Here is a 144,179-nt window from a genome sequence, read left to right as displayed (position 1 = left end):
ATTGTTGTTATTCCCAAATGTGCACTCAGGGAAACCAGTTTGCTGGTGAGTACATGTGGTGCTTATTTTTCCATTCTTGGGATACTTCACTTAATAGAATGGGTTCCAGCTCTCTCCAGGAGAACCAAAGAGATGCCATATCGCCATTATTTCTAATAGCTGAGTAATATTCCATGGTATACATATACCACATTTTGCTAATCCATTCGTGAATTGATGGGCATTTGGGTTGTTTCCACATCTTTGCGATTGTGAATTGTGCTGCTATAAACATTCGGGTGCAGGTGTCTTTTTTATAGAATGACTTTTAGAACATACTTTTTGTGATGTTACAAAGCAAAGGGTTCTAACTGCTGTAGAGATGTCATGTATGATGAGGACAAAAAAGAATATACTGAATTTGGCCCTAAGGAGGTCAACGACCTTTCCTGTGGCATCTTCAGCAGAGTAGGGAGGGTAGATGCCAAACTGAACTGGTAGAAGACTGAATAAGAAATGAAGTGGGGAGAGTGTGGTGTAGATCAGTGCTTTCAAATGTCCATGATGCAGCACAGTATCTTTAATTTCCAGTGTGTCATGGACTGACAATAGGGTCCTACTGCGCGTGACTAGTATGCAGCATGCGCCAGGTGCAACACACCCCTGGAGTTGGACAACAATCAGAGAAGTCCACTGGTTCCAGGCTTGGCTGTCATGGCCATGTCAAATGGCTGTAAAAGTTTCTAAATGCTTATTGTCAATTCTGTGCGGTAGCAGAGGTATTCTTTTAAGTTTATTTGTTAGAGAGCAGCCAGTTCTTCTCCAGGGCCTTGGAGGGTTGAGAGATGGTTTCTAACTATTATTTCTTACAACTTTCTCCTCTTAGTGTCTCCTAATGCTCATGTTTCGCATTCTTTTCAGCCCCTAGTTTGGATCTCCAGCACCTAAAATAGTTCCTGGTACACAGAAGACATTCAAATTAAAAGGTTATTGAACAAATGAATGAACTTCCATGTGAACCGTTGAGGATCTAAGAGGTCCTGTGTTTCTAGATTTTATAGTAGAATACCCTGCTTCAGTTTCTGGGTATGTATTTTGCCCCTAGTCAGGGAATTACCAGAAAGGCCCATCATCTATTCACAGTCTTGACATTCCTCTCTGTTTTCAAAGGTGACATCATTGACCTTTATTCAGTGGCACCTGTGCTTTGAGGTTTTTTTCTTTCAAGGTTGGTAACAGATTTGTGTCTTGTTTTGCCTCTTATTCAAGGGCATACATTAACAAAGGACTGGACAGGTTTGGGACCATGCCATTGCCACAGAAGAAGGAGAACTGAACCCACATATACAGAGCTCAAACCTTAAGATAATATTTTAGCATAAAAGAACTCTGTTTATTCATAAACGTCATCACCTTCTTATTTCTCTAATTGAACTGATTTTCTTTTTCTTTTTTTTCTTTTTTTTTTTTTTTTTTTTTTGAGACAGAGTCTCTCACTCTGTTGCCCGGGCTAGAATGCTGTGGCGTCAGCCCAGCTCACAGCAACTTCAAACTCCTGGACTCAAGCAATCCTCCTGCCTCAGCATCTCTAGTACCTGGGACTACAGGCATGTGCCACCATGCCTGGCGAATTTTTTTTTTCTATGTATTTTTAGTTGTCCAGCTAATTTCTTTCTATTTTTTCTGTAGAGACAGGGTCTCGCTCTTGCTCAGGCTGGCCTCAAACTCCTAAGCTCAAACGATCCTCCCACCTCGGCCTCCCAGAGTGCTAGGATTACAGGCATGAGCGACCGCGCCCAGCCTAATTGGACTGATTTTCAAACACCCCCTGCTTTTCTCATCCAAAGCATTGCCCCTAGCCCACACTGGAACTCAGATGTCCCTGGAAAAATGAGAATTATAATATAAAATGTGGGCAACAAGATCAGGAGCCAAAGAAAAGTGGACAATTGTAGTCATTTATTCAGCAGACATTTACTGAATGCTTTGCATATACCAGACACAGCACTGAGTCTCAGACCTGTAGTTTCCCTCTAGGGATGCATAAAACTCAAGTCCAGTGGGGTGTGCCAGGCTAGATTTCTATGTTTAAGTATTTAGTGGGACTTTTTTCCTATGGCAGCTGGAAGATTTTTTGCAGTGCATATCACTTACACAGCTAAAGCACATCCTATGCTAAATTGTTAACCTCAATCAGACATTGTTTAACAGGTTTAAAGAAGAAGCAGGGCCGGGCGCGGTGGCTCACGCCTGTAATCCTAGTACTCTGGGAGGCCGAGGTGGGCAGATCGTTTGAGCTCAGGAGTTCGAGACCAGCCTGAGCAAGAGTGAGACCCCCGTCTCTACTAAAAAAAATAGAAAGAAATTAGCTGGACAACTAAAAAATATATAGAAAAAATTAGCCGGGCATGGTGGCGCATGCCTGTAGTCCCAGCTACTTGGGAGGCTGAGGCAGAAGGATCGTTTGAGCCCAGGAGTCTGAGGTTGCTGTCAGCTAGGCTGACACCATGGCACTCTAGCCCAGGCAACAGAGTGAAACTCTGTCTTGAAAAAAAAAAAAAAAGAAGAAGAAGAAGCAGGAAAATCCCAGATGTGTATGCATATATGGTTTTGGGGAAGGGGTAGTGAGAGAGGTGATTAAGTGGAAAAGTTTGTGTTTTTTGGAAATAAATCATGGTTAAATTTATTGCTTAAAAAAGGGATTATGACTTTTTTGCCCAATTCTGGGGTAAGGAGGACTTTAATTCTTCACTTGTATATCTTATTTTCCATCTGGTCCTCAGCATGAAGTACATAAGCTGTAGGCAAGTCTATTGCCACATTAGAGGTGGTGACTGTTGAAGTGCATGGCTTACATGAATTTTTCCATTCATTAAAAAACAATTTAGTCAGCCTGGGCAACATAGCAAGACCCCATCTCTACAAAAAATCTTAAAAATTAGCTTGATGTGGTGATATGTGCCTGTAGTAGCCGCTACATGGGAGTCTGAGGTGGAAGGATCACTTGCGTCCAGGAGTTTGAGGCTGCAGTGAGCTTTGATTGCAAACTGAACTCCAGCCTGGGTGACAGAGTGAGAACACATCTCTGAAAAAATAAAATCATAATCTTACATATTTATGGGGTACAATGTAATGTTTTGATACATGTATACATTGTATAATGATCAAATCAGAGTAATTAACATATCCATCACCTAAAATATTTATCATTTCTTTGTGATGGGAACATACAAAATCCTCTCTTCTAGCTATTTTGAGATATACAATGCCTTTTGTTGACTACAGTCACCCTGCTGTGCAGTAGGACACCAGCACTTATTCTTTCTTTTTAATTGTACTTGTTGAGCATCCTCTTCTATCCGCCCCCCCAACCAGTCTGTGGTAACCACTATTCTATTCGCTACTTCTGTAAGATAGATCAACTTTTTAGATTTCACAGATGAGTGAGAACATGCAATATTTGTCTTTCTGTGCCTGGCTTATTTCACTTAACATAATGTCCTCTGGGTTCATCCATGTTGTTGCAAATGACGGGATTTCATTCTTTTTTATGGCTAAATAGTATTTCATTGTATATTTATACCACATTTTCTTCATGCATCCATTGCCAGACACTTAGGTTGATTCTATATCTTGACTGATAATAGCTGACTTCTATGGAGCACTTGCCATGGGCACTTCATGTAGATTATCTCCTTTTATCCCCCCAAACTAAGCGTACTACTTACTAGTGCTGCTACTACTCTACAGAATAGAAACTGTCGCTTAGAGTTTCCCACCTTTTTCTCTCTCTCTCCTTCTCTGATTTCGTTTTTTAGAACCAGCACTTTTAACTCCTGTGTTATATTTGTCCCCAATTAAATGAGTGAACATAGGTAAAATAGCATAATGCCTATCTAATAATAGCTACTCAATAATTAAATTCTCTCTTTTTCTCAATACTTAGAAATGTTATGGAGTATCAGGGGCTGCAAGCTCTACATTGAGATAGTAGAAGTGAAAACTAAAGAAAGATTCGTGAACCTCACTTTCTGCAGTGTTCCTGGACCAAGGTCGATGGCATTAGGTAGGTGACCATCCAAACTATGACGATCCAGGGGTCCACTCTCTGCTTGATTTTATTGGGTGATAATTAGGAAAAGCAAAATGGATTCTACAAATAATTAAACTAGCAGAAAAAGAAATCCAGACCATCACAACTGTTTGGATTTTGTTAAGGTAACAGGAACATCAGCTCCTATAATGTGCAAACAAACCTGAAGTAAAATAAGAAATCTCATTTATGAATACAGGCTTTCTCATATTCCTGAACTTAGTGCCTGGACGTGAGCAGGGAACTGTAAAAGAGAACTGACCAGTGCTGAAGTTTTACCAAAACGCCAACAGAAAGGGTCAGTTTCTTCCCAGACAGTGATATTGAACCAGTGAAAAGCAAGGCAGCACATGACCCTACTTTTCACTGATTAAAAGAATCAACCCTAACATTAGGTCCTTGTGAGTGTCAGAACAACTTTCACTCCAGTGAAATCCACGTGCTTACAAGAAGATGTTGAATTCACTGGAATTTTTATGAATCCCAGGTCTCCCAATCATAATTTTCAGATATCAAACCTTTAGCAGCCACTTCTTATCCAGAGATATTCCTGTAGCAGAGGTTTTCTCCCCACTGCTGAGATAAATCCAGGGAGATTATGACTTGGTCTGACAGACACCTGGCTCTGCTGCCTAAATCCCACTGGGCCCGGACCAGAGGTTTTGAACCTTGGCTGTGCATCAGAGAGAGAGAGAGATCATTATCACATCTAACAAAATTAACAATTTCTTTTTTTTTTTCTTTTGAGACAGAGTCTCACTCTGTTTCCCAGGCTAGGGTGCAGTGGCATCATCATAGTTCACCACAACCTCCAATGCCTGGGTTCAAGTAATCCCCAGCTATAATTTCTTATTATAATCTAACACCTAAGTTATATTCAAATTTCCCATTTGTCTCCAAAATATCTTTTTACAGCTGATATGTTCAAACCAGGGTCCAACAAAGTCCACACACTGAGTGTTATTCTTCTCTTTTTTTGAGACATGATCTCACTCTGTCAACCAAGCTGGAGTGCAGTGGCATCATCATAGCTCACTGCAGCCTCCAACTCCTGGGCTGAAGCAATCCTCCTGCCTCCTGGCAAAGGACCTCTGCACTTGCTGTTCCCACTGCCTCCAATGCTCTTGTGCAGCCTTTTTGCCCAGCTAGCTCCTATATTTCACTCAGATCTCAAGCCCAATATCATTTTCTTGGAGAAATCACCCATAATCCCAGACAGAGAGACATAATCTCTCTGGTGATGTGTGCAGTCAGCATCATGGGCTTTCCCTTTTTGTCACAATATGTATTGACAATTTTTTGGTGATCGGTCAATTAATGCTTATCTCCCCCACTAGACTGCTAACTCCCTGAAGGATGGGACTGTTCCTCTTTCGCTCACCATTGTCTCTTTTGTGCCAACCATCATGCCTGGCATGTAGCAGGAGCTCTATATAGTTTGATCATTCATAAGAACAGAATAAAAATGTATGTAGGTGTTCACCATAGTTTTATTCATGATAGAAAAAAAGAAACTGGCTGGGCACAGTGGTTCACACCTGTAATCCTAGCACTTTGGGAGGCCAAGGTGGGGGAATCACTTGAGGCCAGGAATTTGAGACCGGCGTGGGCAATAGTGAGACCCTGTCTCTATGAAAAATAAAAAAGTTAGCTGAGCGTGGTGGCTCGTGACTGTAGTCTCAGCTATTCAGGAGGCTGAGGCAGGAGGATCACTTGAGCCCAGGAGTTTGAAGTTGCAGTGACTATGATGATGCCACTACACTCTAGTCTGGGCAACAGAGTGGGACCCTGTCTCAAAAAAAAAGAAATGAAACCAACATAAAGGTTAAATTATACAAAATTCACACAATTAAATATGTAGTCATTGATAATCATGTTTCTGTAATATATTAGAAAATATTTATTACATAATATTAGGTTTTTTAAAATGGCAGATGTGGAGTAAGATTCCTATTATCATATCCACATATTTTTATTTTTATTTCATTTAAGAAAATTTTTTAGAGATGACATCTCCCTGTGTTGCCCAGGCTGGTCTCAAACTTCTAGCTTCAAGCAATCCTCCAGCCTCAGTCTCCCAAATACCTGGGGTCACAGGTGTGAGCCACAGCACCCGAGTCCACATATTTTTTAAAAGTAGGATTATTCAGTGTGGTTTTGTTTTCTGTTTTCATTGAACATTATATGCAAAAGATATATATGCAGAGAAAACAGTTGAGAGACAATATTACTGCTGATTTCTTTTGGTAGATAGGATTTCAGAGGAAGTTTATTTCTTCTTCAGACTTTCCATACTTTCTAAATATTTTGACAATAAACTTGTATGTTTTTAGAATCAGGAAGCAGCTGTAAATAAGAACTTGGACTTTGGTATTAGCTAGATCTAAGTTCATCTTAACTCTACCTCTGCTGCCTATTAGCTGCGTGACCTGGGCAAGTTACTTAACCTCCCCTAAGGCTCAGAAGAATACCTACTCACAGGGTTGTTGCAAGAAGCAAATGATATAATACATAGAATTCACTTAGCACAATTTCTGGCATATTAGTAGTAGCTCTTATTATAGATTTTGATCTGATAAAAATGTTACTTTTAAATTTTAAAATAACCTTTCCTTGGGAAAGAAAAAAGTGCAAATAAGGCCCATATCTAGTTTCCATTATATTTTCAAAAAGAAAAAAATGAGTTTAAAGTCATACCCAGAATATTGAAAAAGTGAAGGACTACTGGACTTGAAGAATCAACTGTAGGAAATAAGATAACTGAAATTCAGGAAATTAATTCCTAATTTACTTTCTGAAAAATCAAAAACAAAACACCTCCCAAAAAACCTAATATTGCCACCTTAAAGAGAGGTCAGAAAGCAAGCATCGAAGGGATTCCTGCACTGAAGCGCAGCTGCTATTGCAGTGCCCTCACAGCTCTTTAATGCAGTGATAGTGAGCAGGAAATAATTTAGCCAAACTGTCTGACTTGACTTGTGTCAACAACACAGTGGGCAGCACTGGGATGTGGACAGCCCTCTAGTTGATGGACACAGACATAGAGGACCTCAGCTTCTCCATAGCAAATTGGCAGGTTTGTTGAGAAAACTAGTCAAAAATTTTGTAAACTATCTGGGATTTGCATATCATGTATCAGCAGGGAAGTGTGGAGTCAGGTAGACCAAATTTGTACCAGTATTTGTTAGGTGTTCTTTAGTGGAAAGACCCTATTCAAATCCCAGCTCCACCACGTACCAGATTTGTGACTTTGGGTGAAAATTCAACCACTCATGAGCTTCGTTTTTTCATTTGTAGATGTGGATGGTATTAATAATTCCTCCTTCACCAGGAGGCTATGCAGATGGAATGAGACGATGTATGTGAAAGTCTAGACCTGAGCCTGACAATTGGTGGGACCAACATGTTACTTCCTGCCTCCTGTGATGATCCAACCTGGGGGACAGAACCAGGCAAACTATGCCAGTATCTGGGCACGGTTACTGCAGTGAGATGTAGCCCACAGAACAGGGCTCTGTGCAAGTGATGGAGGCTTCAGAGCGGGACTGACGCAGCCCGTGCCTTCAGGAAGCAGCATCACTAATCAGCCCTTCCACCCATTAGACTGTCAGTGGAAGTTTTAACTAGACAGTGATCTCCTCTGCTTTCTTGAATGATTATACCGCTAAAGTTCCTAAATATAAACGTAAACCATGATACCCCTACACATATACACACAGACCTGCACACATGTATGAATACACAAAGTCCATGAATCAGAAGAGTGATTTTCTTCACCTGTCACAGCTTTTTCCCAACTTTTTATTTTGAAAAATTTCAAACATATAGAAAAGTTGCAAGTAGTACAACAAATACATATGTTCATTCACTTAGATTTATCAATTAAATTTCACTGCATTTACCTTCTATTTTTTAAGAAGTTTTTGCTGAACCATTTGAGTTAAATATAGACACTGTGATACTTCATGCCAAAATACTTCAGCATGTATCTCCTCAGAACAAGGACATTCCTCCTACATAACCATAAAATATCTCAGGAAATTTAACATTAATATATTGATACAATATTATCTAATATACAGTCCATATTCAGATTTTCCCAATTATCCCAATAATATTCTTTGTAGTTTTTTTAATCCAAAAAAGAAAAAAGGAAAAATAATTACACATTTCATTTAATTGTCATGTCTGAAATTCAGCCCTTTGACCCTTTGAAGCTGGAGCTGTTGTTTTCCTATTTATTTTATTTGCTTCAATGGGTCTCATAACTAAATGTAGGCCCCAGCAATTTTCATGTTCATTTTTTTATATGTTTTTTTTTGTTGTTGTTGTTGAGACAGAGTCTCACTTTGTTGCCCAGGCTAGAGTGAGTGCCGTGGCATCAGCTTAGCTCACAGCAACCTCAGACTCCTCGGCTTAAGCGATCCTACTGCCTCAGTCTCCCGAGTAGCTGGGACTACAGGCATGTGCCACTATGCCTGGCTAATTTTTTCTATATAGATTTTTAGTTGTCCATATAATGTCTTTCTATTTTTAGTAGAGACGGGGTCTCGCTCTTGCTCAGGCTGGTCTCGAACTCCGGACCTCGAGCGATCCACCCGCCTCGGCCTCCCAGAGTGCTAGGATTACAGGCGTGAGCCACCGCACCCGGCCCTATATGTTTTTTTAACAGTTCTAAACTAGAGACAGAATCATCTTCATTTTTGATCCATATACTTAAAAAAAAAAAAGGTGGCTTGTACTGAATCTAATCCCACTATTTTTCAGGTCTTAGCTCTAAGCAATATTTAAATAGAAAAATAATGTTAACAGCTTACACACAGTGACAGCTCTGGGCAGGGAAGGAGGGTGCATTCAGCTTAGGGCACATTCAATTCAAAGTAACGGCAGAATATCCAGGTGACAGGATGTGGTTTGAGATGGGACCTGAGTCTCTCTCTAGGTAAGGTAAAGAAAGTCACCTACTTCACTTGAACCACCTGAAAAAAAAAAGAAAGTCACATACAAAGAGGTAAGAGGGGAAGCCATAGAATGAGTGACTTTTTCCAGAGGAGGGAATATTCTGCGAGAAGGGCCAGATTCCAGGCCGGGGAAGAGCAGCAGAGCGTGCTGGAGAACCAGGAAAACCAGGGTAGTAGGATGTCCGAGGAGGCAAGAAAGCATGGAGTGCACAGGTAATGAGGAAAAGACAGTGATTCCCACCCCTGAGCTGCTTATGGCTTTTAATTCAAGACTTGAATGAATTCTCAAGAACTGAGCCAGGAGAGGGGCCCTGGGGCCCGAGGTGTGCCAGCTAGAGTCAGATCAGGTAACCCTCCGGAGGGCAGGCTGGAGGCCAGGCTAGAGGTGCAGAGCCCCAGACCTCAGATCTCCTGAGGCAAGACTCCCTTAGGTAGGGAAACAGGAGCATGCGGAGGGGCGGGGGATCCAAGAATAATCATCAGGAAGGGAAGTTGCTGAGGAGACCATGAAGGGACAAGCTGGAGGACAAAAGCCAATTCAGTGGGGATGACCAGGGAACAAATGGAAAGAATCTGTGTCCTTGACAACATTGAGCCACTGAATGAACCAACTCCAAAACCACCCCACTGCTATACTTCTTGTTATGTAAAATAATAAATTTCTGTACCATTAGAAAAAAAACAGGAGGCAAACTAATTCAATAAATTAAAAAACTCCCTAAAAAACATAGTTACCAAAAAGTTTTAAGAACCAAGAAAATGAAATAAAAATATCAAATAGGTGAACTGAATAAGAGGTGCTACAGTGGTTTCAGCAAATGCACTCAACTTGTTAAGTAGATCTTACACATATCATTAGATTTTTAAGTTTATAAAGAACAAGCCTAGGCCAGGCACGGTGACTCATGCCAGTAATTCTAGCACTCTGGGAAGCCAAGGCAGGAGGATGGCTTGAGCTCAGGAGTTCAAGACCAGCCTGAGCAAGAGTGAGACCCCGTCTCTACTAAAAAATAGAAAGAAACTTGGCCAGGCAACTAAAAATATAAAAAATTAGCCAGGGGTAGTGGCATACGCTGTAGTCCTAGCTACTTAGAAGGCTGAGGCAGGAGGATTGCTTGAGCCCAGGAGTTTGAGGTTGCTGTGAGCTAGGCTACACCACGGTACTCTACCAGGCAACAGAGCAAGACTCTGTCTCAAAAAAAAAAAAAAAAAAAAAAGAACAAGCCTATTAGCCAGTAACTTGATAATTTTAAAATGACCAGAGAGAAAACCAAAAAGCCAGGCAAAAGGAAAATCTGCTCTACAGGCCCTCAGTTTTTTAAGACATAGGAGTATATATACATACGCACACACACGTACACACAGAGTCACGTGTCGTCACTTAACGAAGGAGATATGTTCTGAGAAATGCATCATTAGATGATTTCATCATTGTGAGAACATCACAGCATGTGCTTACACAAACCTAGTTGGTAGAGCCTACTACACACCTCCACTATACGGTCTAGCCTACTGCTCCCAGGCTACAAACCTGCGCAGCTTGTTACTGTACTGAACGCTGTAGGCAACTGTAATGCAATGGTGAGTGTGTATCTAAACATGGAGAAGGTATAGTAAAAATAGGGTACTGTATTATAATCTTAGGGGACCACCCTTGTGTATGTGGTTTGTGGTTGACCGAAATGTAGTTATGCAGCACGTAACACTATATATACACATTCACATACACAGGTATATTGAAGAACAGGAATAGATAGTAGAAAAATGTGTGCTCTCTTTGATTCTAACTGATGCTATTCGCTTCTGTGACTATGCTTGCTTTTAGTTGTTTGATAAATATAATTAATCAAAATAAAAAACAGGAATAAGAGCAAAGGTAACTCCATGATAGGCTAGGCTTCCTAGATGTGAGAAGCCTAGTCCTGCTTCTATATATATGGCTTGCTGACTTGGTGCTTAGCGTAAGTAGAGCCATGGCAGGCTTCACTAAAGTAAAGGAAAACAAAGCCCTGGAGAGGTAACCACAAGTTACTTCCTGATAAAGGGCTAGATAGTCCAGGGGCCCTCCAACCAACTATGTAGATAAAAAGACCAAGACATGATCAGCGCATGAACGGCTTGTGCAGGGCGTGTGTTCCCAGTATCGCTTGTAACCAAAAACTAGAAGGTATGTAACAACAGCCCCCCTCCCCCGTCGGAGACCCTCCTCTTCCCCTGGATGATGTTAACTACAACTGGCGCTAGCGCGAAAAGCCCAAAACTTAGAGTCAACAAACCAGGAGCCAATGCGATCAGCCACTTCTAAAAAAAGGACAAATAAACTAAAGGAGAGATAAAGTACAGACTAGTGTGTCATATACAGACTAGTGTGTCGTATACAGACTAATATGTCGTGTACAGACTAACGTGTTGTGTACAGACTAACGTTTCGTGTGCAGACTAACCTGTCGTGTAAAAACTAACATATAAAAAAAATATAAAAACTTAACCTTTACCCCAGGGTGGGGTCCTAGTTCCTGGAGAGGCCACTGCGTTGGTGCTCTAAAATTTAGACCCTGGCTCGGGCTAGTCAATAAACTCCTTTGCCTTTTTGCAGCCTCAGTGACTCTGCCTCTCTGTTCCTGGGGCCAAGGGGAACCGGATCTAACAATATGTGCATGTGTGTATGTGCATGTATATATGTGTGTGTGTGTGTGTGTATTTATATGTATGCAAAATTTGCCCCATGAAGGAGGCCCTGGTGGATACAGAGGCATTCCTGGTTATTCAGGTGGTGTGAGCAAGGAAAAGTAGGGTACCAACTGCTGAAGGTTGAAAAGAGGTTTGAGGTGCTCTTGCCACCTAACGAGGGAATTTTTGCCAGAATAACTAGAATAAGCAGAACTTTCATAGTACACTGGTATTAACATGGCTTCAAAGCAGTGTGAATACTGTACTAGAAGAGGGGGAGTTGTGCACAGCCTCTGTTGTCACACTTCTCTGTCATAAGTGCTTCTCAGCAGATACTGAATCATCAGGGTGAGATTGTTAAACACTTATTCATCTCTAAGAAATTAACCCCTCAGCATTTCAGTTTACTGGTACAAACCTTACTTTAGGGTTGTTTACAAGACTGTGAATGAATTCATCAGGTTCTAATTTGCAAATTGAACTCTAAAAGTTTCAATCTTTTTGCTTTCAATTTAGTATGAAGACAGTCTGTGTCGGAGTTATGGAAAAGGAAGGGGGAAGCATATTTTCACTCTCAAATTAATGGGATAACTGTTTAAATGAAACATCCATATTTCATTTAGAGACCGTAGTATTGACCCCTCGCCGAATTCCTCAGATCCCCTAATTCTTGTGTGGGGGCAGTGGGGCTTCTAACAGCTGCACATTTCTAACACAGCACTCCCTAAATGGTGTCGAATGACTGGGAATGAAGTTTTGGTAACTCTGGATGATTTATTCAGCCACTTAGTCATCGTTGTTCCACCAGGGGAAACAATGACAGGCTTTTGTTTGTGTTTTTGTGTGTAGGGTGTGAGGGACAAAGAGAAGCAAATATCCGTATAATGAAATCTTGGTCCTCTTTTTTCCTCTCAAAAGAGGTCTTTATCTTCAAATTACTATAAATATATCACAAAAATAGAACATATACTGCAATGTAGCCCTTTGTTTTTGCATATTTGTCTGGAAAGCTGCTTTGTTCCTTCTCTATTAAAAAAAGTAATACATGAGTATGTTCTAATCATAAAGTATTCGAACATTACAGAAGTATACAGAATAAAAAAAGTCTCCCTTCACTGCCATCATCCAACCCCCCCAAATCCAGCCCATACAAAAAATTCTTTAAAAAAAACTTCCATTACCCTGATTTTGGGCAGTTTCATAAGAACATAAGGCATATTGCAAACAATGGGAAAATTCTAAAATATAGAAAATCAGGAATCACTGAAAATGAACCCCACTGTGGAGCACAGCCCCAGAAGGTGCCAAGGAAAATTGTGGCAGAGCATCTAAATACAGATCAGGATAGCACCTCTGAAGAAAAGCACATGGAGCCAGAAGTATCTGGGTTTGCTTCTTTCTACTCCTGGGACTAGCTAGTGGCATGTCCTTGGGCAACTTTAGTTTCCCCAGACATAAGGTAGGCATGATCACAGAAGCATGAAATGAGATCGTGTGTGGGAAATACCTACCAAGTGCCTCAATGCCAGGTCCTCAGCAAATATTAGCTTTCCTCCCACCTCCAGAAGAACTTTGCTGCATCTAAAGCACATAATATTTTATTCCTGGTAAAGTTCTAGTTATTTCTGGATGTTTGTGGGGAAAATGACATTTTCCTATTTTGATCCTATGATCGTGTTTTGTACATGGTTTATAAAATGTGAAAAAGAGCATGCTTTGCTTTCTTGCCAGGCTGCTCAGAGCATGTCAGTGTTTTACAGGGTTAATTAAAGGATGATGTAGAAATAGGTCTACATTGCATTTGGGTTCAAGCAATGAACGTGGATACAGGCAAAAGTGTTCAGGATTAAGAAATCCTGATAATCATGGATATGTTATCTCCTGGAAACCTGTTTTATTAGGGAATGATTCAAAGAACAAGCTGAATAATTGGGGAACACTGATACAAGAACAGTGGATTTTTAAAAATAGAATTTATTTTTTTAGAGCAGTTTTAGGTTCACAGTGATATTGAGCTGAAGGTACAGAGAATTCCCTGCGCCTGCAAATGCATAGTCTCCCCCACTATCACCATCCTGCGTCAGAGTAGTACATTGGTTACAAGTGATGAACCTACATTGACACATCATTATCACCCAAAGTCCATAGTTTATATTAGGGTTCACTCTTAGTTTTGTACATTCTATAGTTTTTGACAAATGTATAATGACATGTCTCCGTCATTATAGTATCATACAGTGTAGTTTCACTGCCCTAAAAATCCTGTGTTATGACTATTCATCCCTCTCTCCCCTCTAACCCCTGGGAACCCATGATCCTTTTACTATTGCCATAGTTTTGCCTTTTCTAGAATGTCATATATTTGGAATGATATAGTATGCGGCCTTTTCAGAGTGGCTTCTTTCACTTAGTGATATGTATTTAAGGTGCCTCCATGTCTTTTCATGGATTGATGGCTCATTTCTTTTTCACACTGAATAGTATTCCGTTATCTATATGCACCACAGTTTATTTATCCTTTCAAAATGTCCATAAAGGACATTTTGGTTGCTTCCATGTTTTGATAATTATGGACAAAGCTACTATAAATATTCAAGTGCAGGTTTTTGTGGGGACATAAGTTTTCAACTCATTTGTTTTGGCAATTGTGGATAAAGCTGCTATAAACATTCAGATAAAGGGCCGGGCGCGGTGGCTCACGCCTGTAATCCTAGCACTCTGGGAGGCCGAGGTGGGCGGATCGTTTGAGCTCAGGAGTTCGAGACCAGCCTGAGCAAGAGCGAGACCCCATCTCTACTAAAAATAGAAAGAAATTATATGGACAGCTAAAAATACATATAGAAAAAATTAGCCAGGCATGGTGGTGCATGCCTGTAGTCCTAGCTACTCGGGAGGCTGAGACAGGAGGATCCCTTGAGCTCAGGAGTTTGAGGTTGCTGTGAGCTAGGCTGACGCCACGGCACTCACTCTGGCCTGGGCAACAAAGTGAGACTCTGTCTCAAAAAAAAAAAAAAACACATTCAGGTAAAGCTTTTTGTGTGAATGTAAATTTTAAACTTGTTTAGTAAATACGTAGGAACACAATTGCTGGATCATATGATAAGACGATATTTAATTTTGTAAGAAACCGCTAAACTGTTTTCCAAAGTGACTATCATTTTTCATTCCCATCAGCAATGAATGAGAGTTCCTGTTGCTCCAATTCTCCCCAGCATTTGCTGTTGTCAGTGTTCTGGATTTTGGCCATTCTAATAGGTGTGTAGTCATATCTCATTGTTGTTTAATTTGCATTTCCCTAGTAACACATGATGTGGAGAATCTTATATGCCTATTTGCCATCTGTGTATCTTCTTTGACGAGGTATTTGTTCAGATCTTTTGCCCACTTTTTAATTAATTTGTGCATTTTCTTATTGTTGAGTTTTGAGAGTTCTTTGTATCTTTTGGATAGCAGTCCTTTATTGCATATGTCTTTTGCAAATATTTCTCCCAGTTTGTGGCTTGTCTTCTTAGTCTCTTGAAATTATTTTTAGGTTATTTGTGTAATATTAATTAACATGGCTATTTGGGAGTTCAGAAGCTTCAGTTTTCATTACCAAGAAAACTGTTCTACAGTCATTCAATAGGCAAGCTCATAATAAGCTGAAAGTATCTTGCTGGGGATAAAAGATTTAAGGCACAGACTCGGGACTTCAGGAGGGATTCACTGGCATTTTCTGCAGTCTACAAAGCCTAGAGTGCCCTCTACTGGTTATCTTCTAGAAAGCCAGGCAGCTGCTGGTTCAGAGGACTCAAATTTTTTAAATAACAGCATAAATAATAACCCTTTATCTCCTGTAATTTCCCTATCAAGTGACTTTCTGAAAGAGAAAGCAATGATCTTTTTTTTGGCACCAACTTGATTCCTTAGTCATAAGTGTGTCTGAGATACCAATTTAAACGTAATCAATATGTCTGTTGGATCCAAAGATCTAAAGTAATCAGCATTTCAGAGAATAATTAAATGGAATAAAGTGGCCCAAAAATATTTAAATGGATTGTACATGTTGAAAAATATTTTTTGGGGGGGGGCAGGCTTGGTGGCTCATGCCTGTAATTCCAGCAATGTGGGACGCAGAGGTGGGAGGATTACTTCAGGCCAGGAGTTTGAGACCAGCCTGGCCAACATAATGAGACCCCCATCTCTACAAAAAAGTAATTTAAAAAATTAGCCAGGTGTGGTGGCACATACCTATAGTCATAGCTACTCAGAAGGCTGAGGTGGGAGGATAGCTTGATACCAGAAGTTCAAGGTTGCAGTGAGCTATGATTGTGTGCCACTGCACTCCAGCCTGGGTGCCAGAGGGAGACCCTGTTTCCAAAACAAAACCATGAAACTATTATATAAAGGAAAGTGCCAAAGACAAAGATAGAAAAATACGCATCATTTGAAATTTGTATTTTCTATTCTTCTTTCTCTGCTTCTCCTCATGCCAATGGACAACAGCCTCCCTGATAGTCTTCAAAGGACCCAAGGACCTGTCAAGAATATGTATGTCTATACTTGTATGTCTACAAGAACAGGTATGTCAACCATCATAGCTAATAGGGACTTCTAATGTGAGCTAGTTCACTGCTTTTCACAGCATAATCCCTATCTTCTAATACAATATTGTCCACAGTCCATATATATTTCCAGGCATCCATTCATTCATCTATTTCAGTTATTGAGCACCTATTATATATTACACACTGTCTATATGTCATGATATGTGTCAGTTCTATCACATATGGGTCCAAAATATAGTCACATTCCTTTTAACATTAAAACTAAACAACTCTGGCTGGGCCCGGTAGCTGCAATCCTAGCACTCCGGGAGGCTGAGGCATCGCTTGAGCCCAGGAATTTGAGGTCACAGTGAGTTATGAAGATGCCACTGCACTCTACCTGGTGAGACAGAGTAAGACTCTGTCTCAAAAAACAAACAAACAAACAAAACACACACACACACACACACACACTAGACAACTCTGAGCCCTTCATTCCTGGAGCATGTCTTTTTTTCCCTTCTCCAGAATTCCTCTCCATAAGCAGACTCTGGGACCCAGTCTTCTTAGCTTGCCTACTTGCCTCTGCTGTAGTGCAGGAACTCAGATTTGGACTGGTTTTCACTGCCCTGGATTAGCCCCCACCACAGGTACCTGAAGTGGGTCCTAGAAGAGGGAGGGAGGATGTTCTTCTCACCCATTATTTATATATAAAGGGCAGAATCCAAACTGCTTTTTAAATACACACGCACACACACACACACACATACACACATGGCCCAAAGCCCACCTTTTCCTAGATGGTTGGCAGCTAGAATACCCAGTCTCATACCCATGACCTCAGAAATCTCCAAAATAAAATAGTGTGTCCTTGGTGCATTTCCCAAGGTCTGGGCTGTTCAGTCCTGTCTATGGTTACCTTGTTTCGCATAAGCAGATAGTGGCAGAGCTACTCTGATTGAAGTAGGGATGGGGATCTGACCTTTTTCTGCGTCTCTCAACTCCCCGGTGGGTGGGCACTGAGGTCCTTTTCTGGAATTGTGGGGTTTTGTGGAATGCTGATTGAAAGCCATTGATCTGGCCGGGTGCAGTGGCTCACATCTGTAATCCTAGCACTCTGGGAGGCCGAGGCGGGTGGATTGTTCAAGGTCAGGAGTTCGAGACCAGCCTGAGCAAGAGCAAGACCCCGTCTCTACTAAAAATAGAAATAAATTATCTGGACAACTAAAAATATATATAGAAAATTAGCTGGGCATGGTGGCGCATGCCTGTAGTCCCAGCTACTCGGGAGGCTGAGGCAGGAGGATCGCTTGAGTCCAGGAGTTAGAGGTTGCTGTGAGCTAGGCTGACACCACGGCACTCTAGCCCAGGCAACAGAGTGAGACTCTGTCTCAAAAAAAAAAAAAAAGAAAGAAAGAAAGAAAGAAAGAAAGAAAGCCATTGATCTATTTAAAAACCCTCATTTTAGAGCTGAGAAAAATGAGAAGGATTAGAAACTGCTGATCTGGAACTCAAACTGAAATCTCCTAGTTTCAAACCCCTTGCTCTTTCTGTTGCATTCTGCTGTTTCTCTTTAATTCTGTGAATATTTATTAATATTTGTCCTATGTCCCATTCCCTCTGAGTCCAAACTTGGGTAGTTATTCCTTGAAAAGCAGTTTTATAAACTATTTTATAACTAGATGTTTATGGCCAATAATAGCTTAGTAAATTGCTTCTATCAAGGTGTATCTGTCAAAGTCCCAGGAGGAAACAGATGGTACACTCAAATTAGTATAACTCAAGGTGGGTTTAATAACGGTACTATTATGGCCAGATGTGGTGGCTCACACCTATAATCCCAGCCTTTTTGGAGGTCAGGAGTTCAAGACTAGCCTGGGTAACATAGCAAGACCCCCATCTCTACAAAAAATAGAAAAAAGTAGCCAGGCATGGTGGTGTGTATCTGTAGTCCTAGCTACTCAGAGTGTGAGGCAGGAGGATTGTTTGAGCTCTGGAGTTTGAGGTTGCAGTGAGCTATGATTGGGCCACTACACTCTAGCCCAGGTAACAGAACAAGACCCTAGTTCTGAATGAAAAAAAAAAAAAGGTATTATCTACACATGTGTGGAATGTGTAAGGAAACCACAAGAGACAACAGTGTCAGGGGGGTTTTACTACTCCTAAGCCTGGAAGGGAGGGAATAGATTCTTCAGAGAGCCATTGAGAGAGACCTGCTTTGAGAGAAGCTGTGAACTTTGGTTAAGGGACCCCACCAACCCAACTTTACCTTTCAGGGATGACACTGAGCAATAATAACACTATCCTCACTGCCCTCTCTTCCTCTCCTCTCTGCTAGAGATCTTCATTGGTTGAACTCAACGGAAAGCTAAAGGCACTGAACTTGTCCATATAGGTCAGTGGCCCTATAGAGCAAGCCGAGGAAGGGTGGTGGAGAGTGGATCTGGAGGGCAAATGGAAGATATACAAGGTTATGTATAATTTGGCAAGGGACTCCTGGAGCCATCTAATGATGACTCATCTTATGATGGGATCTCAGATTCTATGGAAAAACAAAGGGAAAGTGGTCTTCAGGAGGGAGCTTTCCCACGTGTCTACAACCCAAACTACACAGCCCGCCCTGGGTGGGGGAGTGAATCTTACTGTGACCTGAGCTCTCTGTTTCTTTAACACAGTTCACATATAGGGACTTTTAAATGGAATTATTATAGTTTTCTAGCCCCACACAGATGACTGGGAAATCCATCAAAGTACTGCCCAAGCAAAGAGGGAGAGCTATGCTTAGAGTCAAAGCTCTAACAGGGGACCAGAGACATGCATTGGCTCAAAGGGGAAAGCCTGGGGTGAAATGGAAGGAATTGCCTAACTTCAGATAATTATCTCTTCAAAGTAACAGAAGAGGGTCCAAAAGATTTTTCTAAAGTTAAAAAGAAAAACATTTAAACAAACAAAAACCTTAGCATAATGCTACTGTTCTTTCCTGACTAATTTCTTCTTCTTTTTTTTTTTTTCCTTTTCTTTTTAGAGACAGAATCTCGCTCTCTCACACTTGAGTGCAGTGGCATGATCATAGCTCACTGCAACCTCAAACTCCTGGGATCCTCCTGCTTCAGCCTCCGGAGTAGCTGAGACTACAGGTACATGCCTCCACAACTGGCTAGTTTTTTACTTTTTTGTAGAGATGGAGTCTCACTGTATTGCCCAGGCTGGTCTTGAATTCCTGGCCTCAAGTGATCTTCCTGCCTTGGCCTCCCAAGTACGGGGATTACAGTCATGAGCCACCACTCTTGCTCCCAGCCTCCTGCCTAATTTCTTATGCACGTGTATAAGTTTCAGTTTAGTAAATCAATTAGCTATTTAAAATCAGATTATGTTGCTGATGTCTTAAAAATATCATTTAAATAATTTAAAGAGCATTTAAAACACATACTGCATTTTTAGTGATTGTTTAAATTAATAGAAAAAGGCTGATATGAGAAAAAAATCTTAAAGAATAATAAAATATTTTAGCAAACACTCATTTTAAGGAAAGTTATGGGAAATTTTGAGAAGGCAGTTATAGCTAGCACCTATTATAAAACTACAAAGTCCAACTACGTAAAACTAGGTGTGTCTTGGACAAGAGTGAGACCTTCAGAAGGGGCTGTGATGGAGAAGTAGGATGGGAATGGGACAGAATCTCTTTTCAGCAAGCAGTCAGAGCTGGGGAATTCTATACATACAGCAAGATTCTAGAAGAAAAGAATGCATGTAGAGGTCATGTTAGTCTCTACCTTTCCTGCCATAGCCAGTCACTCAATGGAGGCAATTCTATCTTTTATAAACACTTCTTGATCCATCTCTCTAACATCCAGCCTGACTGCCACACACTTATTTTTGGTCCCTGTGACATCACAGCTGGAAGGTATCGTAGCTTCCTAACTAGGAAAAGCCTTTGGTTTTTCTAACTTTCACCTGCTTCATCCAATTTCCACACAGCAGGCAGAGTTATTTCTAAAATGCAAGTCTGACCATTTGCTTCTCTGCTTAAAATCTTTGAATGGTTCACATCACCGCCACACATTCTGTATCAGTAACATGTTATTCTAAAACTTAGTGGCTTAGAACAACAATAATCACTCATTATTTCTCAATGGTTTCTATGAGCCAAGAATTTTAGAAGGGCTTGCTCAGGAAGTTCTTGCTTAGGGTGTCTCATGAGGATGCAGTCACATTTTGGCGCGTGTTGCAATCATCTGAAGGCTTCACTGGGCTGAAGGATTCATTTCCAAGCTGACTAATTCACATGACTGGAAAGGTGGTACTGGCTATTGGCTTGGCACCTCCATTCATCTCCACTTTGCCCCACCCGAGTTGGAGCTACAGGCATGGTCATCCCCCAGACAGTTCCACCAGGGTTCTTCAGGGTCCTCATAGGATGGTGGCTGGCTGTTCCAGAGTGAGTGATCCAAGAGGCCAAAATAGAAGCATCACTGGATTTTATGACTTAGCCTTGGAAGGCCTATCATCACTTCTGTTGTATTCTGTGGGTTACACGTGGCCAGCCCTGATTCAATGTGGGAGTAAGCCATACACCGGCATGAATACTAACAGGCAAGGATCACTGAGGGCCATGTTGGAGACTGGCTATTTCACATACCTAGGATAACATTCAGTCTCCTTAAAGTGTCCTACAAGGCCATTCACCCTTGTCATCAGGAGCAAGGACCTGTCATGTCCTAGCACATCTCCAAGGTTGCTATTTCAGCGGTAAGGCACAGTTCTTAATTGATTAATTTACTCCTAAGGCCCAGTTATTAGAGGTGAGAGCTTTATTCCAGCTGGCTCATTTATTTTAATGTTCTTAGAGAAGAAAGAGTTAGTGCCACTGAAAACTATAATATTCTGTGGTTAGGATTACTGACAAATACAAAGTTATCTCCTGGTCATCTATATAAAACAATACACATTAAACTAAATATGTATAGTTAGAGCAAAACATACTTAATATTTAAAGTTCAATACATTCAACAACTCAGATGTAACATTCTCTATATTCAAACCTTAGATTCAGTTAATACAATTAAATATGTCCAATATTTTTCATCTGCTCTCTCTTCCTAAGACCAGATAACTACAGCATTCTTTTTTATTTTCTTCTATACCAGCTTCTAGCCCAATTATTACCATGAAATTGATGATCATTAAATATTTGTTGAATTGGATTGAATAATACCAAGAATAAATAATCCCCTAGTCTTGTCTTTGTAGTTCTTTCTGAATTTCTGCAGAGTAGTAGATAATAGTATGTTTCACGCACTACACAAAGCATTTTACTTGTATTATCTCACTTAATTCTTCATACCAACCTAATAGAGATGGTACTTTGCTTCACCCATTACATGCATGAGAGAACTGAGGCTTAGAGAGGTTGGTTCTACTATTCTTATCCTTTCCAAATTCTTCATATCTCCTATTTTATGGCGTTTAGAAAGAGACTATTTAATTAACCTATACCTAATTATAAATATATAGATGCTCTGGTTTCTATTTGAAACACTATGGTGCATTTCTTTAGCAACAATATTATCAAAATGACTTTTTCTTCAGGATATGGAGGAATGTGCTGTAGAGGACCTATACAGAAAGTACTATACTCCCTACTTCTAAGATAAACTTTTATTGTTTTCATTTTAAAATTTTGAAGTCTGGATGTAGCTTATAGTTGGTCTGAGCATTTAATACACTGCCTTTTTTGTTTCTCCCAAATGCCGTTAGTGCATCTTAGAATTACAGAAACATTGCATCAAAATCTCGGCCCGTGTCTCTTGCTTCCCTACAGTCTGTTAGCGAATGTGATGACTGTCACAATAAATACGCTCATAAAGCTGGGCTTACATCCTGTTGTCTTTCAGGAACTTGCTGGATTTCTGCCATGCCTATACATTTATAAAAGGCATCTGCAGAGTTAAGCATTTGTATTTTTGAGAGCCTAAAGTACTTTAGAGACTTTAGTTTCTATTCTGTAATGAATAGGGGTGTTGCATGAAATCTGTTACATGTCAAAGAAAAAACCATTTATTTTCCTGGAAAAGGCTATTTTTTTCTTCATATAATAACTTAAACACATTTACTTAAGGGCTCATCATTATCTTCATCATCATCATCATCATCATTGTGGTTTACATTTAGCAGAGGAAAACAGTCAAAACTAACTCCAGGGTTAGTTAGAACTATTAGAGTTTAGGAGTACATTTTGAAATTAATTATGAAGATGAAGCCCATGGGGAATAAGTTCAATGGCCTGGAGCCAGTAAAGAAAGAGCTAAACTGCTCTATAAGAAAAAAAAAAGAGAGAGAATTTGAAGGAATAAAGACAAGTAAGTTATCAAGGTAAGGGGGCATGGGGACTGCAATTTGGCCATGAGTTGCAAGGCCTTCTGAAGGTGGGGTGACTTTTTCTTCTTTTTTTAGAGGCAGGGTCTTGTTCTGTCATCCAGGCTAGAGTGCAGTGATGCAGTCATAGCAGCCTCAAACTCCTGGGTTCAAGCAATCCTCCCAGCTCCGCCTCCCAAGTAGCTGGGAATACAGGTGCACCACCACGCCCAGCTGGGGTGCCTTTTTCCTAAATGTGCACAAAGGCACCATATGGGCCAGCAGTGACCCTGAAGGGACCTGGTAAAATGCCTCAGCCTGAATGGACAGACACAGGATGATTTCTCCACAAAAGCAATGGACCAGAGATTTTTTAAGTTCAGAAATGTTAAAATCTGGCCAGGCACGGTGGCTCATACCTGTAATCCTAGCACTCTGGAAGGCCAAGGTAGGAGGATCACTTGAGGTCAGGAGTTTGAGACCAGCCTGAGCAAGAGTGAGACCCTGTCTCTATTAAAAGTAGAAAAATTAGCCAGGTGTGGTGGTGCATGCCTGAGGTCCCAGCTACTCAGGAGGCTGAGGCAGGAGGATCCCTTGAGCCCAGGAGTTTGAGGTTGCTGTGAGCTAGGATGATGCCACAGCCTGGGTGACAGAGTGAGACTCTGTCTGAAAAGAAAGAGAAAGAAAGAGAAAGAAAGAAAGAAAAGAAGGAAGGGAGGGAGGGAGAAAGGGAGAGAGAAGAATGTTAAAATCCAATTAAGGTCAGTTTGTGCTAGAACGTCATCCCCTCTGTGGCTCCCTTCCTTCAATAATAATGCTGTGTGGATGAGTGGTGTTACAGAGAGAAAAGACTGAGGTAGTGTCCAATGAGAGGACAAGGTGGGAATAAGAGAAGAGGGATGCTGAGCAGTGGAGCTGTAGCATTGCTGGAAGCAAGACTTCAGCACCAGAGGACACCAAGGGCAAACTAGGCCCCCGAGTATCCCCCAAGAAACCAGGAAGCTGGGGATGTGTATTTGAACCAAATGTTATTTGAATTCCAAAGGACTTGGGACATCTATGAAGCTGACATATATCAGCTAATACCATTTAAAATCATTTGAGGAAGTGAAGTCTGAGAGGTTAACTAACTTGCTCAGGGAAAAAACAGCACATCAGTAATTAGAATATGGCTGGCTCCTGGGACTTCTGCTTTCTGCCCTGAGGGAGTAACAGGAACTAAATTTGCTATCCTGACGTTAAAATTTTTTAAACTGGAAAAAATATCTTAAACACTTTCAGACATTGAGCAACAGGCAGCACAAGACAGTGATCCCTGAAAGGAAGCAAAAGAGCTGAGGCTCACGGTTGTCTTAGGCTACTTCCTGAGAAAGTTTCCAGGCAGCAGTACACAAAGAGGGGAACCCCAGTGGAGCTTGAGGTCTCCCTCGGGTGAGGAGACAGAACTGAGCATTTGAGACAATCAAGGTGGCTAGCATTTGCAGAACTGGGCACCGGGGAGAGAGATGGAGCTAGAGATAGAGATGGACAGAGAGAGAGAGGGAGCTCCAAGGATTTGAAGAGGGTTCACCTCAAGTGTTCAGCTGAGTTCTGGTCAGTTCATGCTTGTAAGAAAAGTACCAAATCCAGGGAAAGAATCACCAAAAAGGAGTAGGTGGAATGATTGCCATAGCTCACCTACAGGACTGGTAATAGTTTACATTCTCAAAAGTCAAAGTAGAGAAACCTCACAATCAGGGCATCAGACAGAATACTCAGAAGGCGATTGCCTCGGTAATGGGATCAAATTAACCTTAAATTAAAGGCTGTTCTGGTCCCACCTAATAAAGCTTAAAAGTGATCCTCAAATGAATCAAATGATTTCCAAGTTACTTAACTGTGCACCAAAACAAAGCTCAAAAATATTTAAAGAAATACCATGGAGGTGGGAGGATCACTTAAGCTCAGGAGTTCGAGACCAGCTGAGCAAGAGCGAGACCCCATCTCTACTAAAAATAGAAAAACTAGCTGGCCATGATGGTGAACCAGACATGGTGGTGCACACCTGTAGTCCCAGCTACTCGGGAGGCTGAGGCAGTAGGATCGCTTGAGCTTAGGAGTTTGAGGTTGCTGTGAGCTAGGCTGACGCCACGGCACTCTAGCCTGGGCAACAAAGTGAGACTCTGTCTCAAAAAAAAAAAAATTTAAAAAAAAATCTAGAAGGAAAAATATGCCTTCTGTACAGAGGAACAAACATAAGAATGACTGCAGACTTCTCTTCAAAAATAATACAATCAGAAGTCAATGGAGCAGCCGGGTGTGGTGGCTCACACCTGTAATCCTAGCATTATGGAGGCCAAGGCGGGAGGATTGCTTGAGGTCAGGAGTTCAAAACCAGCCTGAGCAAGAGTGAGACCCCCCTGTCTCTACTAAAAAATAGAAAAATAATTAGCTGGGCAACTAAAAATAGAAAAAATTAGCTGGACGTGGTGGCACGTGCCTGTAGTGCCAGCTACTTGGGAGGCTGAGGCAGGAGGATCACTTGAGCCCAAGAGTTTGAAGTTGCTGTGAGCTAGGCTGACGCCACAGCACTCTAGCCCAGGCAACAGAATGAGACTCTGTCTCAAAAAGAAAAAAGAAAGAAAGAAAGAAAGAAAAGAAGAAGAAATAGGCAAATCTAAAATCATAGAGATTTCAACACCTCTCTCAATAATGGATAGAACAAGTAGACAAAAAGACCTGAACAACACTGTCAGCCATAGCTTTGCGCAGTGGCAGTATCGTAGCCAGTGAGGTTTATCTGAGGCGCAAATATTGCTAATTGAAAACTTTTCCCAATACCTCGCCATGACAATTTGCAATATAGTCAGCATTGGTGATTTTTGACAGTCCTTACAGGGACTAAATGAAAAACAAGCAAAAAAAAACCACTGTCAACCAATGTGACCTAAGTGATACTTGTAGAACATTCTACACATTCTTTTATTAAGGGCACACAAAATATTTATCAAAATGACCATTTTCTTGGCCACAAAACAAGTCTAAATACAAGTTTCAGTAATATGAAGTATGTTCTGTGACCACAATAAAATTAAATTAGAAATCAACAAAAGAGATATATTTGGAAAATGCCCAAATATTTAGAAACCAAGCACATAGTTCTATAATAAACAACCTATGGGTCAAAAAAGAAATCAGAGAGAAATTATTTTTATTTGTTTATTTTTGAATCTGCCTTTATCTTCAATCAAAGGGAAATTAGAACATGGGGCTCCTTAGTCTACATTTTAATTCAGTAATCTTACCTGTCAAGTGTTAATTTGTTATACTTCTTCAAATCCCTTTTATTTTTCCTGTACAATCATCATGCAGAAGAAATCTTGTCATGACATCTTCAGGGTTTCATATATGTATTTTATTTCTGAAAATCTGTTTTCTGTCCCTAGTGAGGAGCACTATTTTATAATGAGGGATATTTGTAAATTGAGTTGCAGAAGACTAAAACCCAGCTTAAGTAAAAAGGAGGATTTGTTGGAGGGATCCTGGGATAGCTCACAGAATTGAGAATGCTATGTATATTAGTTTATCGCTGCTGTACCAAATTACCATAAGCTTGGTGCCTTACAACAACACAGATTTATTATCTTTCAGTTTTGAAGGTCAAAAGTCTAAAATCAAGGGCTAAAATCAAGGTGTTGACAGGGCTACATTCCTTCTCGAGGCTCTAAGGGAGAATCTGTTTCCTTGGCTTTTCCAGCTTCTAAAGGCTAGCCGCATACCCTGGCCCGTGGCCCACTTCTATCTTCAAAGCCAGCAATGTTGAGCCAAGTCTTTCTCACAGTGCCATCTCTCTGGTCTCTTCTGCCTCCTTCTTCCACTTATAAGGACCCTTGTGGTTACATTGAGCTTCCATGTATTATCCAGAGTAATCTTCTCATCTCAAGGTCAGCTGATTAGCAAATTTAATTCCATTTGCAAATTTAATTTCCTTTTGCCATGTAAGGTAACATATTTACAGGTTCCAGGGATTGGGATACAGATTTCCAGGGGACCATTATTCTGCCTATCATACCATATAAGCTGTTAGGAATGCGCCACTGCAACACCATCTGTAATGAGCAAGGAAACTATAGTTTGTTTCAGAGGGCAGCTTTGAACAACTTTGTTGGAAAATGAACTTCATATCCTCACGATGCCTTTAGAGCTGCAGAAATAAGTGAGTTTATGAGCACTTCCAGACCCTTTGTTAGGAGCACTCAAACATCAGGCCCATTTATCCTAGGATTGCATTATATTACCAGCAAACTTAATTTGTACAAAAGATTTGCAGAATACGCTCATGCTATTTCTTGTCCCTGTGCAATTTATGAGACAATGAAATAATGAGCAAGTGATACAAAAACAATTACTCATTAAATGCGCTAGTGGAAGACACTTTTGCATTTGCATTTAATTCTGGCCTTGTTGAACTACCCGGCCAGTGCCACAGTTCTTTGGTCCACCTAGCAGAAGCTGCGGTATAATCTCACATCTGTGGTTTAATGGAGGCTGCCCAGCCCCACTGATTTTCTTCTGTTCTGGAGGAATGGATTAGACAACTGAGATCAAGTACAGCTCATCTTTCCAAGTAAAGATCTTACCTCCCAATTCCTGCCTTACCCTTTTCAGGAATTAGGGGAAGATCTCCCACTCCCAGTCACTATTCACAGGGTCATTCTAGCAATTCTAATTCTTTCCCAAGTTACCTGATATCTAGCTTTTCCATCTCAAAACCAGTCCAGCTCATTCAGTGGTAGCTCAGGCATTTGGCTAGTAACAAGTCTTCCATTCCACCTCAAGTTCTATCATTATCTTTGATCTGCTTATCTCCAGTGACCTTTGCCTTCACTAATTTTAGCCACTCCCTTCCATGGTCACACCCTTGATCTTGCTGTCACTGGGAACCTCCACTCCACTAGAATAATAGATTCCAACTCCCCACTCTCTGGCCACAGTATTTGATTCTTCCAGCTCTCTCACTCACTCTCCCAGCTGCTGTAACAAACAAATTAAAACCTCAATGTTTACATTAGTCAATCATCATTAACTGGTAAATTGCCCTAAAAATATATTGGCTTAAAACACAATCATTCATTATGAAGCACAGATTTGTGGGTCAGCTGTGGGTTTGGCTGATGTAGACTAGGCTTGTGGCGATGGCAGAAGAAATGAATGAAGTAGAAGCACAAGCAATGTCTTAAGACCCAGGCACACTGTCACTTCTACTCTTGGCCAAAGCAAGTCACATGATCAAGTCCAAAGTCAAGGGGCCAGAAAGTACATTCTGTCCACAGTGAGGCCATAGCAAGAGTGTGGATGCAGAGAGGGTCGAAGAATTGGGGCCAATAATTCCACCTCCCAAAGTAGCTTAACACAGTATTGTCATTTTGCAGTCCAGTGTGGTCAGCAAGGGAGCTCTGCTCTGCCTAGTCATTCAGCATCCCAGGCTCCTTCTATGGGGTGGCTGCCCCATCTCTTTTGGCTTCATCATTCTCTGCGTTCAGCTGGCAAATGTGGAGAGACAGAGTGTGTAGGATCACCGCGGTAGGCTGAATCACAGCCCTCAAAGATGTCCACATCCTAATCTTCGGAATCTGGGAATGTTACCTTATGTTGCAAAAGGGACTTTGCAGATGTGATCAAATCAAGGTTCTTGGGATGAAGAGATTATCCTGGATTATCTGGGGAAGGGCTCTGAATGTGATCACTAGGGTCCTTATAAGAGGGAGGCAAGAAGGTGAAAGGAGGAAAGAGTAAGTAGGGGATGTGAAGGTTGAAGACCTTGGAATCAGGCAAGGATGGGGTCATGAGCTGAGGAATGCAGGGGGCCAAAGGGACAAGGATTCTCCACTGGAGCCTCCAGAAGAAACCGGCCCTTGCCAATGCCCTGACTTTAGCTCCGTGAAACTGATTTCAGACCTCTGGCTCCAGAAGCAGGAGAATACATTTGTGTTGTTTGAAGTGACTAAGATTGTGATAATTTGTTACAGAAGCATTGGGAAATTAATACAATCACAGAAGATGGTTTTTTAGGGGCAGATGTGTGCACATATCATTTTCAGTCATATTCCATTGAATTTAGTCACACAGCCACTGTCCGGGGGCTGAGGAATGTAGTCTCTCTGTGTGGCCAGGAAAAAAGAAAAAGAGGGTTGGGGAACTTCAGGCCAGTCTCCTGCACAGTCTTTCATGGAGGCTTCCAGACCATGGGTCCCACCAGCCAGACTGACCATCTTTCAGCTCCTCAAGGACACCACACTCCTGCCCCTCCCTGGGCCTTTATCATCACTACAGTCTCAGCCTTTCAGCGAGTTCTGTGGCAGGTGTTGGTGGTTTTCACTGGAATTTCTGAAACCCTCCCATACTAAGTTTATACAAGATCTCTGTTCAGTCAAATGCAAGAGGTGGCAAGAAATATTTTTAATAATTTGGAATTCAATGTAAGCTGCCAATATGCTTTTTTTTTTTTTTTTTTTTTTTTTTTGAGACAGAGTCTCACTCGGTTGCCCAGGCTAGAGTGAGTGCCGTGGCGTCAGCCTAGCTCACAGCAACCTCAAACTCCTGAGCTCAAGGGATCCTCCTGTCTCAGCCTCCCGAGTAGCTGGGACTACAGACATGCACCACCATGCCCGGCTAATTTTTTCTATATATATTTTTAGCTGTCCATATAATTTCTTTCTATTTTTAGTAGAGATGGGGTCTCGCTCTTGCTCAGGCTGGTCTCGAACTCCTGAGCTCAAACGATCCGCCCATCTCGGCCTCCCAGAGTGCAATATGCTTTTAAAATGAGGATACACATGTTCTATCTGACTTTCCTTTTTAGAAACTGCAAGGCAAAGGAAATTGTGCAAATAGCAAGGTCAGGGAAGTGACTGAAAAGTGTGGTTGTAGAATATAAAAGAGTAAATAATTCAATACATTTTCTGAATCATACAGCAGAAAGAAACCTCAAGAGGTTTTTTGACCCAAATCTCTACTTCTGAGAAGCCCCAGACTGAAATCATCCCAGATGGGGTGAGGGTGGGAGTTCTGTGGAGGCAGGGAACGGAAGAGCCTGGAAGAGGGGCAGGAAATATGATCTGTTCTAAAATCTGTAGGCTTGGAGGTAGTTGTATAGACCTTTTCAAAGTTTTGTCTGAGTCCTCAGAAGGTCTCTATGTAACTAAAATACTCAATACTGACAATACTAGGAGTTTTACATGTTGAAGACCTTCTGGCACCCAACTCAGCTATCTTCTGACTTTGAGGAAGGGCTGAGGGTTGGGGAAACTTCTGGGCCTCCTTCATACCCCAGGGAAACTAAACCTCACGATCTCTGTCTGACCGGGCTGAACTACCAGACTAGCAAGGGGGGAGGCCCTAGACAACTCATCTCAGAGTCCTAAAATGGGAAACAGGGCAAGAGCCTCTCCCTACGATGAGCACCTGCCTCAAAGTGTTTGATGCCTCCATTCCCTCCAGATCTGAAGTCTGAAGAGATGAAAGACATCAAGCCGGGTGCGGTGGCTCACGCCTGTAATCCTAGCACTTTGGGAGGCAGAGGCGGGACAATTGCTTAAGGTCAGGAGTTGGAGACCAGCCTGAGCAAAAGTGAGACTCCGTGTCTACAAAAATAGAAAAATTAGCTGGGTGTGGTGGTGCACGCTTGTAGTCCCAGCTACTCGGGAGGCTGAGGCAGATCACTTGAGCCCAGGAGTTTGAGGTTGCTGTTAGCTATGATGACACCACTGCACTATAGCCTAGGCAATGGAGTGGAACCCTGTCTCAAAAAAAAGAAAGAAAATTAAGACCCTCATGTCCATTCGTGCAGTCCTCCTATCTCACTTCCCCTTTTTCTCCCCTCAACCCCTCGGGGCTGAAAGGGGATGGCAATGGTCTCTCCTTCACTCTGGCCTCTTGGCAAGGTCTCAGGGGCAGGAGGAATGTCTTGTTTACATTGTTGGGAGCTCAATGTTCTAACTAGTCTACCAGCCTAATGTCTTACAAAAAAGGGCAAGTGACTGCTCTCTCTTGTGGGGCAGTTAGACTCTCAGTCCAGAGATGGGAAGCCAGGGAACAAAATTTAGGAAAGTGTTTAAATTCATTGTTTTAATATTTACAAAGGCAAGTCCTGTTTCACTAATAAGTGGCAAAGCCAGGACTCAAATGCTGTTTGACTCAAGTCTTCGCACTAGAAGAAGTCATTTTTTAACTTTCCTGCTCAAAGTCAGCCTTGATTTATATTCTCTAGCTTTTTTACTCTGTTTTATTGCAATTCAATTAAAACTATTCACTGAGGGCCTGTTAGGGACTCCTTACTATGCTACCGCTAAGGTGCACTTACGCCTGCCTTCAAGGAGAATTAAGTCCTTTGGGGTTTCTACTGGCCCTGGGTTCCTGCATTATCTCCACCTTCAATTTGAACTTTTTTCCTTTGTAAATGAGCCTCCTTGAATCACCTTAATTTGAGCGCCATCAGTTTCCTAGTGGAACCCTGACTGATAGACGGGATCTATGTGACTCCACTGCTTGAACTCATGTGGCAGACGGCTAGCTAAGCCACGCGCCCCTTTCGTGGTACAAAGTTGCTGCTGCCCAGCCCAGGGGGTCACATTTCCCAGACCCCCTGCGTCAGGACGGGCCACATGAGCACATGTGGGCAGAAGCGGTTTCTCTGCTGCCACGCTTAGGCCCACAAAGCTGCGCACTTGATCCTGGCGCGCCCTCTACCCTTGATCCAGCATCTGTGGCTCTAGGGCAAGCGTTCTCAATCATTTTGTGCTGTGGATGCCTGAATCCCTTCTCAGAATAATGTTGTTTTTTTTTAAATAAACTTTTTATTTTGGAGTAATTTTAGGTTTACAGAGAAGTTACAGATAATACGGAGAATTTCCATATACTCCTCACGGTTTCCCTGTTGTCATCTCACATTACTGTGGTACATTTGCCAAAAGTAAAAGACCAACATTGGAACGTTGTTATTAACTACACTCCAGATATTATTCAGATTTCAGCAGTTTTTCTATTAATGTCATTTTATTGATATCATTATTAATGTCATTTTTCTGTTCCAAATACCGCATTGTACTTATTGTCTCCCCAGTTTCCTCTAGTCTGTGGCAATGTCTTAGACTTCCCTTTTTTTCATGACTTTGACAGGATTTTCCCCACACCCCCTTTTTTTAAAACCTGCTCCAACCTTCTGAACTTTGACAGTTTTGAGGAGTCAGGTCATAGCTCACTGCAGCCTCGAACTCCCAGGCTCAAGCAATCCTCCTGGCTCAGCCTCTGCTAAAATTCTTAAGCAAAAGAATCTGGGCTGTGCATGGAGGTTCATGCCTGTAATCCCAGCACTTTGGGAGGCCAAGGCATGAGAATCACTTGAGGCCAGAAATTTGAGACCAGCCTGAGCAACACAGCAAGATTCTGTCTCTATTAAGAGAAAAAAAATTAGCTGGCCTGGTGGTGTGTGCCCATAGTCCCAGCTACTCGGGAGGCTGAGGCAGCAGGATCCCTTGAGCCAAGGAGGTTGAGGTTACAGTAAACTACGATCACAATACTGCACTCTAGCCTGGGCAGCAAACTGAGACCCTGTCTCAAAAAAGACCAAAAAATAAAAACAAAAAAAGAATCTGATTACCTAGCTTGGGTTAGATGCCCTTCTCTAGCTCAATCAGCTGTGGCCAGGTATTTATTTTCCATTCTTACGGTAGAAACATGACAGTTGGGGGTCCATTATCCCTTGAGTTGGGTGGATATTTCTAAGAAAATATTAATATCATTATAACAAACATCTAATGAGCTATTGCCATGTGCCAGATACTCCCCTATGTGTTTTACAAGCATACTTCATTTTATTATACTTTGCTTTATTGTAGTTTGCAGATATTGCTTTTTTTTTTTTTTTAACAAATGGAAGGTTTGTGGCAACACTGCATTGAGCAAGTCTAATTGACATAATTTTTCTGACAGCACGTGTTCAGTTCATGTTTCTGTGTCATATTTTGGTAATTCTCACAATATTTCATACTTTTTATTATTATTATATCTATCATGGTAACCTATGATCAGTGATCTTTGATGTTACTATTATAATTGTGGGCACCACCAACTGTGACCATATAAGACAGTGAACTTGATAAATGTATGTGTTCTGACTGCTTACTTGATCAGCCATTCCCACATCTTTCTCCTCTTCCTTGAGCCTTCCTATTCTTTGAGACACAAAAATATTGAAATCAGACAAATTAACAACCCTATACTGGCCTCTAAGTGTTCAAGTGAAAGGAAGAGTCTCACATCTCTCACTTTAAATCAAAAGCTAGAAATGATGAAGCTTAGTGAGGAAGGCATGTCAGAAGCCAAGATAGGCCGAATGCTAGGCCACTTGTGCCAAAGAGATAACCACATTGTGAATGCAAAGAAAAAGTTTTGTTTTGTTTTGTTTTGTTTTAGAGACAAGGTCTCACTCTGTTGCCCAGGCTGGAGTGAGGTGGTGTGATCATAGCTCACTGTACCCTTGAACTCCTGGGCTCAAGGGATCCTCCCAAGCCTCCCAAGGTGCTGCAATTACAGGCGTGAGCCACCATACCCAGCTAGAAATTGGTTTCTTGAGATAGAATCTACTATTGGTCAAGATTCTGTGAACATTACTGAAATGACAACAATGGATTTGGAATATTACGTAAATTTAGTTGATAAAGCAGTGGCAGGGTTTGAGAGGATTAACTCCAGTTTTGAAAGAACTGTGGGTAAATGTGGGTAAAATGCTATCAAACAGCATGGCATGCTATAGAGAAATCTTTCATGAAAGGAAGAGTCAATTGATGTTGACTATTCATTGTTGTCTTATTTTAAGAAATTGCCACAGCCGCCTCAACCTTAGCAACTACCAAACTCATCAGCCATCAACATTGAAGTGAGACCCTCCACCAGCCAAAAGATTACAACTTGCTAAAGGTACAGATTATCATTAGCATTTTTTAACAATAAAGTATTTTAAAATTAAGGTATGTATATTATGGTTTTAGACATAATGCTATTGCACACTTAATAGGCTACAGTATATTATAAACATAACTTTTATATGCAATAGGAAACCAAAAATTTGTGTGACTCACTTTATTGCAATATTTGCTTTATTGTAATGGTTTGGAACCTAACCTGAAATATCTCCAAGGAATGCCTGATTATGGATTAGTTATTTTAAACTTCTCCAAACCATTTGAGGTAGGTATTATACATGTTATTGTCCCCATTTTAAAGAAGAGGAAAACCAAACAACAAAAAAAGCATAAACACTGTTCAAGGCTCCACAGTAATTAGATGGCAAGTCTGAGATTTAAACCGAGGCAGTTTGACTCCAGAGTCTTTTTATTACTGCCATATCACATATGAGGAAACAGGCTCAGAGAAACAACATGGCTCACCTACAAGTTGCAGGGCCAGGATTTGAACACAGGAGACTGTCTCCAGAGCTCATTCCCTTTCTTAACCATTACAGGTAAAGAAGGTGTGATGGAGGCCGGGCGCGGTGGCCTGTAATCCTAGTACTCTGGGAGGCCGAGGTGGGAGGATTGTTTGAGCTCAGGAGTTTGAGACCAGCCTGAGCAAGAGCGAGACCCCATCTCTACTAAAAATAGAAAGAAATTAGCTGAACAACTAAAAATATATAGAAAAAAATTAGCTGGGCATGGTGGCGCATGGTGTAGTCCCAGCTACTTGGGAGGCTGAGGCAGGAGGATTACTTCAGCCCAGGAGTTTAAGGTTGCTGTGAGCTAGGCTGACGCCAGGGCACTCTAGCCTGGGCAACAGAGTGAGACTATGTCTCAAAAAAAAAAAAAGAAGGGGTGATGGTGGAGGCATACCCTGTGATAGACCTCAAAGGGTGGATAGGATTGGGAGAGGCAAAGATGAGAAAGGAAGTCAGTTCAGGTAGCAAGAACAGAGAAGGACCTTATACTACCTACACATACCAAAATCTCCACAGCTGTCTCTTCTGAAATAGATCAGACATAGATTGTTTTCACCATAATGAGAGGGAAAGTTTAGCACCAAAGGGTTTCCTGGGTCTACCATTTTATACCCTAGTGAATGCAACGTTCAGTGTTTCAAGCCCACTCCTGAATTGGAGAACTTCACGTGTCTGGACACTGTTAGGCCTAACTAGGGCTGAGCACCAGTGCTGGAGAGACAAATAGCAGGCGGTGCCCAGGGCCTATGGCTGGGCCTCCGTGGGGCTATTTGCTGAAGGGTTCCCTCATCCCTGAATGTTTCCTTTGTTGGGACTCCTAGGGCAGAGATTGATGCCACTTTACAGCCTCCCAGGAGCTTCAACCCATTAGTCTTTGCTGGAAATTGGGTTTTGCCCCTGGTAATCTTAGATCTTAAATAAAGGACAAAGGGGCAAATTGCTTCTAGAAAGATTAAAGCAGTAGGGTGAGGCATCAGGTTTTCCAAACAAGACATGGTTTTTGTATACATTATTCATTCTCCTTTATGCAAACATGAAGATATCTTTTTCAGAAAAGAATACAATGACCTTTTGGAATATCTTTCTTAAAAACTCTAGGTAAACCAAGGTGGTGACTCACACCTGTAATCCCGGCAACTCTGCAGGCTGAGGTGGACAGATGCTTGAGACCAGGAGTTCAAGACTAGCCTGGGCAACATAACTGAGATCCTGTATCTTAAAAAGAAAAAAATTAGCCAGGCATGATGGCAAATGTCTATAGTACCAGCTACTCTGGCAGCTGAGACAGGAGGATCACTTGAGTCCAGGAGTTCAAGGCTGCAGTGAGCTATGATCATGCCACTGCACTCGAGCTTGGGTGATAGAGTGAGATCGTATCTAAAAAAATATATAAAAATAATGATAATAATAAAAAACTCTAGGCATAAGTCCCTAAGAAAGAAATTCCCAAAGTGACTTTATTCTTTTTTGTTTAAAGTGAGATTCAATTTACATACCATAAAGGCTATCCTTTTAAAGTGTACAATTCAGGCTGGGTACGGTGGCTCATGCCTGTAATCCTAGCATTTTGGGAGGCTGAAATGGGAGGATCACTGGCCAGAAATGGCTAGGATCAATGGCCAGGAATCTGAATTGAGTTCCAGACCAGCCTGAGCACCACGAGACTTCGTCTCTACAAAAATAGAAAAATAACTGGGTGTAGTGGTGTGTGCGTATAGGCCCACTTAGTTGAGAGGCTAAAGCAAGAGGATCACTTGAACCCAGGAGTTTGAGTCTGCAGTGAATTGTGGTGATGCCACTGCACTCCAGCCCAGGCAACGGAGTGAAACTCTATCTCAAAAACAAACAAAAAAAAAAAAAAAAAAAAAAGCTAATATGTACAATTCAGTGTTTTTCAATATCTTCACAAAGTTGTGCAACCATCACCACTTTCTAATTCCAGAACATTTTCATCACCCTAAAAGAAACCATGTGCCCACTAGCAGTCACTCCCTATTTCTTTCACTCCCAGCCCCTGACAACCTCTATGTACTTTTAGTGGTGTATATGGGTGAATTGGACAATTTTCAATTTATTTCTGATCTTTCCCTTAAGAAAACACATCAATTAATATCTGGCAGACTACTTTAGACAGCTTTAGACAGCACATTTAGAGAAATCTGTTAACAATCCCACAGAACTTTGTCTTTTGAAAACAGCAATGTCTCACTTGGTGGTGCACAGAAGAGGACTCAGTTCAATTAAAAATTGAAATTTCGTCTAGGAGAAGTCATCCGGTATTGAAAAATTATAAAAGCTGTATTTGTCAGCATAGTGAACATAACTGTCAATGTTAGGGTTAATAATCTGTTAGTTGACCAAAATAATAAAAGAACCTAGTTCTAAAAGTTAATGCGATATGATAAAGAGAAGACAAGAGATCTTTCAACTCCTGAATTCACTCTTCAGAAAATGAAAAAATATAACATTGATGATAGTGCATTGTGAGTAGAGGGAGTATCCAAAAATGATTTGAAGTAGCTAAATTTTTTTTTGGATTAGTGGCTTTTTCTAGACACATCTTGAGTTATTGACATTGTTTACAGACAAAGACTTTAAAAAAATATTCCAGCTTCCAAAATACAGGAAAAAGTGGAAGTGAAAAGGCTTCTCTCTCTCTCTCTCTCTCTCTCTCTCACACACACACACACACACACACAAATACACACGGAAGGAAAAGGGAGGGGACAACTCTAGAGAAGTAGTAGAATGCCTTATTTGGGGGAAGTGTATTTTTTTCTTCTGAAGGTAGAAACTCTTAAAGAAAAATGATGGGTTACTTGCTGCATAGATTCCATCAATTTTGTAAAATTTTTTTTTTTGAGACAAAGTCTCACCCTGTTGCCCTGGTGAGTGCCGTGGCGTCAGCCCAGCTCACAGCAACCGCCTGGGCTCAAGCAATGCTCCTGCCTCAGCCTCCCGAGTAGCTGGGACTACACGGTGGACTGCACCACCACACCTGGCTAGTTTTTCTGTATTTAGTATGGACCTGGTCTGACTCTTGCTCAGGCTGGTCTCAAACTCCTGAGCTCAAGCGATCCTCCCGCCTCGGCCTCCCAGAGTGCTAGGATTACAGGCGTGAGCCACCGCACGCAGCCAATTTTATAAAATTTTTAAAATCCTCTTTTTCTATTATTTAAAAAAATGCAGCTAAGTCTTATGTTGCACAATAGGTACATTCCTGAAAATCTGACTAAAAATGGAAATTTGGGAAATGAATGTTTGAGATGTTTTTCTGACTTAAAAAAATTAGAATTATCTCTGGGTAGAATTCTTCTGAAAGGTAAAATTCTTCTGTGTCACTGTACTTAGAATGCAAATAAAATCATTACACCAGATATTTTATTTCAAAAAATTTTTCTAAAGAATTTCACTCTTCTTGTTGCTTTTTCTTTAGGGCCAGGATCCTAAAGTGAAATAATGGAATATGATAAAAGATAAGAGAAAATATATCTAAATAGAGCTGGGTTTCTCTTTCACTGAAGCATTTCCCACCTAGGGTTGAAGGGATTGGGGAATCTTGAATTGCTGACCACTTATGAGTGTCATGTTTTAGGCACTTCCTTTACCATATTTTCTCCAGGTTTTATATCTTGTGTCTCCATTGCAACTTTGTGATGGAGGAATCAGTTCATAAAATCAGCAATATTGAAATGTAATTTAGAAATAATTTAATAGAATGTGGCTGTTCTAGGCATGAAACAAAGTTAAGCTGTCCTCTGTGTCTCTCCCTTTAGGAACTTATGTTAAAAATAGGTGAAAGATAGTGTGTTAGACTTCAGTTCAATAATCTTTGGCTTCCAAATAGAATTCTTCCTAAGAAGTAGAGGTACTGACATTAATCAATAAATCCACATGTGGATCAGGTTTCTGTAGAGATGTCACTTCTCTTAGTCTCCAGGCACCACGGTCAAGATAAGCTGGTTCACTATTCGCGCTGATTCCCAGGTCTGAATCCCAGGGAAGTGGGAGTTATCTCTCTAAGAAATAATTTAAATTTCTGGAACATTAGCTTTTCCACCCTCATTCTGCTGAGACATGACTTTTACTTTTTTGACCTTTCAGATATGGTGCCTGTGGCACTTCCTTGCTTATTGATTTATTTAAATAAAGTGTGGTTTGCTTTCATTTATTTATTTATTTTTGAGACAGAGTCTCACTCTTTGTCTAGGCTAGAGTACAGTGGCATGATCATAACTCACTGCAACCTCAAACCCCTCGACTCAAGTGATCCTCCTGCCTCTGCCTCTAGAATGGCTGGGACTACGAGCGCACGCCACCACACCGGGCTAATTTTTCTATTTTTGTAGACATGGGCTCTCAGTCTCGCTCAAGCTGGTCTCAAACTTCTGACCTCAAGAGATCCTCCTGCCCCAGCTTCCCACAATACTAGGATTACAGGTGTGAGCCACTGTGCTTATGCTTTTATTTTTTTTAATGCCCAGGTTATGGGGGAAGATGAAGGAGTAATAAGGTTGAGAAATTTATTTTGTTCACCTGATTTGGTCCATTAACTGAAGTCAGTAACTTTCAATACAGAAACTTATGGGAAAAAAAAATTAGTGGATATTTACCTAATCTGGGGATAGGCAAGGTCTTTCTTGGCATTATCACTAAAATAAGAATCCTAAAGGAGAAGATTGATGGATCTAACTGCATTAAGTTTAAAAACTTGTGCATGTCAAAAACATTATAACCTAAAATTAAAAAGCAAAGTTAATTTAAACATATGTCTTCATCATACCTAACAAAGGGCTTTTATCCTTAATATATAAAGAGCTTTCACAAAGCCATAGTAAAAAAATACAGGCGGAGAATAGAAATAGGTAATTCACAAAAGAAGAAATAATAAATATCACATTAATGAACAAAGTGGCCATGACCTAGTTCTAGTCCATGAGATATGAGAGGCATATGGAAGGCAGGGGTGGCTTCTGAGCAGGTTGTTTTGCTGCTTGTGGATGTTGTTATGTCAAGATGTAAAAGCTGGAACTACAGAAGTCATCTTGGACCATGAGGAGAACCAGCCTTAGAATGAGGTTGTCACTGAAGGTGGCAGAGTGAAGAGTTGGAAGGAATCTGGATTTTTGATTACACCATTCAGCCAATGATTGTATTATGCCCAGAGACACCTTATTTCTTGATTTTTTTCTTGTTGTAAAATAATAAATTTCCTTACTGCTCAAGTTTATTTGAATTGATGTTATCTGTTACTTGCAACTGAAAACATCCTGATTGATATAGTACACTCAGAAAAAGATAGAGTTCAGCAATCTTTCTATATAGAATTTTGTTGTAGCATAACTCCCAGGGAGAATGAGGGAAGAATTAGGACTCAGAGGTTGTCCAAAACAAAATGGACCTCCTAGAATTTGAGTAAGTGAGAAACTGATAAAAATAAGTTTTGGTGAAATTTTCTTTAATTAGAACATGATAAAAGGAAAGGAATTAAACATTTTTCTTCTACAACTAGTTAAGTCATTACCACTTCATATTTTTAAAGTTTTTCTTCTAGAGAAAAACTTAATTTTGTTTGACAAAATGTTAAAGCAAATACCGTTTTTTATTTTTAAAATTTAAAAGTAACTCATTCATTAGTCTCTAAAATTTTCCTCTTCTCTAAAACCTTCCAATACATTTGTTTTGAAGCACACTACTGAGAAAGTATTCACAATTATAACATTTTACTTTCACGTATCTAAATCTATCAAGTAACCAGACTTTGATTCAACATAATTTGTTCATGATATTTGTATAGAAGTAGATAACTTCATAGAAATCTATCAAAACATGATGAAAAATTTATTATTTGGTTAAAATTATTAGAGGAATGGTTCAGCTTTAATATCTTCTTTATTTCTTTTATAAATAGTAGAAAAATCTGTAATGTGAGGTTATCTAATTTCTTTTGAAATTCCTTAACTTCTGTAACTTGTCTTTTTGATAGTTGTTAGTATAATTTACTGATAATTCCTTTTTATCATTCACAAATATAGCTTGAGACCTTTGCTCAGAAAAGAAAGCTCAGGTATTAATTAACAACTTTATTATTTCAAGGTTGAGTTCTCTACCCATGTGAGTTTTCAGCTATGAATTATAGCTGCGGTAATTACCATATATCTTTGTTGATAATTTTAGTTGTACTACGTGTATTTTAAATAACTAGTGATTTTCATAACTAGTGATTTTAAAGGTCTGGCATTTGAGAATTACAGTGTTTCTGGACTTTGTTTAAATGTGGAAATTTAAAACTCTATGTTAATGATAAGAGGCATTTGAGGTGGTTGTATGTGGCACTTCTCAACCTTTGTCCACAACCCTCTTATCAGTTGTATTGCCACTGTTGGTTTGAAATATTGGCACTTTTTATCAGTAACAAATTACTGGAACATTCCTCCTGACACTTAATCACATTACAACTGACACTGCATGATGGCTCATGACTCCCAGCGAAAAAGACTACTTTAGTAGTCATTACAATGCCCTGGAAAACAAACAAAAGACAAAAGATAAAGTCCTTCTCCCCACGGTATTGAAGAGTAGCCTTTGTCGGTGACTCAGCCTTTACCTCTCTATGCCTCAGTTCTCATGACATACAAAATGAAACCTACAAGAGGTAGTTTGTGAAAATATTGGTAAGTTTAATATTATTGTTTTGAGAGCCTCAATTCAATAAGATAGGGTGGCGGGCCAGGAGAAGCAGGGAGGGATTCAAATGTGGAGGGCCTAGAATTACAGGCTGAGGAGTTGGATCGTGAAATAATGGAGGCTTGTAAAGATTATTGAACAGGGTAGTAGCATAATCATTGATATCTGTGTTTTAGGAGGAAAACTGGCAGCACTGTGTAGAATAGAGGAAAGAGAGATGGAAAATATGAAAAGTTAGGAGAGTATTGCAAAGGTTTAGACAAGAGATGTTGATGATAATCCGTAGAAGTTGGAAAAATGGGACCAATTCAAGAGGTAATGAAGAGAATCGACTGTAAAAGCAATACGATTTGGTTGGATATGGGGAGTGAGGGAAAGGATTTCAATGGGACTTAGGTTTCTGGTCTGAACAGCTGAGGATGTTGCACCATTAACTGAATGGAAGCACAGGAATTGCGCGCGCGCGCGCGCGCGCGTGTGTGTGTGTGTGTGTGTGTGTGTGAGAGAGAGAGAGAGAGAGAGAGAGAGAAAGAAAGAGGTAAGGGGGGGGCAGGGATTAAGAATGTTTTATCTTGTTTGAAATGCCTGTGGATACTACCTGAGTGGTGCTTTCCAGCTGAACACCTATAGTGGGTCTGGGGAAATTTCACTGAATAAAGCAATACTCTTGTAATGAGAACAGCTCATTTTTATAGTACCCCAAACCCTGAGGTAGTTATTACCTCGCCAGCAGTAAAAGCTTGATTACAGCCCCTGACTGCTGACTGTGTGCAGTTGCCCTTGGTTCCTGCAACTTCCATAGACAAAATGATAATAACTGTGATTAATTATCTTGTGGCACAATACAAAGACTAGATGATTTATTGTGGTTTCCAGAGGGCGCCTGCAAGGTTCCTCGCTGAGCCCTCGGGGCAAGGGAACTGGACAGCTCCTTCGGTGGCCTTCAGCCCTTCCCGGATCAGAGCCCGCCAGCCGCGAGCCGCCCCAGCCATGTGGGTCTTGGCCTTCGTGCCCTCCCTCACTTAGGTGCTTCGACCTTGGTCACACGGCTTCGTCGTCCTCCGCCGTCGCTCACCGACCCGGGCCCGAGCGCGGGGAGGGCGGGACTGCTCCGAGACCCGGCCCCGCCCGCCGTCGCCGGCCCCGCCCCGCCTGCCGCCGCCGGCTCCCTCGGGCTGGCGGTGAGGTGCGCGCCTGCGCCGGCCCTCGCCTCGGAGCAGCCATGATGGTGGGTGTTCTCCGCGGCGCCGAGTCCCGGGCGCGCGGTGGGGGCGGCGGGCGTGGGGCGGGCGCGGGGACCGCACCGGCCTGGTACTAATGTCTCCCTTTCTGTCTCCCCCATCCCATCCTCTCCCCCGGCGTGCCGGGCCCGCCGACCCCGCAGGAAGGCCTGGACGACGGCCCCGACTTCCTCTCGGATGAGGACCGCGGAGTAAGTTCTGCCTCCTTCTTGTTCGCAGGACCCTCCCGCCCCAGCCTCGGCCCCCGGGTGTGGTTTGGGGAGGGGTCCCCCGCCGTGCGGCACTCCCTCCGTGTCGTCCTCCTTTCGGTTTCCTGGCCGCACCGCGCCCCGCCCTCCTGCAGCCCTTCCTCCCTGGGGGCCGGTGTGATTTCTGGGGGACCAGCGGCCACTCTCTTGTCTCCTGCCTCCTGTGGGCCCTCCTGTGGCCCTCTTCCCTCGCCTGGGGCGGGGTGCAGAATGGGATGTGGAAGTGGAGGCGGGAGCTGGAACGCCCCCACCCTCGCCACTTTGGGGCTATGAAAACCTATTCTCAGACCTTCCTGGCGGCACCCTCAATTTTCTCCTGGTATGGACCTCTCAAACTCGTCCTGCCCGCTCTTCTCTCTCTCTATAAAACAGATATGGTACAGGCTTATTCTCAATTACCCTTTGGCAAAGGAATTTTACAGTCGTTGAATCACAACTCTTCTCCAGTGCCCTGCCAGATTTTGCAAAGTGCTGGTAGCCCAGGGTATCTTTACTTTTTCTAATATCCAGAAACATCTACATCTGTTGCAGGGTTTCCGTAGTGTTGTTTTTTTCCCCTTAGCTTTTTTGAGATATGATTGACAAGTAATAATTGTGTATATTTGAGATGTACAGCATGATATTTTCATATACATTGTGAAGTGAGTACCACAGTCAAGCTAACATATACATCGCCTCACCTCGTTACCATTTGGGGGGAAGAACACTTGAGATCTACTCTGAGCAAATTTCAAGTATATGTTGTTATTAAATTTAGTCACCATGCTGTACATTAGGTCTCCAGAACTTACTCATCTTACAACTGAAAGTTTGTAACCCTCAAACCCCAGTAAGTACCTTTCTGTCCTTGGTGTCCTTTTGAGGTTAGTTGCATTCCACTTCAGAAAGGCTCCCATTCCTCCCTCCCACCCCCATTTGCTTTGACTGAAACGTGGTAATATAGGGCCTGGTACAAGTGAGCACTTGAAAAATATTGATATGAGATAATTGCTGCTCAGCAAGGTTCCGTGGTTCCTTCACATTTAAAAGCCTGCACTTTAGTTTTCTGTTTTACTTTTTGTTATCCACCTTAGATAATGTGAGAAACACATCTGTTAGTGGGTTTTTGATAGATGATAAAATATTGTAGGGTATTATTGCTGTCTGTAATATGAGATGAGGCAGTTAGTATGAACTGCTGACCTTTATGAAGCTCTTAAATAATAAGAAAGATGCAAAGGGTGCTGCATACTTTTATAAAGGATAAATTAATTTCTCAGTTTACACAAAAGCATTATTTAGAATTTCTGGTTAGTGCAAAAGCATCATATAGAATGTCTAGTTTTTAAAATGTTTAGTTTCTAGTGAATTATAAATAAATGTATGTGTGTAAATATGTATATGTATCTTCTGGGATAAGACAAGAGAATTAGATGAACATTTATAAATTTTGGATTTTAAAACGGGAAACCAGAGTTATTTAATAAAATGAGATTAATTGATTATAGCACAACTAAACTGATTTTTCTAAATATAAAACATATGGTCTTCTTTATTTATATAACAAGTTTGTGTCTTATTTTTGTGGCCTATCAGGAAAAGCAAATAGGATTTGCTCTTGTAAAATCTGACTAATGTTCAGTAAAAGCATTAATTTTTTTGAGTATTTATGTTGATGTTATGAAAAGTAAAGTATTTTATGGTGAATATTTATGTTCATGGCTTTATGCCTTTGGTAAGGTTTGCTTATGGAACTGGAAGCACTTAAGTAATGTGTCCAGAAGCTTTTTTCATGTATTACAATATTAAAGGGAAAAGAAGACAAAGAGTTCATCTGACCAGGAGATTCTTGTAGAATCCTGTAGACAAAACTTTTAAAATGAAAATGGCCAAAACTGTAATTAACTAGAAAGCTTTTATTTTTATTTTATTTTTGAAACAGAGTCTCGCTCTGGCATGCAGGCTACAGTTCCCTGGCATGAGCCTAGCTCACAGCAGCCTCAAACTCCTGGGCTCAAGCGATCCTCCTGCTTCAGCCTCTCGATTAGCTGAGACTACAGTTGCACACCACCACGCCCAGCTAATTTTTTTTTTTTTTTCTATTTTTAGTAGAGATAGGCTCCCGCTCTTCCTTGGGCTAGTCTCGAACTCGTGAACTCAAGCAGTCCTCCCTCTTCAGCCTCCAGAGGGCTTGGATTACAGGCATGAGCCACCGTGTCCACCCTTAGAAAGCTTTTAGAATGCAGTGATGAATATGTGCACATGTCCAGTTCTTCCTTATTTTTGACCTATGGAACTGGGTGAATCATAGTAATTATAGCCAGGCACTGTGTTAACCATTGCATAAGCATTGTTTCATTAATCTCTCATCATTCCTCTAAAGCCTTTGATATCCCCCTTTTTCATATGAGGAATCAAAACCTTAGAGAAACTAAGTAGTCTGAGGTCACACAGCAGTGATGGGAGAGCTGGACTTTAAGCCACATTTCTGACGTCAGAGCCATTTCAGGTGTTTCTCAAAGTGGCCTTGAAACACCTGCATCAAAATCCCCTGGGGTATTTGAAAAACAAAAGTTTCTGGGTTCCACAACCTCAGTAAATCAGAATCTCTTAGGGTGGGGAAGAAGCCAGATAACTGCTTTTCTTTTTTTCTGAGACAGGGTCTTGCTCTCTGTCTCCTGGGCTAGAGCATAGTGGTGTCATCATAGCTCACTGCAACCTCAAATTCCCAGGTTCAAGCAATCCTCCTTGCCTCAGGTTCCCAAGCAGCTCTAATTTTTGTATTTTTTGTAGAGATGGGGTCTCAGTCTTGCACAGGCTAGTCTCAAAACTCCTGGCCTCAAGCAGTTCTCCTACCTCGGCCTCCCAAAGTGCTAGGATTATGGACATGAGCCTCTGTGCCCGGCCATAACTGCTTTTTTTAAACAAGCACCTGAGAAGTTTCTCTTGTGCACAAAAGTTTGATTACTGCTGCACAAAGTTATCTTGCCATTTCCTCATTTCAGGAATAGAAATATCTGGTTTGTTTTAAATTTCCTTATATTGTGTTTGTCCTGATAGAATTAGATTGCCATAATTAGAACCCTTAGGTATTGCACTTTTAGTTTAGATCATCTTGTTCAGCCTTTTAAGAAAGGGAGTCTTAGTAAGTCTCTAGTAGAGAAAAAGCATGAAATACATATTTGATATGAGTTGCAAAGGGAACATCACAGATTCAAAAATAATATAAGCATTTCATACAAAGCTGCAAATAAGCAAAATTAATGTTTTTACGTAAATCTTTAAGCATTTTTGTCATGATATTTGGATCAGAACAGAAGCTTATAGCCTTAAGAAAAATACTATTTTGTGAGAAACAGGGTCTAAGAATACACAATATTGAAAATTATTGGCCACGTTTTGATCTCTTCAGCCCCACCTCTACATAATAGGTTATTTCCCCCAAATGAAGGAAGGATAGTAACATACTATTTAGTAAACAAAATGAGCCCTTTGAACTGGACATATTTTGCTTTGATGTGCTTGTTGAGTAAGACCAGTACATGCCAGAGTGATGGCATAATTCTCTCTTAGCATTTTATTTCAATTCTAAATAATATGTTTGTTTCTAGAAATGACTGTAGGTGGAGTAACTACACCTTCTCCTGGACTCCTAGCTTTGCTCCCTCTGTATTCCTTATCTTCATTAATGGCATCATTTTCCAGTTGTGCAGGCAAGAAACCTCTGATCATATCCTTCATCTTAACAGCAGAACAGTCACTGAGGCCAGTTAATTTCACCTTGGAAATGTTGTCTAACCCAGGGGTAGGGAACCTTTTCATGTTGGAAGGCTGCATTAATTTAGCTATAATCAAATAAGGCTGCATTCAAGAAACTTCAATTAGATACACTTAAAAATGTACATTATTTTATAAAAATCTAACTACACTGTGTACTTAATTTCAAAAAATGAAAACTATTTGTTAATTTTAAAGTTAACTAACCTTTTAATGACTTCGTTGTGTCTGCTTTTTGTTGGGAAGCATTTTAATATTTGGTTGCAGCTTGGAGGTCCGAAGTTTCAGGTGATCCTCTGGATGGGTATCAGTCATTTGTGACCTTAAGGGCGTCTTGATTTGGGTTAGGAAGGAGAATGTAGATTCGCACCAATAAGCGGTTGAAAAGCAAGAAAGCATTTTTCGGGCATGTTGCTGAAGGTGTGGGTATTCTGCATTTTTCCATGTTTCAGTTGTATCTTTCTTAGCATCAAACAATGACTTTAAAATGTCATCTACTGAGAGCTCAATCAATTCCATCTGTAGTTCTTTAGGTATCTTGGCGATATCAACTAGGTGAGGCTGAAATGCTAATTTGAGCGTGATGTCATGATTCTCAAAGTCAGTGAACCTTTCCTTGTATTCTCCAATTAACAGGTCAATAACAGCTGTGTATTCAAATATTTCGACTATAACATCTTGTTTATCAGTGACCTTTGCTAACTGGGGAAAATGTTCCTCTGAAATTTACTTTTGAAGAAGTGTTTTGAAAAATGATAGCTTTTTTGAAATGCTTGGATTTTTTTGCCACATATATAGACTTAGTTTTACTTTGCAAAGAAATATTCAAGTCGTTTTGATTTGACATTATATCACACAGAAATGCTGCATTCCTACAGAAATCATCTTTCATTAATTCACATTGCTGATTCTGTTCTTCATAAAATTTAACTATCTGTTCTCACAGAGATAAAATTTTGAATAACACCTGTCCCTGCGATAGCCAGCACACTTTGGAATGATACAGCAAATCCACATTAAATACCTTATTCAATTTTAGCATGTTACGAAAGTGACCATTCGGTGTTGCACAAACACTGTTAATACTTATAACTTTTTGCAAAGTGTCACTTAAAATAGTAGCTTTAACACAGAGATTTTGCTGGTGCAAGATACAATGAGAAGAAATGGGAACGTCTTGGATCTGTTAATACTTTTTTTTATCTGTGCAATAAACCTTTCATGTTTCTGTTGCTACCCAACCAGGTTCATATGTCCGCTGTCCAAGAGGAAGCCAATACACTGAGTCAGCAGGGTTTATAAGGCAAAGAAAGAGTCTTTATTCTGCATAGCACTAAGCGGGGAGCTGGGAGAAATTTCTCAAATCTGCCTCCCCGAGAATTTGGAAGACAGGGTTTTTAAAAGTAGTTTGACAGGCAAAGGATTAGGCAATTAGGTTTGTTAATTGGGGCAAAATTACAGGGATGTAGAAATCATCTTCTTGTGTTGCTCTAGTCTCTGGGGTCACAATTCTAGTTGAGTCAGTTTCTTGGTGTGGGCCGCTGGACTGAGTGGGCCAGTCGATCCACTGGGATGCAGGGCCTGGAAGATATCTTAAAAACTACCTTTAGGTTTCAAAAAGGTCATGTTATCTACAGAGAAAGTTAAGAATCTTTATGGACACCAGCTATGGGGAGAAGTTAAGAATCTTTATGACTACCAGCTGCATGGTTCCAAATTGGTAATTACAGTAACTAATTACTATCATTATTTTTAGCTAGGCCTATACATTAGTTTTGCTAGACCCTTACCACAATTCTTACCTCTTCTCACCGCATTGTTGAAGGGCGGTTTCGTTTCCTGTCATAGAATGTGCACCATCAGCCGGGCGCGGTGGCTCACGCCTGTAATCCTAGCACTCTGGGAGGCCGAGGCGGGTGGATCGCTCAAGGTCAGGAGTTCGAGACCAGCCTGAGCAAGAGCGAGACCCCGTCTCTACTAAAAATAGAAAGAAATTATCTGGCCAACTAAAATACATATAGAAAAAATTAGCCAGGTATAGTGGCGCATGCCTGTAGTCCCAGCTACTCGGGAGGCTGAGGCAGTAGGATTGCTTGAGCCCAGGAGTTAGAGGTTGCTGTCAGCTAGGCTGACGCCACGGCACTCACTCTAGCCAGGGCAACAAAGCGACACACTGTCTCAAAAAAGAAAAAAAAAAAAAAAAGAATGTGCACCATCTGTACATTGACTCACTAAATTTACCAAATACAGTCAGTCCAGCTTTGCAACATTTATCTTGAAAGTTGTTGAAGATATCTATTCCCTGTATTCTGTTTGCAAGAGTGCCGAAAGCACTGGGTCTTTGTAGCAAAGAAAATTTGTTATGGCCCAAATGAAGTATAAAACCTGTGCCGAGTCAGCAGTATCAGTTGATTCATCCAAAGCGATTTCCCTTTGAAGTATTGCATGAAGTTGTTCTGTTAAGTTGAAGGCTAATTCATGCTGTTGATCAGTTGTGGTTCTCCTTGAAAGAGGCAGTTGTTTGTACTCTGAAATGTTACTGGGGTCTAAGCATACTACAACTTCAGACAATACGTTCTTCCACAATTTCTACATCATCGAATGGCTTCCCTTTTTTCCTGAGTATCTAAGCTACTTTATAAGTTGCTTCAGTGGCATTATTTCCAGATCTTACTGCTGCTTGAAAGAATTGTCTTTACTTTTGCTTTTCATCTTTTAATTTCTGCGATACAACCTTTCACACCTCTCCCTTTAATTTAAAATGTTGGTAGTCCTTATGAGTGTTATAATGCTGATGACCATTGAATTTCTTTAATCTTGATATTGCAGTATCACAAAGCAAGCAAATCATCTTATCTTTAGCAAAAAAAAAAAAAAAAAAAGAGATAATACTTCAATTCCCAATCCTCATTAAAAACTCTGTTTTCTCTGGGAGGCCAAGGCAGGTGGATCGTTTGAGCTCAGGAGTTCGAAACCAGCCTGAGCAAGAGTGAGACCCCGTCTCTACTAAAAAATAAAAAAAAAATTAGCTGGACAACTAAAAATATATAGAAAAAAATTAGCCGGGCATGGTGGCGCATGCCTGTAGTCCCAGCTACTTGGGAGACTGAGGCAGAAGAATTGCTTGAGTCCAGGAGTTTGAGGTTGCTGTGAGCTAGGCTGACGCCATGGCACTCTAGCCAGGGTGACAGAGCGGGACTCTGCCTCAAAAAAAAAAAAATCTGTTTTCTTCAGCGTTCTCTTGGTCTTTGACAGGATGGGCTGTTAAGCAGACAGAATTAAAAACTACTGTCAAGCTGTGCAACTATTCACAAATTCCACTTCAAACAGAAACACAGTATACCATTGTCAAAAGCTAATAACAGATTGGCACACTCAACCCCCATAAACTCTCAACAACCAACCTCATGCTGTAGTGCTACCAGTCAGGCAGGGGAAGTTAGAACTAAATCATGAGCACAGCAGTGGTCAGTTTAGCCCTTATGACTTACTAATGTTCTAATTGTGCCAGTCAATCTGGGAGGATTATTTTGTTGAAACTTATTCTTTGGTATTTTAAATATGTTCATTTTAAAAATAAAAATATAAAAGATGAACAAAAATGTATTAATAAAAGAATTTGTTCTGTAAAATGTGGATTCAGTCAAAAGGCCACACTTAAGGACCTAGAAGGCTATATGTGGCCTGAAGGCCACAGGTCCCCACCCTTGGTCTAACCCATCTTTCGTTTGCATGACCCCAGTTAAAGTCCTTGCTACTTCTTTCCTGAATTGTAGCAGAACCTGTCATTAGTTTCTGTGTCTTTCTGCTTTCCAATCCAACTTTCGTGTTACTTAATAGTTACAGTGTAACTATAAGTACTGCCACATGTGGCCTTCTAGGTCCTTAAGTGGGGCCTTTTGACTGAATCCAAATGTTACAGAACAAATCCTTTTATTAAAAGGGATGCAGCAGAGAAAGGTGAAGCGTTTCTTGCCTCCTTTGGTGCTTAAAAAAGAATAATCTTGAAATCAGAAGGCTGCAGGTTCCCCACCTCAAAAGGACTGACTTGGACCACTTTTTTTTTTTTGGAGTAAGGTTCAAACTCCTTAGGCTAACATTCAACAGCACTCCTAACCATTTCTGCCTGGCTTCATTTCTCAGTCTTCACCCTGCCTCCCCAAATACTCTAGTCAACTTGTCATTGCCCAAGCACCTTTGCACTTTAATGTCTGCTTTATACATATATTTCAATGTCGTGGAGTGCTTTTTCCCACCTCACCTTTTCTTTCAAGACATGGCTCAGATGTTTGCATTTTTTTAATACCTGCACGGTATTTAGCTTAAACACATTCTACCTTTATTGATAGCTATTTTGTATAAAAAATGTGACATACATTGTGTTGGCTGAGGATAGAAAGATGAATATATGTCTCTGCCCTGAGCCCACAGTGTAGAGAGGGAGGTGGAGTTACAATCCCTTGTGATTAAGTGCCATAGGAGTACAAAGTAGAGAGTTTTTAACTTTGGGGGAAAGGCCAGTAGTAAAGACATAATAATAGTTACTTATATAGCATTTATTGCATCCCAGGGACTTTCCACATGTTAAGTCAGTTGTCAAATCCCTATGAAATAGCTGCTGCTGCTGTTCCTTCTTTGGAAAGGAAAACTGAGATTCAGAAAGATTAATTAACTTGTCCAAGGTCATACAACCAGGAGGAGTTGCAGTTAAACAGGCAGTCTAGCTCTAGGGCCTGGGCGCTTAACCAGCGTGTGCTATCACTGCTTGCCAGCAGAAAGGATAGCATGTGTGGTAACTTGGTTCTTCCTGGAGCACCTGGTCTTACTGGAGCAGGGGTTGCAAAGCTACATATGGCCAGTACAGACAGAGCGTACAGTGCATAATGATAAAGACTCTAGGCTAGTGGGAAGTGCTGAGGGATTTCAAACTAGGAAGGACACATGCCTAAATAAAAATAGCTCTGTAGATTATTCTGACGTGGAAGGTGGATTGATGCTTCCATTCAGAAAGCAAAGAAACCAGCCACCAGGCTAATGCAACAGTCTAGATGGGAAATGATGAAGGTAGAACTAAAGCAGTGGAAGAGGGATGAATGAGGGCACATAGTAAGGACATGTTTAGGCCAGGCACAGTGGCTCATGCCTACAATCCTACCAGTCTGGGAGGCCGAGGCAAAAGGATTGCTCGAGCTCAGGAGTTGGAGACCACCCTGAGCAAGAGTGAGACCCCATCTCCACTAAAAATAGAAAAATTAGCCAGGCACAGTGGCGTGCATTTGTAGTCCCAGGGTAGTCGGGATGCTGAGGCAGGAGGATCACTTGAGCCCAGGAGTTTGAAGGGTGCAGTGAGCTACAGTGATGCCACTGTACTCCAGCCTGGGCAACAGAGTGAGACCCTGTCTCACAAAAAAGAGAGATATTTAGGAGATAGAATTGACAGGACATAGTGACTAAATAAGTACATGAGCTGGGCTGGAGAGGAGAAAATGCACCATATAGGAGAGAAGAGCAGGGTTAGAAAGTAGATAAGTTTTATTTCCAGATATGTTGGATTTAAAGTGCCTGTGAGCTAACTCCCTCCCTCCCTCCCAAACTAGAGTGTAAGATCTGTAAGAGTAAGGATTTGTGTCTCTTCACTGGTATCTCCCTAGCATATAAGGCAGTGCTTGGCACATTGAAGGCACTCAAACAATTGTTTGGTTTTTATTTGTTTTGAGACACAGTCGCCAGGGCTAGAGTGCAGTGGCATCATCATAGCTCACTGCAACCTTAAATCCCTAGGCTCAAGTGATCCTCCTGCCTCAGCCTCCTCAGTAGCTAGGATGACAGGCATGCGCCACCATGCCCAGCTAATTTTTTTCTATATATCCTCTTGCCACAGTCTCCCAAGTAGCTAGGACTACAGGCGTGAGGCATCACACTTAGCTAATTTGTTTATTTTTTGTAGAGATGGGGGTCTATGTTGCTCAGGCTAGTCTCAAAGTTCTGGCCTCGGCCGGGCGCGGTGGCTTACGCCTGTAATCCTAGCACTCTGGGAGGCCGAGGCGGGTGGATCGCTCGAGGTCAGGAGTTCGAGACCAGCCTGAGCAAGAGCGAGACCCCGTCTCTACTAAAAATAGAAAGAAATTATATGGACAACTAAAATATATATATACAAAAAATTAGCCGGGCATGGTGGCGCATGCCTGTAGTCCCAGCTACTCGGGAGGCTGAGGCAGTAGGATCGCTTAAGCCCAGGAGTTTGAGGTTGCTGTGAGCTAGACTGACGCCACGGCACTCACTCTAGCCCGGGAAACAGAGTGAGACTCTGTCTCAAAAAAAAAAAAAAAAAAAAACAAAGTTCTGGCCTCAAGGAAACATCCCACCTGGGCCTCCCAGTGTTAGGATTACAGGTGTGAGTGACAATGCCCAGCCTCAACCAATTGTTTAATAATTGAATATGTCTAGTTGGTAACTCGAAATTCTGATTGGGAACTTAGAACAAAAGGTCTGAATTATAAACTTAGGAATTATTAGTCGAAAATGGCTGAGATTATTTCCAACATTAGTAGCACCCAGGAGAAGTCAACATTTAAGGACTAAAGGGAAGACGATGATTACTTGAGGAGGCTGAGAGAAATAGGAAGAAAATGAGAGGAGACTCCAAAAGTAGAGAGAATTTTAAGTAGTGAGTGTTCAGAGTGATACAAAGGCAAGATACTGCAGAGAGACCAAGAAGACTAAAAAGTATCATTGAGTTTGGGAATTAGGTAGCCATGTGAGGGTTTTGTGAGGCCAAGGTGTATGTATGATCAGGTCCTACAGCAGACAGGAAGATCACATGTTCAGGGGGACAGGCAACTCAGGCCTCCAGAGGATGTTACTTGCTTTGAGGGTGCAGAGAAAGTGGCAAGGATAGATTTGTTTCTAATAGAAATATTTGTTGATGGGTCTGAGGGAAAAAACAGGTACTGGCATTTATGTTTCTGGGTGTGGGAGGTAAGGTCACTTGTTGAGAGTTGGGGTGGTAATGTGGTAGAAGGTTGAGGTAGTAAAAGTTTGGAATAGTTGTTGCAGGGAATCAAAAGGAGAGCTGAGCAGAGCTGCTCAGGACTGGACTGAGTGGTTTTAAGAGCCCAATGCAGTTTGGAGACATTAATTTGTAGTGGACGAGTACAAATAGTTGTGACTTTTCTCTAGCCACACTCAGCAACTCAAATATAAAAGCAAAGAAATTTTGATGATTAAATTGATCCTGAATGTGGGAATTTGCAAGCCAGGTGTGACAAAAGAGCAAAGGGATTTGAAGGGTCCAGCAACAAAGACATCGGAGTGGCATATCATGGAATGGATTGGAAAAGGAGTGAAGCAGAGAGGGCACTGACAGACTGGAATTACATGGAAAGGTCACAGGACTTGTTGATAAGGATAGGTGTTAAAAAGATCAAATTGTACATGTTGTAAAAGTGGCAGGGAGAAAATGGGAAGCACTTAATTTGTGTTTTATTACATAAAGTTGATTGTCTTTCTCATTGCAGACAGATTTCTTTTTTTTTTTTTTTTTTTTTGAGACAGAGTCTCACTCTGTTGCCCGGGCTAGAGTGCCGTGGCATCAGCCTAGCTCACAGCAACCTCAAACTCCTGGGCTCAAGTGATCCTCCTGCCTCAGCCTCCCGGGTAGCTGGGACTACAGGCGCATGCCACCATGCCGGCTGATTTTTTTATATATATATTTTTAGTTGTCCAGCTAATTTCTTTTCTGTTTTTAGTAGAGACAGGGTCTCAACTCTTGCTCAGGCTGGTCTCGAACTCCTGAGCTCAAGTAATCCTCCCGCCTCGGCCTCCCAGAGTGCTAGGATTACAGGCATGAGCCACCGCGTCCGGCCCAGACAGATTTCTTGAAGGCAGGACTTTTTGTTCACTTAAATCCTCCACGATATCTGGAACAGTTGTTTGCTTATAAATGCTAAAAAAAAAGAAAAAAATTAATTGAGGTCTGTAATCCCAGCTACTTAGGAGGCTGAGGCAGGAGGATTTCTTGAACCCAGAAGTTAAGAGACCAGCCTGGGCAATGTAGCAAGATCCTGTCTATAAATAAATTTTTAAAAGTTTATTAAATAAATGCATATTACTATATTGCCTAAAGAGTTGAGTGTTTATATTTGTTGATAATATTAACTTTGACTTCCAGGAAATACATAGATAGACACCACCATTAATACTACCCTAATGTTCTGTTGCTTCTGGTATGGCATATGAGAGGAAATCTGCTTGCAAATGTCAGTTAAATAGGTGTAAAATTTGGCCTGAATTAATGAGCTTATTGGAATTTACTTCTATCATGGGTTTTTCATTGATTGTACTGTAATTACCTGAAAACACTTTTGCAGCCCAGTATGGTTATCACTTTTCTTTCTCCTCTTCCCTCTTTTCTAGTCAACAGTTATTTGTTGAGAACCACCATTGGGAATATAGCAATGAACAAAACAGACAAAAATCTATCTCTTGATGGAGCTGAATTGTAGTCAGGAAGGAACATTTAAACAAAAGTAAAGTATATTGGATGGTGAATAAGGGCAATGAAAAGAAATGAGGAAGCGATAGGGATTTGGGGCCAGGGTGGGGACTATGGATGGTTTGAGCTGCGGTTTTAGATAGGGTGGCTAGGATGGGCCTTCCCGAGAAAGACTTGAAGGAAGTGATCCATGTAGGTAGATATCTGGGGACAGAATGTTTTGGGCAGAGGAACAGTGAGTGCAAAGACTCTTGAGGTAGCAGCATGCCTGTGTGTTCAGGGAACAACTCAGAGACCATATGGCAGAGAGCCCGAGGAATAGTAGATTAGTCAAAGAGATGTCAGGTGGAGATTTTATAGTGCCTAGTGGCTCACTGTGAGGACTTTGGCTTTTCTCCAAGTGGAAACCCCTTAGATTTTGAGGAAAGATTTTTAGTTTAGTGAGATCACAGGGGTAGTTCTGTAGGGAGTAGATTTAAGAGGGGTGTAAGGGAGGAAGCAAGAGACCACTCGGGAGGATATTGAAATAATCAAGGTTATTTTCTTTCTTTTCTTCCTCCCTGCCTCCTCTTTTCCCTATACACCCATCCATTTATATACATTTGCATTTCTGGCGAAAGATAAACAGCTGACTTTTTAAGGAATATTCTAAGCTTAGATACTTTATGGTAAACTAGGTAGTGTAGTAACTAGTAGTGAATGTCTTTATGAAGTGTATGTGGAGAATTAACCTAGAGGCAACAGGGCAGAGTCTTTAAATTATTTTTCTAATGATAATTATATTTCTGTTGCTTAATTCACATTCTCTATCCTAGTCTTTCTCTTGACGAGTGACACAAATGTTTAACCTAGTTAATCTCTGACAGAAGAAAGTAAAAAGTTAACTGGTGCAGATAAAGATTAAACCGCTGAATGGAATCTAGTTAGAAATTTCCTCAGACTAGGCCGGGTATGGTGGTGCGTACCTGTAGTCCCAGCTACTCAGGTTGCTGAGGCAGGAGGATCACCTGAGTCCAGGAGTTTGAGGTTGCTGTGAGCTAGGCTGACACCATGGCCCAGGTGACAGAGACTCTGTCTCAAAAAAAAAAAAAAAGAAATTTCCTCAAACTGAACTCACTAGTTGCAGAAAGTTAATTGTGAATCACAAGTTGTTTGCTTGACTCTTTCCCTTAATAAAACCTATAAAATTATTGACTTTTCTCTAAAGAGAAGAAAATCTGCCTGGAAAATATGTGTATATTTTATGTAATTAACAGTAAATTTACAACATGATATTTTATCAAATTGAGGTGCAATTGATTGAAAAATATATCTTATTTTATGTACTGGTAAGGGAGACAAAAATGTTGCCAGTTAAATTGTACTTTGTCATCGATTGAAAGAAAATCCTAATTCAGATGTTAAAATTTTAAAAATTTACATCTAAAATTGATGAAATATTATAGTACATTAACTTTCAGTGAAATTTTGTACTGATGTTGGGAGTGATTTTATTTTAGGCTCTGGCTTTTCTGTTAGACATCTTGGTTATTAGAAATAGGACTTTTAAAAAACCTTTATGTGCGTGAAGCAAATCTTATTGTCAAACAGAATAATCCTTTATGTCTCCTTTTGTCTGTGTGCTCAGGAAATGAGAAAGAATTATTTGGGGTACAATATCAGAATGAACACTTTCACTCATGTTTCGAAATTAAGAAATATAAAGTCATAATCTTACCATTAGTATTTTGCATCATGCTAAATTATGCCAATGTTGCAGCATTTGTGATTCATGCACATTTTCCTGAGATCAGTTCTAGAACTCAGTTTTTAGAATGAAAAAATTGTAGATTGAATTAATAACTACTAAGGTAATATATGAGTGGATAATATGCTTTGAAAAGATATACGGGAAGGAATTTACAGAAGAGTTAGAAAGTAAAAAAATAGAGGCATAAAAGTAAAGTTAAAGGGGCATGAGAGAACTTTCTGGGGATGATGGGAATGTTCCATATCTTGATTATGGTAGGTAGCCTGTATATTAAAACTCTCCAAATTATATGCTTATAATCTGCATTTTATACCTGAAAAAGTAAAATTCAAGACCAAAACTGTTAATTACATAATGTATAATACAGTGATATTTTATGTAGGTAAAAGTTACAATACAAAAGCTAAGTGTTATGCTATCAAAAAAGGGTGGGGGGACAGTGTGTTTGGTATAAAAGGATAAGGAAATGGAAAAGACAGAAATTTTTTTTTTTTTTGAGACAGAGCCCCACTCTATCACCCTGGCTAGAGTGCCGTGGCGTCGGCCTAGCTCACAGCAACCTTCAAACTCCTGGTCTCAAGCGATCCTGCTGCCTCAGCCTCCCAAGTAGCTGGGACTACAGGCATGCGCCACCATGCCCAGCTAATTTTTTCTATATATGTTTTTAGTTGTCCAGCTAATTTCTTTCTATTTTTTTTTAGTAGAGACAGAGTCTCGCTCTTGTTCAGGCTGGTTTCGAACTCCTGAGCTCAAACAATCCACCCACCTCGGCCTCCCAGAGTGCTAGGATTACAGGTGTGACCCACCTTGCTCGGCTGAGACAGAAATGTTTTAATAAACTGGAAGAATAAATAACAGCTACTGAAATGTAGGAATCCCTGAAAGATTTTGTTTCCAAACTGATAGATCAATGGTAAAAAAAAAAAAAAAAAAATCTGAAAATAAAAATAGACATGTAGATATGAAATCTGGCATAAATATTTTATATAAACATTAAAAAAATTAGCAATTGCAATGAAGTTTTGGTAGGTTGTAAATACAAAGAAAACACTGAAAACCTCTGTTGGTATTCTCAATTACAGACCTTTAAGGCCCTTTGCCTGAAGATCCTGTTTTGATAAGGCCTGAAATTCTGTATTTTTAACAGGCAGCCAGGTTGATTCTGTTGTGTTTGGGAAATTGTAGACTAGGCAATTAAAACATAAGAAACGGAGAAATGACAAGGTTATTTTTACAAAAACTGTGTGATAAATGTACAAGTTTCCTGTGGCTGCTGTAATCCACAAACTTGGTTTCGTAAAACAACAGAAATTTATTCTCTCACAGTTCTGGAGACCAGAGGTCAGAAATCAGGATCACTGAGCTGAAATCAAGGTGTTAGCTGGCAGAGCCAAGCTCCTTCCAGAGGCTCTAGGGAAGAATTCCTTGCCTCTTCCAGCTTCTAGCGACTACCAGCATTCCTTGGTTTGTGGCTACATTACTTTAACCTGTATCTTTGTAGTTACATTGCCTTCTCATTAGTTATTAAAATATTTTTCTGTGTCAAATCTCTGCCTTTTATAAAGATACATGTGATTGCATTCCGGACCCACCTCAATAATCCATCTCAAAATGCTTAGTTGAATCACATCTGCAAAGTCCTTTTTTGCCATTTAAGGTATTATTTACAGGTTCTAGGATTTGGATGTAGGTATCTTTCGGGCAGTCATTATTCAGGCTCCACAATAAACATCTTAAAAGTGGCCTGAAGGTGAATAAACAGAAAAAAGGAAACATTTCTTAAATTATAATTAAGGTAGAAAATTGGGGAAGAGGTAAGAAGGACAGTATGAAGACCTGATAAGGCTAAATAGAAGCAAGAAAACTGAAAAACAGAGTATTCTCTGATGTTTCCAATATTGCAAAAGCAATGTGATAGTTGGAAAATGAAAAAGAAAACTTTGTTATTCAAGGCAATTTTTAATTTTAGTTTTTAAATCTGACAATGGGCTACGTGTAGCACTGAGTACAATAATGATTTATAAGCATTTTAAATTATTTTTGTTCTTAACCAGCCTGCACAACATAGTAAGACCCTGTCTCTACAAAAAAACCAGAAAAATTAGCTAGGCATGGTGGCACGTGCCTGTAGTCCTACCTACTTAGGATGCTGAAGCAGGGGGATTGCTTGAGCCCAGGAGTCTGAGGTTGCAGTGAGCTATGTCTAGCCCAGGCAACAGAGCAATACCCTGTCTAAAAAAAAAAAAAAATGTTTTTATGTGTAAGTTTATGGTATAAACTTTTACAAATGTGATTACTGATTGAAATTTAACTTAATACAAACTTATTAAAAAGTTATCGGTAAAATTTTTGTTTAAAGTTATCTTATGTAGTATCACAGCAAATTAAAGTGATGAATTGCTTCTGTGAATCTTTGGTTGTATGGTATGTAATGTGTTTTTTTTTTTAAAAGCATGTTTACTCAACCAATTGTGCAAAATGAAATGAGTATAAGTTACTTTTTTATTACCAGTAAAGTCAAATAACCATATTTAATAAGAAACTATAAAATTGTTTAATGTTATAAGATTTTTGTCTAAAGAAGGCTTTTTTCCTATTTATGAAAGTACTACATGCATATTGTGGAAAATTGGGAGAATAAGGGAATGTATAAAGAAAATCCATTGTTTTTCACATTTTGGTGTATTTCCTATAAGTGTTTTGTGTATATTTTAAAAAATATTTTAATTGAGATCATTGTGTATAAATGCTAGTTTTACATCTAGCATTTTTTTCATTTACATTGTAATTAAAATTTTAAATACTAATGACCAGGTGAGATTCCCAAAGTAAATCCTGGGTTTTAAAACTACAGTACTATATTTGAAGCAGGCTAATTAGACTTTAAATATTTTATATCTTCATAAAGGATTAAAACTTTATCTTTTAGCATATGTGACTCTTTTGTAAGTCTCCAAATTACCCAAACATTTTTCAATATTTATTGTTTAAAGAGTGAGAAAAATGGGCCAGGCACAGTGGTTCATGCCTGTAATCCCAGCACTTTGGAAGGCCAAAGTGGGAGGATTGCTTGAGGCCAGCCTGAGCAATGTCGCCAGACCCGATCTCTACAAAAAAAAAATTGAAAATTAGCTGGGCATGGTGGCACACTCTGGTAGTCCCATCTACTCAGGAGGCTGAGCCAGAGAATTGCTTGAGCTCAGGAGTTTGAGGTTGTGGTGAGCTGTGATCTTGTGTGGCTGTACTCCAGTCTGAGTGACAGAGCAAAACCCGTCTCCAAAAAAAGAGTAAGAAAAATGGATAAAGTTTAAAAATTTTAAGTGGAAAAGTATCCTCATAGACTAGTAAATGGAAGCACTAAATAGGGAACACATCCAATTCTTAACTGTATTGTAGCTTGTAGGGTTATTTATTGAGTACTTACTATATGTTAGTATTTTTCTTAGTAGTTTACGTGTACTATATGTAGTATATTTAACTATATTTAATAGTTTCATTGTATATTCCTAAACTGAAAGAAACAATAGAAAGAAACAATTGCTCAATATTTTTTTTTATTTTTCTTGTGGGGTTTTTTTGGTTTTTTTTTTTTTGAGACGGGGTCTCACTCTGTTGCCTGGGCTAGAGTGCAGTGGCATCATCATAGCTCACTGCAATCTCAGACTTCATGGGCTCATGTGATCTCCTGCATCAGCCTCCCCAGTAGCTGGGACTGTAGGTTCATGCTACCACTCCTGGCTAATTTTTACATTTTTTGTAGAAACAGTCTTGATATGTTGCTCAGGCTGGTCTCCATCTCCTGGCCTCAAGCGATCCTCCTGCCTCGGCCTCCCAAAGTGCTAGGATTACAGGCGTGAGCCACCATGCTGAGACTCATTCCTTAGTTTCAGAATATTGAACTTTAATGGACCATCTTCTTGGAAAATAGTTTTCTTTTTGGATGAAACTATAATGAATCATGGTTAGCTCTGTGACTTATACAAAGCAGAGTATAATTGAATGGTGCAGAATGAAAATTGGTTAAGATATTAGCATTACCCAAAGCAACTGCTCCAAAATATATAGAGAGATTAAATGAACTCGAGTACCTTTTTAGACGTAAGAGTATGTTGTTGTTTTTGTTTTGTTTGTTTTTGCATTGTCTTATTGTCAGGGAGAAGAATGAAATTATATAAAAGCACACACAATTTTTATTAAGATATTATTTTCTTTTTCTAGCTTAAAGCAATAAATGTGGATCTTCAGAGTGATGCTGCTTTGCAGGTGGACATTTCTGATGCTCTCAGTGAGAGGGATAAAGTAAAATTCACTGTTCACACAAAGGTAAATGTGATTTTGTACTTTGTATTATTTTAGCCATTTACTGTGCTAATGTTACATATGTAATAATAATATGTTGACTGGAACTTGGGATTTTTTTGTTTTATTTTTTTTTTATTTTTTTTATTTCAGGAAATTATGGGGGTACAAACATTTTGGTTACATGTTATGACTTTGCCACATCCTAACCGTGATTTGAGACATGCCCCACTATAATGCTCACTGCATCCATTGGAACTTGGGTTTTTAACATAATTGGCAATAGACTGTATTTTAGTCTATAATTCACTGCTATTTTAACAAAAAAAAAAGTTTTAGGGAAATACACTTTTAAAATTAACATTTTGAGAATTATTTTATTTATTTATTTATCTATCTATTTATCTATCTGTTTTTTGAGACAAGGTCTTGTTCTGTCACCCAGGCTAGAGTCTCATGTCATCATCATAGCTAACTGCAACCTCAAACTCCTGAGCTGAAGTAGTCCTCTTGCTTCAGGCTCCCAAGTACTGGAACTACAGACATGGGCCACCATGCCCAGCTAATTTTTTGGGGTTTTTTGTGGAGATGGGGTCTTGCTATTGCCCAGGCTGGTCTCGGACTCCTGGCCTCAGGCGATCTTCCCCTCTTGACCTCCCAAAGTGCTAGGATTGCAGGCATGCACCGTCAAGCCAACATTTTGAAAATTAATCATAGAACCTAGACATGGTACAAATTTGATTTCATCTGTTTTTATTGATATCTTTTACCAGTTTGTTATTTTCAATTTTGCTATGTTTTTCTATTAGTCAAATTACTGTCTTACAAATTATTATTCTTACTAGATCTCAATTCTTGGGCATATTTTCAGATTGCAAATGTATTTTCCTTTGTTTGAATAGTTTGAAATATATTAATAAGATAACTTTTAAGTAATAGTAGCAGTACAATAGAATAAGAGTGTGTCAACCAGCTTTCCCATAGATCCGAGGATAATTTTGTCTGGATATCTATCTCAGTGTTTTATAACAGACTTTAAAGACACTGATGGTTTCTCATATAAGACTAATTTTTAAAAAAATAAGATATAAAATGTTTATTAAAAGCTTTTTAGTGTAACTTTTATTCATGAGAATCTCCATCTTTGCAGAGTTCATTGCCAAATTTTAAACAAAATGAGTTTTCTGTTGTTCGACAACATGAGGAATTTATCTGGCTTCATGATTCCTTTGTTGAAAATGAAGACTATGCAGGTTACATCGTAAGTATTAAGATTCCATTTCAATCCCAATTTCTAGGAGAGTTTTAGATACTGTATTATTAATATATGTTGGAATCTTGTTTAGCATCTTTAGGGAACTTAGGTGATTTTTAAAAAATTGCCAGTTACAAAACATGTTTGGCTGCCACCTTTTATCCTGAGTTGTTTTGTTTTATGGGGACATATTATACTTAAGAATTCTTAAATTCTTAAGTTTAAGAAATGGGCTTGCCGGGCGCGGTGGCTCACGCCTGTAATCCTAGCACTCTGGGAGGCCGAGGTGGGCGGATCGTTTGAGCTCAGGAGTTCGAGACCAGCCTGAGCAAGAGCGAGACCCCACCTCTACCAAAAATAGAAAGAAATTATATGGACAGCTAAAAATATATATAGAAAAAATTAGCCGGGCATGGTGGCACATGCCTGTAGTCCCAGCTACCCGGGAGGCTGAGACAGGAGGATCGCTTGAGCTCAGGAGTTTGAGGTTGCTGTGAGCTAGGCTGACGCCACGGCACTCACTCTAGCCTGGGCAACAGAGTGAGACTCTGTCTCAAAGAAAAAAAAAAAAAAGAAATGGGCTTGACCTAGGGATTAATTAAGGGGATGTTACAAACCATACTGGTTTTGAACCCTTAGGTGGAGCAATACTTAGAGTTGGAAGATTCCTTAAGAGGTTCTCTAATCTAAATATGCACCAAATGTTGCAGTCAAGAATAGATGGTCATCCTGCCTCAGCTGTTGACCACATTCAGATTTCTGAAATTGATTGATTGATTGGCAGAGTCTCGCTCTGTTGCCTGGGCTAGAGTGCTGTGGCCTGCCTAGCTCACGGCAACCTCAAACTCCTGGGCTTGAGCTAGGACTATGGGCATGTGCCACCACACCCAGCTAATTTTTTCTATTTTTAGTTGCCCAGATAATTTTTTTTTTCTATTTTTTAGTAGAGACGGGGTCTTGCTCTTGCTCAGGCTGGTCTCAAACTCCTGACCTCAAGTGATTTTCGCACCTCGGCCTCCCAGGGTGCTAGGATTTACAGGCGTTAGCCACCACGCCTGGACAGATTTCTGAAATTTAGTTCTTAGTTTCTTCTTTTCTTATTCTGTTTCCATCTCCTTCCCTACCTTCTTATCTGATGGTACTTTCTTACTACTTTCTCCTTCTATAGGCTAAACAATTCTCAAAGACTAAGACCATGTCTTAATTGTCAGTGATTGTGTGTTGAACAATCCTTGATGCTCTCTGACTCTATTGCCTTCCTTAATTTAACCCTTTTCTTGCAGTCATTCTTATTTTCTTTTCTTCTTGTTCTCTTTAACTTTCCATCATTTTCTCCTTAACAGTTCTTACTTATAGGTCCTTCCTCCTGAGGTAATTTTTTCTTATATCCATTTCTTGAATGCTGTATCTCTGCTAGTCCTTACATTCTTATTTAGGTAAGTGTTTGCTTACTTATTCCCTGATTGGATGAATAGAATGAAGTTAGTCATTAATCCATGTTTTGTTCTCTTATTCTCAAAACAGTTCTTTCTGCTTCTGGTACACTCCTCCAATCTCGGACCCTTTTTTAACATCCCTTACTGGATCATATTGATAGCATTCATCAATTTTTTAAAAAATACAATAGCATAAAGCTATAAATTCACTGATTTTTTTTTAATTTTTTTTTTTTTTTTTAGAGACAGTGTCTCACTCTGTCACTCACTGGAATGCAGTGGTGCAATCATAGCTCACTATAGCCTCAAACCTCCTAGGCTCAAGGGATCTTCCTGCTGCAGCCTCACTGAGTAGCTGGGGTTACAGGCATGTGCCACCACACCTGGCTAATTTAAAAAATTTTTTTTGTAGACACAGTGTCTCGCTATGTTGCCCAGGCTGGTCTTGAACTCCTAGCCTCAAGCAGTCTTCCCACCTCAGCCTCCCAAATTGCTGGAATTACAGGTGTGAGCCACTGTGCCTGGCCCTGAATTCATTAATTTAAAAAAAAAAAAACTTTTATATTTAATCCTACCATTTATATACTTTTGAAAAATGATATGTATATTTGCTATACATAGAAATTAGTGCTATGCTGTATTTCTTCTTTGGTGTAAAGGACCTCAAGGATCTTAATTTCTAGAACTAGTCAAGTTCTCTACTCCGAATTTGGGTGTTCCTGGTGCTCAGCTCATTCAGGATACCTTTAACTTTCCCAGACACAGGTTTTTGTGATGGTAGTAGTACAATGCTTTGGGAAATGAAATAGTTCCTTAAAACTAGGGATTTGGTTCTGTTGTAGATCCCACCAGCACCACCAAGACCTGATTTTGATGCTTCAAGGGAAAAACTACAGAAGCTTGGAGAAGGAGAAGGGTCGATGACAAAAGAAGAGTTCACAAAGATGAAACAGGAACTGGAAGCGTATGTGATTTTTTTGTTGTCATTGTTGCTTTTGTTAATTGTGCTTATTTTAATGCTTTTTTTTTTTTTTGTGCTCTCTGACACCCCATCATTTTAATCGTTTTGCCATAGGGACCCCTTCTGGTGGATACAGGTTTAAGTCACACAACCAGTGGTAATGATCATGATCAGAGCCTACAGGAAAATTATAGAATAATTATCTCTTGTAAAATTATTTAAATTAATGCTTTAAATAGATTCTGAAAATTGAAAACAGGGGATCCAAAAACTTATTTAAAAAAAAAAAATAGAAAGGGAACTTGATTTCTTAAAGTAAAATGTAAATTTTTTTTTTTTTTTTTATTTACAAGGCATTAGTCATTACCAACCTAGTTCTCTTGTTTTCAAAATGTACATACTACTAAGACTTATATTTCTTATGGGAGAATGTGCTGAGCAACCCTTTGCATATACTGTTTTCTTTAAAACGTGTGTGTATGCAGTATAAATTATCACAATTTTTCCAGGGGTTTAATACGTTTCTTATAAGTATATGTGAAACTAATGAAAAACAGTTTTTAACTATTCTGTAGTTACTTTGCTCCCATATTCTTTTCCCTTTGGCCAGAAGCCACAAGCAGAGAAAAGAAGAGGGGGAAATTATACACAGGTTGAGATCCCTAATCCAAAATGCTTGGGAATGTGTGTTTCAGATTTCAGTTTTTTGAGGGGGTTTTGGAATGTTTGCATTGTACTTACCAACTGAACATCCCTAATCCAAAAATCTGAAATCCAAAATGCTCTAATGAGCATTTCCTTTGAGTGTCATGTTGGTGCTCACAAAATTTCAGATTTTGGAGCATTTTGGATTTTGGACTTTTGGATTAGGGATATTCAACCTGTATTTCCTTTTAGCATATTTGCTGAAAATACAGAATCTTTACCCTTTTACTTAAACATTTGAAGTAAATTTGGATTTGCTATATATTGTTTCTCTGTATTTTGAAAGTTGAACAAGGAAATAATTTTCCTTGCATTATCATCACCTCCATCACTCTTTTTCTGGTCATTTCTCCCCTCATGCATTTCCTTTTCTTCTATTTAGTTTCAGTTTTCAAATGTATGTTCACACTGTTACTAGACTCCTTCAGAATACTAAATTCTTGAAAAGATAAATTAGCAAAGCAGGTCTTCTTTGTCAAAATATAAGGTGACAGATGTTTTAAGAATTTTGTCAGTTCTAAGTGCAAGCAGTAGTCTGATAGCAAGTAGACATATACTGAAAGATTTTAAGACTGAAAACTGGAAATTAGCAGAGCACATTATTACTGAAGACTCTATGATTTTCCAGTGGCCCTGATCATGATTCTTTTGTGGTCTGGTTAGGGGTTGGATAACAGAGAACCTTGGGTTTATTCTACTGCTACCTCCATCCTCTGCATCCTTCTTTTTTGTCTTCACTGAATGACTACCCTCACAGAGATCAAACTTCTCCCAACATTGGTCCTGCTGGTTTGCTGGTATGTAAAACTTATCCTTCTTGCACGTAGTTGAAGCAAGAATATCAAGCCTTTTCCTTGAGTGTTTTTTTTTTTTTTTTTTTTTCAAACTGATGTGTATTACTATATGGTCGCTGTGATTCACTGTTGGTAATAAAATATTTTAAACACATTTCTTCAGGGTCATGGAAAAAATCAGTCTCTTCAGAGTGGGTTTCTTTCTTGTGTGTTTGGGTCATTAGATGAAAATAATTATTAACATTGAAAATACTCTTACTGAGGTTTGGGTTTTGATTTTTTTTTTTGTACTAAGGTGTTTATTTAGCAATAATTATGTAGAAATTGAATCATTAAGGTTGTATCAAATAATTTGTAGTATACTTTCTTTGGAGGTGAAAACGAGCACCCCTTTAATCAATTTGCATAGTAAGAAAAGTTTACAAAACTTAAAAATGTTAACATTTAGGTATAACAAACTTTATTAACTGGCATGAAGTCTTTGTCAGAGCTGGGTTTTATATATTTCATTAACAGTTCAACTAAAAGCTTTGTTTACATGAATTATATCTTTGTATCTCTAATTTTGCATTTGGAATAATCCAAAGTGCATTTGCTGAAAAAATGTGTTGCAGATGCCTTTCTAGTTGATGGAGTTTTTTACCATTAATTTTGTGTGTTGTTTCTAGTGAATATTTGGCAATATTCAAGAAGACAGTTGCAATGCATGAAGTGTTCCTATGTCGAGTGGCAGCACATCCTATTTTGAGAAAAGATTTAAATTTCCATGTCTTCTTGGAATATAATCAAGATGTGAGTATTGATTTGATTAACACAGTGATCAGTGTTTCATTTTAGAGTCATTGGAAAAGGCAGGCAGTAGTTAGAAAAGGTTTAAGGCTTCTTTTAGAACGTTTGTATTTTTCAAGGCAATTTAAAGTGACACTTTTTCAGTAGTAATGCAGTATTTCAATCAAACTTGAGTAGATTAATTGATGGAATGGTGGTAAGTCATGTTAATTCTTGGGATATTGAGTTTTCATCCTTAATTATGAACCTCTCAAGAAATAGGGTTATCAAATTGATTAATGTGTCTTAAATTTGAATTTGAAATCTTCTGAAGTGTTATGGAGAATTCTAGGGAGGTACTTGACCTAAAGAATTCCTGGTTACTTTGGGCAAATCATTGACTTTGCATTTGTTTAAGTGACCTTCTTTTTAGTACTGGTTGCTCCTAATTTTCTTCCCTACCTCCTCCTTCCTACAAACTCTCTTACAAGACAGAGAGATGGAGGTGGTTGAGCTTTAAAGATTTCTTCATAGTGTTGGCAAAAATTTTTTAGTGGATAACCGATACAGTTCTTGGAACCTATGTTTGGATGACAAACCATGTTAGCAGAAAACAAATGTAGCATAGTGGGTGTTTGCTTATAAGTTAACATCAAGATCAAACAATTATGTGTATATAAATTTACTTTTCTGGTTTAGTTTTAGTAGATATGATGATAAATTGTCCCTAAGTCTAAACAGTAGAGGACGCAATTTTTTTTTCTTCTTTTGACAACAGAGCATAGATACAATTTTTTTTTATAAAACAGTAGGAAGTAACTGAAGATCATGGAAATATAGCACTTTTTAAGCACAGGTACTTTCATAGTGTACTTGTGATATGTAGTACTGGCTCATGGACATTTATAACCAGGAATTGTGAAAAACACTGGCTGTATCATGAATTAATAAAAAAAGCTGAAAAATGACTCATGATAGAGTAGTTAAAGAATACATGGAAAGAACATATGATAGAGTGCTGTCATTACTTTTCATGTGTTTGTTTTTTGCTGGGCCTTATTTATGCCCTGGGCAAGAGCTGTAGTAATAAGTTGGTGGAATAGCATAGATATGAAGTGAGGCATGGTAATATCAGTGCAGGGTCACTTGAGCTAGAGTAGCCTCACTCTTCAAGTGCTGTATCCCATTGTCATGGCCCTTAGTACTACCTGAAATTAAATGTCTATGTTTTTTAAATTAGTTCACATATTCATTGTCTGTCTTCCCTCCACTAAAATATAAGGTCTGTGAGAGTGAGACTTTAATTTTTTGCCATTGTATTTTCACTATTTTAGAGCAATGCTTAGCAATTGAGATGTAAAATAAATATTTGTTGAATTAAGAAGTAAAAGGTTATTAAATATTTAGATCAGCTTAATAAATAGCTTTCAGATATCTTAGGCTTTCCTGAATTTTATCCCAACAAAGTAGATCTACTTAGTGTTCTTCCTCACAAACTAACATATGCTTAATAGAAATAAAGATGATGATGCATTATAATAACCATTTTAGAATCAGCAAATGGTGTTGTGGAGAAAGCCTGAAAAAATGGTGCATAAGTTTGGGTGGCTGATGAGGGTCCTCTGCTTCATAAGTGGTATCTTCTTTCCTCTTGGGTCTCTTTTATAAGGGCACTAATCCCCTTGATTGATTGATTGATTGGGACAGAGTCTCGCTCTGTCACCCGGGCTAGTGTGGCCTGGCGTCAGCCTAGCTCACTGCAACCTCAAACTCCTGGGCTCAAGCAATCCTCCTGTCTCAGCCTCCCGAGTAGCTGGGACTATAGGCGTGTACTACCACACCCAGCTAACTTTTTCTATTTTTGGTACAGATAGGGGTCTCACTCTTCCTCAGGCTGGCCTCGAACTCCTGACCTCAAGTGATCCTCCTGCCTTGGCCTCCCAGAGTGCTAGGATTACAGGCATGAACCACTGTGCCCATTCTTTTCTTTTTACTTTTTTTTTTTTTTGAGAGACAAGGCTTTGCTCTATCGCCCAGGCTGGAGTGCAGTGATCATAGTTCACTGAAACCTTGAATTCCCCAGCTCAAGTGATCCTCCTGCCCTTAGCTTGGTGAGTAACTAGGACTACATGTGCACCCCTAGCTAATTTTTTTATTTTAATTTTTTGTAGAGATGGGGTTTTGCTATGTTGCCCAGGCTGGTCTCAAACTCTTGGCTTCAAGTGATCCTCAAGGGAGAGCTACCACACCAGACCACTAATCCTATGTATGAAGGCTCCACTGCCATGACCTAATCAACTCCCAAAGGTCCCACCTCTTTTTTGTTTTTTTTGAAAGGGTTTCTCTGAGTTGCTCAGGCTGGAGTGCAGTGGCTATTCACAGGCATGATCATAGTGCACTGCAGCCTTGAACTCCTGGCACCAAGTGATCCTCCCACCTCAGCCTCTTGAGTAGCTGAGACTATAGGCTTGAGCCACCATGCCCAGCTTAGGCCTCACCTCTTAATACTAACCTTGGTCGTTAGTTTCAATATTTGAATTTGGGGGAACATGTACACTCAGACCATAACAAGTAGTGATGGGGATCTGTGAGTCATTTACATAAAGGTGGGCATTTCAGCCATGGCAATAGATAAGGGAATTAGGTGGGATGTTCCTTTGTGGGGCACCCTGATGCAGCAAGTGCTAAGAGTCAAAAGAGTTAGTTGCTTCTCAGTTTTGCCCTTGGATAACCATTTATGTCATTCAAAGTCGTCTTTTATGTCCCTTATACCAGTGTAAGTTTCTGACCCCAAAAACCAGACAAGAGATGATATTTCTATTAGTTGCAAGTGAGGAATTTGTAGAATATATTTTAAGAGTTGTTGTAGAATCATATGATGGCATTTTGTATCCCAATAAATTTCACATGTTTAAAGGAATTCCTGAATTGAAATTTTAGTTATCTTTATATTGTATAGCAATGTTTGACAAAGTATGATGAGAAGGCTGCTTGCAACGGAATTATCAGATATGCTTGTAAAATATGAGATATCTAGGTCTTGTTGTAGACCAACTGAATCTGAACCTTTGGGAATGAGGCCTGAGGATCTAAATTATTACTAAAGGCCTCTTTTATGCCCTGAAGTTAGAAGATCACTGATATACATGTTTTTTTTTTTGTTTTTTTTTTTTTTTTTGAGACAGAGTCTCACTTTGTTGCCCAGGCTAGAGTGAGTGCCGTGGCGTCAGCCTAGCTCACAGCAACCTCAAACTCCTGGGCTCAAGCGATCCTCCTGCCTCAGCCTCCCGAGTAGCTGGGACTACAGGCATGCGCCACTATGCCCGGCTAATTTTTCTATATATATATTTTTAGTTGTCCATATAATTTCTTTCTATTTTTTTTTAGTAGAGACGGGGTCTCGCTCTTGCTCAGGCTGGTCTCGAACTCCTGACCTTGAGCGATCCACCCGTCTCGGCCTCCCAGAGTGCTAGGATTACAGGCGTGAGCCACCGGGCCCGGCCCGATATACATGTTGAAATTGCCACTTCCATTAAGTTTAAAAACTGGAATCTTTTTTTTTTTTTTTTTTTTGGAGACAGACTTACTCTGTCACCCAGGCTCGAGTGTAGTGATATTGTCATAGCTCACTGCAGTCTCAAATTCCTGGGCTCAAGTGATTCTTCAACCTCAGCCTCCCACATAGCTGGGACTACAGGCATGTACCACTACACCTGGCTAATTTTTTCTATTTTTAGCAGAGGCAGGATCTCGCACTTGCTCAGGCTGGTCTGGAACTCCTGACCACAAATGATTCCCCTGCCTCGGTCTCCTAGAGTATTAGGACTATAGGCGAGAGCTACCACGCCTGGCCCCAAAACTGAAATCCTTTTGAGATTGCCATTTAAATGTCAAAGAATAAGGGAGACACTACCTTCCATTTGTAACCTAAAAAAAAAGCTAACTTAAATTACGTTTCTTTCAGTTGAGTGTTCGAGGAAAAAATAAAAAAGAAAAGCTTGAAGATTTTTTTAAAAACATGGTTAAATCAGCAGATGGAGTAATTGTTTCAGGAGTAAAGGTAAGATTTTATTTGGTTAACAGTGGTATTAGTTGAGAATTTACTACCGTTATGGGGGAGATAAATTGAGATTTCAAGTGTGTAGAATTGGAGTAAAAGAGAAGTTTGAATAGTAGAATCCTTAGCCCTGGGAAACTATGCTCCCTTCCCTGGGTTCCTCTCTTTAGAGAACTCCCTTAGGGGCGAGAGGTTTGCAATCCAAGGGTATTCGCTCACCTGGAGCCCATGCCCACTCTCTCCAAACTAGACCATGTTCCAGGTATCTAGAACCCCATATTTCCCTGCCCAACTCTCAAGCCTTCCAAGTCCTACATGGGCATATTCCATGAATTTATGCCACTTGTGTGCATTCTGTAGGTAGGAGGGTGACTGTGGGGCACCTGGGACAGAGAGGAGAGACAAGAGAGAAGATCAGTGTGCAGGATGGAATGTCCACCCACATGCACATAAAGTCCCCCTGGATGCAGGACAGACAGAGCTGCCTCTGTTTGCAGACTTGCTCTTAGCCTTGCAAATATTAGGGGCCGACCAGAGTTAGAAGACCTCAGTTAAGGTTTTGGTGTTGTCTTGTGGCTACATGATCTTGGGAAAAGTCACTTTCTTTTTCTGAACCTCAGTTTTTCCGTTTTCAAAATGGGGTTAATAATACCACCTAGCTCACAGGATTGTTGGAAAGATAAGATTGAATGAGATAATATGTGTGGAAAAGCTTAGAAAGCCAGTTATTTACCAAAATAATAACTTTTCTTAATCTAAAAATGATAGAAGAATTGATTTATCTGAAGACTTACCATTAAAATATGAAAAAAATGTTAATATTATCAAACAAATAATAAGAAAGATAAAGAATGCTGTTTTGTCATCATTGCCTGTTTTTATAGATACATCTATAATAAAACTTGAGTGTAGAGTACTATTTATTCCATTTATACCCTGATTTTTCAGAGACAGGTCAGTTGATACGTGGGCAATGCATGTGCTGTGGTTGCTTTTCCATAAGGACTCAGCTTACTTCCATTTTGATGTTGCTTATGCATTAATGTCAAACATTTTTCTTAGCCGTTAAATGTAAGCCACCAAGTTGATGATGAGTTTGATAATTTCATTAGTAAAATAATACCTTTTTTTTAAATTTAAAGAAGTTTATTCTGAGCCAAATGTGTGTGACTGGCCTGGAACACCTGGCCTCAAAAGGCCCTGAGAAAATGTGCCCATAAAGTAATAACATTTTAAAATATTTATAATGTTTTGATGGGTAGCCCACATTTTCTTATTTAATCTTCACTATAATCCTGCAAGTTAGTTTTATCCCGATTTTTACAGTTAAGACAACTGTTACATGTGATTACAGAATTTAAATGACATTTTGTCAGTACTAACTCTTGCTGTTCTGTTGATGTGGGTCTCCAGTTAGTACATCACGTCCGCTGATGGTTTTTCAATGAATTGTTGCTTGTTTAGAAGGAGGGAAAGTACTGTTAATTTTTTTTAGTCCCAATACTGATAATGGCAAATAATTTTTATTTTTAAGGTATATCTAGTTTTGTTTCAAAAAAAGATTTAAGACAGAATTTGATAATATTGTTGCTCAGCGAGTTTGTCCAGGTTCCCCAGAGCAGTCAGGGAGGGCCTAATGACTAAGGCCAGGCAGCCTTCAGGAATGGCCCCCAGAATACATAGTAGACCAAAAAAATAGATTGTCACTTCTGTCTACCAGAGTTTTTTTCTCAAAAAACAATTGATCACACCCACTGGCGGTAATGTGTTTTTGGAGAGGCTGGATTGTAGAGACAGAGCACAAGTAGGAACATATTTCAGAGTATAACATGGGAATGTGGGGAGCCCTAAGCCTTCAGCTGTAAAACCATAGAAGATTTCTTATTTAATAGATACAAATGCATATCTATTAAAATCTTAACTTGGTGAAGTCAGTATAACATCTGATTATTAGAGCATAGCTGTGCTGTCTTACTGATGATCTTTTATATTTATAATAAAACAAAGTGATTTATATATTAAACTAAAGCAAATAAGTAAAAAAAAGTTCATATTTTCTTTTGATCCTTTAGGATGTAGATGATTTCTTTGAGCATGAACGAACATTCCTTTTAGAATATCATAACCGAGTTAAGGATGCATCTGCTAAATCTGATAGGATGACAAGATCCCACAAAAGTAAGATTTTTCTGTGGCTAAAGCTTACATTTTTTAATGGAATAATTATAAAGTTGACATGTTATTTGTAGTGTGAAAAAGTCTTGATGCAGAACAATGGGTCTCAAGCTGTGGTCTATGAAGCCTTTATCCCAAAGCCCTTTTAAAATGAGCCTGCAAGGTCAAACCTATTTTCATAATAATACTGTGCTACTTTTTGCCTTTTTGACCATTGTGGACATTTACACTTACGATATAAAAGAAATGATGGCTAAAACTGCCGGTGCTAGGCTTCGTGCAGTGGCTCACGCCTGTAATCCTAGCACTTTCGGGAGGCCTGCTCGGAAGATCACTTGAGGCTGGGAGTTTGAGATCAGCCTGAGCAACATAGACCTCGTCTCTACAAAAAACAGAAAATTTAGCCAGGCATGGTGGCACATGCCTGTAGTCCCAGCTTTTCGGGAGGTTGAGGCAGGAGGTTTACTTGGCCCAGGAGTTTGAGGTTGCAGTGAGCTGTGATGACACCACTACACTCTAGTCCAGGCAACAGAGCAAGATCCTGTCTCAAAGCAAAAAACTGCTGGTACCTCAGTACAAATCAAGGCAGTGGTACCAATCTGTGCCAATAATCCCTGTATTCTTTCCTGCCATGCACTTGTGATTTTAAAAAACTGTGACTTTCATTTAAGAATGTCTTTGAAGAAGCAGTAAAAATTAATTATAATCTCCATCCTTGGGTACCCATTTTTTTATATTCTGAGTAATAAAATGGGAGGAATGCACAAAACACTTTGGCTACATACAAGTATGATGGTTCTCTCTAGAAAAGCATTTTAATGGTTGAGTTGTGATCAGACTAGCTGCTTTTTTTGTAGAACACTATTACTTGAATGAATGACAGACAAATTATGATTATTCAGATGTAAATATTTGGCAGATGTTTCTTAAAAAAATCAACTAAGTGAGCCTGTTATTTCAAGGAAAACAAAGACAGTATATGTTGCCAGTGATAAAAGTCAAATTTTCAAGCAATAATTAGAATTTTGGAAAACTCGTATCTGTCACCATGAGCTTGTTCCCCAATAATTAAAGACTTGTCTGATGAGATTGATGGTAATACTAGTGAATGTGATTTCTTTTTATATTGTATATTGAAGTGTGTCATCATTTGGAGATCTGCATAATTCATTGGACCAATATTTTCTAAATGGCCAGTGCATGGTGCTACAAAATCATGTTTCTAAAAGATCCCTTCAAAGTGCAAGATAAACCAATGGTTTTTTTGAACAGCTTTATTGAGTATAATTGATATTAATAGGCTGCAGTAATCAAAGCATACAATTTGATAAGTTTTGACATATGTGTGAATTCCTCACCATAATCAAAATAATGAACATACTCTTCACCCCCCCAAAACTTGTGGCCCTTTGTCATCCCTGCCTCCCACCCCATCCCCAGGCAAGTACGGATCTGCTTGCTGTCACTGTAGTTTATATTTTCTAGAATTTTATATCAATTGGATCATATAGTATGTATTCTTTATTGTCTAGCTTTGAAACTCAACAAAACTATTTTGAGATTTCATCCAACTTATGTTATCAATAGTTTATTCCTTTGATGAGTGGTATTCTGTTGTATGGATATACCACAATTATTTATTTATTTCAGACAGAGTCTCACTCTGCCCAGGCTAGAATGCTGTGGCATCAGCCTAGCTCACAGCAACCTCCAACACCTGGGCTCAAGCAATCCTTCTGCCTCAACCTCCCAAGTAGCTGGTACTACAGGCATGTGCCACCATGCCCAGCTAATTTTTTCTATATATTTTTAGTTGTCCAGCTAGTTTCTTTCTATTTTTAGTAGAGATGAGGTCTCGCTCTTGCTCAGGCTGGTCTTGAACTCCTGAGCTTGAGCGATCCTCCTGCCTTGGCCTCGCATATTTGTTTTAAGAGATTGTCTTGCTCTGTTGCTTGGGCTGGAGTGCAGTGACAAGATCATAGCTCATAACTCACCCTGGCCTCAAACTGGAGTCAAGGGATCCTCCTGCCTGAGCCTCCTGAGTAGCTGGGACTACAGGTGTGTGCCACCACGCCCGGCTGATTTTTCTTATTTTTTTGTAGAGATGAGGTCTTACTGTGTTGCCCAGGCTGTTGTCAAGCTCCTGGTCTCAAGCGGTCCTCCTGCCACAGCCTCCCAAAGTGCTGGGATTACCAGAGTGAGCCACAACACCTGGCCTCATATGGTTTTCTTTTTTAGTTGATTAATATGGTTAATTGCATTGATTGATTTTTACATGTTAAATCAACCTTGCATTCTTTGGATAAATATCACTTATACCAGTAGGTTTTAATGTAACAGAGACTACAAAGTTCATTGATATGATTTTATTTATTTTTTTATTTTTATTTCATTTTATTTTATTTTTTGAGACAGAGTCTCACTCTGTTGCCTGGGCTAGAGTGAGTGCCGTGGCATCAGCCTAGCTCATAGCAGCCTCAAACTCCTGGACTCAAGCAATCCTTCTACCTCAGCCTCCTGAGTAGCTGGGACTACAGGCATGTGCCAACATGCCCGGCTAATTTTTTTCTATATATTTTTTTAGCTCTCCATATAATTTCTATTTTTAGTAGAGAGGGGGGTCTCGCTCTTGCTCAGGCTGGTCTTGAACTCCTGAGCTCAAACAATCCGCCCGTTTTGGCCTCCCAGAGTGCTAGGATTGTAGGCGTGAGCCACCTCGCCCGGCCTGATATGATTTTAGATTCTACATGGCATGTAGCCCTCAAAGAAACTACTACTTGTTGAGTTTTGATGTGATAACAAAAAAGACTATCCATAATTTTCTGAAAAGATTAGTAAAATATCTCTTCCTTTTCCAGCTGCATGTTGGAGACTGGATTTTTTTCCACATACTTAAATAAAAGGAACATATTGCCATAGATTGAATACAGAAGCAGATAGGAGAATCTAGTTTATCTTCTATTAAACCAGACACAGCAGATTTGCAAATTTGTAACATTGTCACTGCTCACAAATTTTTTTTTCTTACAACAAAAGTGGGTAAGAAACTACTCACAAATTTTAAAAAATACATAGTTATTTTTTCATTTCAAATGTTATTTATATTAACACAGAGGTTTTAATACTGTTGATTTTAAATGAAATAGTAAATATTTAAAATTTTTCCCATTTTACTATTTTAAAAAATACAGTAAATATTGATAGATATAACCCACATAAACAAAACCTCTTTAGGGTCCTCAGTAATTTTTAAGAGTATAAAAGGGTCATAAGACCAAAAATTCAGAAGCTCTGATACAGAGATAAATCACTAGAGTGAGTAATGATAACTATTAACCTACATCCTGGAGTATTGTGATATGCCATAATAGAAAGGAAGAAATAAAAAAAAATCTGGCAGGATAATCTCTGTTCTTGTATAATTCTTACGGGAAGGTTAAGGGTTATTTTTATATTTTATTTTCTTATATCTTTGTGCTTTCCACATTTCTTCTAATGTAGTAGTAGTTTATACCTGCCCATTTCATAATTAAGAACTATGAAACATTGGCTTGCACCTATAATCCCAGTTTTTGGAGAAGCTAATCTGAGGGGATTGTTTGAGGCCAGGAGTTCAAGACCAACCTGAGCAAGAGCCAGACCCCGTCTCTACAAAAAAATAGAAAAATTTACCTGCTGTGGTGGTATGTGCCTGTAATCTCAGCTACTCAGGAGGCTGAGGCAGGAGGAGGATCACTTGGAGCCCAGGAGTTTGAGGTTGTAGTGAGCTATGATGATGCCACTGTACTCTAGCCCAGGCAACAGAATGAGACCCTGTCTCAAAAAACAAAAAAAGAAAGAAAAGAAAAGATGGCTGGTCGAGGTGGCTCTCGCCTGTAGTCCTAGCACTCTGGGAGGCCAACACGGGAGGATTGCTTGAGGTAAGGAGTTCGAGACCAGCCTGGCCAACACAACACAGCAAGAACCCGTCTCTACAAAAAAATTTTAAAAATGAGTTGGATATGGTGGCACATGCCAATAGTCCCAGCTATTTAAGAGGCTGAGGTATGAGCATCGCTTGAGCCCAGGATTTTGAGGCTTCCATGAGCTATGATCAGACCACTGCACTCCAGCCTGGATGAGAGAGCAAGACCTTGTCTCAAAAAAAAAAAAAAAAAAAGTATTATTTATTCATTCTCTCTTTTCCTCTTTATTTATTTTGAGACAGGGTCTCGCTCTCTTGCCTGGGTAGAGTACAGCGGTGTTGTCCTAGCTCACTGAAACCTCAAACTCCTGGACTTAAGCAATTCTCCTGCCTCAGCCTCCTGAGTAGCTGAGACTACTGAGTTGCACCACCACCCCCGGCTAATTTTTAAAAATTTTTTGTGGAGAGGGAATCTGACTGTGTTGCCTGGCTGGTCTTGAACTCCCAGCGTCAAGCAATTCTCCCGTCTCAGCTCCCCTAAGTGCTGGGATTACAGGTGTGAGCCACTGAGCCTGGCCTGTTCTTAAAAGTAAACTTTTAGGTTAAGATATCAGTGAAGAATCTTACCTATTAGAGATTATCATTTAGGTTAAGATACCAGTGAAGAATCTTACCTATAGAAATTATCATTTAGAGTCTGAAGTTTGTATTTAAAGTCTCTTTATAAAAGATGTCAGAATATATGTGCTTTAAGTAGCAATCAATCAATAGAGTCACCAAATGTTAGCCTTATTAGTTGGATATAATTTTGTGCAACATAAGCATAATATAAAGATTACTATTTTGTTAGGGAATAAACACTTGTAAGAATAACCAGTAGTGTAAATGGGAATTTCCATGCAAGTATCTTAGACTTCATTGGCTGATAATAGCAAACATTTATGTAGTACTGTGGTTATTATGTGGCAGGTACATAGTAATACTTAACTCACTTAATTTTCCAAATAATCATATGAGGTGATTGCCAGTATTATCCGTTTCCAGTGATACGCCCAAGGTCAAATAGCTGGTTAGGTTGGAAAGCTGGGTTAAGTTGGGAAGACCCAGGCAGACTGGTTCCAGGTCCATGCTCTTAAAACCATTGGACTATACTATTTTTTTTTGCCTGAAACTAGGAGATGCATCCATTATAATCTTTTGTCAACAAGTGTGTTGCCCTGTGGGGTGAACCCTGGGAAGAGTGTTGTGCCAAAGTTGACTACTTTATGTCCTAGCATCCAAGGGTAATGGTGCCACCATTCATCTAGTTTCCCAAGCTCCATAATTTCCCTTCCTGTCTCGGGTCTACTGTTTCTAAATCCTACCTATTGCACTTTCTAAATATCTTTCAGCTTTGTCACCTCTTCTCTATCTCCACTATTCCTACTATTTCAATCCTTTACACTCACTATCTGTTTCCAGATTATTTTAACAGTTTCCTGGTTGGTCACCCTGCCTTCTGTGTCTCCCCACCTCTAATCTTTACTCTAGGCAGCAGAATTTTTATGTCTAAAAATCCTTCTGATGTTGATTTTACCACTATTAGGACTTTAAAATGTTTAGTAAGACCCATTTCTCTAAGATCAAATCCAAATTCTCTTATGGCTTACAAGATCTTTTTTCCCCAAGATGCTTCCAACTAACTTTTTCTGTCTTCAGCTTCTTCCACTCATCTGTGTACTCTGCTGTACCATAGTCCCACAAGGCTTGCTGAGTATATACACTGTACTCTTTTATGTCTCTCTGGGCTTTATCCATGCTGTTCTTTTTATCCAGAATGCTCTCCCTTTGCCTGATAAAAGATTTGTTCATCCTACAAGCCCCTTCTACTTGTTTTGTAGTTTGTATAAGTGCTTCCCTGGCTTACTCATGTTGAATCACCTATTTCCTTGCTTCCAAAGCAGTTTTTAACTATGTCTAATAAAATATTCATCATACTGTATTATGGTTATTTGTACTGTTTGCTAGACTTTGGGTATCTTATATTACACATTGTTTGGCAGGTAGGTGCTTAGTAAGGTTTTTTGTGGGGTTTTGTTGTTTGTTTTTTTTTTTTTTTAAGAGTTGAGGGTTTCACTCTGTTGCCCAGGCTGTAGTGCAGTGGTCTGATCATGGTTCGCTATAACCTCAAACTCCTGAGCTCAAGCAATCCTCCTGCCTCAGCCTCAGCTAGGACTACAGGTCTTCTTAATCTTTTATAGAAATGGGGTCTTGCTATGTTACCCAGCCTGAAGAAAATAATTTAACAATTAAAGATGATAGAGTCAGACAAGTTCTTAAAGGAGTCATGGTGGTGGTGATGATTAAAATGGAGATGAGAACAAAAAGCTTGCTCTAGTAGAAGTCAATTAATAGAAATGTGGAAAGACAGTGATCAGCTAATGGGAAAATAGACATCTGTTTGCTACTAGAGAGGGCTGATCATGGGAAAGTATATGATAGCTAATAACAAGCATACCGCCACGCCCAGCTAATATTTTTATTTTCTGTAGAGACTGGGTCTCGCTGTGTTGCTCAGGCTCGTATCAAACTCCAGGCCTCAAGCGATCCTCCTACCTTGGCCTTCCAAAGTGCTGGGATTATAGGTGTGAGCCACTGTGCCTGGCCAAGTATTTTTAAATCAATAAATAAATTCTTAAAAATTTCTCCATAGGTGCTGCAGATGATTACAATAGAATTGGTTCATCATTATATGCTTTAGGAACTCAAGATTCTACAGATATATGCAAGTAAGTATTCTAATTAAAAACATTAAATAGAAATAAAACACAGAAAAATTTCTTTTGGCAGGCTGGGTGCACACAGTACTTCTAATCCAGATAGAAATTTTGGAAAATTTTCATCAAAATACATTGTTAATAAGGAGCTTCTTCATGAACTTGGGTTGATAGCATTTTTTCTCCTCTCTTTCTGTCATATTTTTTAAATATAAGAAATAAAAGTGGACTTTAATACATAATCTTAATATTTGCTATGTTTTATTTGATGAAAATGAGCTGATTAGTGTGTGTATGAGAGAGAGGGAGAGATAATTTATGTCAGAGTGTTCTTAGTTTTCGATAAAGCTTATAAGTAAGAAATACTATTTGGGAATTAGAATATATACAAGAGGACTTGAAAAAGTTCATGGAAAAGGGGAATTAAAAGATAAAAATAAAAAATTTAAACTTTGTTTCTCAACATAAACTTTGTCAGCCGGGCATGGTGGCTCACGCCTGTAATCTTAGCACTCTGGGAGGCCGAGGCTGGGGGATCGCTTGAGGTCAGGAGTTTGAGACCAGCCTGAGCAAGAGTGAGACCTCATCTCTACTAAAAATAGAAAGAAATGATCTGGACAGCTAAAAATATATAGAAAAAATTAGCCGGGCATGGTGGCGCATGCCTGTAGTCCCAGCTACTCGGGAGGCTGAGGCAGGAGGATTGCTTGAGCCCAGGAGTTTGAGGTTGCTGTGAGCTAGGCTGACGCCACGGCACTCTAGCCTGGGCAACAGAGCAAGACTCTGTCTCAAAAAAAAAAAAACCCGAAAAACATAAACTTCATCAAGTTCAAGATACTTTTTACAAACAATGATATCAGCGATTTATTCCATCCCGTTAATTGCCACCCTGGGAATTAAACCATGTCAGTGCAGTCTTTTTTACTTTATTAACTGAAAAACAATGGGTACTCTGGTACTCTTTAAAGATTTTTAAAATTAGGAAACAAAAAGAAGACAGAAGGAGCCAAATGAGTACTGTTAGCTGGATGCCTAATGATTTCTTATCAAAACTCTCACAAAATTGCCCTTATTTGATGAGAGGAATGAGCAAGGAGCATTGTTGTAGTGGAGAGGACTCTCTAGTGAGGCTTTTCCAGGCATTTTTCTGCTAACACTTTGGCTAACTTTCTCAAAACACTCTCATAATAACCAGATGTTGTCATTCTTTGGCCATCCAGAAAGTTAACAAACAAAATGTTTTGAGCATCCTCAATTATCCTCTTGGACTGGTCCACTTTTGCTTTGACTGGACCACTTCCACCTCTTGGTAACCATTGCTTTTTTTTTTTTTTGAGAGACAAGAGCTTGCTTTGTCACCCAGGTTGGAGGGCAGTGGCCTGATCATAGCTCACTGTAGCCTTGAACTCCTGGGCTCAAGCAAGCCTCCTGCCTCGGCCTCCTGAGTAGCTAGGACTATAGGCACATGCCACCACGCCTGGCTTTTTTTTTTTTATTTTTTAAGCAACTGGGTCTCACTGTGTTGCCTAAGCTGGTCTCTAACTCCTGGGCTCAAACGATCCTCCTGCCTTGGCCTCATAAAGTTCTGGCATTACAGGTGAGAGACACCACACCTGCCAGTAGCCATTGCTTTGATTGTGCTTTGTCTTCAGGATCATATTGGTAAAGCTATGTTTCACCTCCTTTTACAGTACTTCAAAGAAATGCTTCAGGATCTTGAGCCCCTTGTTTAGAATTTCCACTGAAAGCTTTGCTCTTGTCTGCAGCTGATCTGGGTGCAGTTGTTTTGGCACCCATCCCATGGAAAATGTGCTCAATTTTAATTTTTCAGTCAGAATTGTGTAAGCTGAACCAGTTGAGATGTCTGTGGTGTTGGCTAGTGTTTGTGTTGTTAATCTTCAGTCCTCTTCAATTACGGCATGAACGAGATTAGTTTTTTCCCTCACAAATTGATGTGGATGGTCTGCTGCTTGCTGTAGGCTTCATCTTCAACATCGTCTCATCGTTTCTCAAAACAAGTTATCCATTTGTAAATTGCTTATTTCTTTGGGGTCACTCTCCCCATAAACTTTTCATAAAGCATAAATGATTTCATCATTCTTCCATCTAAGCTTCACCAGAATTTTTGGGGGGAGGGCGGGGAGACAGTCTTGCTCTTTCGCCCCAGCTAGAGTGCAATGGCATCATCATAGCTCACTGCAACCTCAAACTCCTGGGCTCAAGCCATCCTCCTGACTTAGCCTCCCAAGTAGCTGGGACTACAAAAATGTGCCAGCAAGCCCAGCTAATTTTTCTACTTTTTGTAGAGATGGGGTCTTGTCCTTGCTCAGGCTGGTCTCAAACTCCTGACCTCAATTGATCCTCCCTCCTCCGCCTCCCAGGGTGTTAGGATTACGGCGTGAGCCACCATGCCTGGCCCACGATAAATTTGTTGTTTGTTCTTGCTTCAATTTTAGCAGAATTCATGTTTCTCTGATAGGGCTCTTTTCAAACGGATATCTTACCCTTCTGAGTGTCTCAAACAAGATCTTTTTCAGCCATGTTATAACAGGTTAGTGTGAGTTTATTTTGGTGCAGAAATATTTTGAAATCCATGCAAAGTTTTTTCATAATATGCATTTTCCATGAACTTTTTGAAGACCCCTCATATATATGTATATATATATATAAATACATGTGTGTGTGTATTTCATTAGAGGCCAAGTTGATTTTTAAAATAAAACTTTGATGCTATCAGTTTTCACTTTTGAAAGAACCCAGCTATTGTATTTATAGTTCAGTGAATCTTAGGGCAATCCTAGGTGGACTTGATAGAGAAGGTGTTTTGCATGTTAGTATAGAAAAATCTCTGGAATGTTGCTTATACAACTGTTATTTATTTACTTTATGCTAATTTTCACTTTTATTTCTCCAACTATAGTTAATTTTAGTTGTTCTTATAATATCGTTTAAACCTATTGAAAAATAATTCAAACTTTTTTTTTTTTTTTTGAGACAGGGTCTTGCTCTGCTTCCCAAGCTAGAGTGCAGTGGCATCATCATAGCTCACTGCAACCTCAAACTCGTGGGCTTGAGCAATCTGTCTGCCTCAACCTCCTGAGTAGCTGACACTACAGGTGTGTACCACCACTCCTGGCTAATTTTTCTATTTTTTTGTAGAGATGGAGTCTCACTCTTGCTCAGGCTGATCTCAAACTCCTGGCCTCAAGCAATCCTCCTGCCGTGGCCTCCCAGAGTGCTAGGATTATAGGTGTGAGAAACTGCTCCCAGCCTCAAACATATTTTTATTTTTATTTTTTATTTTTTTGGAGACAGAGTCTTTTTTTTTTTTTTTTTTTTTTTTTTTTTTGAGACAGAGTCTCACTCTGTTGCCCGGGCTAGAGTGAGTGCCGTGGCGTCAGCCTAGCTCACAGCAACCTCAAACTCCTGGGCTTAAGCGATCCTACTGCCTCAGCCTCCCGAGTAGCTGGGACTACAGGCATGCGCCACCATGCCCGGCTAATTTTTTGTATATATATATTTTAGTTGTCCATATAATTTCTTTCTATTTTTAGTAGAGACGGGGTCTCGCTCTTGCTCAGGCTGGTCTCGAACTCCTGACCTCCAGCGATCCACCCGTCTCGGCCTCCCAGAGTGCTGGGATTACAGGCGTGAGCCACCGCGCCCGGCCGAGACAGAGTCTTGCTCTTTTGCCCTGGCTAGAGTGCCATGGTGTCAGCCTAGCTCACAGTAATCTCAAACTCCTGGGCTTAAGGAACCCTTCTCAGCCTCTGGAGTAGCTGGGACTACAGGCATGCACCACCGTGCCCGGCTAATTTTTTCTATATATTTTTAGTTGTCCAGATAATTTCTTTCTATTTTTTAGTAGAGACGGGGGTCTTGCTCTTGCTCAGGCTGGTCTCAAACTCCTGACCTCGAGCGATCCTCCTGCCTCAGCCTCCCAGAGTGCTACAGGCGTGAGCCACCGCGCCCTGCCTCAAACATACTTTTAAACAATTTTTAAGTGGGAAAACTATTTTCATAGTCCATGCCTTTCTCCAAACCACATTCTTGAACTTTTCTCTAGTATATCCCATCTAGTAGACATTTAAGAGCCAAGCTTTTCAGCAAAGCAAAGTATAATAGCTTACACTAATTAACATGCTACCTCCCCAAAAAATTAATTTGTAAATCTTTCATGAGAAGAAAAAAGTCAACCTTGATGTATGTTATCTAACATAATTTTTAAAAAGCAAGTTCTAGCCAGGTACGGTGGCTCATGCCTATAATCCTAGCACTCTGGGAGGTTGAGGTGGGAAGACCAATTGAGATCAGGAGTTGGAGACCAGCTTGAGCAAGAGTGAGCCCTGTCTCAACTAAAAATAGAAAAAATTAGCTAGGCATGGTAGCCCACTCCTGTAGTCCCAGCTACTCAGGAGGCTGAGGCAGGAGGATGGCTTGAGTCCATGAGTTTGAGGTTGCAGTGAGCTATGATCATGCTACTTCACTCTAGCCTGGGCAACAGAGTAAAACTCTGTCTCTCAAAAGATCAAACAAAACATAACTGTCAGATATCATCAAGAACAGCTCCAACTTTGGTATTTTCCTTTAAAATCAGCCTTTTGTATATTTCAGTGTGATTAGTTTGTATTTCTGTAACAATTTTGAAGGTGTAGGCTTTATTTAGTGTTATATAGCATAATGATAAAGAATATCAAGATAGGCCAGGTGCAGTGGCTCATGCTTGTAATTCTAGCACTTTGGGAGGCCCAGGCAGGAGGATTGCTTGAGGCTAAGGGAACATAGGAAGACCCCATCTCTACAGAAAATTTTAAAATTAGCAGGCGTGGTGGTACGTGTCTTTAGTCCCAGCTACTGGAGACACTTAGGCAGGAAGATCCCTTGAACTCAGGAGTTCAGGGCTGCAGCGAGCTATGATTACATCACTGCACTCTAGGATAGGGCAACAGAGCGCGACCCTGTCTCAAAAAAAAAAAAAAAAAAAGTATCATGATAAGTTTAATGTGTGGCTTAAAATGAAATGGACAGATATTTTGTAACAACAGATTTCAAGTCATCTGTTATATGGGTGAAAGTATAGGGAGATTTTTGTTGAATTAAATGAAGTCTGCAGTTAACAAGACCATTGAATGTTGCTATAATGAGACAATGTTCATTATAAATATGGTTTGGGGGCATATTCTCTGAACACTTGAAATGGAAAATTTATTTCAAATGTAGCTTCTGATGAAAATATTTTTCTTTTCTAGGTTTTTTCTCAAAGTTTCAGAACTGTTTGACAAAACAAGAGTAAGTACTAAATTCTAGAGAATTTAACACAAAATTGTATCTGTAGATCTCATGTTAAGTGTTTTTTTTACCACAGGTCGGGTATGCCTTTGCAGATCCTGCCGCCACTGAAGAAAAAAAAAATGGGGGGGGGAGTGTTTTTACCACAATAAAAAATTTTATAAAAAGGAGTAATTAATGTTAACCTTTGGGGATCTAAATCTCTGCATATAGTAGTGTTTAAATTGTGGTTGTGTTGAACTTTATTGAGGAAGATCAATATACTTCAGAAGAATGATGAGACAGATTTGAATTCCATTGAGTTTTTCAGGAAATTTTTGTTACGGCCTTTTGGTATTTGTGCAAAAGCTCATATTCTTAATCAGAAAACATTCATTATGGAGATTGGGTTTATTTTTATGAGAAAGTCTTGGATTAATTATATTAATAACTTTACCAAGACTGTATTGCCTTTGATCCCCCGAGACATACTATGGAAAGGTTGCACTCATGGTTGTAATAATTTTTATTGTTGACATCATCTTGATTTTCGTGGATCAGACCTAGCTATTAATGCAATTATAGTTAACATTTTTACAGTTAATAGAGTAGTGGAAATGTTTATTACATGTTCAGTGGTACTTAGCTGAGAGTACTGGTGGCTAGTCCAGTGTAACATTTGATTTCTGCATGACTTTGCCAGTGAGTGATGTAAAGTGGAAACAAGTAAAAGAAAAGGAGATACTCTCACAAAGGAAAAATAAATAATTGTTGTTATACTAGGGTCTATATCGCCTGTTATTCTGCCTTTGATATTTGTACCAGTGAGCATTTTCTGGGAAGACAGAGTAATTTTTCTATGCATTTACATAAAAAAAATAGGGACCTATTACAAAATAGCCTTATGTCAATTCAGGTCATCTGAGAAGCAGACATCAAGATAGGATTAGATGTAAAAGAGGTTTATTGTGAAGAAAGATAGAGGAAGGAGCAGGTGTAAGCAGGAAGAGCTTTCAGACTGCAGGGCAGGTATTTGCCTGTAGAGAGTAGAGGAAGGAGGAATAGGTAGGGAGAGTCTCAGACTGTAGTGCAGCTCTAAGAATGCTTCCAGTAGGTGGAAAGGGAGTCCCTGAGCCAGAGTTGCCCATTAATTGAGTTCCACATCAGGCCAAAAATGGACTGGCCCTATGCTCTGTCGTTGGCTGGATGCAGCCAAGGCATGGGAGGAGACAGGGATGTTGGAGCATAGCCTTGGTATAAACATGGTTCTGGATGCAGAAGGATTGCAGCTGGGCTATGAATCAACTAGTCTCATTGTAGCAAGCAGTTTCTCTTGAAGGAGATCTGTGTGGCATATTTCCCATGGCCACCACAATCATTTCCTTTAGTGTTTATATGTTGTTTTGGTTATTAAGCTGTGTAACAGTTATCCTAAAATCAGTAGCATAAAATAACCACCATTTTACATTATGCTAGTGAATTATTTGGGTCAGGAATTGAGGAAGGTCAGAGATATCTTGCCTCTGCTCTATGATGTATGGGGCTGCAGCTTGGAAGATAAGAAGGCTGGAACATTCTGAAGGCTGTTTTACTCATTTGTCTGGGGGTTGATGCCGGCCATCAACCGAGATGTCTGCTAGGGCTGTTAGCTGGAACACCTACTGCGTGTGGCCTCTCCATGAAGCTGCTTACATTTCCTCACAGCATGGTGGTTCAATTCCAAAGTGAGCAATCCCAAGTGACAGGAAGTAGAAGCTGCTAGTTTCTTAAGGTCTGGGCCTGAAAACTGGCGTAGTGTCACCTATGCTAAATTGGTCAAGCAGACTTAGATGCCAGATTCAAGGGGATAGCATACAGTCCCCTACTTCTCAATGGAAAGAGATGAGCCATATTTTAAAAGACCTAGTATCTATCTAGCATGATGTTGATTAATTTACATAAATCAGTTTTGAATATAGTTTGTATCTGTGCTCTTATCTGTTAGGTTAAGAAGTTCCATGAGTTTATTTTTCCATACAGTAATGTTTTTTAAGAAGCTTCCCGGTTTTTTTTAACTTTTTATTGAAGTGTATTATACATAACAAAGAGCACGTACCAAAAGTACACAGCTCAGAGAAATTTTACAAATTTAACACTCCCATGTAATCAACACCCAGATCAAGAAATAGAGCATTGTCAGCAGCCCCATGCCCTGTCCTAGCTTTAACTGCCTTCTAAGATACCACTTCCTGCAAGAAAGTGGTATCCTAGCTTCTAACAGTAGAGATTAGTTTTGCTTGTTTTTATATTTTATATAAATCCATTATGTGGTATATATTCTTTTATGACTTTCATTTTACTCAACATTATTTTTATGAGATTGATCCATGTTGTTGCATGTAGGTGTAGTTCCTTCTTATCACTGTATGGTATTCCATTAATTTGTTTATCTGTTCTACAGTTGGTAGGCATTTGGACAGTTTCTAGTTTGGGGTTCCGTAAAATAATACCACTAAGACCATTCTTGTATATCTTCTGCTGAATATAGGTATGCATTTCTGTTTGGTATATTTACCTAGGAAGGGAATTGATGGGTCATGGGGTATCCATGTGAAAAGCTTCAGTAGATACTGCCAAACTATTTCCCGTAGTGATTGTACCAGGCCTCATTCCCACCAGAATGAATGTGAACATTCAGATTGCTCTACAAACTTCATTAATATTTGATATTTTAAACCTTTTTAATTTTAGCCATACTCCTTAGTGTGTGGTTTGTTTTTGTTTTTATCTACTTTGTATTTGCACAGTAATTTCAGACTTAGAGAATAGTTGTAGGAATAGTACAAAGAATTCCCCGTGCTCGCTTCGGCAGCACATATACTAAAATTGGAACGATACAGAGAAGATTAGCATGGCCCCTGCGCAAGGATGACACGCAAATTCGTGAAGCGTTCCATATTTTTAAAAAAAAAAAAAAAAAAAGAATTCCTGTATGTGCATCACCGAGATTTCCTGAATATTAACGTTTTCTGAATTGCTTAAAGGTTTTGTTCCAAAAAAATCGATATTCATTCTGTTTTGTGCCTTTTGTGCACATCTCTCTCTTTTTTTAAGGATTAGAATTTTTTTATGGCCTGGTTAGCACTTGGATGGGAGAATTATTTTTAGTACAGCCGATACTATCATCCATGATTCACTTTTTTTTTTTTTTTTTAGATAGAGTCTTGTTCTGTCACCCCCGCTAGAGTACAGTGGCATCATCATAGCTCACTGCAACCTTGAACTCCTGGGCTCAAGTAATCCTCCTGCCTCAGCCTCCTGAGTAGCTGGGACTACAGGTGCCAGCCACCATGCCCGGCTAATTTTTTCTATTTTTGGTAGAAACGGGGTCTCACTCTTGCTCAGGCTGGTCTCGAACTCCTGACCTCAAGTGATCCTCCTGCCTCAGCCTCCCATAGTGCTAGAATTACAGGCGTGAGCCACCTTGCCCAGCCAGTGATTCACTCTTACTGTCATCAGATAACCAGTGTACAGATTTTCCCAAATGTCTCATAAATGGCATTTTATAATGTAATTTGTTTGACTCAGGATACAAACAAGGTCTCCTATTGAGTTTGGTTATTATGATACATCTTTACTGTCTCAAAAAAAAAAAAAAAAATAGCCGGGCATGGTGGTGCATGCCTGTAATCCCAGCTATTCGGGAGGCTGAGGTAGGAGGATTACTTGAGCCCAGGAGTTTGAGGTTGCTGTGAGCTAGGCTCATGCCCCGGCATTCTATCCCGGGCAACAGAGTGAGACTCTGTCTCAAAAAAATAAATAAAATCATGTGTACATATCAATTACAATTGAAATGGATAGAGAGGAAATATAATATTAGTGAAGCTAAAAGATAATATTGGAACTCGTTACAGCCAAGTACTTCAGTCAAATATAGAGTCCTCCCATAAATTTAATAATCTCATTTGCTCTAATCTTTTTTTCTTGTTTGTCAGAATTACAAAGAAAAATAACAGTAGGAAGGAAAAGGGAAGGAAACCTAGAGGAAATAGGAATGGATACTATAGTTATTTATAATTTCTATTTTTTTACAGTACTTATTAAGAAAGAAAATGCTGAGAGCAGAATGTAATTGCTGATTAAATACTCAATTTTTTCCCCTTTTTCAGAAAATAGAAGCACGAGTGTCTGCTGATGAGGACCTCAAGCTTTCTGACCTTTTAAAATATTACTTAAGAGAATCTCAAGCTGCTAAGGTAACTTTATTGTTCATTGTTTTGTAAAATGAGCTATGTTAGGAAAAGCCATTTCTTTAGATGTTGCTAGACTTAAGACTGTTAATGATTTATTTCCTGATTTTAAATTATATATTCAAGTGTGAATTTTTTCCCTCTTTTTAGAAATGTACATATATCTGTATAATTGTACATATTTTATGTGGGAAACTCCACATAAAAATTTCCACTATAAACTTCTGATACAGTATAATCTAGAACTTTTTAAAAAAATGAACTTGGTCTATTTCTTCAGCTAAAATGCTTGCCAAAACAAAAGTAAAACCCCCAAATAATAGTTGTACAGCTAAGGGATTCCTAATATGGTCTATGTAAGTCCCTAGTTGAGGGTGAGACCACCAGAAAATAGGATATGTCTTATTTTAAGGCAACTCACATTTCCTTTTGGAAGGCTGTCTATGTGCAAGAATAAAACTGTTACTAATTTTAAATTTTTATTTTTTATTTCATTTTTTTGCCCCTGAGACACAGTATCACTCTGTCACCTGAGCTAGAGTGCCGTGGAGTCAGTGGAGCTCACAGCAACCTCAAACTCCTGGGCTCAAGCAATTCTCCTGCCTTAGCCTACAGACTAGCTGGGATTACAGGCGTGAGCCACCACACCCAACTAGTTTTTCTATTTTTAGTAGAGATGGGGTCTTGCTCTTGCTCCGGCTGGTCTCGAACTCCTGACCTCAAACAATCCTCCCACCTCGGCCTCCCAGACTGCTAGAATTATAGGCATGAGCCACCTCACCCAGCCTAATTTTTAAAAAATTTAACACACATATTCAAAAAGCACTGAAAACTTAGTGGCTAAGATAATCCAAAGTTACCGTTAATTTGTGAATTGAGATATTGTATAGAAAATTCCCATCTGATCAGTAATGCTGATAATGTTTATCAAATTATCAATAATTCTTTGAGTACTTAGGTACTTGCAGATATACTGTCCATACCAAATTATTTTAAATCAAATTGTGTCTTATAAACTGTTTACATTGGATGGGCAGTGATAAAATGAATTGATGTTCTCTTCTGAAGACTTTAAATTCATTATCAAATGTAGTTGTTAATAGATAATTTTTAATAACCATAAGAAAAACATTTAATTTATTAATAAATTTTCATTGATTAATGAGACATTAAAATTTAGTTGCCAGAATTAAAATTACAGTGATGTTTCACCACGCACCTTAAGTAGAAATGGCGAAAATGAAAAAAACTCTGGCAAAATGCATAGCACCTGGAACTTTCACACACTGCTAGTAGGAGTGTGGTTAACACCTTGGAAAAGTTTTGCAGTTTCTTGAAAATGAAACATACTATCCAATGATCCAGTCGTTTCACTCCTAGGTATTTACCCAAGAGAAATGAGAGCATATGTTCACAGTAGCCTCATTTGTACAGTGACATGTATCTACTATCATTGTGTTATACATAGTATTTTTACTGCCCTAAAAATCCTCATGCTCTGCGTATTCATCCTCCCTCTCCCCAAACCCTGGGAGCCACCGTCTCCACAATTTTGCTTTCTCCAGAATGTTATATAGTTGGAATCATACAGTATGTAGCCTTTTCAGATTGGCTTGCTTGTTCATTTCTTTTTACTGCTAAAAAATACTCCATCATATGGACGTACCACAATTTGTCCATTCATCTACTGAAAGCCATCTTGTTTACTTCCAAGTTTTGGCAATTATGAATAAAGCTGCAAAAAACATCCACATGCAGGTTTTTGCTTGGACATAAGTCTTCAGCTCCTTTGGATAAATACCACAGAGTGCAATTACTAGGTCGTATTATAAGATACGAGCATGTTTAGTTTTGTAAGAAACTGCCAAACCATCTTCCAAAGAGGCTGGACCATTTTGCATTCCACCAGCAATGAATGAGAGCTCCTGTTGTTGCACATCCTGGCCAGCATTCAGTGTTGTCAATGTTCTGGATTGGGGTGTTCTATTACTAACAGACTTTTAGTAGTATCTCATTGGATTTGTTTGTTTCTTTTTTTCTTTTGTTGTTGTTTTGTTTTGTTTTGTTTTTTAAGAGTGGCACAGCCTGGGCTCAAGTGATGCTCCTGCCTCAGTCTCCCGAGTAGCTGGGACTAAAAGTATGTGCCACCACACCCAGCTAAATTTTTTTTGTTGTTTGTTTGTTTTGTAGAGACAAGTTCTCACTGTGATACCAGGCTGGTCTCAAACTCTTAGGCTCAAGGAATCTTTCCTCCTTGGCTTCCCAAAGTGCTGAGATTACAGCCATGAGCCATCGCACCCAGCCTCATTGTTGTTTTAATTTGCATTTCCCTGATGATATGTGATATGGAGCATCTTTTCATATCCTTGTTTACCATCTGTATATCTTCTTTGGTCAGGTGTCCATTAAGGTCTTTTGCCTGTTTTTAAATTAGGGTTTTATGTTCTTATTGTAGAGTTTTAAGAGTTCTTTGTGTATTTTTGCAGATATTTTCTTCCAGCCTGTGGCATCTCTTTTCACTCTCTTGACAGTGCCTTTTGCAGAGCAGACATTTTTAATTTTAATGAAGTCCAGCTTATGAATTATTTTTTTCATAGATTGTACCATTTGTGTTGTATCTAAGAAGCTATCTCCAAACCCAAGATCATCTGCATTTCCTTCTTTGTTATCTTCTAGGGGTTTTATGGTTTTGTGTTTTACATTTAGGTTGGTGACCCTTTTTGAGTTAATTTCTGTGAAGGGTATAAGGTCTGTGAATAGACTTATTTTTTGGTATGTGGATTTCCAGTTCCACTACCATCTGTTGCAAAGATTATCTTTTTGTATTGCCTTTGTTCTTTTGTCAAAGATCAGTTGGCTATATTTGTGTGAGTCTGTTTCTGGGATCTCCATTCTGTTCCATTCATCTACTCATCTGTCTATTCATCATCCCTTTCCCCAACCCCTGGCAGCCACTGTTCCTTCTACTGTCTCCATAGTTTCACTTTCTCCAGAATGTTATATTAATAGTTGGAATCATACAGTATATAGCCTTTTCAGATTGGCTTCTTTTACTTAGCAATATCCACTTAAGTTTCTTCCGTGGCTTGCTTGCTTATTTCTTTTTATTGCTAAAAAATATTCCATTTTATGGATATACCACAGTTTGTCCATTCACCTACTGAAGCACATCTTGTTTGCTTCCAAGTTGCTGGGCTTTTGATTGATACTGCATTGGATCTATCAAGTTGGGAAGAACTGACATCTTGACAATATGAGTCTTCCTATCCATGAACATGAAACATCTCTCCATTTATTGAGTTCTTTGATTGCTTTCATCAGAGATTTGTTGTTTTCCTCATACAGATCTGGTACATATTTTTTTAGATTAATACCTAAGTATTTCATTTTGGGAGATGCTGATCTAAGTGCTATTGTGTTTTTAATTTCAAATTCTACTTGTTCATTGCTGGCATATAGGAAAGTGATTGTCTTTTCTATATATTAACTCCATATCCTGCAACCTCATAATAATCACTTATTAGTTCCAGGAGTTATTTTTGACAGTTATTTCAGATTTTCTACATAGATGATCCTATCATCTGTGAAGAGAGACAATTTTATTTCTTTTTTTACAATCTGTGAACCTTTTATTTCCTTTCCTTGTCTTGTTGAAAAAGAGTGGTGAGAAGAACATCCTTAGCTTGTTCCTATAGTGGGAAAGCTTTAATTTTCTCCCATGAAGTATAATGGTAACTGTAGGTTTTTTGCAGATGTCCTTTATCAACTTGGACAAAGTGGAGAATGTTCCTCTTTATTTCTAGTTTGCCAAGACAGTCGGTTGATTTTTTGTTGTTGTTTTTGTTTTTGTTTTTTGAGATGGGGTTTTACAGTGTTGCCCAGGCTGGAATTGAACTCCTGTCCTCTAGTCATCCTCTCGCCTCAGCCTCCTGAGTCACTGGTACTACAGGCCCTCGCCACTGCGCCCAGCTTCAGTTGATTTTTGGCAGTGGTTCTAAGACAATTCGGTGGGGGCAAGAACAGACTTCAATAATCAGTACTGGGACAACTGAACAGCCACATGCAAAAGAACAAAGTTGGACCCCTTCCTTGAGTCACATTTTAAAAATAATACAAAATGGATCAAGGACCTAAATGTAACAGTTAAAACTAGAAAACTTTTAGAAGAAAACACAGACATAAATCTTCATGACTTTGGATTAGTTCATGGTTTGAAGCCCAGCAACCAAAGAAAAAATAATAAACTGGGCTTCATTACAATTAAAAACATTTATATGTCAAAGAACACTATCAAGCAAAGTGAAAAGACAAGCTACGGAGTGGAACAAAATGTTTGCAAATCATATATCTGATAAGGCTGCGGTCCCCAACCCCCAGGCTGTGTATCACTGCCTGAGCTCCATCCTGCCACCACGTCCCAGTCCATGGAAAAATTGTCTTCGATGAAACCGGTCCTTGGTGCCAAAAAGGTTGGGGATCGTTGTGATAAGGGACTGGTATCCAGAATATATACAGAACTCTTATGGAAGGAGACTTCAATTCTGATTTAAAAAAAAAAAAAAAAAAAAACACTTTTATAACTCAATAGAAAGAGAACTAGCCCAATTAAAAAATGGGCAAAGGACTTAAACAAATGTTTCTCCAAAGAAGATACACAAATGGCCAATAAATACATGAAAAAGGCCAGGCACAGTGGCTTATGCCTGTAACAATCCTAGCACTCTCAGAGGCTTAGGCGAGAGAATTGCTTGAGGTCAGGAGTTCAAGAACAGCCTGAGCAGCTGGGTGTGGTGGCTCATGCCTGTAATCCTAGCACTCTGGGAGGCCAAGGCGGGAGGATCACTCGAGGTCAGGAGTTTGAGACCAGCCTGAGCAAGAGCGAAAGCCGGTCTCTACTAAAAACAGAAAGAAATTATCTGGCCAACTAAAAAAATATATATAGAAAAAATTAGCTGGGCATGGTGGGCATGCCTGTAGTCCCAGCTACTCGGGAGGCTGAGGCAGTAGGATTGCTTAAGCCCAGGAGTTTGAGGTTGCTATGAGCTAGGCTGACGCCACAGCACTCTAGCCAGGGCGACAGAGCGAGACACTGTCTCAAAAAAAAAAAAAAAAAACCCTGAGCAAGAGCGAAACCCCATCTATACAAAAAAATAGAAAAATTAGCTGGGCGTGGTGATACATGCCTGTAGTCCCAGCTACTTGGAAGCCTGAGGCAGGAAGATCCCATCCCCTAGAGCCCAGGAGTTTGAGGTGGCAGTGAGCTATGATGATGCCATTGCACCCTAGCCCAGGCAATAGAGCGAGATTCTGTCTCCAAAACACACACACACACACACACACACAAAGATGAAAAGATGCTCAGCATCATCAGCCATCAGGCAAATGCATATCAAAACTAGGAGATAATAATTTTACACCCACTAGGTGGCTTTAATTAAAAAAAAAAAAAAGCAACAAGTATTGGCAAGGATGTAAAGAAATTGGAACTTTAGTGGTATTGGTGGAAATGTGAAATGTGCATCCACTTTGGAAAATAATATGGTAGTTTCTCAAAAGCTTTGATGTAGAGTTACCATCTGATCCAGCTGTTCTACTCCTGGGTAATGAGAAATGAAAACATGTCCACACAGACACTTGTATGCAAATGTTCATACCAGCATTATTGATTGTAGCCCAAAAGTGGTTATAAACCAAATGCCTATGAACTGAGTGAATAAAACAATGATTGATCCATAAATCCATATAAAATATTATTCCCCAGAAAGAAATTAAGTATTGATTCATGCTACAACATGGATGAACTTGAAACATGCTTATGTGGTAGAAGCCAAACACAAAAAACACATATGATTCCGTTTTTATGAAATGTCCAGGATAGGCAAATCTGTAGAGACAGCAGATGAGTGGTTGTAGGGCTCGGGGGATACAAGGGTCGAGGAGTGCTGGGGAATGAAGAGTGGCTATTAATGAGTATGGGGGTTTTTTGGATAATGAAAATGTTGTGAAATTGATTGTGGTGATGGTTACACAACTGTGTGAGTACCCTAAAAGCTATTGGATTATATATTTTAAATGGTGAGTTTTATGGTATGTGGATTATATCAATAAAGCTGTTATTAGGCCGGGCGTGGTGTCTCACGCCTGTAATCCTAGCACTCTGGGAGGCCGAGGTGGGCGGATCGTTTGAGCTCAGGAGTTCGAGACCAGCCTGAGCAAGAGCGAGACCCCATCTCTACTAAACATAGAAAGAAATTTTATGGACAGCTAAAAATATATATAGAAAAAAATTAGCCAGGCATGGTGGTGCATGCCTGTAGTCCCAGCTACTCGGGAGGCTGAGGCAGGAGGATCGCTTGAGCCCAGGAGTTTGAGGTTGCTGTGAGCTAGGCTGACGCCACGGCACTCACTCTAGCCCGGGCAACAGAGTGAGACTCTGTCTCAAAAAAAAAAAAAAAAAAAAAAAAACACTTAGAGCCAGACACGGTGGCTCACACCTGTGTTCCCAGCAGTTTGGGAGGCCAAGGCAGGAGGATTGCTTGAGGCCAGGAGTTTGAGACTAGCCTGGGCAAACACAGTGATACTGTCTCACATAATTAGCTGTGCATGGTGTGGCTCATGTCTGTAGTCCTAGCCATTCAGGAGGCTGAGGCAGGAGGATCACTGAGCCAGGAACTTGGAGGTTACAGTGAGCTGTGATTGCATCACTGCACTCCAGCCTGGGGTGATAGGGAGACCCTGTCTCACAAAAACAAACAGAAAACAACAGAAGAGAAACTGGTGTGTAGTATTCACTGTCGTGTAAGCCCTTGTGGTGGTGGTGGTGGTGGTGGTGGTGGTGGTCGTGAAGTGGAACACTACAAGAAAGCCTGCAGCATCATTTATTGTGAAGCATTCTGTTTTATAGGATCTCCTCTACCGAAGGTCTAGGTCACTAGTGGATTATGAAAATGCTAATAAAGCACTGGATAAAGCAAGAGCAAAAAATAAAGATGTTCTACAGGCTGAAACCTCCCAACAATTATGTTGTCAGAAATTTGAAAAAATATCTGAATCTGCAAAACAAGGTACTGTTACATTAACCTTTTATTGCAAGGTATGCTTTTTGACTGTTGTGTAAATTACATAGTTAACCCTAATTTCTTTTGTTTGCAGAACTTATAGATTTTAAGACAAGAAGAGTTGCTGCCTTCAGAAAAAATTTAGTGGAACTGGCAGAGTTAGAATTGAAGCATGCAAAGGTAGTGTCATATCAAAGATTTAATAACTTAAGTAACATTGTCATTTAGAAATGAATCACTTATGAAATGGATAATCCTTCGATGACAGTTACTTTTGATAGTCATATAGTGAGAAGTATTCCTGAATTGGAATTACATTTTTCAACATTATTCCACTACCTCAAAATAGTTGGTTTTAGTAGATAAATATCCTCCCTCTGGTCTTTTTTTTTTTTTTTTTAAGAGCCACCACACCTAGCCCTCTGGTCTTTTTTACAGTATTTGTATACTTTGAATTCAGCCCCTTTTTATACTTAAGATAACACTTGGCCTAAATCTTAGAGTAATACTAACAGTAGAGAATATTACAATTGAGAGGAATTTTAAAGAACATTTAATTCAAGTAAGAATAATATCTATAATGTCTCTAATAGTGAGCTCTGAAAGAATCTACTGCTTAATATTGAAATCAGTATCATGTATTGACTACTTGTCTTCAAAAAAAGTCTTCCTTAATAAGAACATCATTATATTAATAAATTTATTTAACGTTTGCTATCTTCAGTCAGACTGTGAGAATTAAAAATGTATTCAAAATTCCCAAAACTAAATAAGTTTGAAAGAAATTAAACTTTTAAATGTTACTTTTGGGTGCATTTATAGCATTTATACTTCTAAAGTTATTGAAGGTTAAAACTACACTAAGATTTTTGGGACACCCTATAATGAGCATAAATTTGTATCTTGTCACTTTAATATTGGTCAAAGTTATGTAAAATAATAAAGATAAGGTTAGTTCATCTTTGATAGTTTAGCCCTTCAGATACTCGAATACTTAATATTCCCTGTATATCTTCTTTCCTCTAGGTTAGACATCCTTAAGGCTAAATATTTTTTATTCCCTATACCTCAGCAAGCTTTTTCTAATATTGTCCTCCTTGTCATTTGCACTTTTAAAACATTGCACCCTCAGGCCGGGTGTGGTGGCTCACACCTGTTGTCCTAACACTCTGGGAGGCTGAGGCGGGAGGATTTCTTGAGGTCAGGAGTTCGAGCCTAGCCTCAGCAAGAGTGAGACCCTGTCCTCTGCTAAAAATTAAAAAAAAAAAAAAAAAAAAAATTAGCCAGACAATTAAAAATAGAAAAAATTAGCCAGACGTGGTGGCACATGTCTGTAGTCCCAGCTACTCGGGAGGCTGAGGCAGGAGGATCACTTGAGCCCAGGAGTTGGAGGTTGCTGTGAGCCAGGCTGATGCCACGGCACTCTAGCCCAGGCCACAGAACAAGACTCTGTCTCAAAAAAAAAAAAAAAAAAAAAAAATCTTCAACAACATTGCACCCTGAACTAAATATACACTTTTCCACACATGGACTGATTGTTGTACGTATTTCTTCTTACAGCTTTTTTTTATATGTATAAGACATAGCTGTTTTAGCTGCCATATTGCACTGGCTTGATTTGGCTTATGATCACACTTTTTTTTTTTCCTTAAAGTTCTTGAACTTCAAACCTATAGTTGTACATTTAATTTTTTTAATGTTTTTGTTCTTAATTGTGGAAAACCATTTACCATCTTAACCATATCTAAGTGTTAAGAATATTTGCTTTGTTGTGTAACAGATCTCCAGAACTTTTTCACTGGTTCATTTAATTTTTTAACCATAATGGCCACCTTCACATTTATGTCTGTTAAATTTTAGCTTGCTAGTTTTAGCCCCCCTCATCATGATCTTTTTGAAACTTGGATTTGATTACATAGTTGAGCATCATTTACAATGGTGGTCATTTACAGGTGGTGGTCATTTACAATTTGTATGAACTTTCCCTTTATGTCTTCATCAAAGTTTTGATTTAACAAAAAACCAGGAAAGGACCACAGGAACCAACATTTGTTAATCTAATTGTAAATATGCAGTAGTACCTGGCACCAAAAAAATGCTTACATCTTTCCATCCCTTCCTTTCTGTACTTACTGGTATTGATTTATTCATTAATTATTCTTTGGTTATAGTTATTCAGATAGTTATGAATTCACCTCTCATCAACCATTATTTCTACATTTTATTCTTGAAGGATATAAGAAATATCAGATTCGTCATTAAAATCAAGATATATGTTACCTGAGTATGTGGTCTAATGACCCTGTCAAAAGAAAATGTTTTGATATGCTTGACATTGTTTACTCCTACAGAGCCTGTGTTGGTCTCTAATGTTCACTGTATTTCTTTTTTGTAAAGAAGTCATGAATGATGAAGAGTTTCACTCTAGGTCAGGGGTCAGCAAACTGCAGCCTGTCTACTTTTGTACAGCCTGTGAGCCAGGCATGGTGTTCACATTTTTAAATGGTTATTTAAGGGAAAAAAAAGCATAAGAATAATAATATGATGTGATAATTATATAAAATTCAAATTCAGAGCTCTCATAAATAAAGTTTTATTGGAACACAGTGAAGCTCATTCATTGATGCTTTTGTCTATGGCTGCTTTCATGTAGTAGCAGAGTGGAGTAGTTGAAACAGAGACCATCTGGCTGTCAGAGCATAACATATTTACTATTTAGCCTTTTACAGAAAACATTTGCGGAATCCTGCTGTAGATTGATATCAGCCTCTGATTTCCATATTCTATTTCTTTTTCAGATTCTTTCTGAAATGAGTTCTCTGTATTTAGATTTCTCATAATGGTGCTGTTCCAGTGGTTCCCAGGGGGACATTTAGCAATGTCTGGAGATATTTGTAGTTATCACAACTGATGAGGGTGGGTTACTCCCAGTATATAGTGGATCCTACAATGGACAGGACAGAGAGTCCTGACAACAAAGGATGGTGCAGTCCCAAATGCCAGTAGTGCCACAGTTGAGAAACCTAGAGTCTGAAATTTTGTAATGATTTTGTAAATCTGAACAGTCCCCTTTTGATCCCAGAATTCATATAAATTCTTCCCCAAAACTAGACATTAGCCAAAACTTACAATAGGTTAGTTTGAAACTACTTTGGATTTCATTTATTATAATTATAAAAAAAAAGATTTCATAAATAAAAGAAGAAAGGAGATGCTCAAAGTCATTTGTCATAGTTCTTTTGTTTTTTGGGGTGTTTTTGTTTTTGTTTTTTACAGATGGTGTCTCTCTGTCACCCAGGCTAGAGTGTAGTGTAGTGGCACCACCATAGCTCACTGCAGCCATGAACTCCTGGGCTCCCAGCCTCCCTCATCCTCTTGAGTAGCTGGGACTACAGGTGTGCACTGCCACGCCCAGCTAATTTTTTTTTTTTTTTCCTTTCTTTTCTTTTCTTTTTTTTTAAGAGACGGGGTCTCCTATGTTGCCCATGCTGGTCTCGAACTCCTGGCCTCAAGTGATCCTCCCACCTTGGCGTCCCAAAGTGCTGGGATTATAGGTGTGAGCCACTGTGCCCAGCCACATACTGGCAAAAAAATTGACAGTAACCTAAACACTTAAAACTGAAAAAAAAAAAAAAAAAAAAAAATTTTTTTTAAATTTTCACTTAATTTCAGACTTTCAGGAAAGTTGTAAGAAGACACAGAATTCTTGGATACTCTTCACCCACATTCTCCAAATATGCATGTTGTCACAGTTGCTTTATTCTTTCTCCCCCTCTCACTTCTTTTCTCCCTTCCTCCTTCCCTTCCTCTCTTTACACAGACTCACACCCTTGTACGTGTTTATTTTTTTCTTGAACCATTTAAGTTCCGATATGGTAAGTTGCAGATAAATGATATGATGTCTCTTCACCCGAAAACATTTCAATATGAATTTCCTAAAACCAAGTAATTCTTTTACACGCCCATAGTACAATTATAAAGACCATTACTATTGATACAAGGCCATTATCTAATCCACAGACTTTATTCCTGTCCTACCCGTTGTCCCAAGAGGAAATACAAGATAATGTGTTGCATTTAGTGCACATGTCTTTTTAGACTTCTCTAATCTGGAAAAATTCCCGAGTCAGTGTATTTCAGAACACTGACATTTTTGAGAAGCACACAGGCCTAGGTACAGAATGTCCCTCAATTTGAGTTTGTCCGAGGTTCCCTGATAATTGGATTCGGGTGGTGTGTTTTTGGTAGGAATATCACAGAGACGATGCTCTCATTGCATCATATCGGGAGGCACGTGCTGTCCGTGAGTTGTCTTGCTGACAGTGTTAACTGCAGACTTCTCATTGGTAAAGTTATTATTTCACACTTTTGAATTAAGAAGTATTCTGTGGGGAGATACTTTGGGACTGTGTAATATCCCATCACTTAACCAGCACTTTCCAAGAGAAGTTTGTGCAACAACGAAAATGCTCTACAGTCAGTCCTGCTCGGTACGATAGCTGTGTGGTTATGGAACACCTGAAATGTGGGTAGTGCCACTAAGGAACTGAGTCTTATTATTTTTATTTAATTTTAGTGGATGGAACTTTAAAACTTAAATAGCAACACATAGCTAACGGCTACTGTTAGGCAGTGCAGGCCCACACTGATTTTAGCATCCATTGATGATTCTTGCCTGAATCAGTTACGATTATGATGGTTGCCAATGTTGATTTTCTAATTCCATCATTCTTTATACTTTTTAGTTGACTTTCTACTGTAATTAAGAGCTCTCCCCCTTTTATATATTAATGTAATTTAAGTGTATTTGCCTTTACACGTGGCTCTAAATGTAGATGCATGTGTGCTACAAATGGTTACTTGCTATGAATTTTATAGAATACTTTTGTATATAATCGTACTATTTTTATTAAAACTTCTATAAATCTATGCTAATGTCTGGTATAGTGGCTAAAAAGAAGGGGTAAGAGCCTGTCACACAATCAGAAATTGTTCCATAGTTCCACTTAGACACAAAGGGCATTATTTTATCCTCACTAGAACCTGTCAAGTAATCCAAAACACTCATGATGGTCTGGATAGAAATGGTCTACTGCAGAATCCGGTATGTAGAAAATATTGTACAGGAAACAAATTGTGTAATTTTTGGTCTTTAAGCCTTTATTTGTATATAACGAATAGCTACTCTTGAAATTCTGATAGCTTAACGAACTTAAAGTTGTGTGATTGCTAACATTGCATATTTTCAGTAGGATTCTTCCAGACCATGTCAACTCAAGACATTCATCGTGTACTTTCCCTTCCTTTTCAGGGTAACCTACAGTTGCTGCAGAACTGCCTGGCAGTGTTAAATGGAGACACATAAGCCATCTCCGCCTTCCTGTTACAAAGGGCTGCCTTCCTTCAAATTTTATTTTTGTTTTCTTCATGATTTAGGCATTTGTGCTCACTGGAAACAAACAAAAAACAGCTGACAGAGTGCATCTCCTCTTCCTTTTCCGAGCAGCGGTGGGGCGGTGCCGTGCACGGGCGAAGCCAGTCTGTGTGGTGGAGCGCTGCGCTTGCTCCCTGACAGCTGCCCATCATCGGCGCTCGTCCTGCTCAGAAGTCCAAAGTTCCTTCTTTTTCAAAGTAGCCTCTATAACTGTGTTTATTTTAGAAATGGTATTCCTTATGGCTACCAGTCTTATTTACTTTTAAATTTTTGAAGTTTAACCCTTTTAAAATGCATCGTCCAAACAAGATAAAGATTGCCTTTCTTGAGTTTTTTTTTTTTTTTTAAATTTTGTTTTTAAAGAGCATTGTATACTACTTAGTTCATTCATGTATCCTGGTAAAGCATCTTAACCAGACTTATTTTTAATTAATGAACATTTCTTAGATGTTTTGGGACAGAATTTATGTAATCTTTGTAAGTATGATTTCTGAAGAAAAGCAAATGCATTATAGTATGTTTGCCTTAAACTTGTAGACTAAACCAATTATTGTAAAATAAACAGCGATAACAGTGATAGTTTTTAACCATGTGGTCACTGTATCACTCTCTAAAATGTGGAGTAGCCATAATAAATCTACTCCTGTATTATGCTTTACAGTGCAGGTCTTAAGTTTTTCTTTCTTCTTCTTTCTTCTGAAATGGCATATTGAACAAAGTTCCCTGATTTCTTTGCAAAAGAATGAACTGCTCCTCTCTGTCTACTTCATGAAAGGTGGAATTTGGGGCCAGGCGAGGTGGCTCACACCTGTAACGCTAGCACTCTGGGAGGCCGAGGCGGGAGGGTCGTTTGAGCTCAGGAGTTCAAGACGAGCCTGAGTAAAGAGTGTGACCCCGCCTCTACTAAAAGTAGAAAAAATTAGCCTGATGTGGTGCACGCCTGTAGTCCCAGCTACTAAGGAGGCTGAGGCAAGAGGATCGCATGAGCCCAGGACTTTGAGGTTGCTGTGAGCTAGGCTGACACCATGACACTCTAGCCCTGGCGACAGAGTGAGACTCTGTCTCAAAAAAGGGGGGGAAGGGGGGGGGCAAGGGCAATATACGTAACCCAAACTTTTGTACCCCCATAATATGCTGAAATAAAAATAAATAAATACTCAAAAAAAAAAAAAAGGTGGAATTGGGCAGAGGCAGGTTAGAGAAAGCTCTTTCTAAAATACAGGAGCAGAATAGTCTGCTGTGCATTCCTGGATTCCGTCCCTAGCTCAGCCAGTTAACCAAGAGACGTGCCATTGAGCTACTTGGTGGTATCGTGCCCGTGTATAGATGAGTCTGTGGAGGGAAAGAGGTCTGCTATGAGTGTCATTTGTGTGAGGGAGGGGTAGGTGGGAGTAGAATATTTGGGATAAAAGTTGGTGTATAGATAAGATACTAATTGCCAGTAGTTAGATTACAAATACCATTGGCCCTTCTATTGTGAGTGACCGTATTGTCATTCCTCCTTCAAAATTAGATTGAGAGGTTGGATTTTTCCACTCTCTATTTCTCATTTTGGTCACCCCTTGGATCAGTTCCTAGTTTGTTTATATTTTACCAAACCATCCTGAATCCCTGGTCTGGGCTTCATTGCCAGTCATGCCAATTCCACCCTTTCTCAGCGGCATGTTCTCTTGCCTCATTCACGTGCCAATTAATGCTTTGTCTCTGTAATGGACACCTTCCCCAATGCCATCTGAACTGTTGATTTTTCTGTTATTGGCTGAGATCTCTGTGTTTTGTCCTTCATGTAACCTCCGGTAAAAGAAAAAAAAAAAAACCATATATATATATATATATATATATATACACACCCATGGGGCCAACAGTGGGCGAATGCAGGACCAACGAAGAGCCTGAACTTCTGGATTTGGGTCCAGACCCTCCACCCACTTCCCTATGGCCTCAAGCAGGTTCGGGAGGTTTGCTTGACTTCTGCCTCAGTGCTCTACTATAAAGGACATACTTACCTACCTCACAGGGGTGTTGTGAGGATTAATAAATGTTGGTACTGTGCTTTGGAAATGAGAAGATGCTGTGTAAATGCTAAGGAGTAGTAAGTACAGGGCCAAAAGCTACACGGTGTTTCGATTAACGCTTTGCTACTTTGTATTGACCAAGGTGGTCTTTTGGGGAAAGGAGGTAGAGTGGAAGGTGTGTCCCTTAGCCCCTGGCATACACTTTTAGAGTGCTTGTGGTGACGGGAGTAGACTGGAAACAGTGGTACAGTGGTCCCCCCTCATCCTTGGCTTTGTTTTCCACAGTTTCCATTGCCCGCAGTCAACTGAAACCTGAAAATGTTAAATGGAAAATCCAAGAAATAAACAGTTCGTAAGTTTTAAATTTCGTGCTGTTCTGAATAGCAAATGATGAAATCTCTTGCCATCGCCGAGACACTGAATCGTCCTTTTGTCCAGCATATTCAACATTATATGCGCTACCTGCCCATTAGTCGCCAGCCATTTGGTTGTCGGGTCACAAGAAGGGTGAGTACAATACAATATTTTGAGAAGATCATATTTGGATAACTTTCATTACAGCATTTTGTTGTAATTGTTCTATTTTGTTATTAGTTATTGTTAATCTCTCACTACCTGATTTATAAAACAAACTTTATTCATAGCATGTGTGTATAGGAAGAAACAGAGTATAGGTTTGATCCTATCTGAGGTTTCAAGCATCCACTGGGGGTCTCGGGATGTATGCGCCACGGATGAGGAGAGACTCCTGTACGTATTAGAGTGTGAGAATGTGTGTGTCTGGAGTTGACAGTCAGACTATGCATACTTTGTGACAGTCTCACAAAACAAGGCAAAGAAGGTATATTACTCCCTCAAGGGCATACGAAAGAAAGGTTTTTTGTGCCTCCAAAACAGTTGAAACATTCCATAGCTCACCGTGAGTCCCTGATAAAAATGGACAGCCAAGGATTCACTGCTGTTGAGACATTTATTTATTTATTTATTTATGAGACAGGGTTTCACTCTTGCAGGGCTAGACTGCAGTGGTGTCATCATAGCTCACTGCAACTTCAAACTCGTGGGCTCAAGTGAAGCTCCTGCCTCAGCCTCCCGTGAAGCTGTGACTACAGGTGGATGGCACCATGCCCAGCTAAATTTTCTATTTTTTGTAGAGATGGTCTTGCTACATTACCCAGACTGGTCTCTAACTCCTAGCCTCAAGCTATCCTCCCGACTCTGCCTCCCAAAGTGCTAGGATTACAGGTCTGAGCCACCTCAACTCAGCCCATTTTACATTTATTGACCATCGGTGGCCATTTTATACTTACTGACCATCTGTGGCCTGGGGGACACAAGGGTGAAACAAGAGGACACCAAGTGATAGGGAAAAAGCTCTCGTTTACTACTTATTCTACAAATTTAGTACAGTATTCCAAGATGGTCCTCCGGGACCCCAGAAGCCAAGTTTATGTTGTGGGGGGCCTGGGGCTTCCCTCTCCATCTGGATGATGGTTCATGCCCTGAGGGCCAGGAGAAAGGGGAAGCTACCAGGCAGTGGGAATCGCCTGGGTGGGGGGGGGGGGGGGTTCAGGAGGAGGGGTTTATGCAGTGAGGGGGAGGATGGCTGGACTTGAAATTGGAAGAAAGTGGGTCTATTTGCAGGCTGGGTGAAATCTCTGTCCCAGGTTTGGAAACATTCATGCAATATTCTTGCTGTCTCCTAGTAAAACTATAGAAATTGAGCTCAAACTGATGTCTTTGAAGTGGGCACAATGCTGAAAATGGAATGAGTAAGACAGGAGAGGGAGACAGGAGTAGTTGGTTTAAGAGGCCTGGGGAGCAGAGGGGGACAGGTTGCCATTCAAGAATTTAAAATGAGGGCTTGAATCCCTACTTGAATTTTACCTTGTTTCTGGGTAGAGATCAGAAAACGTCCACCCCCACCCACACCCATCCTCTTTTTCCATTGAAATGTCATGCAGTTAAACATTAGGGGAGGCTTTTCAATCTAGAAAATTGAGAGGAATCATCCCACCTCCTATTTTCAAGACCTTGGATATGAACCAAACCAAGTAATTTAGCACGCACAGTATGAGATAGACCAATCAGATCTAACCACAGTCTGAAGGACCTACAGAGAGACATGGGGACAGAAGAAGAGGCTACAATGGTTAGAATACACTATTAAGAGCAGAGGCTGAAATTTATAAGAACGTTCAACAGAAGTTAGGCTCTTCTGTCAATGTCTCCCTCCCATCGTATGCAGGAAATGAAAATTATCTCCCTTGGATCTAGATAGTTCACTCTGAATAAGAAAGGCTTAAGATGCTCACCTACCTTATCCTTGTCTCCAGTACAGCCTGAAAAAGCTATGGGACTTAAAAACAGCCTGGAGACAAGGGCTGAGGACTTTGGCATCACACAGAATTGGGTTTCAATCCTAGCCCTGCCACTTTCCTAGCTGTGTGACCTTAGGCAAGTTACTCAACTTCTCTGAGCCTGTTTCCTTAACTGTAAAATGGGGATAATAATACCCACTTCTCAGGATTATAGAAAGGATTAAATGAGCCTAGTGTATCAGTCACCCACTAAGAGCTCTAGTTGGCCCTCAGTATCTGTGGGTTCTGCATCCAGGGGTTGAACCACTGTGGATCAAAAATATTGGGTGGGGGGACCAATAAAAACAATACAGCGACATTAGGGGAGAACTCTCTATAGGAGGTAGGATTCGACCTCGGTTAGAGATGACCAAGACAATGAGCAGCTTAGACGGGCAGAGTTTGTTTTTCTCACCTACCCTGAACATCAGGGGTAGGGGTAGCGGTTTGGGGCTGGCGTGGCTGTTCCTGAGGTTATTCACGCGGGGCGGGGGGCTCCTCCTCTCCGTGCTCTGTCATGCCGGGTGTAAGCTCTCCGGGGCGGGACTGTGGCCTCAGGGTGCGGAGTTGGCTGCTACACCTCCAGGCGTCAGTCTGACTTCTAGGTGCAAAAAGGGGGTACAGGGGAAAGACTTTCTTCAAAAAGAGGCTTGGCCTTTTTATTCCCCTGGAGATGTCCTCCCTGGGGACCTGTGTCTAATTGGTCAGAACTGTGTCCTGTGGTCAGGAAATTGAGCTGGGCGTGTTGGTACTCTGGACAAAATCAGGGTCGGTTAGTAAGACAGGAGTGGTCGCTGGATCCCCTGCAGACACTGCAAGATGATTCTGGACCTGAGAGTCAAGCTGACCTGTGACCGACTGTAATAAAAAAAAAAAAAAAAAAAAGTGATTCTTTTACATCAGAAGTAAATAGGCTGAGCTGACTAGAGGCCACCTTGATGACAGCAGCTGAGGAAGTATTGGAGAAAGATAAACCGAGGGACAGGGGTGATGAATGGCTACCAGTGGCCAGATCACTACTGGATCAGACGCCACCACTTGCACATGTGTCTCGGTGGCGGTGAGATCAGGGGAGACTTGGACGTAAGGGACTTGGGATGGTGAAACATTATGACCGGACGAAAAGTTCCATGTCAGAATGGTGACCCCAAACATCACAGAGAATCTTTGTTTCCTCCTGGGATGTCACATGTTCGAAGGCGATCAGGCGGTTCTGTCCTTCCAGCATCACTGAAAGACCTTTCCAGATGGCTGGAGTCTTGCTTGGCCTCCCAAGGCCATTAGAGAAGACACAAGTCCCCTGGCTTTCACGGTCATGACACATCACGGATCGAGTGTGGTTCCGGATCCTGAGATATTTTCCATCTTCTCCTCATTGCTTAGATAAGAATCCGTGCCGGGTGTGCATCCAATGCCTAGGGGCCCAGACTCCTCTTTCGCCAGCCAGCCCAGTTCCACCACCCGGCCAGCTTGGGTCTCCGGCCCCCAGCTCCTGCTCGGCCACCAGCATGGAACCCCTCCGCCTGGCCTGACTGAACCCGGGCTCTGAAGGTCTCCTTTCCTTCCACCACGCATTCAACTTCCCCTGCCTTCTCTCCCCAGCTTTAAACACTAACCCGCCTGCTTTCCTCTCTTCCCGTCTCACTTGTGGCCCAGGCCCAAGGCACCCGCGTGAGCCTCCGGGGAAGCTGACACTCGCTCACGTCGCTGGCACCAACGCCTTTCCTATGACCCCAGGCGGACAACGAACCTCGCCAGGGGCAACACATACGATACGCAACCAGTCTCCCGAAAAACGAGTGAAGACACACGCGCAAAACCGTAAAAAAAAAATGTCCGCACCGCATACACACACACACACACACACACACACACACACACACACACAGAGACAACTCTACTTTTTCGCAACAGTAAAGAATCAGGGGAGAGCGCGAACGCAGTCCCCCACTACCACAAATTATGCAGTCGAGTTTCCCACATTTGGGGAAATCGCAGGGGTCAGCACATCCGGAGTGCAATGGATAAGCCTCGCCCTGGGAAAACCACCTTCGTGATCATGGTATCTCCCCTGCCAGGTAAGTATGAGTTACCGATCCCGCCTCCGCACACACCCTCGCGCCCGCCCCACTCTCTACACACGGTCACTTCCCCCGCGCGGCCCCCGCACCCTCGCTTCCCCAGGCGCCCTCGCTCCACCCGCGCCGCTCAGGAAAACGGTCCCAGCACCGCTCGGATTTGGCCCACGCGGGGCGCCGGAGCCCAGGCTGGGCGAGACCGGCAGCCTCTGCGCGCCGTGTTCATCTACATACGCCACGCCCCGATGGGGGACGTGCCCCGCGCTCCGGTCCCTTCCCCACCCGGGAGACGGACCCAGAGAGAACCCGGAGAGATCTACTCTCGCGTTTGTAGTTAAAATGAACATTATTTTGTAGTTTGAAGTGTAGAGTTAGATTGAGCAGTCTGATTTTCTGTCTTTTTCTAACCTTTTCGCCACTGGGAAATCAGTCTCTTCGGCTAGCCCTAGTGTGTTTGTTTTCACTGATGCTGTCCTTGTGGTCTTGGGCAGGTTCGCTAGACCTCTAGGTTTCCCTAGGTGTGACGCATCGACTATGTTGTAGAGTGAAAATAAAGTAGAGTGAAAACGTGTATATGACGTGTGTCACCCTTTCTTTGTCTAAGGAAAAGGTGGAAATAAGAAAACATACATGGTCCTATAGTTATAACTATTCTGTAATAATGCTGTGTGTCTCGTAGGATTGAGCTAGTGAGTAAACGGATGTTGGGAGCCAAGGTTCCTCACTGTTGGAGAAAGGAGATACAAATGTGGAACAGGGGAGAGCAAGGAGGAACCATGTGGTGTTGGGTTGAAAATTGGAATCGAAGGTATTAAAGGTTTTACTGTGGGCTCACTCTTAATAGATACCGACATGTGTAGAAAGCATAGGTATTTCCTAGCTCTGTGGACCGAAGGGGCCCACAAGCAAAGACACCTTAGTAACAGCGAGCATACACCCACCCAGTGCCCCTGTCTTGGTTTCTAAATGCCATTTGCCACGAAAAAGCACCAGGGCTCTTCGGAGAGATAGCTGGTTTCAGGGAGTCAGGGAGGGTGCAAGATGAGCCTGGAACATCTTGTGCCAGAAAACAAGGAAATATTCAGAAAATTATAGGGACATGTCAAAAGGACACAGGAGCCAACTTGAAGAGGCTTTCATAGGCCCATTCTGAGAAAATCTGAATGTCAAAGTAAATGCAAACAGTTATGGATTATAAACAACTGAATAAAATAAGAACCACGAGTCCATATTCTTAATACCTGGGGAAGGAGGGAAAGTTCTTTCTTACACTAGAATGCCAAATGATGCATGTAGAATGAATGATGGCGTTAGAAAATCAACATTTGGGCCAGGGGCGGTGGCTCACGCCTGTAATCCTAGCACTCTGGGAGGCCGAGGTGGGTGGATTGTTTGAGCTCAGGAGTTCAAGACCAGCCTGAGCAAAAGTGAGACCCCGTCTATAGTAAAAATAGAAAGAAATTAGCTGGACAACTAAAAATATATATAGAAAACATTAGCCGGGCATGGTGGCGCGTGCCTGTAGTCCCAGCTACTCGGCAGGCTGAGGCAGTCGGATCACTTGAGCCCGGGAGTTTGAGGTTGCTGTGAGCTAGGCTGACGCCACAGCACTCTAGCCCAATACAGTGAGACTCTGTCTCAAACAAAACAAAACAAAACAAAACTGGTTATAAAATAATTTTTAAAAACAAGAGATTAGTTTTAAAGGACACTTGTCCTGTAAACAAGTAATGCAGCCAGGTGCAGTGGTTTCCACACATAGTCCTGGCTACTCAGAAGGCTGAGACCAGAGGACTGCTCGAGCCTAGGAGTTTGAGACCAGGCTGAGAGATATAGGGAGGCCCCATCTCCATTAACTCCCATAGTTCCTAACTCTGCAATTATTCTGAATTTAGCACTGCTGTAGGCAGAGTTTTTCTCTGCAGTTGATAGATGTTCTGCTTGTTTTCCTGTCCCTCTAATGGATGAGTCTAAATGCTTCTTTGCTTTTAATTATGGAGTTCGGTATTTATGGTAAAGTTCCATATTTATGGAAAGGACTTCACGACTCTTCTGTTTTTCTGTAATTTACAGAAAACTTAGACAAACTTATCTCACCACAGAAATCTATAATTATATAATATGTAGATCAGTGGTCCCCAACCTTTTTGGGACCAGGGACCAGTTTCATAGGAGACAATTTCGCCAGGCATTGGGATGGGGGGAGTGGGGGGCGGAGCTCAGGTGGTGCAGCAAGTGATGGGGAGCTGCTGTGGCTGTAAATAAAAATGAAGCTTTGCTGGTTCAACTACCACTAACCTCCTGCTGTGCCGCCTCACCCCTTCCTAAGTTTTATGGAAGACAATTTTTCCACGGACCAGGGACTGTCGGGGAGCAGGAGGCGGAGCTCTCTCAGGGGGCGGGGTGTGCGCGCGGCTACGGGGCCGGGAGCTGCAAGGGAGACCCGAGAGGAGGAGACCTCGCGGCCCCGCCGCCCAGCCCTCCGCGACAGGTCAGGACTCGGGCTTGGTCTCACCTTCAGGAAAAATGACGCGCAAGAGTGTCAATCAGACGTAAAATATTAATACCAGGAGTTTCGTCACCGATTTGACATGAAATTGTTTTAATCCCCATTCGTGACCTTTCCCTTTCAGACTATGTGGTTACCTAACCAGTAACAGAGAAAGGAAAACTGGAACCGAGTGAGCAAGGCAACGTGTCCACTCACTGGGCAGATGCGTGGGGCTGGGAGGGGTTAAAGGGCCTCTGGAAATCAAAGGACTGGAAATGCCACGTCTCCATCGTAGGGGCTTAGGTTGCCTCTTGCAGGCCGGCGGGACTTTTGTCTTTTCCGGCGGGACTTTTGTCTTTTCCTCTTCTCTACGAGAGAAGTTTTGTTCTCAGAGGTCCAGAGAGGTTTTGTTCTCGAGGTTAGAGGAGGTTAAAGGTCGCCGGCCCGTTGTGTGGCTCCTCCTCCCCAGGTGTGAACGAAATGATTGAACTGCTGGGAGTTCGCGGGTGGCGGGTGCTAAGGAGCACAAAACAAGGCAGGAGGGAAGTCTGGAGATGAGAGGGCCAAGGATAGGCCTCCCTGAGGTTCTAGCTTGTCAAAGACAAAGACGGCAGGAAACATAAAAGAAAGCATCCTTTTTGATTGTTGGTTGTTTCAGGAGGAGTGTCCCATCTCCGTGTGTATTTTCTAAAAGCAAGGGATTTTCCTACACGATCCGCCTCCCCGCTTCCCCGCCCCGCCAGTACAATGATCAAAATCAGAAAACTAACATTGATTCAATATTAATGTCTACTCTGGCAGACATTATTCCCTTTTCACCAATTGTCCCAATAATGTCCTATCTAGCAAAGGAAAATTCAAAGTTATGCGTTGCATTCAGTTATCATGTCTTTAATCTGAAAACGGTTCCCTGGTCCTCCTTTGTATTTCATTATGTAGGCATTTTGAAGACAACAGGCCCGTTATTTTGTAGAATGTCCCTCAATTTTTGGTTTGTCCTGTTTCCTCAAAATCACATTCAGGTATGCATTTTGGCATGAATATTACATAAATGACAGTTTCTGGTATGTATGTACTTATGGTATGGCTTGCATTCCTCCAAAAGGTACGTTGAAGTCCTCCTACACCCCAATACCTATGAATGTGACCTTATTTGGAAGTAGGATCTTTGCAGATACAATCAAGTTAAGATGAGGTTGTTAGAGTGGGCCCTAATCCAGTATGACTGATACTCTATGAGAAGAGGAAAATGCAACATAAAGACAGAGCCACAGGAGCAGAACATCACGTGATGACAGAGGCAGCGATTGGAGCGGATGTGGCTACAAGCCAGGGATTGATGGCAACCATCAAAAGCTAGGAAGAGGCAGGGAAGGATTCTACCCAGAGTCTCAGAGGGAGCATGGCCCTGCTGACACCTGGCTTTCAGATTTCTAGCCTCCAGAACTGGGAGTGAAGAAATTTCTGCTGTTTTAAGAGACCTACCCAGTTTTGTAGTACTTTATTATGGCAGCCCTAAGAAACTAATACAGTGTCCTCTTTTGGGCGTCAATGAGGAGGCACATGAAGTCAGTTTGTTCACGTATTGGTGGTGTGAACATTGATTACTTGGTTAAAGTGGTATATCAGCTGCTATGTGACAGACAAATTGCTCCAAAGCTTAGTTAGTGACTTAAAACGACTGCTTTATTTGCTCACAAGTCTTTGGATCAGCAATCCTGGCTGGGCTCAGGCAGGCAGTTCTCCAGGTTTCAGGTGGGATCACTCATCCAGCTGCACCCAGTTTGTGGGTCAGTTGGGGCCTGGTCAGTCTAGGGGACCTCAGCTGACATGGCTCATCTTCACTCCTGTGATGTTATCCTCCAGTAGGTGAAGCCAGGCTGCTTCTTTCTTTTTCCTTTTTTTTTTTTTTTTTTGAGACAGAGTCTCGCTGTGTCACCCCAGGTAGTGCAGTGTGCAGTGTTGTCATCATAGCTCACTGCAACCTCAAACTCCTGGGCTCAAGCAATCCTCCTGCCTTAGCTTCCCACGTAGATGAGAGTAGAGGTGCCCAGCACCACGCCCCGATAATTGTTCTATTTTTGGTAGAGACAGGGTCTCAGTCTTGTTTAGGCTGGTCTCGAATTCCTGAGCTCAAGCAATCTTCCCACCCCAGCCTCCCAGAGTGCAAGGATTACAGGCGTGAGCCACAGTGCCTGGCCCAGGCTGCTGCTTATGGTGGTTTCAGCACCGCAAGAAAGACCAAGCCCCAGTGAGCAAGTGTTTTTCAATCTTCCACTTACATCACATTTCCTACCATTCCATTAGCCGAAGGAAGTCACATAACCAAGTCCCTGTCGATATGGGAAGGTACTGCAGAAACCCATGGGTAATGGGGCCAGCAATGCAACTGTCTAACGCTGGAGGTGTCCGCCACATTTGCCCTCTGTAATTATTAAGTTAGGTGTGTGTGCAGATAATTTGAGGATATGTAACTATCCTGCTCCTCATCAAACGCTGATACAATCGTTTTTTAGCATCCATTGATGACCCTTATGATTACCAAGTGTTGATTTTCTTTTTTTTTTTTTTTTTTTTTTTTTGAGACAGAGTCTCACTGTGTTGGGCTAGAGTGCCGTGGCGTCAGCCTAGCTCACAGCAACCTCAAACTCCCGGGCTCAAGCGATCCTACTGTAGGAGCCCCTCGCCCCTTGGCAGGAAATTGGTTTTTGCCCAGAGTCAGCGAAACTGGATGTGCTTCTTGAGGCCAGAGATCAACAGGTCCTGCACACGGTCTGTTGATGATCGATAGGTCTGCACACAGCCTGATGATCATATAAGCTGTTCCCTATGACTGATAGCCAAGGGCCTGTGGTCTTGCAAACAAACCAAGGCGTCTCATTGTCTGCACACAGTGATGAGGTCAGGAGGTTGAGATGCAAACATTCACCTCCCTTGGGCAATCACTCTTAACGAATGGAACAGGTTACATCAAGGCATCAAAGAAAGTCACTCACCAGAAAGTAGCTGCGGGCTGAGAGTATAAAAATAAAACGACTGGCATATTACAGTGCTGCAGTCTTGAACTGTCTTTGCGTATCTGTGTCTGTTTTTGTGTTTGTTTCTTTATGTTTATGTATTCATCCCCCGTTCTGTAATCGGGCCGTGACACCTACTGCCTCAGCCTGCCGAGTAGCTGGGACTACAGGCACGCGCCACCATGCCCGGCTAATGTTTTCTATATATATTTTTAGTTGTCCAGCTAATTTCTTTCTATTTTTACTATAGACGGGGTCTCACTTTTGCTCAGGCTGGTCTTGAACTCCTGAGCTCAAACAATCCACCCACCTCGGCCTCCCAGAGTGCTAGGATTACAGGCGTGAGCCACCGCCCCTGGCCCAAATGTTGATTTTCTAACGCCATCATTCATTCTACATGCATCATTTGGCATTCTAGTGTAAGAAAGAACTTTCCCTCCTTCCCCAGGTATTAAGAATATGGACTCGTGGTTCTTATTTTATTCAGTTGTTTATAATCCATAACTGTTTGCATTTACTTTGACATTCAGATTTTCTCAGAATGGGCCTATGAAAGCCTCTTCAAGTTGGCTCCTGTGTCCTTTTGACATGTCCCTATAATTTTCTGAATATTTCCTTGTTTTCTGGCACAAGATGTTCCAGGCTCATCTTGCACCCTCCCTGACTCCCTGAAACCAGCTATCTCTCCGAAGAGCCCTGGTGCTTTTTCGTGGCAAATGGCATTTAGAAACCAAGACAGGGGCACTGGGTGGGTGTATGCTCGCTGTTACTAAGGTGTCTTTGCTTGTGGGCCCCTTCGGTCCACAGAGCTAGGAAATACCTATGCTTTCTACACATGTCGGTATCTATTAAGAGTGAGCCCACAGTAAAACCTTTAATACCTTCGATTCCAATTTTCAACCCAACACCACATGGTTCCTCCTTGCTCTCCCCTGTTCCACATTTGTATCTCCTTTCTCCAACAGTGAGGAACCTTGGCTCCCAACATCCGTTTACTCACTAGCTCAATCCTACGAGACACACAGCATTATTACAGAATAGTTATAACTATAGGACCATGTATGTTTTCTTATTTCCACCTTTTCCTTAGACAAAGAAAGGGTGACACACGTCATATACACGTTTTCACTCTACTTTATTTTCACTCTACAACATAGTCGATGCGTCACACCTAGGGAAACCTAGAGGTCTAGCGAACCTGCCCAAGACCACAAGGACAGCATCAGTGAAAACAAACACACTAGGGCTAGCCGAAGAGACTGATTTCCCAGTGGCGAAAAGGTTAGAAAAAGACAGAAAATCAGACTGCTCAATCTAACTCTACACTTCAAACTACAAAATAATGTTCATTTTAACTACAAACGCGAGAGTAGATCTCTCCGGGTTCTCTCTGGGTCCGTCTCCCGGGTGGGGAAGGGACCGGAGCGCGGGGCACGTCCCCCATCGGGGCGTGGCGTATGTAGATGAACACGGCGCGCAGAGGCTGCCGGTCTCGCCCAGCCTGGGCTCCGGCGCCCCGCGTGGGCCAAATCCGAGCGGTGCTGGGACCGTTTTCCTGAGCGGCGCGGGTGGAGCGAGGGCGCCTGGGGAAGCGAGGGTGCGGGGGCCGCGCGGGGGAAGTGACCGTGTGTAGAGAGTGGGGCGGGCGCGAGGGTGTGTGCGGAGGCGGGATCGGTAACTCATACTTACCTGGCAGGGGAGATACCATGATCACGAAGGTGGTTTTCCCAGGGCGAGGCTTATCCATTGCACTCCGGATGTGCTGACCCCTGCGATTTCCCCAAATGTGGGAAACTCGACTGCATAATTTGTGGTAGTGGGGGACTGCGTTCGCGCTCTCCCCTGATTCTTTACTGTTGCGAAAAAGTAGAGTTGTCTGTGTGTGTGTGTGTGTGTGTGTGTGTGTGTGTGTGTGTATGCGGTGCGGACATTTTTTTTTTACGGTTTTGCGCGTGTGTCTTCACTCGTTTTTCGGGAGACTGGTTGCGTATCGTATGTGTTGCCCCTGGCGAGGTTCGTTGTCCGCCTGGGGTCATAGGAAAGGCGTTGGTGCCAGCGACGTGAGCGAGTGTCAGCTTCCCCGGAGGCTCACGCGGGTGCCTTGGGCCTGGGCCACAAGTGAGACGGGAAGAGAGGAAAGCAGGCGGGTTAGTGTTTAAAGCTGGGGAGAGAAGGCAGGGGAAGTTGAATGCGTGGTGGAAGGAAAGGAGACCTTCAGAGCCCGGGTTCAGTCAGGCCAGGCGGAGGGGTTCCATGCTGGTGGCCGAGCAGGAGCTGGGGGCCGGAGACCCAAGCTGGCCGGGTGGTGGAACTGGGCTGGCTGGCGAAAGAGGAGTCTGGGCCCCTAGGCATTGGATGCACACCCGGCACGGATTCTTATCTAAGCAATGAGGAGAAGATGGAAAATATCTCAGGATCCGGAACCACACTCGATCCGTGATGTGTCATGACCGTGAAAGCCAGGGGACTTGTGTCTTCTCTAATGGCCTTGGGAGGCCAAGCAAGACTCCAGCCATCTGGAAAGGTCTTTCAGTGATGCTGGAAGGACAGAACCGCCTGATCGCCTTCGAACATGTGACATCCCAGGAGGAAACAAAGATTCTCTGTGATGTTTGGGGTCACCATTCTGACATGGAACTTTTCGTCCGGTCATAATGTTTCACCATCCCAAGTCCCTTACGTCCAAGTCTCCCCTGATCTCACCGCCACCGAGACACATGTGCAAGTGGTGGCGTCTGATCCAGTAGTGATCTGGCCACTGGTAGCCATTCATCACCCCTGTCCCTCGGTTTATCTTTCTCCAATACTTCCTCAGCTGCTGTCATCAAGGTGGCCTCTAGTCAGCTCAGCCTATTTACTTCTGATGTAAAAGAATCACTTTTTTTTTTTTTTTTTTTTATTACAGTCGGTCACAGGTCAGCTTGACTCTCAGGTCCAGAATCATCTTGCAGTGTCTGCAGGGGATCCAGCGACCACTCCTGTCTTACTAACCGACCCTGATTTTGTCCAGAGTACCAACACGCCCAGCTCAATTTCCTGACCACAGGACACAGTTCTGACCAATTAGACACAGGTCCCCAGGGAGGACATCTCCAGGGGAATAAAAAGGCCAAGCCTCTTTTTGAAGAAAGTCTTTCCCCTGTACCCCCTTTTTGCACCTAGAAGTCAGACTGACGCCTGGAGGTGTAGCAGCCAACTCCGCACCCTGAGGCCACAGTCCCGCCCCGGAGAGCTTACACCCGGCATGACAGAGCACGGAGAGGAGGAGCCCCCCGCCCCGCGTGAATAACCTCAGGAACAGCCACGCCAGCCCCAAACCGCTACCCCTACCCCTGATGTTCAGGGTAGGTGAGAAAAACAAACTCTGCCCGTCTAAGCTGCTCATTGTCTTGGTCATCTCTAACCGAGGTCGAATCCTACCTCCTATAGAGAGTTCTCCCCTAATGTCGCTGTATTGTTTTTATTGGTCCCCCCACCCAATATTTTTGATCCACAGTGGTTCAACCCCTGGATGCAGAACCCACAGATACTGAGGGCCAACTAGAGCTCTTAGTGGGTGACTGATACACTAGGCTCATTTAATCCTTTCTATAATCCTGAGAAGTGGGTATTATTATCCCCATTTTACAGTTAAGGAAACAGGCTCAGAGAAGTTGAGTAACTTGCCTAAGGTCACACAGCTAGGAAAGTGGCAGGGCTAGGATTGAAACCCAATTCTGTGTGATGCCAAAGTCCTCAGCCCTTGTCTCCAGGCTGTTTTTAAGTCCCATAGCTTTTTCAGGCTGTACTGGAGACAAGGATAAGGTAGGTGAGCATCTTAAGCCTTTCTTATTCAGAGTGAACTATCTAGATCCAAGGGAGATAATTTTCATTTCCTGCATACGATGGGAGGGAGACATTGACAGAAGAGCCTAACTTCTGTTGAACGTTCTTATAAATTTCAGCCTCTGCTCTTAATAGTGTATTCTAACCATTGTAGCCTCTTCTTCTGTCCCCATGTCTCTCTGTAGGTCCTTCAGACTGTGGTTAGATCTGATTGGTCTATCTCATACTGTGCGTGCTAAATTACTTGGTTTGGTTCATATCCAAGGTCTTGAAAATAGGAGGTGGGATGATTCCTCTCAATTTTCTAGATTGAAAAGCCTCCCCTAATGTTTAACTGCATGACATTTCAATGGAAAAAGAGGATGGGTGTGGGTGGGGGTGGACGTTTTCTGATCTCTACCCAGAAACAAGGTTTCAAGTTGGATTTGAAATAGTGGTGGTTGTGTTTGTGCTTTCCCCTGGTTATTATGTTTTAAGAATATGTTTTGGGTTTACTCTGTTTTGGTTTTGGTTGGGGTACTTTCTTTGAGAATCATATTTGATTCTTAATGGGGTTGTTACCTTGTTTGTTTTACTGTTTTTATCTGCATATTTTTGTTTACTGTAGGTATACCCCTGGAACTTTTGTCTTACTCTTTTCCAGATGCTGGATTAACATTGAGATCTATTTTAGACTTGTGGGTGTGTTGTGGGCGGTGCGTGGAGGTGATTAAAGGGTCCATGCGATCTTTCACTGTTTTCACCAAAGGGTTTTTATTCAGCTCATTTCGTTTTCTTCCTTCCAACTCAAATTCATCTTCACAGGACAGGATTTAGTGTAAGGGTTCCCATCTTCCCCTCAGTTAAATATTCAGTACTAAGATTTTGCCAACCAGCTTAACAGAAAATAATTTTTCCATGGCATCTTCCTTGGTAGATCTTAAACTTGGTAAAACCTAAAGGAAAAAGAAAATCAAGATTCTAACCTTGAAGAAAAGAACCCAGGAGAAAGTATGAGCTTGGTTCACTTTGCCAATCAGTGCAATGTGTATAATACTGGAAAACAAAACGTTTTAGTTTTTTAAATTTTTATTTATTTTTATTTCAGAATATTATGGGGATACAAACATTTTGGTTATAAGTTATGACTTTGCCTCACCCAGGATTAGAGGCATGCTCTTCCCCCATATAATGCTCACCCCATCCATTAGTTGTGAGTTTACCCACCCCTACCCCCCCCATGCCCAATGACTATTACTACCATGTGAGCACCTTAGTGTTGATCAGTTAGTGCCAATTTGATGGCGAGTACATGTGGTGCTTATTCCATTCTTGTGGTACCCCACTTCGGAGGATGTGCTCAAGCTCTTTCCAGGATAAGAGGTGCTAGATCACCATCGTTTTTGTAATTGAGTAGTATTCCATAGTATACATATACCATATTTTATTAATCCACTCATGGATTGGTGGGCACTTGGGTTGTTTCCATAGCATTGCAATAGTGAATTGTGCTGCCATAAACATTCGAGTACTGATGCCTTTATTATAGAATGTCTTTTGTTCCTTTGGGTAGATGCCTAGTAGTGCCATCACTGGATCAAATGGTATTTCAATTTTTATTTCATTTATTTATTTTTTCCTTTAGTGATAAATCAACAGAACAATTTTTAGTGCTTTCAGTTATCTCCAAATTTATTTTCCACAGAGGTTGTACTAATTTACAGTCCCACCAGCAGTGTAAGAGTGTTCCTATCTCTCCTCATCCTCGCCAGCATTTGTTGTTTTGGGACTTTTTGATAAAGGCCATTCTCACTGAAGTTAAGTGATATCTCATTGTGGTTTTGATTTGCATTTCCCTAATGATTAGAGATGTTGAGCATTTTCTTATATGGTTGCTGGCCATTATTCTGTCTTCTTTTGAAAAGTTTCTGTTCATGTCCTTTGCCAATTTATTGATGGAGTTGTTTGATTTTTTCTTGTTGATTTTTTTTAGTACTAGATAGATTCTTGTTATCAGCCATTTATCAGATGTGTAGAGAGCAAATATTTTCTCCCTTTCTGTAGGCTGTCTATTCGCTCTAATGAGAGTTTCCTTGGCTGTGCAGAAGCTTTTTAATTTGATTAGGTCCCATTTATTTATTTTTGTTGCTGCTATGATTGCTTTGGGGGTCTTCTTCATAAATTCTTTGCGTAGGCTGATGTCTGAGTCTTCCCTACATTTTCTTCTAGGATTCTTAAGGTTTCATGCCTTAGGTTTAAGTCTGTTATCCACCTAGAATTGATTTTTGTATGAGGTGAGAGGTGGAGAACTAGTTTGAATCTTCTGCACGTAGTTATCCAGTTTTCCCAGCACCATTTATTGAAAAGAGATTCTGTTCCCCAGTGTACATTTTTGTCTGCTTTGTCAAAGATTAGATGACAATATGCGGATGGTTTCATTTCTGGGTTCTCAGTCCTGTTCCAAGGGTCTATCTCTCTGTTCCTGTGCCAGTACCAGGCTGTTTTGGTTACTATAGCTTTGTAGTAAAGCTTGAAGTCTGGTAGACTGATACCTCCCAGTTTGTTCTTTTTGCTTAAGATTGCTTTGGCTATATGAGGTCTTCTCTGGTTCCATACAAAGTGTAGAATTATTTTTTCTAGATCTGTAAAGAATGATGATGGTACTTTGATAGGTATTGAATTAATTCTGTAGATCACTTTGGGCAGTATGGACATTTTAACAATATTGATTCTGCCAATCCATGAGCAAGGTAGATTTTTCCATCTGTTTACATCTTCTACAATTTCTTTTCTTAGTGTTTTATAGCTCTCCCTATATATGTCTCTCACCTCTTTTGTTAAATATATTCCTAGATATTTAATTTTCTTTGAAGCTATTGTAAAAGGTGCTGCATTTTTTATTTGATTTTCAGCTTGACTGTTATTAAAACAAAATGTTTTAAAACACTTGAGAAAACTTGTAAAAACATCGCAATGTTTTACAGTCAATTCACACAATCTGGAACTTTCTATTTAAGTTGTTCAACTTTTTTTTTTTTTTTCTTTTTCTTTTTTGGAGACAGGGTCTCGCTCTGTTGCCTGGGCTAGAGTACAGTGGCATCATCATAGCTCACTGCAACCTCAAACTATTGGACTCAAGTGATCCTCTTGCCTCTACCTCCAAAGTAGCTGGACCTATTGGTTCGCCCAGCCATGCCTGGCTAATTTTTCTACTTTTCATACAGGCAGTAGTGTTGCTGTGTTGCTCAGGCTGGTCCTCAAATTCCTAACCTCAAATGATCCTCCCTCCTCACCCTTCCAAAGCGCTGAGATTACAAGCCTGAGCCACTGTACTTGGCCTCAACCTTCATTTTTTATTTAGATGGGAGCTATCCACAATTTTTTTAAGACAGTAAACTCAGATGTTTTATTTTATTTATTTATTTTTGAGACAAAGTCTCACTCTGTTGCCCGAGTTAGAGTGTCATAGCATCAGCCTCACTCACAGCAACCTCAAACTCCTGGGCTCAAGGAAACTTACTGCCTCAGACTCCTGAGTAGGTGGGACTACAAGCATGCGCCACCATGCCTGGCTAATTTTTCTATATATATTTTTAGCTGTCCATATAATTTCTTTCTATTTTTAGTAGAGACAGGGTCTTGCTCTTGCTCAGGCTGGTCTCAAACTCCTGAGCTCAAACGATCCTCCCGCCTCGGCCTCCCAGAGTGCTAGGATTACAGGCGTGAGCCACCGCGCCCGGCCAACTCAGATGTTTTATATCTTTGCTTCTCCTCCCAATGAGAAGTGGACTCTAATTCCCCTCTCCTTTAATCTGGGTTGGCCTTAATGACTACCTTGACCAATAGACTGTGGCAGAAGTGACGTCCAGGGACTTCTGAGGGTAGGTCAGAGAAAGTCTTGCAGCTTCCATCTGGGTCTCTGGGAACCATTTTGGAGATTTGAGCTGCCATGTAAGAAGGCTGAGCACTCTGAGACGGCCATTGTTGTGAGGTGGCCCAAGGCTTTGTGGAGAAAAATGCATTTAAAGAGTTTCCGTCTCCAGCAGAGACCCCAGACATCAGGGAGCAGAGTAATCCCTGCCAAAATTGTAGATTGTGATCAAAATTAATGATCATTATTGTTTCAAAGCTCTTAGATTCTGGGGGTGGATTTTTGTATAGCAATAAGGAAATGGAACAGGGAGACAGTAAGCAAACAAGTAATATGAAGTAGAAGGGGGAAAAAAGATGGACTAAGATTGAGAAAATGGGAGGGAGAGAAAAGGTTTGAGATTTAAAATTTTAGACAAGGCGGTCAGGGAAAGCCTCCCTGTTTCTCTCTGTTTGTTCTATACTCTTGCTTCTCCTTGCTTATCAGCACATTATAACCCCAAACAGCCACCCCAACATGGCCTTTTAAGCCCCAGCATTTACTTGTTCTGTTACAAGTCCTAGGACCACAGCCAAGATCCTTAGGATTTTTAACTTTTTTTTTTTTTAGATGGGGGTCTCACTAAGTTGCCTAGGTTCACGTGCAGTGGCTATTCACAGGTGCGATCACACTGCTGATCAGCACAAGAATTTTGACCTGCTGCATTTCTGACTTGAGCTGGTTCACCAGCCTTAGGCAACCTAGTGGTTCCCCTGCTCCTGGGAGGTCACCATATTGATGCTGAACTTAGTGTGGACACCTGATTGGCATAGTGCTCAAGTTGATTCTCCCACCTCAGTCTCCTGAGTGGCTGGGACTACAGGTGTGTGCCACTGTGCCCAGCAGAATCTTTAACTCTTAATTTTAAATTCATGGGAGTAAGAATGTAATTGGCCCAACTTTTGTGGAGCAGAATGAACAAGAACATATGGGCACATCCCTGAGGAGGGCTATGATTCCCAGAAAAGGAAAGATAGGTTCCTGAATAGGCATCTCCTTCACATCACTGTGACTCATGGGAGAGTATTTACTTCTCAAGAAGGTTGGGTGGAACGATAGTTAAAAAACAGAGAAATACATGTCATGTGAGTGGTACACTACACTACAGGAGTTCAAAGCAGAGAAGAATTCCAGGTAGAGGAAGAATCTGAAAAAGCATTACAGAAAATGCAAATTGTGAGTTCATATAACTATAGCATCTCAGGGCTGAATGATGTCCTAAGGGTCATTCTGTCCAGTCACTTCAAGTTGTAGATGGATCTTTGGACACTGAACACTAGAATTAAAAAAGAGAGGGTGCTCCAAGGACTAGCATAAGCAAAAGCCTAGTGGAAAGGCATAACATATATTCTGGAATCAGCAAATTGTGCTGGATATGTGTGGGGAGTGTAGTGGGAAATCAGTTTGGCACGATGGATTAAACCATATTGTGGAGGGCCAAGGGCCAAGAATATCACAGGCTAAGGTGAACAGATTCAGCAGGTAAAGGTGAAATATGAGGACCTGTTCAGGGAGGGAATCATTCAGAGCAGAGCTGTCTGGAAGAGGATCACTCTGTCAGTGGAGAGCAGCATGACTGGAGAGGAAAAAAGCAAATGAGGCTGTTGATTAGGAGCCTGTATCAATAACCAAAGGTGAGGGCTGGGAGATGGGATGTGGATGAGAGAGACATTGCTAAGAGATCTACAAGGCTTGGAAATTGAGAGCTCGTGGAGGAACAAAGGAGCCAAGATTCGGGGACTTTCAGTCTGTAGTCATTGTAAGGATGGCGGAGATAACATGAGTCAAAAGTAGCTAAAGGCTAAGGTATAGGAATGGGGTGGAAGATGATGAGTTAGGTTTGGGCCACATTGAGTTTGAGTTGCCAGTGGTGCATCAGGTGGAGGTATCTAGCAGGCACCCTTAAATCTGACAGTATTGGAGGAGAGGGCAGGGGCCAGATGCGGAGGGGGGAGTAATCTGGATGGGGTAATAAGGAAGAGGGGAGAGATGTTCCAGTAGGAGGCATAAACCTGAATGTAGTATGGTACAGAACCAGGAGAGCAAGCCGCTTCCCGATCAAGAGGCTGTCATGTACTTCGTCTCCTTAAGTATCCAATGGAGTCGGATGAGGGCTGAGCAAAAGTTGGGACTGGGAAGAGGAGGAAAATAGGCAACTTTTCGACAGACAGTAGAGGCCGCAGTCAGATTGAGGAGTGAACAGCATGAAGGCGCGGCTGGGAGCCGCGCGGTGAAAGGCAGGCAGAAGAACTGGAGAGACGTTGGGCGCTGGGGTCTGAGGACGTATTGGGTTTCATGCTACGTGTCCCTCAGCATCGAGATTTCTGCTTCGTAAGTGACGTGAGACACGTAGACTGTTCATCTCAGAGACGGTCACAAGAGTGCTGATTATTATCTTTTAGCCGTTGTTTTCCTGTAGGTAGTAGACGCTGAGGTTAGCGCGGGGGCTAGGACCCGCCTCTTCCGCCCGCCCCTTCTTCCGCCCGCGTGAGCACTGGGACGGTCTGCGCAGGCGCGCAGGGAGCACTCGGAAGTGCAGGCGGAAGTGGCGTCGGAGATACTTTAGGGACGGGTCCTACGGAGTAAACAGACGCTGCCCGTCGCCTGAGGAGGGTGTAGGCCTCCGTAGGCCACCATGAACCGGCTCCTGGACGACTACGACCCTTACGCGGTTGAAGAGCCCAGCGACGAGGAGCCAGCTTTGAGCAGGTGGGCCTCTGTCCAACCCTGGCCCTCGAGGCCAGTCGTTGGCCGCCTCCACTCGTTGCGCCTGCTGAGCCTTTGCGGACCCTCGGCCTAGCGGCTCGGGCGCCTCTTGCGCCGTACTGTCACTTGTAGGAGGCCAGTGGGGGGTTCCTGGTGGGGTCACGCAGCCCCCGGGGAGGCAGGCCCGACACTGGCTGAGAAGAGGGATATTCCGGAATCACAGGGAACCCCGCGTAAATCTTCAAAAGCCATAAGATCGAAACCTGCCTCTACAGCTTAGCAGAGTGACTGAAAGCAAGTCACTTATCTTCAGTTTCACATCTATAAAATGGACATAAAATAACATAGAGATCTAAGTTATATAACCTAATATAAAACATAAGTTTGCTGTGAGGCTCACGTGTCTTACTGTGAAGTGCCTGTCTTGAAGACTAAACTGCCATAACAGAAATAAGGGAATATTAACTAGGCTTTTCTTTGACTATTATATGTTTGCGCTGAGCTGCCCAGATAAATCATAGGATCTTTTTCTTCCACAGGGTTACAATGTGGGATAATAAGATAAATTATATATTTTGGAAAAGCACTGTAGAAAATGTTGGCCTGAGATAGGTACAAATTAAGTTCTGTGGAAATTTCCAGAGAAAAGGAATTTGTCCTACGTGGGACAAATTTGAAGTTATGTTGCCAAGAGATTTCCCAGGCAAATTTAGCTATTTATGAAGCTGTCAGCAGATCGTATTTATAAACTATTTAAAAATTTTATTTTTATTTTTTTATATTTTTTCTTTTTGACAAGTCTTGTGGATAAAAAATTTTTTTTGGAGACAGAGTCTTACTCTGTTGCCTAGGCTAGAGTGCAGTGGCATCATCATAGCTCACTGCATCCTGAAACTTCCTGGGCTTAAGTGATCCTCCTGCCTCAGCCTCCGGAGCAGCTGGGACTACAGGCCCTGCCACCATGCCTGGCTAGTTTTTATATTTTTCGTAGAGACAGGTCTGGCTCTTGCTCAGGCTGGTTTTGAACTCCTGACCTCAAGCAATCCTCCCACCTTGGCTTTCTAAAGTGCTAGGATTATAAGCGTGAGCCACTATGCCTGGTCTATTTTAAATTTTTGATTCAATTTTTTAAAAATTATTTATTTTTTTAAAGGGGAGAGTGAGAAGCAGGGTTCAATTGTTCAATTTCCTTTTTTTTTTTTTGAGACAGTCTCACTCTTTTGCCCTCGATAGAGTGTAGTGGTGTCATCGTAGCTCACTGTAACCTCAAACTCCTTGGGCTCAAGAGATCGTCCTGCCTGAGCCTCCTGAGTAGCTGGGACTATAGGCGAGTGTCACAATGCCTGGCTTGATTCAATTTTTTTAAGTTAAACTTTTTATTTTGAGGTTATTGTAGAGTCGCATGCAGTTTTAAGAAATATTATCTTTTTCCTCACCCAAAAAATATTATAATAGAGATCTGTGTACCCTTTACCCAGTTTCCTCCAATGTTATACTACAAAATACAGTGTGGTATCACAGCCAGGATATAGACATTAATACAGTCAAGATACAGAACATTCCATCACCACAAGAATCCGTCTTGCTGTTCTTTTATAGTTATGTCCACTTCCTTCCCACCTCACACCCTTCTTAACCCTTGGGAACCACTAATCTATTCTGCATTTCTATAATGTTATATAAATGGAATCATGCAGTATGTAATCTTCAGGATTGGCATTTTTCTCTCAGCATGATTATCTGGAGAGTCATCCAGGTTACATGTATCAATAGTTTGTTCCTTTTTTATTGCTGAGTAGTATTCCATAGTTTAACAATTCATTCATTGAAGGATATCTGGATTGTTTCCAGTTTTGGCTAGTGTGAATAAAACTATAAGCGTTCATGTATAGGTTTTTATGTGAACATAAGTTTTCATTTCTCTGGGATCAATGCCCAGGAGTGCAATTGCTGGGTTGTGTGGTAGTTACATGTTTAGTTTTATAAGAAACTGCCAAGTTGTCCACAGTGGCTGTACCATTTTACATTCCCACCAGCGATGGATTTGATGTTATTTAGTGAGCTGTCCATTCTGCTCCTACTTAAAATAATCTGCTATGTCCCCCACTTTGGAAACACTGGAATATAGGATAGATCAGAGTTTCTTAACCTTGGCAGCACTGACATTTTGGGTCAGATAATTCTTTGTTGTGGGGGGCTGCCTTGTGCATGTAAGATGTTTTGCAGTACCCCTGGCCTCTACCCAGTAGATGTCAGTATCCCCTCCCTCTTCCCTCAGTTGTGAGAATCAAAAATGTCTCTAGCCATGCCAAATGTTCCCTGGTGGTGGGGAGGAGAGCAAAATTGCCCCCAGTTGAGAACCAGTGGCGTATATAGAGGGTAGTGGGAGGTAGGCTTGAAAAGATAAGTTGGAGCCAGATTGTGGAAGGCTGTTTTGAATGCTATGCCCAGAGATTTGGCAATGGAAGAAGGCTTCTGAGTTGGGTAATGATGTGATCAGAGTTCTTTAGGAATAACATTCTGGCAGTAGGATTAAGGGTACGATGACATAAAACAGAGTCTGGAGGCCTGGAGGTCTTTAGGATGTGGTGGTACAGGCAGAGTTAAGAGGACCTGAGTGTACATGGTGGTAATGGAGAAAGGGAGCCTACTGGTCAGAATGGGAATTTTCTTGGGAATAGAATCTGGCTAAGGCCTCTATCATTAGCAAAATTAATTAGTATGGATTGCATTTTTCTGATTTACCTTCTATAAGAGCCTCAAAAACATTGTTCTGTAAGAGCAAATAGAGAAGCAAAAGTCAGGAATAGTCTGTAACTATCCATCAATTCATGAATAAATGAGCATTATTTATGTACTGTTGATTATAATAGAAATGTCTTAGGCATTCAATTCATTTTGATAACATTTCATTCTTCCTGATATCTGGTTTAATCCTGTCATACTAATATTGGTGGGCAAACCCAGGCACAGAAGGCAAAGTAAATTGGCAGAAATTGCTTAGGAGAACTTGGAATATCATTTAGCTTTCTCTCTTTTTATAGTTCTCTGTAGCACTGTGCCTTTTAAACTATAATATTTATTTACTGTCGCTTAACATATTTTATGTGTATATATTAGCTGTATATTAATTATGTATATTAAGTCTTATATAAGTATCCAGAATTTTTTATTTTTTTACTTTATTTTTTTTTTTGAGACAGAGTCTTCCTTTGTTGCTCGGGCTAGAGTGCCATGGCGTCAGCCTAGCTCATAGCAACCTCAAACTCCTGGGCTCAAGTGATCCTACTGCCTCAGCCTCCCAAGTAGCTGGGACTATAGGCATGCGCCACCATGCCCGTCTATATTTTTCTATATATTTTTAGTTGTCCAGCTAATTTCTTTCTATTTTTTTTTTTTACTAGAAATGGGGTTTTGTTCTTGCTCAGGCTGGTCTTGAACTCCTGAGCTCAAATGATCCACTGGCCTCGGCCTCCCAGAGTGCTAGGATTACAGGCGTGAGCCACCGCACCCGGCCATCAGAATTTTTTTAAAACTCCCAATTTCATGAAGTCAACTTTTCATTGCTGATGAGATTTGAATTGGTGCAATGCTTTTGAATGCAGTGTGATAATACAAGAAGTCAGAAAGATGTTGGTATCTAATTTTAGATATTTATCCTAAGGAAATCAATAGAAACAAAATTACGTGTACAGAGATGATCATTGTAGTGTTTAATAGCAAAAAGTTTAGAAATGTGCAGTGTCCATAAGAGGAAATGTACGTAGACATTAAAAATATATTTGGAAATAGCAGAACTGGTTGATCTATTAAGGAAGAATAGCTGTGTAGTGTGGTAGGTATATCAAATGCAACCTTGTGAAACTTAAAATTGTTATTGGACAGTGAGATGATGGGAGTTTTAAGTTACTTTAATATTTTAATATTCGTATTCTTTCCGATTTAAATGTATACTAGCTCCGAAGATGAAGTGGATGTGCTTTTACATGGAACTCCCGACCAGAAACGAAAACTCATCAGAGAATGTCTTACTGGAGAAAGTGAATCATCTAGTGAAGATGAATTTGAAAAAGAAATGGAAGCTGAATTAAATTCTACCATAAAAACGATGGAGGACAAGTTATCCTCCCTGGGAACAGGTAACTTTTGGTTCAATTTTCATATATATTTTTGTAAGCTCCATAAGGGCGGGAACCTTATTTATACTCTTTTGTGTCCCCAACGCTTTCAGTAGATGCTGAATAAATATTTATTGAGTTAAAGGATAAATGTTTTTGGCAATCAGTGCTGGAGTTTTCTTTGATGACTACAGAGAAGTATCCTGTGTTCTTGGAAAGAGACTATTTAATACTGTTAACTTGCATGATTTCCTTGTGCAGTTTTTATCTAGGATAAAAAAAGACACACAAACTTATAGAGATGTTTTTAGGGTTAAATGGCACTGATACAGCATATTTAATGATGTGTCACCACAGATCCCTGTCTCATTTTAGTAAGTAATAGAACATATTAACACTTCATTTTGATACTTGGTCTTTATGTAAAACATACCTGACCTGAAAACTGGTTTGTAAAAGTAGGACTCCTTGGTGTTGGTTTCCATGTTGATATGCTGTGTATTAATGAATTGAAATCATATGGTAGTAATATAATAAAAATGAAGGGAGATGTTAATTAAGAGGAAGAAGTAGGGATGGAGGCATGTTATGGCAGTGGGCACAACTGAGGAGAGAGGGAGAGTGTATCTTTGACTCATTCCCCTTGCTTTCTTGTAGGGTTCTTATCCTCTTTCTACTGATGTCTCTTAGAACAAGATGTTTACTTTCTGTTCTCCATGGCATACTGCATGGGTGAAAGGTAGAGATACGTAATGCTGGAGACCTGAGAATATTTAATTGGATTTGTGGGAAGGGAGAGAGGATAATTTTCTCAAGATTTGTAATGCTTCAAGGAGGGGTGGCTGGGCACGGTGGCTCACGCCTGTAATCCTAGCACTCTGGAAGGCCAAGGCGGGAGGATCGCTCGATCTCAGGAGTTTGAGACCAGCCTGAGCAAGAGTGAGACCCTGTCTCTACTAAAAATAGAAAGAAATTAGCTGGACAACTAAAAATATATATAGAAAAAATTAGCCGGGCATGGTGGCGCATGCCTGTAGTCCCAGCTACTCGAGAGGCTGAGACAGAAGGATTGCTTGAGCCTGGGAATTTGAGGTTGCTGTGAGCTAGGCTGATGCCATGGCACTCTAGCCGGGACAACAGAGTGAGACTCTGTCTCAAAAAATAAATAAATAAATAAATAAATAAAGGAGGGGCAGTTCTCTATAATTGCATAGGACATAGAAATTGAGTAAGTCATTGGTGTGAAAATATTTCATCATCCAGATGAGAGTGTGTATGAGTTGATATTACTTTGAGGTGATAGAAGAATATGTGGAGTTTTTTTCCTTGTGAATTATGTATGGTTTAGTTTGTAAACTTCACTTCTGGTTTGAATAGGCTCCTCTTCAGGAAAGGTGAAAGTTGGAACAGCTCCGACAAAGTACTATGATGATATATATTTTGATTCTGATTCTGAGGATGAAGACAAAGCAGGTAAATAACATATTTACCTTATATTTTATGAGAAAGATTTACCTAACAATTATTTGATTTTAGGATTTCTCTCTGAGTTTTATTTTGTAGGAAATTGCATGCCATTGATGTGAAAACAAAAGCAGGATTGATTGATAAGAAAAGGTGGGGATGCAGGCATATGAGGACAGGACACAAACAATGGTGCTGTGTAGGTGTACCTAGGGAAAGGGAGAATATGTCCTTACTCAATACCTCCCCTCCTCAGGGCTCTTGGACTCCATCTCCCTGTAGGTTCCTTAGAACAGCAACATTTGTTTTCACACCTGCAAATAATTTCAATATTTTTATCTTCCTGCAGAATTTTTCCTAATGCATCGCTGCTGCTGCTGCCTTTTTTTTTTTTTTTGACAGAGTTTCACTCTGTTGCCCTGGCTGGAGTGCAGTGGCATCATTACAGCTCACTGCAACCTCAAACTCCTGGGCTCAAGCATCCTCCTACTTCAGCCTCCTGAGTAGCTGGGACTATAGCGAGCACCACCACGCCTGGCTTATTTTTTCTATTTTTGGTAGAGACAGGGTCTTGCTCTTCTTTTTCTTTTTTTTTTTTTTTTTTTTCTTTTTTTCACTGATTATGCAGAGCAAGGGGTCTCGCTCTTGATTAGGCTGGTCTTGAACTCCTGGCCTGAAGCCTTGGTCCCCCTGCCTCGGCTTCCCAGAATGCTAGAATTATAGGCGTGAGCCATTGCGCCTGGCCTGTGCATTACTTTTTATTTTTTATTTTTATTAATTTTTTATTTTTTTGAGACAGTGCCTCACTCTGTTGCACTGAGTAGAGTGCCATGGCATTATGCTAGCTCACAGCAGCCTCAAACTCCTGGGTTTAAGCGATCCTCCTGCCTCGGCCTCCCGGAGTGCTAGGATTACATGTGAACCCCTGTGCCCAGCCTGTGCATTGCTTTTTAGTCAGCATCTATGTTTTTTGAAATTGATTTTTTTTATAAAATTTGAGCAAAGTTGAACATAATGACAAGAACAAAAACTAATCAGTAATTACATTAGAATATACAAATAACAAATTTATATGGTAAGGAACTTTTTTATATCTTTATGTATTTTTAAATATTGACCTGCTAGGGTACATTTAAAAAGTCTAGTGTGTATAGATGGCCATAGTTTTTTTTCATTGATTTTTGAAATATTTTTGTTTTGATTCCAGTAGCATTTTATATATAGGAACTTGTGGAGAAGTTTGGTTTTTTTCCAGCTAGCATTCTCAGATTTAAGTTGCGGAGGATTTATTCATCAAAAATAGTTTCTATTCCTGGCTTGCTTCGAGTGGCTTTTTTGAGACTCTGAATTCGAGTTATGTGAACTCAGTCATTGAGATACCAGTGTTTGGTGAAGAAACAATTTTTGCTTCCTCTGTCATCTTTATTTTAATGCCTCATTAATTGGACAAGAACTTTATTTGGAGGAAGAGTTTTAAAAATTTTTTAAGGAAAATATAAATGAATATATAGCTTGGGAAATGAGATTCTTCATTTTATATTAAAGAAATATGAACTTTAGACATGATACTTAGCCATATCCTTAACATTTTCGAAATTAGCACAAGTGACCAAGAAAAAAAAGAAGAAACAACACAGGATTCCAACAAATGATGAATTACTATATGATCCTGAAAAAGATAACAGAGATCAGGCCTGGGTTGATGCACAGAGAAGGGGGTAAGAACTTAAATTTAATATTTAGAATCTTTAGAAAAATATGACTGAAAGATGATTTTTACTATATTCACGTTTTGAATATATATATGTATGTATGTTTATATACACACATAAACAAAGAAGTTTGAGAAAAAAACTGGTTTATTTCGAAAATAACCAGCAAATTTTAGTCCATTTATTTTTAAAAATTGTTGTTGAATTCAAACTGCTTTAGTCACACTCTTTATTCAAGAAACAAAGCTGACTTTTTTCCAAATAGACACAATTTTAAATTACTTTGAGATTAAGAGTTTATGTGGATGCGAGTAGATGTTATGTTTAGAATCCAAATTGTTCTTTTTAACTGTTTACAAATTTGATTTTTAAAAAATTGAGGTGAAATTCATGTAACTAAATCACCTACTTTAAAAGTGAACAATTCAGTGACAGTTAGTACACTTATACTTACAGTGTTTGTGCAGTTACTACCTTTATCTTGCTTCAAACTGTTTTCATCATCCCAAAAGGAAACCCTATACTGTTCAGTGGTTTCTCTCCACCCCCTCCTTGTTCCTGGTAACCACTGATCTGTGTTCTTTTTTTTTTTTTTTTTTTTTTTTTTGAGACAGAGTCTGGCTCTGTTGTCCGGGCTAGAGTGCTGTGGCGTCAGCCTAGCTCACAGCAACCTCAAACTCCTGGTCTTAAGCAATCCTTTTGCCTCAGCCTCCCAAGTAGCTTGGACTACAGACATGTGCCACCATGCCCGGCTAATTTTTCTCTATATATTTTTAGCTGTCCAGATCATTTCTTTCTATTTTTAGTAGAGACGGGGTCTCACTCTTGCTCAGGCCAGTCTCGAACTTCTGACCTTGAGCAATCCTCCCACCTCGGCCTCCCAGAGTGCTAGGATTACAGGCGTGAGCCACCGCGCCCAGCCTGATCTGTGTTCCGTCTCTGTGGATTTACTTATTCTAGATATTTCATATAAATGGGATATTATACAATATATGGCCTGTCTTATCTGGCTTCTTTCATTGGGCATAACGTTCTTGAGTTTCATCTACGTTTTTTTTTTTTTTTTTTTTTTTTTTTTTTTGTTGTTGAGACAGAGTCTCACTTTGTTGCCCAGGCTAGAGTGAGTGCCGTGGCGTCAGCTTAGCTCACAGCAACCTCAAACTCCTGGGCTCAAGCGATCCTACTGCCTCAGCCTCCCGAGTAGCTGGGACTACAGGCATGCGCCACTATGCCCGGCTAATTTTTTCTGTATAGATTTTTAGGTGTCCATATAATGTCTTTCTATTTTTAGTAGAGACGGGGTCTCGCTCAGGCTGGTCTCGAACTCCTGACCTTGAGCAATCCACCCGCCTCGGCCTCCCAGAGTGCTAGGATTACAGGCGTGAGCCACCGCGCCCGGCCTCATCTACGTTTTTAACATATATTAGTCCCTTTTTTTTTTTTGAGACAGGGTCTTGCTCTGCTGCCTGGTCTAGGGTGCAGTGGCATCGTCATAGCTCACTGTAACCTCAAACTCTTGGGCTCCAGCAATCCTCTTGCCTCAGCCTCCCAAGTAGCTGGGACTACAGGTGTGCACCACCACACCAGGCTAATTTTTTCTATTTTTCATAGAGATGGGCTCTCACTCTTGCTCAGGCTGTTCTTGAACTCCTGACCTCAAGTGATCCTCCCACCTCTGCCTCCCAGAGTGCTAGGTTTATAGGCATGAGGCACTGTGCCTGGCCAACACACTTTTGACCATTGTGAATTGTGTTGCTATCAGCATTGGTGTACAAGCATCTCTTTGAGTTCCTGCTTTCATTTCTTTTGGGTATACACTACATCTAGGAGTAGAATTGCTGGATCTTACGTTACTTCTGTAGTTAGTTAACTTGTTGAGAAACCACCAACTCTTTTCCACAGCAACTGGACCATTTTACATTCTCACCAGTAATATACAACAGTTTAGAGACTGGATTTTTATATAAAGGCTGATTTGTCATAAAATTAAAAGATAGGCAACTTGTCGCTATTACCCATTGCTTCCCCAACTTGGCTGTGCTTCACAATTGTCTGGGAAGATTGAAATGCAAGCCCTTGAGTCCTACTCTAGGAGGTTTTGATTCACCTAAGGTGGGGTTCAAGAATCTGTATTTTTCAAGTCTGGAGGGATTGATGTTGGTGTGTGGGGGGGTCTTTGTATACTGCCTTTTAGTCTACTCTACCACTTTGTCTTTTTGTCCTATCCCTGTTTCACCTATGCACTGCTTCCTTAATTGTCCTTTGCATTTATTTAATGAATATTTTTCCATCACCTATAGTGTGAAATGAATGAATGTTTTAAAGGTGACGAGTGATATTGTGTTGGTCAGAGAGATTGCAGTCTAGCTCCCAATTCTGGTAATAAAATTTGGTGACATAAGATAGAATGTATTTTCATTGTTATATAATCTTGAGAAGAAATAACATTTTGTTGACTTGTTATTTACATTCCTGCATCAAGCAGTAGTTGCCTTTTAAGACCACAGAAATTAACTTCAAATGATGAATTCACTACCTTTTAAGCACCTTGAGGGCAGTGGTCAAGCCTGGCCTGTTCAGTGCTGTATTGCTAGCGTCTTGCACATTGTCAGATGAACACTCCGTAAACATCTATTGGATGAATGAATGAAGTTACTTTCTTGTGGTTTTTGTTTTGAAATTTGCTAGGTATTGGACGTATTTAATAGTTGTAAAATATATACCATGTTTTCAGTATTTTTTCCTACAGGCATTTAAAGAGTTTAGGAAGTAATGGCAAATGATTTGTCTTTTGTTCAGTATTTTCAGGAACTTACTTGAAGTCTTTAAATATATATATATATATATATATATATATATACTTTTTAGAGAACAATTGAGCAGATAATACAAAGAGTTCCCATATACCACCTCCCCACCCTAATAACACACACACACACACACACACACACACAACCCCCCCCACTCAAAGACAGTTTCCCTTATTGTTAACAATCTTACATTAGTACAGTACCTTTATCACAATTAATGAACCAATATTGATACATTATTATCCGAAGTCCGTAGTTTTTTCAGATTTCCTTAGTTTTCATGTAATGTCCGTTTACTGTTTCAAGATCCCATGTAGGATACCCGATTAGAGTTGTCATATCTCCTTAGGTTCTTCTTGACTGTGTCAATTTCTCAGACTTCCTTGCTTTTAATGACCTTGAGTGCTTTAAGGAGTTCTAGTCACATGTATTGTAGAAGGCCCCACTGTTGGAATTCATCTGATGTTTTTCTCATAATTAGATAGGGATTATGTATTTTTAGTAGGAAGAATACAAGAACACAGAAGTATAGAGCCATATTCATCACATTGTATCAAGGGTACATGCTACCAACATGATTTTTGCATGTTGATATTGACCTTGATCACCTGGCTGAGTAGTATTTGCCAGGTTTCTCTACTGTAAAGTTATTCTTTCCCCCCTTTCATACTATACTCTTTGGAAGGAAATCACTATGTGCAGCCAGGACTTAAAAGAGTGGGGAGTTATGCTCCAACATCTTGAGGGGAGAGTATCTTCATAAATTATTTGGAATTCTTCTGTATGGGAGATTTGTTTGTTCTCCCCCATTTATATATTTATTCAGTCATTTATATTAGCATGAACTCATGGGTATTTTATACTTTGGGTTATAATCCAGTACTACTTTGTTGTGTTGCTCAAATTGTTTCAGCTTTGACCATTGGGAGCTCTTTCAGTTGGCTCCTGTTTCCTTTGCCATAACCCCTCATTGTTTTGTTCTTGTTTTCTTGAGCAGTTCCTCACTTTCTGACACTTCAAGGTGCTTCAGATTCATCTTATATTCCTCATTCCTAGAATTGGCCATTTCTCTGAGGAGTACTATTCTTTTTATTGTAGAGTAGTATTAGAAACCAAGATCTGGCTTTATTGTATTTTTCCCCACACTTTCTTCTTCTGTTCTAGTTATCATGGCTTTGGACTACAGAGACCACGTCAACAACAACCTGTTCCAAATAGTGATGCTGTCTTGAATTGCCCTGCCTGCATGACCACACTGTGCCTTGATTGCCAAAGGTAATGGATGAAGGTTACACACATGCCCCCCCAAAAAACAAAAGCCAGCTTGGTGGTCCTTTGTTTAAATAAGAAACAGACTTTCAAGGTACTCAGAAACTCTGATAAGGTTCTGTACTCATGTCCTTGGTGTTACGTAACTAATATTAATACAAATAATTTTGGTTATACATAGTTCTATTAAATATAGGTTTTCTAGTCCAAAATGGTGGCATAGAAGCAAGCTGGTTTCACTTTCTCCCCAGAAAACTCAAACCAAAATATACAGTGCCGAGATTATCACCACCAATATCCCAGATCTCCAATATAAGGAGGAGACAATTTCAAGGGCCACGGAGAAGTGAAAAGGCTTTGAGCAGACAGTAAGAGAATCAGACTTTCATATTTTTTTTGTGTCACCCCTCCCTCCAGTCTGCCCAGCACCAAGCAAGTGGAAAAATTACCCCCACTCACAGTTTCTGCACTGGAAAAAGTGAGATCGAGATGGACAACCATGGCTGGGTGCAGGGGCTCACGTCTGTAATCCTACCTCTCTGGGAGGCCGAGGCGGGAGGATAGCTTGTGCTCAGGAGTTTGAGACCAGCCTGAGCAAGAGCAAGACCCTGTCTCTACAAAAAATAAGAGAAATTAGCTGGGTGTCATGGTGAGTGCCTTTAGTCCCAGCTACTTGGGAGGCTGAGGTAGGAGGATCGCTTGAGCCTAGGAGCTTGAAGTTGCTGTGAGCTAGGCTGATGCCACGGCACTCTACTCAGGGCATCAGAGTGAGACTCAAAAAAAAAAAGATGAACAGCCAGCTTCTGTGCCATTTTGGGTTCCCTGGCAGGAGGCGTGTCCCTGCCTTAACCCACAGGAAGCATCGTGAGTGCCTGAAAGGAAAATATCCCTGAGAACAGCCAGAGACAAAGGAGGGAGGTGGGACTACCATCCCTAGACCTGGAAACTCTGCTTTGTGACTTGGCCAAAGGAGAAACCAAATCAGAGTGGCTGTTCAGCAGCATCACACTGTAGGAGGTTTGGTCTGTAGGTCCCTTGGACACGAACCGCTAGCCAGCCTTCCCACACTACTGGGATGTGCCCTTTGGGACCTTCCCCATTTGGGATGGGCAGTGCTCCAATTGTTTACTAGAGCTGAGGCAAACGTGGGCTTAAGGCACCATATAGTGCCAGAAAGGAGGTAGTGACCTAGCAAAAAAATTTAAAAAAAAAAAAGAAATTCAAAAATTATAAAGACTCTCTTAAGAAAACATATTTAATAAAAACCAAAACAAGCTAGACCAAGAAGACCAGAATAAATAATCCTTCAGTGCAAAGATGTAGGCATATATCCACAAGAAACAACAGCAAACAAGGAGCCATGACCTCCTCAAACAGGCAAAGCAAGGAACCAGTGACTGACCCTAACCAGAATGTGGTATGTGAACTCTCTAATCAAGAATTTCAAATAGCAATTTTAAGAAAACTCAGTGATCTCAAGACAACACAGAAAGGCAATTCATAAATTTATCAGAGATATTTAACAAAGAGATTGAAATGATAAAATCAAACAAATCTTGGAACTGAGAAATATATTTGCTGTGCTGGGAAATTCATTAGAGGCTCTCAGCAGAATGGATCAAGCAGAGGAGAGAATCAGTGAGCTCAAAGACAGGCTATTTGAAAACACACAGGAGAAAGAAAAAAGAATGAAAAGGAATGAAGATCTGCTTACAAGATATAGAAAAATTACTGCAAAAGACCAACTAAGAATTATTGGTGTTCAAGAGGGAGTAGAGCAAGAACCAGGGTTAGAAAGCTTATTCAAAGAAATAACAACAAAGAACTTTCCAAATCTCAAGAAGAAGATAAATATCCAGGTGCAGGAAGGTCAGAGACCACCAAACAGATTCAACCAAAAATAAAACTACCCCTAGGCATATAATAAACTCTCAAGGAGAAAGGATTCTAAAAGCAAGAGAAAAGAAACATAAAAGGATATGTAAAATATAACATAAAAGAGCTCTAATTCATCTGGCAACAGACTTCTCAATGGATACCATATAGGCCAAGAGGGAGTGAAATGACATTTTCAAAGTGCTGAAAGGCAAAAAAACACTGCCATTCAAGAATACTGTATCCAGCAAAGCTATCCTTTAAATATGGAGAGAGAAAGACAAACGAAAGCTGAGAGAATTCACCACGGCCAGACCTATCTTCTTTTTTTTTTTGTGACAAGAGTCTTGCTCTCTTGCCCAGGTTGGAGTGCAGTGGCATGATAGCTCACTGTAGCCTCTAACTCCTGGGCTCAAGTGATCCTCCTGCCTCAGCCTCCCCAGTAGCTGGGACTACTGGGGCATACCACCACGCCCAGCTAATTTTTTCTGTTTTTAGTAGAGACGGGATCTTGCTCTTGCTCAGGCTGGTCTCGAATTCCTAACCTCAAGAGATCCTCTTTTGCCTTCGCCACCCAGAGTGCTAGGATTACAGACAAGAGCCACTGCACCCAGCCTTGAGGTTTTTTTAAATTGTTTGTTTCTGTTGTATTTGTGATCTAGGATAAGTTGTCATCACATTAAAATAACTTGTTATATGTATAAGGTTTTTTGTAAGCCTCATGGTAACCACAATGCAAAAACTTATAATAGATTCACTAAAAACAGAAAGCAGTGAATTAAAACATACTACCAGAGAATGTCATTTAACCACAAAGGAAAACAGGAAGAAAGGAAGAGAGGAGTTATAAAACAACCAGAAAACAAGAAACAAAATGGCAGTAATAAGTCCTTACTTATCAATAATAACACTGAATGTAAATGGACTCAATTTTCCAATTAAAAGTCATAGAGTGGATAAAGAAACCAGACTTGACTATGTGCTGTCTATAAGAAACCCACTTCATCTATACAGACACACATAGACTGAAAGTTAGAGCTGGAAAAAGATAATCCATGTAACTGGAAACCAAAAAAAGAGCAGAAGTAGTTATACCTAGGTAAAATAGACAAAATCAAAGACTGTAAAGAGACAAAGAAGGTGACTATATAATGATAAAAAGGGTCAATTCAGCAAGAGCATATAACAGTTACAAATGTCTATACTCCCAACACCAGAGCTCCCAAGTATATAAAGCAAACATTAGTAGATCTAAAGGGAGAGATGGACTGCAATGCATTATTAGTAGGGGACTTCACCACCCCATTGTCAGTGATGGACAGATCATCCAGACAGAAAATCAATAAAGAAACATCAGAGTTAAGCTATACACTAGACCAAATAGGCCTAACTGACATTTACAGAACATTTCACCTAACTGCTGCAGAATATATATTCTTTTCGTTAGCATGTGGAACATCTCGAGAACAGACCATATCTTGGGCCACAAAACAGGTCTCAACAGATTAAAAAAAGTAGAAATCATATCAAGTATCTCTTCTGACCTCAATGGAATAAACCTAGAAATCAATAACAAGAGGAACCTTGGAGAATACTCAAGCACATGGAAATTAAACAACATAACTCTTTTTTCTTTTTTTTTTGTGGAGACAGAGTCTCACTCTGTCACCTCAGCTAGAGTGTAGTGACGTCATTGTACTGCACAGCAACCTCAAACTCCTAGGCTCAAGTGATCCTCTTGCCTCAGCCTCCCAAGTATCTGGGACTACAGGGATGCGCCACTATGCCTAAAACAATATGATGATTTCTATAGATGCTGAAAAGCATTTGATAAAATTCAACATCTCTTTATGATAAAAGCCCTCAACAAACGAGGTGTAGAACATACCTAAAAATAATAAAAGTAATATATGACAAACCCACAACTGAACAGGGAAAAATTGAAAGCCTTTCCTCTAAGGTCTGGAACACGACAAGGATGCCCACTTGCACCACTTTTATTCAACATATAATAATACTAGAAGTTCTGGCTGGAGCAAGTAGGCAAGAGGAAGAAATAAAGGGCATCCATATTGGAAAGAAAGATGTCAAATTAGCCTTGTTTGTAGAAGATATGATTGTATACTTAGAAAAACCTAAAGACTCCACCAAAAAACTGTTAGAACTGATAAATTCAGTATAAGTTGCTGGATACAAAGTCAACATACAAAAACCAGTAGTTTTTATGCAGGCCAACAGTGATCAATCTGAAAAAGAAATTAAGGAAGCATTCCCATTTACAATAGCTACAAAGAATATAAAATACCTAGAAATTGGCTGGGTGCAGTGGCTGATGCCTGTAATCCTAGCACTCTGGGGGTCAAAGGCAGGAGGACTGCTTGAGGCCAGGAGTTCAAGACTGGCCTGAGCAAGAGTGAGATGCCGTCTCTACAAAAAATAGAGAAATTAGCTGGGCATAGTTGTGTGTGCCTGTAGTCCCAGCTGAGGCAAGAGGATTGCTCGAGCCTAGGAGTTTGAGGTTGCAGTGAGCTATGATGATGCCACTGTACTCATGACTTAGCAAAAGAGCAGCAAAGACTGTCTCAAAAACAAACAAAACCACAAAACCTAGGAATAAATTTCACCAAAGATGTGAAAGATCTATACGAGGTAAACTATAAAACACTGATGAAATAAATTGAAGAGGACAAAAAATTGGAAAGATGTTCTATACTTACAGATTGGAAGAATTAATATTGTTAAAATGAGAACACTACCCAAAGCAATTTAAAGACTCACTGTAATCCGTATCAAAATACCAATGACATTCTTTACAGAAAAAAAAAATCCTAAAATCTATACAGAACCACAGAAAACCCAGAACAGCCAAAGCAATACTGAGCAAAAAGAACAAAGCTGGAGGAGTCACATTAGCTGACTTTAAAATTATATTACAAAGCTATAGTAACTAAATTAGCATGATACTGGTATAAAAACAAGACACATAGACCAGTGGAACAGAATAGAGAACCCAGATATAAATCCACATGTTTATAGCCAACTCATCTTCAACAAAAGCACCAAGAACATACAATGGGGAAAGGATGGTGTCTTCAATAAATAGTGCTGGGAAAAGTAGATATCCATATGCAGAAGAATGAGTAAAACTAGACCCCCGTCTCTCACCACATACAAAAATCCCCTCTAAGTGGATTAAAGGCTTAAATCTAAGACCTGAAACTATGAAATTACTAGAAGAAAACATTGAGGAAATGCTCCAGGACATTGGTCTGGGCAAAGATTTTTTGGTAAGATCTCAATAGCACAGGTAACAAAAGCAAAAATAGACAAATGAGGTTACATCAAGCTAAAAAGTTTCTGCACAGCAAAGGAAACAATCACAAAGTGAAGAGACAACCCACAGAATGGGAGAAAATATTTGCAAACTATTCATCTGACAAGACATTAATAACCAGAGATATAAGGAGCTCAAACAATTCAATAGCAAAAATACCCAAATATTCCAATTAAAAAATGGGCAAAAGATCTGAATAGACATTTTTCAAAAGAAGACATATGAATGGCCAGCAGGTATATGAAAAATGCTCAACATCACTAATCATCAGAGAATTGCAAGTCGGAACCATAATGAGATATCATCTCACTCCAGTTAAAATGGTTTTTGTCAAAAAGGCAGAGAATAATGGATGCTGATGAGGATGTGGAGAAAGGGGAACCCTTCTACACTGTTGTGTAATACAATACTGTTGTGTAAATTAGTACAGCCACTATGATGGACAATATGGAGGTTCCACAAAAAACTAAAAATAGAACTACCATATGATCCACCAATTCCACTACTGGGTATATATCCAAAAGGAAGGAAATATATCAAAGAGCTATCTGCATGGCCAGGTTTATTGCAGCACTATTCACAGTAGCCAAGATGTGGAATCAACCTAAGTATCCATCAACAGATGAATAGATAAAGAAAATGTGGTATATATACAAAATAGAATGTAATTCAGCCATAAAAAGGAATGAAATCCTGTCATTTGCATCAGTCTTTCACTATTGAATATGATGTTAGCTACGGTTCTTCATACATGACCATACATGACCATGAGGAAATTTCTTTCAATTCCTAGTTAATTGAGTATTTTTAATCATGAAAAGGTGTTAAATTTTGTCAAATGCTTTTTCTATATCACTTGAAATGATCATATGGTTTCTTTTTCCTTCATTGTATTAATCCAAATCCTTTTCCTTATCATGTTTTTTTTTTTTTTGTTTTGTTGGTGGCCTTATAAATGGCTAGCTTAGTCCATGTTGTGATTCAAGTTAACTGAAAGTAAGTGATGATATAGGCGGTAGATTTATTCTAGGACCTAAAGAGTAGTCAGTTATAGTTAATTCTTATTAGCTAGCTTGAAGTTTCTGATCATCTGCAACAATTAATTTTTATACTCTACTTATGAACTCTTGAGTGTTTTGCATGTAAGTTGACACCTAGACTTTGTTTATGAAATGAAGAAAATGTCTTTGTATTTAAGTTGCTTCTGTTGCTTAGGAACTGTAACACAGGTTTCCCAAACTCAAAAGAAGTTGTTTTATTATCTAATAGTGGAAATTGGTCTTGGTGAAAATTGTATCCCGTATTAATGCAAGGTTCCAATATAATGGAGTAAACGTGAAATTTTTTAAATCGAAATTTTAAAGTTTGGGGAAATGATTTTTAAGACTACCAAGAGCGTTCTTTAAGAAAACAGTTCAGAAAAATGATTTGTTCTGATACACAATAAATATAGAGAAGAGAAAAACACACATTAACATGTAATGAGGGATTCTTATAGATTTGAGACAGATACAGTCACAAAAGCACATGCTTGTATGTGCACAGGAAACTAGAACTATTTATGATTGACTATATCTTTGAAAGGTTAGATTATATCTTTACCTGTAGAAGCACCAGTTTGCACATACTTAATTCCTGGTGGTCGAGGTTGTGGTAAAGGTGTAAATTAATATTTGGAACTTATGAATGCACAGTTTGAGTTGACTGTTTTTAGCCAGCTATTTCTATTGCATCAAGTTTGGGCAAGGGGAAGAAGAAGAGCAACTTACTAAGTGGGAAAAGAAGTAGGAGAATATTATGTATATGGGGAGAACAGAGGAAGTACAATCTATTCATTAGACTAGTGGAGTGTAGCCACGAGTGGATATTATGAAGTCAGAAGTCCTTTAAACTTTTAAACCTGTAGCTCTTACTAACATGTTGACCAGAATGGCACCCTCTGTAATGAGAAGAGAGCAGAGTCTCAGGCCACAATGGGAAAAGACAAAGGCAAAGATTAAACATTATTTGGCAAGTTTTGAACAACTTCTGTATTTTAAATTTGAAGAACAAATCAGTTTTTTTTCCTGAGATAAAAGCTACTTTTAAAGTAGTAGAAAAGAGAATATATTTCTTCTTCATGTTATTCTCTATTAAAAAGTTTCTTCCTATTCATAAAACAACTCTTTAAAATTTCTTTAAATTTGCTATTTTGTTCCCATGTCTTTACTTTGGTTGGTATTTCAGTAAGTTTTTGGTGTTCTCAAATTTTATCTAAATCGATAACTATTAAAATAGAACATAAATCCAAATTCTCCATTTCATTTTCCTCTTAGGCATGAATCATACAAAACTCAATATAGAGCAATGTTTGTGATGAATTGTTCTGTTAACAAAGAGGAGGTTCTGAGATACAAAGCCTCAGAGAACAGGAAGAAGAGGCGGGGCCGTAAGAAGATGAGGTCCAACCTTGAAGATGCTGCAGAGCAGGCAGAGACAGACCTGGAAGAAATCTATCACCCAGTCGTGTGCACCGAATGTTCCACTGAAGTGGCAGTCTACGACAAGGATGAAGTCTTTCATTTCTTCAATGTTTTAGCAAGCCATTCCTAAACAAGGCAGCTGGCGTTTAATTGCCCAATACTGTATATAAGATAAATATGGACGGTTATTTTCCTCCTGCCTATTCATGTCATTAAGTGACATTGTGTTGTTATTTGAGGAAGCAGTATTTTATCTTTATGAAAAAGAATAGTTATCAACCTTCATCTCTCCCACCCTCCTTTTTCTTTCCTTTAATTTTCCCCCAATACTGATGGGACTGATTATTCATTCCCTTTTTGATGGACATTTGGAAACAGTGGGGCTTTTTATTTATTAAAGCTCTTTAGAATTAAAATGTTCTGTGGTTTTAAGTAATCGTTGTTTCTGGGTGTCATTTTTATTTTGGATATATCTTTGGTGCGATTAAACTGTTTCCTGAATTGTCTGTATTGTTTTTGCTAAGACATGTCTTTATTTCCTCCCCACCCCACCCCCACGTGATGGAGTGAGAGTATTTAATAACTGTAAAAATTGCATGATGTTGGTATTTTCAGATACTTTGAGTAATATAGGTACTTCCTTAAAAAGGATTACATTTGCCATTCAAACTTAATGAATGCACATTTTAAAATAGAAATTTGTGATGAGGGAAAGCAACCCCACCCCCTGACCTTAAAAATCCTGTTGCCACCTCTTGTGCCTACTGTTTATTCCTTCTGTTGCAAGCAACCAAGATATATCTATTTTTTGGCATTAATAATATAAAATCCTCAGTGGCAGCTTGGGGGGAAATTGTACTGTAGACATCTGTGCATTTTCATTTTTTAAAAGAATGTTAAGATCTAGACTATTTCCAAAAACAACATTAGAAAACTTAGGGTCCTCTTGTTCTAACAGAGAAGGTGTGATAGAGTGGAAAGTAGTCAGGAAATGCATTTTAACTCAGGCTGTGCCACGACAATCTTGGGCAAGTTTCTTACTTTGAGGTGCAGTTTTCTCATCTCTAAAGTGAAAATACTGGACTAGAGCAGTGATTCCCCACAGAGGTCAGAGCTCAACAAAGCTTGAAGGGGACCTCTGCATATTCCATAAGGGAAAAACATCCTTCCCACCTCCTCACCTGTGCTTTCCACAAGCTATGTGTAAAGAGAGCTGGAACCAGTGATGGTGTGTTGTATGAAGGGAGTGGAGTCAGAAAAATGATAATTAGCTTCTAAGGAATCTCCAATGTCTTAATAGCTAGTGTACTTGATAATTATTTTAATATACTGATAATCTGATTGGAAGCAATATAGATACTTTAAATGTTTCAACTTACTGCCAGATGATACATAATAACACTACCAGTCTACTTATTGGGGTCTT

The 144,179-nt window shown here is 40.4% G+C and overlaps 2 protein-coding genes and 4 non-coding genes across 7 annotated transcripts; 5 read left to right on the top strand and 1 right to left on the bottom strand.

Moving 5' to 3' along the window:
- The first annotated feature begins 25,322 nt into the window (after positions 1–25,322).
- Positions 25,323–25,463, top strand: LOC138380964 (U4 spliceosomal RNA). Its single transcript, XR_011232926.1, has one exon. It is a non-coding gene; the product is annotated as a U4 spliceosomal RNA (small nuclear RNA).
- Positions 25,464–41,935: 16,472 nt separating this feature from the next.
- On the top strand, positions 41,936–102,875 carry SNX6 (sorting nexin 6). The gene is made up of 14 exons (XM_069464176.1): positions 41,936–41,968; positions 42,125–42,172; positions 60,448–60,552; positions 61,679–61,789; positions 64,062–64,183; positions 66,348–66,471; positions 70,412–70,507; positions 72,577–72,682; positions 79,276–79,351; positions 84,589–84,628; positions 88,756–88,842; positions 95,741–95,900; positions 95,989–96,074; positions 101,206–102,875. Exons 1-14 carry the CDS (start codon positions 41,963–41,965, stop codon positions 101,257–101,259), a joined length of 1,221 nt encoding a protein of 406 aa, XP_069320277.1. The 5' UTR covers positions 41,936–41,962; the 3' UTR covers positions 101,260–102,875.
- Positions 87,443–87,549, top strand: LOC138380977 (U6 spliceosomal RNA). The gene has a single exon (XR_011232935.1). It is a non-coding gene; the product is annotated as a U6 spliceosomal RNA (small nuclear RNA).
- A 4,750-nt stretch (positions 102,876–107,625) lies between the features above and the next one.
- On the bottom strand, positions 107,626–107,789 carry LOC138380941 (U1 spliceosomal RNA). Its single transcript, XR_011232918.1, has one exon. It is a non-coding gene; the product is annotated as a U1 spliceosomal RNA (small nuclear RNA).
- A 7,181-nt stretch (positions 107,790–114,970) lies between these two features.
- Positions 114,971–115,134, top strand: LOC138380940 (U1 spliceosomal RNA). Its single transcript, XR_011232917.1, has one exon. It is a non-coding gene; the product is annotated as a U1 spliceosomal RNA (small nuclear RNA).
- Positions 115,135–123,567: 8,433 nt separating this feature from the next.
- EAPP (E2F associated phosphoprotein) lies at positions 123,568–143,298 on the top strand. 2 transcript variants are annotated; one of them, XM_069464161.1, is made up of 6 exons: positions 123,568–123,712; positions 127,667–127,848; positions 129,205–129,300; positions 130,892–131,009; positions 134,978–135,088; positions 142,607–143,292. In XM_069464161.1, the coding sequence occupies exons 1-6, from the start codon at positions 123,639–123,641 to the stop codon at positions 142,881–142,883; spliced, it is 858 nt and encodes a 285-aa protein (XP_069320262.1). In that variant the 5' UTR covers positions 123,568–123,638; the 3' UTR covers positions 142,884–143,292. The 2 variants fall into 2 exon arrangements, with proteins under 2 accessions (XP_069320262.1, XP_069320269.1); XM_069464168.1 differs by lacking the exon at positions 130,892–131,009 and having other exon boundaries at positions 142,607–143,298.
- Positions 143,299–144,179: the final 881 nt, after the last annotated feature.

The sequence above is a fragment of the Eulemur rufifrons genome, chromosome 2 (assembly GCF_041146395.1).
Source record: "Eulemur rufifrons isolate Redbay chromosome 2, OSU_ERuf_1, whole genome shotgun sequence".
Lineage (NCBI taxonomy): Eukaryota > Metazoa > Chordata > Mammalia > Primates > Lemuridae > Eulemur > Eulemur rufifrons.
Note: the sequence above shows the minus strand (reverse complement) of the source record. Positions and strands in the feature narration are given on the sequence as shown.

Coding starts and splice junctions, on each gene's coding strand:
- EAPP (XM_069464161.1), top strand. CDS start 123,639: ATGAACCGGCTCCTGGACGACTACGACCCTTACGCGGTTGAAGAGCCC. Junction 123,713..127,666: donor GAGGAGCCAGCTTTGAGCAG/GTGGGCCTCTGT, acceptor AATGTATACTAG/CTCCGAAGATGAAGTGGATG. Junction 135,089..142,606: donor CTGTGCCTTGATTGCCAAAG/GTAATGGATGAA, acceptor TTTTCCTCTTAG/GCATGAATCATACAAAACTC.
- SNX6 (XM_069464176.1), top strand. Junction 64,184..66,347: donor ATGAAACAGGAACTGGAAGC/GTATGTGATTTT, acceptor TGTTGTTTCTAG/TGAATATTTGGCAATATTCA. Junction 96,075..101,205: donor TAGAATTGAAGCATGCAAAG/GTAGTGTCATAT, acceptor CTTCCTTTTCAG/GGTAACCTACAGTTGCTGCA.